Source organism: Cyprinodon tularosa, unplaced genomic scaffold (assembly GCF_016077235.1).
Source record: "Cyprinodon tularosa strain WSP-4 unplaced genomic scaffold, ASM1607723v1 ctg132, whole genome shotgun sequence".
Taxonomy (NCBI): Eukaryota; Metazoa; Chordata; class Actinopteri; order Cyprinodontiformes; family Cyprinodontidae; genus Cyprinodon; species Cyprinodon tularosa.
In genome coordinates, this window is record NW_024038137.1 from 93323 (window position 1) to 218672 (window position 125350).

At 37.8% G+C, this 125350-nt stretch overlaps 6 protein-coding genes and 1 long non-coding RNA gene across 8 annotated transcripts in view; 4 read left to right on the forward strand and 3 right to left on the reverse strand.

Annotated features, from left to right (window-relative positions):
- scara3 (scavenger receptor class A, member 3) overlaps positions 1–5353 on the reverse strand; it is a 23378-nt gene extending 18025 nt beyond the window's left edge. Inside the window, exon 1 of the mRNA XM_038277518.1 lies at positions 4870–5353. Within this exon, the coding sequence (XP_038133446.1) occupies positions 4870–4876 (7 nt within the window). The 5' untranslated portion in view covers positions 4877–5353. The remainder of the gene's footprint in view (positions 1–4869) is intronic.
- Positions 5354–17678: 12325 nt separating this feature from the next.
- clu (clusterin) lies at positions 17679–33652 on the forward strand. Its single transcript, XM_038277519.1, has 10 exons — positions 17679–17831; positions 21756–21918; positions 23689–23837; positions 24044–24214; positions 24305–24475; positions 26853–27060; positions 30226–30366; positions 30688–30908; positions 32270–32448; positions 32737–33652. Exons 2-10 carry the CDS (start codon positions 21798–21800, stop codon positions 32747–32749), a joined length of 1374 nt encoding a protein of 457 aa, XP_038133447.1. The 5' UTR covers positions 17679–17831; positions 21756–21797; the 3' UTR covers positions 32750–33652.
- A 1239-nt stretch (positions 33653–34891) lies between these two features.
- On the reverse strand, positions 34892–64900 carry reps1 (RALBP1 associated Eps domain containing 1). Its single transcript, XM_038277521.1, has 19 exons — positions 64197–64900; positions 60784–60907; positions 52193–52422; positions 51520–51682; positions 51293–51426; positions 49401–49563; positions 49257–49320; positions 48983–49137; positions 47047–47168; positions 46646–46726; positions 46181–46268; positions 44999–45097; positions 43595–43655; positions 41495–41693; positions 41215–41412; positions 40988–41077; positions 38212–38366; positions 38005–38110; positions 34892–37917 (listed from the first exon to the last, which is right to left on the reverse strand). The coding sequence occupies exons 1-19, from the start codon at positions 64347–64349 to the stop codon at positions 37849–37851; spliced, it is 2454 nt and encodes an 817-aa protein (XP_038133449.1). The 5' UTR covers positions 64350–64900; the 3' UTR covers positions 34892–37848.
- A 4706-nt stretch (positions 64901–69606) lies between these two features.
- Positions 69607–82376, forward strand: abracl (ABRA C-terminal like). 2 transcript variants are annotated; one of them, XM_038277522.1, is made up of 3 exons: positions 69607–69736; positions 70290–70355; positions 80312–82376. In XM_038277522.1, exons 2-3 carry the CDS (start codon positions 70295–70297, stop codon positions 80494–80496), a joined length of 246 nt encoding a protein of 81 aa, XP_038133450.1. In that variant the 5' UTR covers positions 69607–69736; positions 70290–70294; the 3' UTR covers positions 80497–82376. The 2 variants fall into 2 exon arrangements, with proteins under 2 accessions (XP_038133450.1, XP_038133451.1); XM_038277523.1 differs by having other exon boundaries at positions 69627–69736; positions 70293–70355.
- Positions 82377–85387: 3011 nt separating this feature from the next.
- Positions 85388–101534, forward strand: heca (hdc homolog, cell cycle regulator). The gene is made up of 5 exons (XM_038277524.1): positions 85388–85844; positions 89694–90708; positions 91367–91533; positions 97443–97597; positions 101051–101534. Exons 1-5 carry the CDS (start codon positions 85697–85699, stop codon positions 101213–101215), a joined length of 1650 nt encoding a protein of 549 aa, XP_038133452.1. The 5' UTR covers positions 85388–85696; the 3' UTR covers positions 101216–101534.
- Positions 101461–109676, reverse strand: mtif3 (mitochondrial translational initiation factor 3). The gene is made up of 4 exons (XM_038277525.1): positions 109572–109676; positions 106600–107056; positions 104509–104660; positions 101461–102448 (listed from the first exon to the last, which is right to left on the reverse strand). The coding sequence occupies exons 2-4, from the start codon at positions 107051–107053 to the stop codon at positions 102221–102223; spliced, it is 834 nt and encodes a 277-aa protein (XP_038133453.1). The 5' UTR covers positions 107054–107056; positions 109572–109676; the 3' UTR covers positions 101461–102220.
- An 11066-nt stretch (positions 109677–120742) lies between these two features.
- LOC119778369 lies at positions 120743–121246 on the forward strand. Its single transcript, XR_005280052.1, has 3 exons — positions 120743–120792; positions 120894–121013; positions 121141–121246. It is a non-coding gene; the product is annotated as an uncharacterized LOC119778369 (long non-coding RNA).
- The last annotated feature ends 4104 nt before the right edge of the window (positions 121247–125350 follow it).

Sequence of the window (125350 nt, forward strand, 5' to 3'; positions counted from 1 at the left end):
AAAATTTTATTTTAAGTTAAATTAAGCCAAAAATATATAAAATTCCAAAATTATGGAATCCTGGCCCCCTGGTATATTTGGTCTAGAACTGCCACTAGCATTGATGACTGAAAGACATCTTCTGCCTCCATTTATCTGTTTACTACAGTGTGATGAATTCATGTTAATGTGTATTTAAAGACAGTTCAATTAGTGGAAAAATTGCAGGGTGAATATTAAAAAAAAGTCTAATAAACCAAAACTTTCGCAACGCCCATGCTGTACCTCTGGGGACCCCCTGTTGAAGACCTCTGATCAAAGGGACATAGAAGATGATATATTGAGGTAAAAATGTTATATGATGCTGCTTTATCCTCAAAGAGAGAATAGGTATTTTATGTCTGTTTAACAGGCTGCACTTAAAATCAATGTAAAAAAAATTATGGTTAAGGTCTTAAAAGTATTGAGAGCAACCAACGTCCAGGCTTGAAGCCACAGTAAAAGGCTACAAGAATGTAAGGGAAGACTCAAGACGTTTGTCATATTCCATTTATCTCTGGCTTTGAATTCAAGCCACAAGATAATAGTCTATTAAGGAATAGGTATTACTTTGTGTCAGTGAAATAAAAATAGGACTGTTCATGTTCTTGCCTGTGGCTTCGGGCCCAGATGTTGTAGATCAAGCGGTTCCAACAGCTATGAAAATATTGAGCCTAGCAGCAGGTTACAAGAGCACAAAAAGGCTGACATGTAACAGGCGGTGTAAGTGTGCCTTTACAAACATCTGCTTTTTCCTTCTTTCTTGCCTGGGAGATATTTGCAGGTAAATGTGGGGTTCTCAAGTCTAGAAAATGAATCAAACTTTAACATTTTATTATGAGAGTGTTGCATCGAGCTTAAATGAAGTCTCCAGCACAACTCATTAATGTTTTAAAAGCAACATTAGAGAACCACTAACCCTTAAAACCACTTCATGTTTGTGGTTGCTACTCTGCGGTTTAATTCCTGGGATACTGTACTTTCCAAACCCCTTTCTCTGCCTCTCCTCCAACTCAACCTGCCACAGATTGTGAAAAATGTTATCCATGTAGGAAGCACGCCCTACCCTCAAACATCAGATATTTTATGAAAAGAGATCAGTTGTCCAAAAAAAAAAATGAATTGAAAAAGCTTTCTGGTGGGAACCTGGAAACAAAGTCCAGTGGATTGTTTTTAACTTTTTTGGAATGACTAATAGATCCAAGATAATGTGTGAAATGATTTAAATGTGCATACTTATATTCAGCTTTAAGAGTTGTCTTTCACTGAGCCATTTTAACTCATTCATATGTTTTGGGTAAAATGTGTTTTGTGGAATCTAACATACTTTCTTCTACGATTGGCTGATATTCAGCTCCACCCATCTTCCTGATGCTCTGACCAGCTTCACCACAAAACAAAAGCATTCCCACAGATATAATAATGCTATTTTATCTTTGGAATGGTGAGCTTAGAGATTTATGTGATGTTCATCCCCACATGGGGTTTTATATGTAAGTCAAAAGGTTCCATTTTTCACTCCAAATGGCACACTCAGACTCTACCATTTCCCTGACCTGTCTGCTCTGTTAATTGCTCTTTGCTCTGAACTTCATCCATTAATGTTTTTTTTTACAAATATCTAAGTCTTCAACAAATATCCGGGTTTATTAGCATGTCTTAATGCATTAATGGTTGGGTCATCTTTTGAAGGCAGCATCTTTTGCTGAGGGTATCAATGTGAAAAGGGCTGACTACAGTGCAAAAGCACCATTTTTCTTTCACTTTCAAATTCTGGATCACTATTTGTTGCTCTATTATACAAATCCCATTAAACAACATTGAAGTTTGTGGTTAAAACATATGAAAATGTGAAAATATTTAGTGATATTTCAAAGGAATGTATCTGAACAAAAAACTTGTCCATGCAAGGACATCCAGAAAATCTGGGCCTTATTTGAAGCTAGATTCAGATCTGAGTGGAGGTCTGGACCACAGCTCATTAAAATTAAGATCCTTCCTCTTCAAACATTTTTTGACATCTCAGCCATTTGGGTGCCCTCTGACTGGAATGTGTGGTCTCTTTACAGAGCTCTCTGGTATGCACTGCTGCACTCTGCAAAACTATAGACGGGGCCATCACAAGAGATTCCTCTTTTACTGTGGTTGGGCAGTGAAACGAGGGAGGGGTGAGGGGATTTCAATAGTGTGCATGTTTCTCGGAACCTAACTGGTCTGGACTGCCAGAATGAGGCAGAAAGACAAGCTTGGTCAGATTTTACAAGCCTGTGAGGCTAAAGGGTGTGTAAAACACAATTACGTACCCTCTATTTTCCTGCAACGATTACTGTGTGACAAGGCTGGGATCCAAGAACTGTAATTATACGATAATAATGTCTGGTCACTATTTGCATTAACATTTCTGTCTTTCTTGGTAATGGAATTAAGAGGTCATATTGATATTTTTGTAGGACTTTTTTTTAAGGTTTTCTTTAGCTTGTTTTGTTGCAGAAAGGAGATATTTTAAGAAAAATGTTATTGGAAACCAAAAATTCTGACTTTCTACCCATGAGAGACTCTTAAGACTGAGTTGGAGTGTTGTCTTTAACAGAAACCTTAGCTAAAATCTATTTCAGTCAATCTGCAAATCTTTCCCCCAGCCACCTGCCTCCTTTCTCCTGCCCCAGGTCCCATCTCTTCCCGTCCTCTATAACCCAGAGAGGAATCAGTGAAGCAGTCAGTTTTGTTCTGCTTAGGAGAGGCTTGAACCACAGGAAACATCCTGCAATGATTGGCAACGAAGAGTGCTATAACTGTACTTTAAAAGAGCTAATTTACTGTGATGGTCTTAGCTTAACACTCATTACTCTTGGACTAATTTTTTTAATTATTATTTTTGTTTTAATAATTATTTCACTCCTTCCTTCAAAAAAAAACAGAACAAACCCAATAGAACTTAGAACATCTGAAGAGCACGCATCTGTAACATATAGAAAAACACATATTCAGGACATTTTGTAAAATGTGCTTTACAACCACCATTGCTATTAAGCATTTGAAATAGATTTTTTTTTTTCTGCATCTTTATCAGTCACTCATATTATTTTCAAACTGCTCACATTTCCTCTTTTCAGTGAATTATTTGGGTATTTATTTATTTATGGCTCTCTTGTATTCCTTTCACAGCACCTGAAGCAGGTTTTAAGGATTGCAGGACGTGTACAGGTCTTGTTGTTGTAAATAAAGCCAAACTTATCCCTTCCCCAATGCTATGTTTGACAGTTGATATACAGTACTGTAGGCCTATATGTGTTGATATGCTTTTTGTTGTTGTTGTTTTCTTCCAGCATAGCAATGAATATTACAGCCAAAAAGCTTCACGTTGGTCTCCTCCATCCAAATAATTATTTTCTTCATGGTTGATTTAGAAGCAACTTTTCAAATTAATGTTGTGCCTTCATGTTGATTTTAGATAATGCTTTCTCTTAGCAAGCCTTTGCAAGCATTAACAACATGTTCAGTCTTTTTCTGACTGTCCTGTCAGAAACTTGTATATTTAACATGATAATCAAACTCCTTCAAGTTTAAAATTGAGCTTTTTGGTTGTTGTTTTTTTCACTAAAATTTTACAGAGCTTTGGTTAAAGCTCCCTCTTATTGCCTCATGTAAAGAGAGAGGAACTGTCTTCAGGGTCTTCATCTTGTGAGCTTTCTATCAGGTTGGGTGGAGGTTTGAAGAGGACCCAAATGTAGAAACGGAAGCTGAGGTGGTTTTTAGTAGATTTAATAATAAAAGGGGGCAACAGAAGCAAAGGCCTACAAACAAAATACTGAAGTCCAGGCAGGGAAAACTCATATGAAGGACAAAGAAATGACAAGCAACCATCAAACAGTGACTGAACAGGAGTCGTATATATGGGAGACAGAAACAAAGAACAGGCTTATCAGCAGATTGGAAGCAGGTGTGGACAGAGGAATCTGAAAGGGGGCTAGGGGAAGGAGACTGACACAAGAGGGCAAACAAGAAACTGAAATACATCCAGAAAACACCAGAAATGGGAATTGAAACAATAACACTAGAAAACGCAGAAAAACATGATTCAAAGTGAAACTGAAAACTCAAAATGAGAATGTAAACAGAGCTAAAGTGCAAAATCATGACATTTTCACACTGAGGCATGTTGGAAAGGTCTTATAAACCTTTCCAGACTGATAGGACACAATAAAAGCAGCTTCGATGTTTTTCCACATTTGGGGTGTTGTTGATTTAAACCTTTATTTACACAACTGCCAAACTGCTAAAACTCCTGCAAAGGTTTACTTTGAAAATGATCATTTATGACAAGTGATAGATTTGGTGCACAGGTTTTCATATTTTGATTATAACTTTTTTTTGGCTGAAACAGATTGACAAATTATGGTTGTATAACTCATTTCAGCCCTTTTACCTTCACTGTGAGAAATTCAGCACCATTCAAAGCCACTGTGGGCTCTTCTCTCATGCCCTGTTGTAATAAAACACACCCAAATTTAACTCTTATGTTTTCACCCGCCCAGTCTTTGGGAGGAGCTCCAAGTCATTTTGTGGGAAACTGGCAGAGGAAAAGCAGATTTTGTGTTTTACAAAATTAGCCTGTTTTGCAGTCACACACAGTTTTAAAGCTGACGGATATAAGACTCGCTTCCAACAACAACAACCACACACTTTCTCAGGATCAACGCTGCCAAGTTTTGGTGCTGACAAGAAGCATGTGGGTTGGCTGCTGCCCTGTGCAGGTGCCAACCTGCATCCCACAGTGACCGATGTGGCTTCTCTTCACACAATTAAAACAATCCTAAATTTTCATAAAAAAGGGAAAAGGAGCACCATTACCTTTCATGATTTCTGTGTCAGGATGCCTCCCAGATAAAGCTGTTCCAGTGATGCTGATGTTCAGTCTGATGAAAATGATGATGCAGTCCCTTTTCACCGTTTTCCCAACAGATCAAAGGTGCTCATTGGCATTGCAACCACAACATAACATGCAAATCAAGCAAAAGTGTCCAAAAGTGCACTTGCACAATTTTTTAAATCAGTGCAAAAACAAAAAAGATGCATCCATCAATATCCAAACTGGATAAAACTATAATAAAAAATATATCTAACGAAAGATTTGATCTCTAGATCAGAAAAATACAGTTAAATGGTTCTTCATTTCTGAAGGGAACAAGTAAAGGCTGCTCAAAATTCTGAACATGTGTGTTCAGTGCCTAAGAACACTAAACCACCTCAGAGTGAAATCATGAGTAACTTCTGAGGGGGAGGGAAGGAGAGAGAAATGTTGGAGGAAGGAGAAAGAGAATGAAGAGGAGTAGTTTAATAGAAACAAGGAGTGAAGAGAGAAAGAGAAATGTGGGAGGGGAACAAAGGAAGTAGAGATGAAGGGAGGGGGCAGAAAGGGGACAGGGAAGAATTGGAGGGGGAGGAAAGCAGGGAGGGTCCAACTGTTTTGTTGAAAGTCAGGTTTGTGGCCGAGGCTAATTGCTAACAAATGTTGTGGGGTGAGCACCTTGAAAACACTCAGCCTTAGCCTCTGTGATGGAAAAAAAAGTGTTTCTGTTAACACACACACACACACGCATAGAGGGACACATGTGTCGAAGCTATTATCCCTCTATGTTTCCTCTTCTCAGGTTGCTCCCAGTAACCTCAGCTCCTTGTGTGTTGGACTAACGGCAGGTGTTATTCCTGCACTGACACATTCTCACATCCGGCCAAGCGGCTGACGGAGCAGCTTCGCTGGTCGTCTGGATACTTTGCACTTCAGCTCATTTGTTAGATTTTTTTTTCCTCTCCTGCACCTACTTTTCCTTTCACATTAATATGTCCATAAAAATGTAAAAAAGATCTCTTTTTACATTTTTTTTAAACAGCACAAGAAAATAATTCATTTTTTTTTTTACAGCACCACTTAAAGTCCTCTTAGGATACATTATGGAAATAAAAAATAGAACATGATGTAAGAGTTTTCAAATCCCTGCAGTGTTTTTGGCTGAATTCTTAACATGTATTACGTTTACCTTAAAGCCATTTCTCTGCCATATGGGTACATCTGAGCTCCCTTCCTCTATTGATGTTGATGGTGAAGAATATTGGATGACAGAAAATGAAGATTAAACTGCCTGCATGGGATTGCTCCAGCTCAGAAGACTAGAGGCATTTTGTTGCAGATAGGGACTTTCATTCAAATGAGAACAACAACAAAAAAAAACACATGTGTATCATATGCTTCTTTGCATAATAACATTAGCTCAATTTTAAAATGATAATATATAAGAAACAAACAGACCATTGAAATGTTTAGTGTGAAGTAAAGTCCATAGCATATACCAATTAATTTTTCAGGCATATTTTATATGCCTGAAAAATTAATTGGGTCACTCTCATGTAATTGTCTGTTTTTGAAACCCATCCCATCCTGTAACATTGTAAAAATTGTATTAATAAATCTGCAATTACCTTTTGGCATCTAATGTTCTTCACCCTCAAAATAAACGGTTATTTTTAAATGCACAAATGCACATTTAAATTCTGCTAGTGTGATTAAAGATTATCTCATTTGAAAGCATTTTACACATTTGTGGATAATTAAAACAAGGTGGTGGTCTGTTTATCTGATGTTCCGATAACTGATCAATATATATGTTTTTTCATACAATTTATGAGCTTTTCATTCAACTAAAGTTAAGGTTTCTAAACGTTTCTTATCTTATACACACAGCAGTTCCAGAATGGACTCATGACCCAAACTATTGGTTTAGTATACAAACATTTCTGCAAAAATCAGCTAAACATTTTGATAATACAAACAGTATCATTAGCCAACATATTCAGTTTTTATATTTTTCAACACTAAAGATTTTATATGCTTCATCATCATCGTTTGTTTTGTTTGGTTGTTGATGCTCACTGATAATGGGCATCAAACTAGATGTTAAATATCCTGAAGGCCTGTGGACCAGTGGACTCTGTCCTGCAGCCTAAATGTACTGCACACAACTCATTAGGGTCAGCATGTAAAATACTTCTACAAGGCTACAATTAAATGTAATTAGAATAATTTATGCTATTACCTTTTTTTTTTTTTTTTTTTGCTTGATTATTGAAAGCAAAAAACAAAAAAACCCAAAAAATAATTATAACTATTTCAAGTAAGGTTTTAGGGAGTTTAATGACCAACATTTCTCCATCTGGGTTTAATTAAAAAGCCTCCAGCTTTTGATTACGATTTGAAGCTGCCAAACCTGCTTTGTTTGTAGACGTTCCAACTAATAGAGCTGCATTCCGGAAGTGACACAAATTTCATTCAACTTGATTCCAGAATCCTTTTAAATGATTGAATCTGTGAGCCACAGTGCACAGACTACCGGTGGAAACAATGGTAGAGCTATGACAAGATTGTGTGTTATAAGCAAAAGAAATAAAGCAAGCTCTTGCTTTGGCTTTTTGCTTTGTAACAGTGATAATAGAATGTAAGATATTTGCAAACCCCGTATATTAGCTGATTTAATAACTTCTCTATTATTTAAGCTAATTACAAGCCAATACACTTCCACAAATGCATAAATGAATTAAACTCATGAACAGACTTTTGACTGGGATTAGAAGAAAGGCTTCAAGCTGGATTATAAAGTCAGTCATCGTGCTGTTTGTAATCCTTCGAGTTTGGTTGGGAAAAAAAATAAATAAAAGAAATGTAGTGAGGCTGTAAATAACAGAAACCATAAGATCATTGAAGACGTTTCATCCTTTGATGCCTGCTAACAACCGTTCCCTCTTCTCTCCTGCAGTAAGAGCCATCTTGATTTAATAAAAGTTCAGCTGGCCGTTATTGGAAGTGAACACAATTCCAGAAATAGATGCTGGAAAATAAAAATCAGCCCTCATCATTGCGGGTTATGTAATTTTTTATTTTTTTTTTATGCTTTTAATTATTCTGTTTTGTTTGGGGCTTGCTATATTCAGTTTGTTTACCTTTTGCCAGGTGCTATCTAGTGTTTTTAGCTTCTTTTATCCTTACTTTCTGTTGACATTATTTCAGTATTAACAATTATTTTTCCTGATTTCTTCCTTATATTTGCCTCATTTTATAATTTCTCCAACACTCAGAGCCTTCTGTTAAATATTGGTTCTATGCACATATGTTTCCTCAATTGCTCTGGTTTATGCACACGTTTTGTTCCCTATTTAAGTGTCACAATCAGAACAGGGGGTCCCAGAATTTGAGGCAGACAGTTTGATTTCTTAAAAAGTTTATTAGGAACAGATCTGCAATGAACAGCTTGGAAGTCCAAGGAAGGAACCTCTGCAGGAAGAGAACACAGGTTAGTGACCATGTCTATCTTGCGAAATATGATAACAAACGTATGAGTCACTAACGTGGTCTTAAAGTTCAGTTCATGCCCAGAGGATGAGGTTGCTTCCAGCCAGTCAGCTGCAAACAAGACGCAGCTGGAATCGCCCAGTGAATCCAAGAAGCTGAAAACCCGGAGGTCAGAGCACAGGCAGGAAGCCAGAACCGAGCAGCCGAAGCAAGGCAGGATAATCCAGAGGGTAAAGGCAAAACCGGTGTTGAGGATGTGCTCAGGAGTCAGGACCAAGAAATCAGAGATCCAAAGAGGTTCCGAAGGGAAATCCAGGACGATGTCAGGAATCAGTTCCAGGTTCGGTACACAGGCAGGAATCCAGCAGGAGTCAAAAAACACGTCAGACAAACAGATCAGAACAGAGACAGGCCGGCTCAGGGATCCAAAGGCAGAACGGGCTAGAATCAGGCAATCAGAAACACTCTGGAATGTTTGAAAACCTCTCCCCAAAGGCTCAAATAATCTGGCTCTGATAGCTGGTTTGAATGCTGGTTAAATAGAGGCTGAAGCAGGTGGATCAGATGAGCATTCCAAGATGTCCTCTCTTGTGAATATTATTTTATTGAGATATAAAAATAGGATGGGTATGAAAAAAACTTTCACAAACTGTTTTATTTGCTTGTTTGTTTTAATTCAATTTCAATTTAATTTTCAATTCAGTTTATTTATATAGCATAACACATGTCATCTCAAGGCATTTTACAGTTCAACCAGATCATACAGTCAAATTGATTCAAGTTCAGGTTTTCTATCTAAGGAAAATGAGTTGATTGCATTGACTCATTGACTCAAATGCAATCCCTTCCACTAAGCATGCTTGTAGCGACAGTGGAGAGGAAAAACTCCCTTTTAACAGAAAGAAACCTCCAGCAGAACCAGGTTCAGTGTGAGTGGCCATCTGCCGAGGCCGACTGGGGTTCAAGGAGACAGAAGCAGAGATACAAAAAGCAACAGTAAACGGCAGCCATGTCTTGCTTATGCTTATGTTTACATCAAACTTAAGCATAACTGATCCATTTATTTTGTTTTTCATTTGATCTCACTAAATAACATTTGAACTGCAGGTAAGAGTAATAAACACTTTTACAAACTTGAATATTCTGACAGAAAGATCACATAAGCCACAAGTCTATGAGCAGCAAAAGCAGGGAGGCAGAACTGACAAGTTTAAAATGGCACGTCTTCTAATTAAATTCTCATTGGCATAGCCAGATTAAATACTTTATAAACATGTAGCACCAGTTAGAAACTTTATGGACTGTGTGAGGGATTGCTGCAAAGTCAAAAACACAATACTGACATCTGTTCAGTGTTATCACCAGCTAATTCCGGAGTAGAAATTTTGAGAGTCAATGACTTGATACAATCTGCTGGGTTTTCTTAGAAATCTTTTAACCATTCTGTGTGATATGATGAATTGACTCTTTGTAGTGCCTTGAGATGAAACGGGCTGTGAATTGGTTATATATCAATAAACTGAATTGATGTCATGGTTTTGGTTCTGTTCAAGTTTTAGCCCTGAGTTTTCATTGGTCTTATTTACATTTTTGTGCTCTAGTTATTTTTGATTGTATTTGAGTTCTAGATATTTCCTGTTTGCCCTCTTGTGTCAGTCTCCTTCTCCTACCTCCCTTCTTGCCTTTGTTCACACCTGCTCCTAATCTGCTAATAAGCCTGGTCTTTGTTTCTCTGTCTGATATATTCACCTCCTGTTCAGTCACTCTTGGCTGGTTTGTCATCATTTCTTTGCCCCCTTCTTCTGAGTATTCCTGGTATTCAGGTTTTGTGGATTTATGTTTTGCATTTTTGCTTCTGTTGACGTTTTTGGTTAATTAAATCTTCAAGTTTCAGTTTCTGTGTCTGCATTTGGGTCCTGTCAAACCTCCACCCCACATGACAATTGAACTGGTAAAGTAGATGGCATAGCATTTTCTAACAATTTGTAAAATTTTGATAAACTGTTTTGCGAAGAAGATTGTTTTTATCATCAAGGTCAGTTACTAAAACTGCATTAATAGAAAACATCGCTTCTCCCTCCAACAATATGGAGGCCATCAAAACGTCTATATACAAAAAGGATTGTTTACATTAGAGATGAACATATCATCTGTTACTAAAATAAGTGTCTGCTGATCGTTGATTTATGGAAGCTTATTGCATTCACCAAAGAAAAAAAAATCTCATAATTACAAGATCAGTATCTCGTAATTATGATGTCTTTTCTCAGAATTATCTTATCTATTATTATCTTATCTATATATTTGGTCATGATTTCTTGAGCCAGTAATGAAGCATATCTCAGAAAACTGGTCTTCATGAGCACATCTTAAAAATATCTGCATCTGTTCCACTGAACACTTCTCTGTACCCAGGTCTGACCTGATACATGTTGGAGCTCTGCTCCTGTTTTTCACTTCATCAATAAAGTACCCAGCTATAACCCTGGGATTACTACTTGTGGAGAAAACATGCAGCCATATGACCATATGCGAAAATCCTTTAACAGCTCCATTAATACAGATTTGATATGGTTTAACTTTTTCATATGAATCGCCACCACCAAGCCAGCTGGAATGCATTTAGATGCATTAATTTATAACCATAAAGCATCCCGTGCTGGTTTAATTGTTCCTGCAGGAACAGTGCGACTTGCATATATATATATTTTTTTACTATGTCAAAAAAAGACAAAAATTTGCTAAATTTTCCTAGCCTAAAATATCCAACTTTACTTCACTGTGTAACTTTACTTAATCCATGTGATTGAACTCACATGGATCTTATTTCCTAAACACATCTTGACCACAGGTCCACTGAAGCAAAGAGGAAATAAACCTCAGCACAAACAACTTACAAGCTTAACATATGAGTCATGCACATTGGATGAAAACAAAAACAAAGTAATCTATTCTGATCGCAGCACAAACATTTCCACGCAGTGTTCATTTAAGAAAAAAATAAATAAGGTTTTTACTAAATCTATGAGTGATGCTGATGAAGAGAACTTTCACAATGATCCAGGGGAGGATGGACATCTGCTCAAAATTTCACAATTTCATCCAGTTAAAGCATTATGCAGGCTTTCCTTAATCAAGATGTGTGGACTCATTTATTTATGGCTAAATGGAAAGTATCCGTCTCCATTCTTCAACAGTCAAAACTATAAAAGATATTTCATCTTTGAAGCTATTCATGAAACATTAAGCCACAAATTTCAATGCTGTTAATGCAATTATTGTTTTAAATAAAATCCTCTAAGGATGGCTAGAATGAAACAGAGCAGATTAACATGTATAATAATTTTGCTGTGTAATATTTGCCTTAATACACCTACAATGAAAACTATTGGAATCTTTATGAATGTTGAATACCTTGGGTGTTTATTGAGTTTATTAAGAATTTTAAAGAATGAATTTTCTGCCACCTAGTGGTATATTTTTGTATAACATCACTAAACATTTTATTTTTTTACCCACAATTCAAGGTAACATCTGAATGTTTGTCTGTCTTGTTTAGTGTGAGGGATTGTATTTGAGTCAATGAGTCAATGCAATCAACTGGTTTTCCTTAGATAGAAAACCTTTAATCAATTTGACTGTATGATCTGGTTGAACTGTAAAGTGCCTTGAGATGACATGTGTTGTGAATTTGCCGCTATATAAATAAACTGAATTGAATTGAGTGTAAGGCTAAGAAGAATGTTATGATGCAAAACATATTTTATAGCCAAAAAATAACAGCAAAAAACTGCTTGTTTGAAGTTCTAAGGTAAGATTTCAAGGCCTTAAAGCTTTCACATATTGTACAAGAGTAATAACAGGTAACTGCTCTTTAGTTGCAATTTATCCATTAGAAGCTTCTTCATAAACAGGCCTTTGTCAACAATGGGGGGTGAGGTTGCTTGAGGACCCAGATGCAGAGACAAGTGAAGCAGAGATGAGTTCTGAGAGGTTTAATTGCAGACCAAATAGCAGCAGAGGCAGAAATCCAGAAATCCAACTTAAAATATAAAACAAACCAAAATCACGGAGACATCAGGGGAAAAAACGAGTCTGAGGAGCCAGGGAGAGACGAGCAGAGTAGACAATACAGCAACAAGAAGGAACCAGAACTGAGTGACTGCAGAGGTGGAGTATCTAAGGAGAACCAAACAAAAGGATGGACTAACGAGCTGAATGGGGAGCAGGTGTGGGTGGAACTGGCAAGAGGGAATCCAAGGGGAAAGAAAACAATCACAAGGGGGCAACAGAGAGTAACTAAAGAATGCTTGAAGATCATGGGAAAAAAAAACAAAAACAAAACAACTGATAACAGAAGTCACAACAAATAAGAACCATAACAGCCTTACAATATTTAGTGTTACATAGTTCTATTTCCTAATGTGAAAAGACTCTGGATAAAGTGAAAGAACAATCTTTTTTTACTTGCTTTACAAATGAAGTGTGGAATAATATTTCCTTGAATGCACTAAACAAATGAGTAACTAAATGAGGAAAAAATAAGGGGCTTAGGAATGTACCTGAACTTTTTCATGTCTTTAATGTAACAAGCACTAAGTTTAAAGAAATTTTATTGGGACATAATACAGATAAAAACATAAAGCAGAACCTAACTGGGAAATAAAAGTAAAAACCACATTTTTCAATATTATACAAATACAAAACTAAAAGTGTGGCCACCCCCCTTATGACACATCTAAATAAAACCTAGTGTGTTCTGACCAGCACTGTTTTTCCACTACCTGGAGACACTGAAAAGAGGTTTATTGGTCTTAATTTTTCTATTTTATTCTTATTTTCTCCTCTTTTTTGCCTTTTAAGAGACAGTTCATAAAAATAAAAAACCCTGCCTTACAAAATAACAGCAATAAAGCTACACTGCCTCGCCTATGGTTGGTAACCAAGACAAATATTCATGCTTGTTAGGTTGCGGTCCAGACTGAACAAGCATTAAAGCTTAAATATACAGTCATTAAATCAGTGCAGAGAGCTGATCTTTAAAACCACAGATCTCAGCTCTCCCCAGACAGAACTGAAGGTGACACTGTGAGAAAGAATGTGTTGATTTATTATCTGTGTAGCAGGTGTTGGTGTGTGATTTACAGGAATGTCCTGCCTTCAGATGACCTAGCCTGCATGTGATGGTCATAACAATGAAAGGATTTTATTTCCTGGTTGGAAAGCTACTAACAACATGGAAAAATTGTTTAAGCTCTTTTAAACTCTAGATGCATTACCGTACATTGGTGTTAAATTATGACATCTGTGCTTCATTTTATCTTCCGCTGACCTATCTAAACGTGCCTTTTTTGTCTCCTATATATTATATTCTCTAAGCTAAGCTTTTGTGGTTAGCAGTTTGTGTTTATTAATGATCTAACAAACTTAATAAGATGCTTGTTGTTTCCATTAGACTCTATGTTTTGTTTTTTTTCACTCTCATCTTCTAACATTTTAAGTATGATGAAATAATGAATGTGATTACCTGCTTTCCTAAAGCAGAGGATCCAATCATCACATCCATCTAAGATCTATTTGGCTCCAGCTGGAAATTAATGTTTGACATAAAAAAACTAAAGAATTTAGATTAAATTTTATAGTATATTCATTCAAATAAAATTTGTATTTGTTTATCTATCCTTTCTGTATGGAGACATTAACAATTAAATAAAATAATTAGATAATTAAGATACAAATTAAATATATACAGGAATTTTTTTCTCTAAATCTACCATGATTTCCTGGTTACGTCACATGAAAACAAGATATTTAAGTTTTAAAATATTTTATCCGACCACTAAAATATATTTTTATTCAGAGATTTAGGTTTCCTATCCATAAGGGTAAAAAAATTAAAGTGTATTTTTAAAAGATACTATTTATTTCTGTGGCAAATAAGTTTCAGCACATTCTGCTTTATTGCATATACCTTTAAATCTTACATAGACACAGACTAGGACCTTTTAATGGAGTTTGCATGTATTGAAAAAATAAATGATGTGTTCTCTCCATGCATTTTTCAAGGACTGTAGCTTCCTTTGAAAGTCTTAAAACTGCCTCGACTGTTCTAAACATTTCACTGTGTATTTTATGTTGCTCTGTGATGGAAAAGCGATCTGTCTATATTTGCTGAAGCAGGGGACCAGCCCAACATCAACTGGTACCAGTGGATAGATAGTTGTTAAAGCTCCTCTGGAGCTGGGTGCTGTTATTTATTTTAATTAACCACATTAACCAAAATATATCCGAGCATTTAAACCACCGTGTTAAATTAAATTCTAATAAGAAGAAGTTACATGGCTATTTTACATATTTCTGCCTGCTTTATGGTCCACCAGGCAGCTCCATCAACAGGATAAGCTGAGTTCATGAGTTACATAACACAAAGATACATGCAACCCACAAAACTTGTGTTGTTGTTTTTTTCATTGATGAACAAGATTATATGTTTAATACAAGACACACAGTCTCACCACTGCTGCTGTGGAGCTGCTTATCTAATGCAGTGGGTGAGAAACAAACCAAGAGAAGGATTTTAAATGATGAGTCAGAGTGAATCAGATGTTTGTCTCTCTGCTCAGCAGCATCAGCTACTGCCAATAAATCTGAAAACTTTTGGAAAAGTCCTCCAGCCTCATGTCTGTTAAGTTGGTGATGATAAAGGCCATGAATACAGGAAAACTTCACTTACATTTCAAAATAAAAGTTTTATTGTTATCAATCAGAAGGAAATTCAGAAATACTGGTCATGAAAACTGTTGATGCAAACTAATAGATAATAACCAGCAGGAGATTAATATATTTTACATTATAGTTAAATCCTCCTTCACAAAATGAATATTATTATGTTTTTGTTTATCGTTATTGATTTTTGCTTTCATTTAAAAGTAAAAAGTAATCTGCAAAGAGCTTCATTTATATACTTATTAAAATTATAATACCTAAATATGTATCCATCCATCTTCTCCCACTTTTTACTTCTCAGGGTCGCAGTGGCTCTCTGGCACTATGGGCGAGAGGCGGGGTACACCCTGGACTGTCACAGGGCGGCACAGAGACACACAAAGACACACAACCATAAACACACATTTACACCTAAGGACAATATAGAGAAGCCAATTAACCTAACAGTCATGTTTTTTGGATTGCAGGAGGAAGCCGGAGTACCCGGAGAGAACAAACACACGCACAGGGAGAACATGCAAACCCTGTGCAGAAAGAACTCGGGACAGGAATTAAACCCAGAACCTTCTTGCTGCAAGGCACCAGGACTACCCACTGTTTCACCTTGCAGCCCTAAATATGGATATAACTTTTAATTAAAACTTGAGACTATTGACTTAATCTAAGTCAGACGGGTTACTATTATAAAAGGATATCTTTAAAATCAGACAGTTTAATTTTGGGCTAGTTCCTTCTATATCTGAACTTAGCCTCCCATCTATATCAGATTGAACTTTTCATATTAGATTTATCACTTTTAAAAAGGCCGTTATGAGCCCAAATCCAACAAGTGTCCATTTATTTTGAACTATCTATTTTGCAATCCACCAGGCCCCCGCACTATAAGGGTATAGTCATTTCAATATAGAATGTAGGGTTAAGCCATATAAGACTTAAAGATTAATAAAGTGATGGATCGTGTTAGAGGAAAAAAATAATTTAACCCTGCAATCGAGTTACATAAATGAGATTTATGGCAATTTATTCACTTGGCACTTTATTTGTCTTTGCAAAGGTTAGAACAAGACAATCATAACAGCCCTCACAGCTCAATGTTCTGCCCTGTTTTGCTCTAGACAAGGTTTCTCTGATTAACTTAAAATCTGCAAAAGAGCCGTGAAGGTCTTCCCACACACTTAATCCACACACTTAATCCAAACAAGTTACTATTCTAAACAGTCCCCAAAAGTCCTAAATAACCCCTCTCTCCTAGACACTGTGTAGCCTTGCAGGTGTGCAACGGCCTCAGTGAATGCTAATATAGTTAAAATTAGAAGGGTTGATTGTGGATGGGAAGAGAAGGCAGGAGGTTTTCAGGGACATTGAAGTTTGTTTTGACCATAATCAGCCACACCAATATCAAACCTCATTCAATCAAAAATATGTTAACTCAACCACAGAACTTTAAAGTTTATATGAAGGATATAAATTTACATCAGCTGTTCTTAAAGACAGCAAAATCTACCAGTGGCAAGCTTTTTCTCAGTAAAAAAGTTAATTGTGTTCAAAACAAGAGTTAAAGACAAATTTATATAACTTATCATATTAATAAACAAGCTACCTATGCATAAAGTATTTTTTTAGAAATATATCAATTTCCTGGTTTGTGTAAATCCAGCAGTCTTTATCATATTACACATTTACAGTGAATTAGAACATAACTTTTTAGATCAAAAGCTCGGTTTAAAAATAACTTTTAAGCAGCTTGATTTAGTTTCCACTTATTTCATGCTGGGGTTTTTTTTAATGGTCTGATGTAATCGAATTTCTAATGTCTTTTTTAAGATTTTTGGCTTCAGTCACCAGAAATTAAGGCTTTAATATATGTGAATTGTACGGAAGAGGATTAGGGCCACTGAAAAAACAAAAAAAGTTAACTGATTTTTATATTTTATTTCGAGAAAAATCTCAGAATTCTGACTTTAATCTCAGAATTTTGAATCTTAATTTAGATGGGCACCATGTGTCCATGTGAAGATGTGGGAGCACTCTGCTTGACTGACAAAGATGTGAGTTGTTTGGGAGGGACAGTGACACATGGTAAAAAACAAAATTAGGCAACTTTTTACGTGCCCGGGGCGTCCCCAGGGATGTTATTTCATTAATGGAAGAGCAGAAGGTGATTAAAACAAGAGAGCTAGTCTCTAAAACAGACATGGCTACGGCTTGATGCTAACATGTTTGTTAACTGTCAGAATTCAGCCAGAATTCTCCGAAAAAGGTCAGAATTCTGAGATTAAAGTCAGAATTCTGTGAAAAAAGTCTAAATTATAAGATTAAAGTCAGAATTCTGATTTTTAAAAAGTCAGAATTCTGAAATTAAAGTCAGAATTCTGAGAAAAAAGTCAGAATTCTGACTTTTTTCCCATATTAAACAGAAATAATATTTAAAAATCGGTTAACTTTTTTTTTTCAGTGGCACTAATGCTCTTCCAAAAAACTGTGTTCCGTAAATAATTCAAGTTTTCCATTTTCAGCTTCATTCTGTTTTTTTTTATACTACTGTACCAAATCACTTCGTTGAGCTTTTATTTTGAAGGCCATTAACGGAATGCTGCCCTCTCTGACACAGTGGATGCTGCAGCAGACTTCTCTCTCTCTGGATCACATGTCTGGACGGATCCCGTTATCCCCTATAAATACAGTCTGCAGCGCTGCAGCTGCAGCTTCACTGGTTCTGCAGTCCCAGATAAACATCCAACTAAAGGTGAGTCAGAAAGTGATTTATTTGTTGCTGTGTCTGCAGGAAAGTGTTGCATAACAGAAAAGCCTGTATTTATGCTTTTGAAACTATATTGGACACTGATTATACCTGATTTATTGCAGTAATCTAGAAAATGAGAGTGCAGCACATTAAGTTTGTTAAACCCAGTGTTGATGTTTTCTAAAAATGACTGTATCCTTAATTTGATGAAGAATACTGACTTTATTTTTAATGTCTGATCATAGTGCATGGGTGTGACCTCCATCCTTGGATAAAAACAAAGGGATTAGACGTCATCCTGTGGTTATACATATCATTTTAACCTTCAGAAGGACATCCAGAGTATAAAAACTTACAATAGACAATAAAATTTTTAGTATTTATTTTAATTAGCATTTTCCGAGATGGTGTGCGATTTATAAAATATGCCAGCCTTCTTACAGCATGCAAACAGTTTTCATATTTTCCCAGATGCTAAGTGACCCTGTTCTTTGTTACTATATTAGAAGTACATCATCAGGGTGCAAAAATCCCCAAAGAATTAAAATAAGGTGGAATTGAGGTCACAGCTTCTGTTGTCCCACTTTTACCAAAATTGAGCTCAGATCTTCCAGGATTACTTTATTATTCTTTATTTCTAAAACAAGATTAGCCACACAAGATCAGAAGGTTAACATGTAGCAGTAATCCAGAGATGCCCTGAATAGAAAATTCCATTAAAATAATTCTGCAAGTGTATTAATAATATTTTTATATAAATAACACTTTATGGAAGATATGGATTAAAACATGAACATCAGGTTTGTATTCCACTTTATATATAAATGTAATTTTATCTTCTCAGATCTGTTAGTTTGTTGACCAAGACTTTTTTTTTTTTTTTTACATTAAAACAGGGAATATTAATTGTGAGATACTTTAAACAGTTTGAGCAAAAATATCAAGCTAACATAGATTTTTTTTTTCCCCATCTGTATATTCGTAGTAGTGTGTTATCAGTAAACATGAAAATAAGTTTGGGTTTATTTTGTTTTCCTTTTGTTGCATCATACCAAAAAAAAGCCTGTGAATAAAGTGAAAAAGTGAAGCTGAACCTTCTGGAAGGCGTTGGATGTAACATCTGGAACGTAGGAGTGTCGTTTTTTTCTGTTGCGTAACCAGAATGGCTGCAGCTGCAAGTCAGCAAATAATGTTTTTTACTTTCAGGACTTAGACTACCTGTCTTACTCATAAGCCTTTTATCATTTGATTTATTTCTCTTACCATATTAACACGTTCCTTCCCGTAACTAAATCATCCTGCTACTTCTCCCCCAGAATAATTTATTAGGGTAGAGAAAAAGCCCCTTCTGCTTTCTTGCAACAGGTATTATAACATAGAAGTAAAGGATGTGTTTTATATTCTGCTGCTGCAGTGTTAAAGTCCTGCAAGCGGACAAACAGGAAGAGGAAACAGGGACATTTGACGGCTGGTGGCTATATTTTTTTTCCTCTGAAGCTGATACAGATCACTTAAAGATTGGTTTAATGCTTTATCTATCATCTTTCATTCAAAATTAAAAATACCACACATTAATATTAGCAGCTGCAATTTATACTTGTAGTTAAAATGTCATAAAAATTGTCAAACCATGATATGCAGCCTAAGTTTCATAAAATATTTGGTTTTATTGCTGTATGTACAATGCATCAAGAATATTTTTCCTAAAAAATAATGGACCAGAAATTTTTACACTCAAGAGACCTTTTTAGGAAAGCCACTCAAATGACTAAAGGTCCAATCATAAGAAAATAATTAAATTATTAATTTTGAATAACAAAATAATGGGAATCTGTAAGTATATCTTATTTTGGTAAATGGGTAACTTTAAACCTTATCCTTTGCGACAACAACAAGCTTTATGTTCTGTACTTTTCTCATTTCCATAGAAACGTGAGACGGTGGTGGGCGAGCAGATGACGGAAAAACAGTTTTTATCTACAAGCTTCTGGCATATTCCTAGCTTAGGATGACAACTCAGATTGATGTAGTTCATTTAAAATTGTTGCTTTCTGCCATGAACTTGTACATAGAGTTTAATAGAGCTGAGATTAGACATATCTAAATATCTATGTAGACAGGCTTCAATACTCATTATCATAGTTATTATTGTCCCTTTAGTTTATACATCAACATTGCTGCTAGTAAATTAATATCCCTCTATCCCATCATGCTGCCATCACTATGCTTAAAAGTAGAATTCTTCATAATTTGAACGCCTCTGATGTCAGGTTAGAGTTTTTCCAGCTGCTAAAGTTTGAATCATGTTTTTCTTGATTTGGTGCAGGCTAACTAGTATTGGATTTTATCAACCGGCATCTACAATCTGATATTTTCATGCTGACAGAAACATTCTGCTTCTGTTAGAATTTTTTGTTACTCATTGGTTAATTTTCTTGCTTACTTTGTTTCCCAGTTTAGTTATATTACTTGATCAAGCCTTTTCTAACATTCTACAGTATAAGATAAGTAGTAAAAGCAGGTAGGATTTGTGCTAATATGTTATTGGGTTAATATCGGTATCAGTCAGTTCTCCAAGTCGCAATATCGGTATCATATCAGAAATTAAAAAGTTGTATCGGGACACCCCTAATTTCTTGAGGACAAAGCTGGACAACTCAAAACAACCAAAGCTTTTAAGCTTATTACCATTAGGTTTCTATAGGTTGAAAATCGACATAAACTTTTTCATTAAGACCAATGAAAAATAAGATATTGTAAATTATCTTATGGAGTCAGCAGTGGATCCACCTTTTGTTGGATCTGGATGTTTCAGTCCTCTATATTTGTCTAAGTAAACATGGAAACGAAAAATCGTAAACGTGGCAGTATGAACTAGGTTCTGCCTCTTTTGCGGTTCTTGCATGCTAATGATTGTCCAGCCAGGTTTCTACAACATGTCAATTTATCACCTGATCACCTCTGTTAGGCTGCATAGTGAAGCTGAGTCAATAAGAATGATGGATTTCAGGTTTTTAAACTTTTTTATTAAAATATCCTAAAATTGAAAATAATGAATACAAAAGATTTGATATTGTATGTTATTAGTGCAAGAAAGAGAACGATGAGTAAATTTTTGTATAAATCTTTTGCCTCCAAGTTCTGCTGCCTGTGGATAAAAAAAAAAAACAGTTTGCTTTATTCTGACTGGTCCCTCTGTGTGCAGATTTGACAGAGGTATGGCAGAATGTCCTGCAGCAACGCTGACCTTTCCTGGTAATGGAAACAAACCCCTGCAGCACTTGTTTCCCAATAGTCTTTTCCTTCTTAAAACTCCCTCTGTAATACATCATATTTCCAATGCAATTAGACTACAATGTTTGCCAGCAAACTGCTCAAGAAAACTTAATCAATAATAGATAATATATTGTAAGTGTAAGAATTAAACAGTTAACCATTTAAAATCTGTTTTTCTAATGAAAAATTATTGAAAGGGTAAGTAGTCTGATGATGTACACTGATGGAGAAACAGAAAGTCACAGCTGCATTGGAGTCAACTGTTTTCCAAGGCAAACAACTGTCAAAGTTAAAGATGAACTGTCTGGAAAAACCTGCAGCATAACAACATAGGTTCAGTTTTGTGTGCAGAGAAAAGAGTGAGACAAAGAAAAAGAAAATAGAAAAAAAATAGTCTCCTTCTGCTGAATCTGTCATTGTTCATAAACGAGCAGCTGACCAAGCACACATCAGAGGGAAAAGGAGATGGGTAAACAGAGAAAGGCCCTGCTGTTCCTCTTATATAAGGCTGGTCAATGTCCCAGACAGGCCTGAACACCGCTCTGTTCTGCTGCGTATGTTCCTGTCAGGACGCCCTCTGCTGGAGACTTTGAGTAACTACAAATGTTCCCGATGTTTGGGGAAACTGCATTAAAATCCTTTTGTTTCCAGGTCTCCTTCATAACATCTTGCTACATCTGAGGGTCAGAGAGGATGTTAATGATGATAATGATGATGAAAAAGAAGAAGGGGGCTAAAGAGTCTCTGGCTTTGTTGGCCTTCATTCTGGCTTCAGCCAACTGTATTCTGCCACCATCCAGTGAAGAACTTAATGGTAAGTCCACGGAAATTTGTTTGATGAAAAAATATTGAGTCCATTCAGGTCGTATTTCTCTATATAAATAGAATCATATTGTTTGATTTGGTGTCTTTGACATGCAGTCCTTTCGACTGCCCACTAGATGGCCTCATAGAAAAGAAATTCACTTTCCCAGACCAGGACAGGCTTTGAATAAAATATAGTGGTCCTTCTCAAAATATTATCATATTGTAATAAAGTTCATTATTTTCCGTAATGTAATGATAAAACTTGAACATTCATAATTTTAGAGGCATTGCACACTAACTGAAATATTTCAGGTCTTTTATTGTCTTAATACGGATGATTTTGGCATAGAGCTCAAGAAAACCCCAAATTCCTATCTCACAAAATTAGCATATCATGAAAAATGTCTCTAAATGAGCAATGCACCTAATCATCTGAATCAACAAATTAACTCTAAACACCTGCAAAAGATTCCTGAGGCCTTTAAAACTCCCAGCCTGGTTCATCACTCAAAACTGCCGACTTGACTGCTATCCAGAAGGCCATTATTGACACCCTCAAGCAAGAGGGTATGACACAGGAAGATATTTCTAAACGAATCGGCTGTTCCCAGAGTGCTGAATCAAGGCACCTCAGTGGGAAGGGAAAAGTGTGGCAGAAAATGTTGCACAACGAGAAGAGGTGACCAAACCCTGAGGAAGATTGTGGAGAAGGGCAGATTCCAGACCTTGGGGGACCTGCAGTGGACTGAGTCTGGAGTAGAAACATCCAGAGCCACCGTGCACAGGTGTGTGCAGGAAATGGGCTAAGGGTGCTGCATTCCGCAGGTCAAGCCTTATTTGAACCAGAAACAGCGGCAGAGGTGCCTGATCTGGACTACAGAGAAGCAGCACTGGACTGTTCCTCAGTTTTGCGTGTCATTTGGAAATCAAGGTGCCAGAGTCTGGAGGAAGGCTGGGAAGAATGAAATACCAAAATGCCAGAAGTCCAGTGTCAAGTACCCACAGTCAGTGATGGTCTGGGGCGCCATGTCAGCTGCTGGTGTTGGTCCACTGTGTTTTATTAAGGGCAGGGTCAATGCAGCTATCAGGAGATTTTGGAGAACTTCATGCTTCAATCAGCTAAAAAAGCTTTATGCAGATGAAGATTTCATTTTTCAGCACGACCTGTCACCTGCTCACAGTGCCAAAACCACTGGTAAATGGTTTACTGACCATGGTATCACTGTGCTCAATTGGCCTGCCAACTCTCCTGACCTGAACCCCATAGAGAATCTGTGGGATATTGTGAAGAGAAAGTTGAGAGACGCAAGAACCAACACTCTGGATAAGCTAAAGGCCGCTATGGAAGCTCCCTGGGCCTCCATAAAACCTCAGCAGTGCCACAGGCTGATTGCCTCCATGCCACGCCGCACTGAAGCAGTCATTTCTGCAAAAGGATTCCCGACCAAGTATTGAGTGCATAACGGTACATAATTATTTAAAGGTTGACTTTTTTTATATTAAGAACACTTTGCTTTTATTGGTCGGATGAAATATGCTACTTTTGTGAGATAGGAATATAGGGTTTGCCAAAATCACCCGTATTAAGACAAGAAAATACCAGAAATATTTCAGTTAGTGTGCAATGAATCTAAAATATATGAACAAGTTTTATCATTGCATTATGGAAAATAATGAACTTTATCACAATATGCTAATAATTTGAGAAGGACCTGTAAATAAGCTAAAAAATTATCAGAGAGTGAGTCACAATTTCCATCTTTACTGTTATGTGCAGAGCTCAGCCTACTGGGTGAGAAGTATCTGGATAAGCAGATTGAAAATGCCATCGATGGCGTGAAGGAGATGAAGACGGTGATGCAGAAATCCTCTGAGGACCACAAGAAGTTTTTAGATGCTCTGGAGAAAACAAAGAAACAGAAAGAGGTAAAAGCACAAGATAAATATATGTAGGGGTTTGTGGGGTTTTTTTTCTTGATCAAACAGACAACTGATAATAAACTTTATTGATTTATAAATTTAACAATATAAAAGTACCTCCTTAAAATATCATTAAGTCTGACATGATGCAGAATTTTTCCAAACATTGCATAGAATATTGAGGTTTGCTGATGAGCCATGATTTAATGCAGGATGCGATGCGCGTAGCTGAGGAAATGGAAGCCAAGCTGGCAAAGGAGGAGGAGGTTTGCAACGACACCATGAAGGCTCTGTGGGAGGAGTGTAAGCCCTGCCTGAAGAAGACCTGCGTTAAATATTACTCTAGGACCTGCAGCAGCGGATCCGGTCTGGTGGGACGTCAGGTCGGACATTTGGCAGATCAGCTTTTACCCTGAGACTGAAACTCATTTGAACACTGAGTTAGACAACTGAACCTTTTCTTTACGTTGTAGCTGGAAGATGTGCTGAACAGAACATCTCCTTTCTCCATCTGGATCAACGGGGAGAGGATTGACACCCTGGAGCAGGAGGGCCAGCGGCAGAACAAAGAGTTCAAGAACCTGGAAGAAAAATACACAGAGATGGAAGGCGGTGTAGATACCATCTTCTCAGATAGTATGAAGGTACTAGTTTATTTCAAAGATTCACACAGATGCTTAAAAATATTTATCTTCAATGGTAAGATTTATGTGGAGAAGTAAAGTCCATATTTCTATCCCATTACAATAAACTGGACTAAGTGTCCATATAATCTGTAATACTCCCTGCATGCATTATAATAAAGCAATTTACATGCATAAATCAAGCGGAACACAATGGCGATAGCCATACTGTTCCACTTGTGAAAGCAAAATCTGTTGGGCTCTTTTTGGCATCAAGACAATTATTCTTATTGCCACATTGTCCGACAGGACACTGTTAAAAAAAAAAAAAAAGGTTGGCCAAAGTTATACAGTTTAGCCAAACTATTAATATTATGATAAAATCAAAAGTTAATTCTGGATTCCAACACAAAGTCCAGCTTGTTCCCAGTTTGAGTTGTTCTGCCATCAGTGTTTGTTCACATTTACAGGAATACTCTAGCCTCGTGAGACCATCCTGATCTCGCAAGCTTTCAAGATTTCACTCGCTGATCAGTCTGGAGACTCTCCGTTGAAGAAAATTTGGAGCAGTTCACCAAATGAACGTCCAATCAGCGTTGGCTTTGAGGCGGGTTGAGGTGTGACGCAACGAGAAGCGCGACAGTTCAGTCTAAAGAACATGGCGGCTTCAGCCGATGAAACTAGTGTTAGCGTGGCTATCGAGCAAGTTTTATCGGAATTACAGAGTATTTATTCCCTGAAAGAAGAGCAAAACACTGCTCTGGAGGCTTTTCTCAGAGGAAAAGATGTTTTTGCTCTTCTCCCGACCGGTTTCAGCAAGAGTAGCCTGGCTGTTAGTACATCATATGCTTCGTTGATCTGATTGGTTTATTTAGCCCGTCTATCACCAACATAGGCCAATCAGCTAACCAGTATTTTTGCCCCTTCCCAAAATTACTTCAACGGAAGGTTTCCATATCCATCTGGCAGAGTCATGTTACTCTTTTTTGGCATCAAGACAATTATTCTTATTGCCACATTGCCAGACAGGACACTGTAAAAAAAAAATAGAGGTTGGCCAAAGAGTTATACAGTTTAGCCAAACTATTTTAAGACAAAAACAACATGATGAAATCAAAAGTTTGGGTCGTTCTGCCATCAGTGTTTGTTCACATTTACAGGAATCATCATGAAGGGGAGAACATGGACTGGGAACATCAGGGTCTCACTGTTTGCAGATGATGTGATGTTTTTGGCATCTTCATGCAGTGGCCTTTAGCTAACACTGAAGGTTAGCAGACAGGTGTAAAGCAGCTGGGTACAATATGACTAACTGCTTTGAATCTAAGGCAGTGTTTTTTTGCGGAAATAAGCTGGATTGTGCCCCACCACGTCATAAGTAAGTCTTTGCTCCAAGGTGAGGCTTTCAGGTACCTTGGTGTGTTCCTCTTAAAGAATTATGGAGCATGGGAAAGATACCATAGAGGTACCATCTGCAGCAATTCAGGCAATGCTCTGGACTGTTTAGATCACAGGTGTCAAACTGGTTTCAGACTGGTTCATTCATCTCATCAAGGGAGTCCAATCTGAACATGATGACTTGATGGGATGAATGGATTCTGGTGTGCTATTGTTTGGTTGGAAAGAAAACCTGCAGCCACACGGCCCTTCTGGAACCAGTTTGACACCCCTGGTTTAGATTGAGAAAGAGCTAAAAGGCAGACTTCTATATTTTAGTGTGTTGATGGAAAAATAACATTTCTCAAAATAAGATCAACAGCAGCTGCCAGGAATCTAAATGAGAAAATGTCCTTCTAGGAACAATCAACTGTAATTACCAGGCTATCATTTTTTGTTTTCTCTTGCTGAGTAGCAGACACAAGTCCAATTTTTCACATAAACTTAAAATTTGAAATGTTTGGAGTACAAATGTGACATCATTAAATCTCCCATCAGAAACATAAAAAGATAATATTTGTTAAAGAATTGGTCACTGAAGGCAGAAGCATAGTCATGCTGGTTGATAACACATCAGATGATTATCTTATTTTGAAGTGCAGGAAGTATTTACAGTCTTTGTAAGATGAAATGCATTGAAGTCCTGTCTCTTGGCTTACAAAGGATATTAGTAATCTAACTAAAATAAATGATCTAGCTAATAATATGAACATTTTATTCCCTTGTTCCAAAAGACTTGACCCCGAAAACCTACAGGTGAGTCTTTGATTAGGAGCAAGTAACTGCAGAAAGGTTTAAAAAAAAAAAAAAAGAAGAAATTTAGATTTTGCTCTTTAAAATATTTCAGACTCTAATACTGCAGTATTAGTACAATAGAAACATTAAAAGTGTAATAATAAGTGAGAGTTTTTCTTTTAATTTGACATTTTCTATTAGTGAAACTTCTCTGTGTCCGTTCCAGGTTGCCGATCACATCAACCTTCCGATGTTCTTCTTTCCTAAATTCCTGGCTCCGGTCACTCGTCGCGCCAGAAGCATCCACATGCTTTTCCATGATCCTTTCCACAGCTTCCGGAGCTTGTTCTCCCCTATGACGGGAATGAGCAGAAACCTGTTTGGCTCCATGGACTCCATGATGGACTTGGACTCTGATGCTGCCACAAATGAAGGTATGTTTTCATACACTGGTACTCAAAGATTGTGACCTGTGTTCACTTTAAAACGTTTTAGGTTTAGATGTAGTATTAGTTGTGGTGTAATATAAACAATGGGTTTAAATTAGGGCTGCAACAACGAATCGATAAAATCGATAAAAATCGACTTTTAAAAGCGTTGGCAACGAATTTCATCATCGATTAGTTGTGTCGCGCGATTATTGCGTCATCCGCCGCGCCGTCATCACTGCCTCTTGACTGAAAGAGGAAGAAAAAAAAATATGGCAGAGCGAGTCAGCGCCGCAGGTGCAGTGTTGCCAACTCAGCGACTTTTCAGACCCCTCCAGCGACTATTTTTCAAAAAAGCGACTAGTGACAAATCTGGCGACTTTTTTCGGTGTCACTGGCGGCTTTTGGAGACTCTTACGTGAAAGCATGTATCGTTCCTACTCTGCCGTGGGGCGCCTCCCACACCCCAACCGGAGTTTTCCCGCAGGAGTCCCTCTCAGCGCTGCAGTCAGAGCCTCAGCGTCCAGACTGCAAATGAAGCGCGCATGCACCGGGATTGAAGGCGCAAATTGATCACAATAATTAAAATAGCCTGCGCTTTGTAAAGCGAAAAAAATGATAACATGCAACTTTTTTCAAAAGAAATTAACATGGCACGGAACCACCATGTTTGTTTGGTTTTAAAGCGGGGAAACGTAACGTTAGTTTCTCAGGTAGCTCATCTGATGCTTTCCTTACCTTGTTAGTAGGTTACAGACAGTGATAAGGTTGGCTACTTATTTTACTTTTAATTTCATTTGAATTAACTTAAGCAGCGTTTACATTTACTTTATAAATAAATTAACTTGCAAATTATGAGGACAAGGCTTTTAAAGTTTAAATCTTCTGGCAAAGATAAAGTAAAGAAGATCCTGCAATTTATGGAAGTAAAGCAGAATAAAATCCAGCAAGATCAGTAATATGTCAATTAATTATATGCCACATTCCCATGTAAATATCTGTCTTTGGAGGATGTGTTTTTTAGCACCCCTAGTTCTCTCATTTTTATTCCAAATACAATTTATAATTTGAATCACAGGGCTATTTTTATCTCTATGGTTCAGTATTTTCTCAAGTAGCAACTTTAACTGCTATACTTTCCTGTCTTAAAAGGCAGAACTCTTCTAGTCTAAAAAAACTCATTTGTTGAAATGGGGGGACCTATTGTTTGAACCCCTTAGGGGCTTTTAAAAACAAAAATGCCTGTCTTTTTTGCGCTTTATGAAACAAAGTACCCTATATTTTGTGGATGTACAGCTACATTTCTCATGTAAGTTTGCGTAGTTTTAACACAAACATTTATTTTTCATATTGCACCAGTACAGTTAATGAGCAACCTGTACTTGTGTGCTTGTTTGTTCTGTCTAAAATGTTTATTTTGGAATAAAGAGGTTAATATAAAAAATATTTTTTGTCCGATTTATCGATTAATCGAAAAAATAATCGTCCGATTCATCGATTTTTAAAATAATCGTTAGTTGCAGCCCTAGTTTAAATGAAGTGTAGCAACAGAAAAAAGGATGTGTTGTAACAACCACAAAAAAAAAGCTGAAGTTGCATGACTTTAAAAAAAATCCTTGTTTCATCTTCTTCCAGTATAATTCTTTGTCTTTGCACAATTGTTGTGAAAAATATTTAACTTTTTATGATGATCCTTCATTAATAAAAATGAATATATTTTATTCTGTTTTATTTTATTCTGATCAGGTAGTCTTTGATCTTCTTAGATGTTCCATGGACATGCCTAATAAATGTAGATACAAGGTAGTTTCTAAAAGAAACTTCAAAAGCCAAAACTAAAGTATATTTTACTTTATTAGGTGGGTGTAAATGTAGAGGAACTTCTTTTATGTCCCCCCAACTTTCTGTTTCAGCTGAGCATAAATATCCTTAGGCATAAACCATTTATCCATTAACCATACAATTGCAAAAATTGTAATTACAAAAAAAAAATGGCTTAATTAAAACCCTGCAATTAAAAAACAAACAAAATGTGTTTTTTTTGTCAAGTTTTTACGATTATGATTTAGCTGGTTTTTCTGTTTTACTGACATCCTTATAATTCGCAAAACTGCAATTTTTTAGCATTATACAAATCACGTGATCTGTAGCTGGTCCTTACTGGCTGATAAAAAGACAAAGCAGACAGGAAATAGTTGGAGGATAATGGCGCCCTCTAGAGCCGTGGCTGAAATATGGATATATCTCATGTGTTTACATCTGCCGCTGCCATGTTGTTTTAAAAAATATTTTGTGAACAAACATGTTCATGTGCAATTATGACTGTATTTAATGGAAGTACTGCAATTGTGAAACTTTGAATTTCGTAATTTAACAGAATATCAACATAGTTTTGCACAGATTTGTAATGGAAAAGCAGCCACAGGTCCGTTCTAGGGTCACTCTTTAAAAATATGGGATTCAAACTAAGAGAATCCGCACTGATCTGCATAAAGCAGGAAATTGCCTTAGATGTGTCAACATCTTAGAGATAATATAAAAAAAAAAAAAAACTAGGAATGTGTCCAATAAGGCTTTGTTGCCACCTGGACAATAGGAGGATGGTTAAAGAGGTGAAATATTGTTTGCAAAGCTCACTGTTAGAGGAATCCAAATAAAGAGAGGCATCCTGGGGTCACTACAGGTAGCCATCACAACCATTAGATACTGTCTATTATTAAGGTTAAATAGATGAAAAATAAATAAAGGACATACTGTATAACTAAGTAAATAGAATTTGTTACCATAGCACTTTTCGCAAGTACTAATATCAAAAAGTGCTTCACGGGGGCTTGGGATTTTTCACAAGTCTCCTGGCATTAACCATGGAGATCTGTAATGCTTTGGATCCGCTGAGTCTAGTTTAAATTGAGTGTTTTAAAGTTGATTAGATTGTATAGAAGTTTTAAATAGAGGTATAAACTCTCTCGTACAGTTAACAGATGTTTTTCTGTATAGGTTCAAAGGATTGTTTTTGTCCACTTGTGCAAATTAGTCAACAGAATGTACATCTGAGTCAAATCTTAGAGTTTAATGGAAGGTTTGTGTGATCTATTCTATGCCCAAGCTCAGTCCAGAAGCCTCCTGTAACTACTGCCGTTTTGAAATCTGCTGTGTGTTTGTTGGCTACAGACGGCAACGTAAACGAGGACGTGATTATTACGAGGCCTTTCGGCAATGGCCGGATGACCTGCAGGGAGATCCGCCGCAACTCAGCTGGCTGCATCAAGTTCCGTGACGAGTGTGAGAAGTGCAAAGAAATCCAGCATCTCGGTGAGGAAACACGGTCAATAATTAATAATCAATCCCAGATACAGAAATCCTGAACAGAGCTTTTCACTTATCTGAACAAAGTGTTTACATTAGAGCATGAAAATTCCGATTTCTCTTAAACTATATGGTTATGTGATCAGAAACAGAAGGATTTAAGACCAACAGCACATTTGTTATAATAAAGTGCTCTAAATCACTTTAATAAGTGTTTGCTACACATCCATGATGTTATGACAGCAATCAGAGGTTAAAGAATCCCCATCCTTGTCTGTTTTTTTTCTGGTCAGCCTGGATGAAGTTTTTATGTCTGTCCATTAACAGATTGCTCTGGGAATAAGCCTCTGGAGGGCCCACTGAAGGAGGAGCTGGAGGCTGCACTGGCGATGGCCGAGAGCTTCACCCAGCAGTATAACTCCCTCCTGAAGAGGCTTGAGGAGCAGATGTTTAACACCTCCTCCATCCTCGACATGCTCAACAGGCAATTCGGCTGGGTGTCGTCTCTGGCAAACAACACCAAGGATGGCATTTTCAGTGTGAAGGGGGTGCGTAGGTCAGAATTTTGTCAGATTAGTATAGCCAGTATGGATAACAGCCAGTTTAACACAGAAGTTAAAATACTGAATAAATTAATAGCATTTTCTCATATCCAGACTGTCTTTATAGATGTAACACCTTGAACTGTCTTTTGAGTTGTCAAAACCTTCCACTAAATAATTTAAAGCTTTTCTAAATGAAGGGAACGTTAAAGAGTTCATATTTAATCCACTGTGCTCATTTTTTTTATCAAGTTTATGCAGCATTTGACTGCTCCCACTGAACTAGGTTCTGCTGAAGGTTTCTTCCATCCAAGAAGACTTTTTCCTTTTGACTGTCGCCACATGCATGCTTAGCATTCAGCTGCAATATATTTACCTAACCCAAAACTGGAAATTTGGATTTATGCAATCCCCAAGTTATAGTTTTCTTTTCATTTTGTATAAAAATCTGAATAAACATGGACGCTTGTGCAGTTCTTTGCATATATATGGCCATAATGGTGACTGTTACAACCGTAGTTATGATATAAAAGATGTTCAAAAACACTTTTTTATTAAACTGCACCAAAGAAGCTTGTCTTATAAATGCTGAAAATTCATACATAGACAATTGACTAAATATTACGTGAATAACATAACAAATACATACCTTAAGTAAGACATTTTTACCACCACTGATGTGAATAGCAACCATTTTGAAGTCAGTGACGATGTAATCACCTAGACTCCCTTCAATAGAAACTTAATTAGTTTGATCAACTGAACTCAACTGGTTTGTATTATAAATAAGATGAAACTGAAATGTTTGCCAGGTGAATAGATTGAATATGCCCTCTGATGGGGCATTTAAACCAACATTAGTGGGAGTATAAGCATATATTCAAACTGCTGTGAAAATGTTCAACTGACTGAATTCATGTAAATCTACAATAACGTAATAAGCACATAAATAATTTCTTTGTTAAATTATCACACACATTTGGAAATAGAGTGGCTTAGGTTCATAATTCAAATACCAAAAGTAATATAAATAAAAAAGCGACAGGACATCAGGACATCGTTTATTATTTTTTTTCAGATTAAAATGCGATATATGTCTTTTATCTCTGGAAAACAAAATTATTTTATTCTGTAAACATTAAATTTAAACCCTTTTCAATTCAATACATTCAAAAATACTTAATTGAATGCAAAGGGAAATAAAATTGTATCAACATAAATAAAATTTTAATGTTATTTGAGCGTTTTGCCATTGTGAAATATTTTCTATGTAGCAGTATGACTGATTTTTGACTGGAGATAGGCAATAGTTTTATCTGCAATAAAAAGAAAAAAAGAAACATGAACTCTCTCTGCTTGTTCTGCAGGTGATTTGCAAAGATGACACTGAGGAGTCCTCAGGTGGGGCTGAAACCAAAGTCTCTGTGCAACTCTTTGACTCTCCCCCCATGAACTTCACCGTGCCGGGCGACATTCCCTGGACCGACCCAAAGTTCTCTGAGGTGGTGGCTCAGAAGGCGCTGGACCGCTACAAAGAAACCAGCATGTAAGTACATAAACTATAGAGATTTAATTGCAAGCAGGGCATGATTTATTTTGGAGTACTTTTGAAGGGTTGTACTGGATTTTATGTAGGGTTAACAGAGTAATTGGGGTATAAACACAAATGCACAAAAACAGTCTTAGTTTTTAAAGAATTTGAAAAACTTTCATCCTGTTTGTTTTACTTCACAACTATGCACACTCTGGGTTTGTCATGTTAAATAAAAAAATAAAAAATACTCCAGCAAATGTTCTGGAAAGTGTTAATTTCTTTCCATTTCTTTTTTTGCAGTGTCGTAAAATAAGCGTAAGCCATACCACCAGGATCGTGGACTTCTGCTGATTAGAAAAATGCTCTGAATACTTCAAAGAAAAAGAACCTGGAAGGAGGCAAACCCTGAAGCTAACACTGCAAATTCCAAGCTTCCTCTTCTACTCCTGCTTTTGCAACAAACACCGAGTTAAGCAGCTAAGGTTTAATCGGTATCATTAGTCCTGCTGTAAGAGGAGATAAGGTCCGACTTATATCTGTAGTACCGCCTATGTCCAGGAAAGCCTGTATGTGAGCTGGGTCTGCTTACAGGTCCCATGCTGCAGTAAGCGTTTTGTGCTACATCTTATGTGATTTTAGGACATAAAAGGACATTTTATTTTTCTTTTTTTTTTGTCAAGTTGTTCAGAGACTTTTTTTTATGATCTGGGGGCTATTTCACAAAAATAACAGAAATCCAGGATAAGAGGAGAAACCTTGGAATTTTAGTCAAAGTATCCTGTTTTATTTGGATCAGGAGGACCAATTATAACCAACTTGCTGCAATAAAGGATCAACATTTCACTATGTTTGACAGCTCAGCTTCTAGGCTGTATTCTGTTGCCAATTAAGACTAAAAAGTAGGCAGCTCTGCAAGAAAAGGTAGAAAAAAACAACTAAAAATGAATCTACCTAATTATGCTGGTCTGGAGCAGGATGAGTGTCTGTTTTAATAGAATCAGGGGAAAATTAGGAATCTTTGTCTTAATCTCTTATCAAATCAATGTTTTGTGAAATGGCTCCCAATCCTCAGTGCTGCTGTGCTCATGTAGTTTCCTGAGAAATTTAAAGTGGTTGTTTTTCATGACTTTAACTGATTTCAGAGACTCAAGTGATTTCTTTTCATTCACTCTTAAAGCAGCAATAAGTACATCTAATAAAACCTGCTAAAACATATTGTTTTTTTTTTACTTATTTACAGTCTCTAGTTCTTTGAAGACTTTCTTGCATATTTAATTGAAAACAAAATCCTAAAAAAGGCTTTAATACATTTAGAAAAATGGAACACATCCATCAGATTCAACTGAAGGAAATTAGCGGTAAACACAGAAGTTAGAAGCAGGTTTATGGCAGATAATTTTGCAGCAGTCGGACCAGAAAACAACTGGAGGAAGAAAGGATGGAAGGTTAAGACAAAAGAAATAGAGGGATGATGTATGGATGGATAAGGAGTACCGGTAGTAAGGAATTATGGGAAAAATGGATGTGATACAGAGGAATGAAAAATGGGATGGGATAAAAATGGATGGATGGAAATAATCTTAGCCTAACAGAAAGTAGGGTAAATAAAGTCCTTATATCAGTGGTCCCTTTAGGGTTCCAACGTAATTTCAGGGGCAGTCTGGTAAAAATTAATTGAATAAATGCCCCAACTGGAGAGTTTTGTGGGGGTTTCTATGTATTGATAGCAATATTAAACTCGCAGAGTAAAATAAATTTAAACTTATAATAAATTATTAGTGTAATGGTGGTAGTTTTGTGATTTATTGGAGATTGTAGTGGATTTCATTGCAAAATGTAATTTATTCCTGTTCACTTTTGTTTGTTCAACTCAACTTGTTAGTGCGGAAGGAGGCTGGGATGTCACACAAACATAAACCAAAGGATGTCCAGGCAAGCAAAGTTTGGGCACCCAAGCCTCAGATGATGTTATAAAATAAGGAATAGAAAAATCATTTCTGCAGTTTTCTTTTTTAGAATCTAGAAAATGCTTCAGGTATACTTTTTCCACCTTATTTGAGATAAAGGACACATTTGATCAAGCTAACCCTGAGAAATCAAAAAGCAGTTGTTTAATTGAGCAGCTCTAAATCATCTTCAAAATGTATGGATTATAAAAACAAATGAGCAGACAGAGCCATGTTTAAAATATTGTGCCTTTTTTTCTTTATTTTTGTGTAAAAATCACACAGCTGCTAGTTAACTCTGCAGAGATACAGTACATCCATGCAGTTAAACATCTAGGATCCCACAGCCAAGAGAGGAAGGAATTAAATAGAATATTCTTCAGCTGTTAGTCAGCAATTAATGCAAAGTCCAAAAGTGTATATCATGTACAACATAGAACGCAGAGCTGGGAGAAAATGGCATTCAAAAGTTCACATGGAGACGGATTGCTTTTGCCTGTCTGAATTGCTTTTTTTGTTTTGGGGGGCATTAGGGACTAAGAGGGAACAGCTGAGCGAGCAGACATGAAAATATTCCTGGAAGGTGTTTAATCCGGTTTCCAAACGATATCGCACACACACATGAAGAGTAAACCATCACCCACAACAGCAGGAGGAAAAAAGGTAGAGATCAGTCAGTTGCTACGGAAACCTGAACACCAATCCAATCAGGAAGAGTAAGGCTTTAGAAGACGGGTGCTTCACTAACAAACAGACAAAACATTCAGAAGCTGAAATATGAAATAAGACGCTGACAAATGATTTGACCGTTTCCAGGTAGTGTTAAAGAAATGAGACTCAACTTGGTTGCTTTTTTTCTTTTAAATATGTGTCAAAGACAAGACAAAACAAGCAGATAAAAGAAGTAAAGCAGACAGGAACCAACAAGTGGATTCAGTCAAAGTGCAGTTGGGTCATTCAGGTCTCCCATTTTGATGACTGGTCTCCTGTTGGGCTTCATCTCCACCCAGAAAGGGTTGTAAAAAAACAAAACACTGAGTTGGAGATTTTTTTTTTCCTCCTCTGGAGCTGAGAAATACAGTGGGAAAGCAAACTGTTTATCAGTACCAGAAGAATAAAGGCCAATATCACAAACATACTGCAGATGGTTTCTGGAAGATCGGACACAAAACCGGATACACTGTTCACACAGCTGCTACGATCAAGAGAACGTACAGTAAATTAAAACCGCTCAGTGAGGGTATATCGCACATACTTGCATAGCACAGCTTTGCCTGATTGGAAAACAGCATTTTTTTTCTCCCCCATGCACTCTTTCCCTGCACCATCAGATCTGTGCACACCTGTTGGCAGTGGAGATAGAGGAAAATTCTCCCCCAACTCGTTTCTTCATAAATGCAGCAGCTTTCTGCCGCCAAAGCCTTCAAATCGAACTTCTGCTTTTGCTATTGATGACTTCAACAAAAAAAAAAGAAAAAAAAAAGGTGAATGAATACAGATTGTAGCCTGCAGAGAAAATAAAGTTGAAATGTGAAGCCCAAATAGAACTGGAAATATGAAAAAAGGAGGGAAAAAAAGGTTGCTTTTTGTCTTTGAATGCAGCACATGTAGAAATGAAGGAGCAACACTTCAGTCTTTTTGGATGAAGTCAAACCATTCAGTCCTTATAACGTGAAGGGACAAACAGCACTTTCAAACATAGATCTATATATGTAGAGTCATACAGGAAGTACCAAGACTGAGTTCTAATGAAAGAATGTCAACAAAGCCTCTCACTACTTTTTAAAAACACTTCTAATGAACTTACCACTGTGGGAAACCTGCTTGTGTTGGGTTCTTTAAAGAACAAAGAGCCGGTTACGCCTACTTTTCAAATTAATGAGGCGATACAATAACAACCTGCAAGTAGTCCAATTTTCAGTCTTTATTGTGGCTGGGAGATTTTTAAAAATAAAAAAAGAACAGTTCTCTTTATTTATGCAAATGACTGCAGGTTTTTTCCCTCCAATTCTGCCTAAAACTACAGCGGAAGTGTTAAACAGAATAGCTCAGAAGTTTTTCAAGTGAAGTTCAGTTAAAACATTAAAAGTGTTTTTAAATCTCACCTTCTGCAGATAAATATATTATTAGTCTTTATTCAGTGCGATAATTCAATTAATTGCAGCTAAAGCCAACCGTTAGCACCAAAGGTATCTACGGTTTTAAAAAACATTTCCACTGTCATGGTCATTTATTCATAAACTATTTTGAGACCTTTACATTTTCGGTTATTTAAAAAGAAACCAATCATTGATTACATGGGGAACGGAGGTTGGATGCAGATCAGCGTAAACCTTTCTGTGTGAAACACCTGTTAAAAAAGTTCAAGTAAACATCAATAAAACTAATAGACGACAATCATAATCAGCTTTTCTTTAACCCATTTACTTCGATTGGAAAAGCCTTTAGGTTGCATTTTCAGTGGGTTTCATTCAGGAAGATCATCGCTGGTGTGGTGCACCAACTCCAAACTTTATCCCATAAATCCAGCTTCTGTGTAAATCGCCACCAAATGTAACCCTGACAGCGTTAAAGGGAACAGAACAGCATCTGCAGAACTGATTTTTCAGAGTAGGATTGTTTACTGAAAGCCTAATACAGACTGGCTGACTGCTTCAGGTATGAGATTAGATTATCTGAATTCATACTAAATCAAGACAACATGAGCGTTACCTACTGATGGTGAGATATCAACTTATAACTTCCTTTAAAACTTCTGAAGTCTCTCTTCCAAGAGCCACTGTCTGCTGCTGTGGTTTGAATCTTTACTGTCCCGCCTAAGTCTTTTGAAAAGTTGTATGTTATGTACTCCTTTGGGATTAAAGGTGTAGCTGAATAAGGTTTTACTGAGTCACAAAAGACTTTGATTTAATCTAATAAACTATTTCTGTATGCGTTTCCCTCACAAAGTAAACAAAGTGTTTCTCTCTCCTTAAATTACCCCGGTTTTCCTCAGAAGCTTGATGTGACAGAGCCAGACGTACAATGAACAGCCATTAGAACAAAAAACAGTCACACAAACACTATGATCACACTCTGCCTCCTTCTTCTGTCACTCAAAGAGTCTGAAGCACTCAGACACCTCGTGTTTCATCTTCACAATGGACCTAAAGTTGGATGCTTCTGTGTCGTTATCAGTTTCACCTCTTTGTTTAAAAAAAAAAAAAAAAAAAAAAAAAAAAAGGATCTTAAAAGTGCCGGATGGTTGAAATCTGCTCCACTCTTCTCTGAGGGTAAGACTGTGTGGTCATGGCCGTCCACTGTGCAACTGAGAGCGAGAGTTTAATTTAACTAAACGGCCGGTGGCATCCACGGCCCCACCAGAGAAACAACGATGGAGGGCAGGAGAAGCGGAGGAAGGGAGAGTCACAGCGACGTCCACGGACTTCCTCTTAGTTACAGCAGAGTTCTGCTCCATGTCGTTTGGTTAAAGGTGGGAGAAAGGTCGGAGCTGTTCTAGCTGGACTTCCAGAGATATCCTCTCCTCCAGCAGGTCCTGCAGAACATTGACAGATGAGCAGAGTGACTAAATGAGGTATGCAATCCTCAGCCGGACGATGAGGATAATCTGTGTGTCTCAAACCTTCAGTTGTTGCTGTAGTTCACTGTTGAGTCGTGCCAATACTGTGTTTGTCTCCTTGTTTCTTCTGATGGAAGCTTGAATTGCCTTTTTGTCTTTTCCAATCGATCTAGAAATACAGAAAAATACAAACAAAAGAAAAGTTTATTATTATTTTTTTTACTTTAAGACTTACAGCAATTAAAAGCTGCTTAACACAAAGGTTGTGACCTGGGGATGGAGGGCTGAGCAGTGAGAGGAGCAGCTATGGCGCCGGCTTTCTGCGGGCCGAGCTGCTCATCTTCTGGTCGAAGCTCGTCTTCAGACTTCAACCTCCGACGAACGGGCTTTGGTGGAGGAGCCAGAGGGCCTGACGAGCACTTGGCCTGAAAGGAGGAAAACACACCCCTCACTGATTGGGATTTACTGTTTAAAAGGTTAGGGCATCGAGTTTATCTTGTTCTTAAATTAGGTCCACAAAACGTACATTTTTACAATTTTGAGAAAACCATAGAGTATTTTCCAAAGATATTTGATATTTAATCAGTTTATTTGGATTTTATGGGACAGATCAACTCATAGTAGCAACAGTATTATCAAAGAGATGAGAGGGGGGAAAATTTATTTTAAAAGTTTATCTTAAAAAAAAAACATCTGAAAAGTGTGGTGCACATTTATTCTTAGTCTGTTTAACCTAAATCCAGTTTCAAAGTGGAACAAGCAAATATGAATCCAGCTGGTCTGTGAAGGACTTAGATGTTTGTTGGAGGGCATTAAAACAAAGAGCATCACAAAGACCAAGAAACACTGTAGATACATCAGGTTCGGGATATTTTATGTAGGGTTCAGGTTAAAAAATATATTTATTCAGAGTGTTTAGCATCTCAACTGCTCTGATGATTGCCTGAAAGTGGCACAAATCTACAAAGATGATGCCATCCAACTAAATTTCCAGTCTGGTAATAGTGGACTTTAACCAAAAGGGCAGGAAAGGGCCCCATGGTCACTCTGGAGGAGCTGCAAAAAATCCCCAGCTTAGGTGAAAGAATCTGTTAACATGGCAAACATTACTAATGAAGCCCAAAAATAGATTCTTTACAAAAGAAAAGCGAGGAAAGACATAGCCAAAAAAGAACATTTTAAGAATGCATACAAAGTCAAAAGTCCAATATGGTGTATAGGCGTCAGTAGGCCTGTCGCGATAATCAATAAATCAATTAATCGCACGATAAATAGAAATTATCCACGTCATTTCATTTATCGGCTATATCGTCTCTGCCTGTGTTTTTCTCCTTCTATTGATGACGCTGGATGAAAAGGCTTAACTCCGGTGCTATCTACTGACCCCTCCCCTTCCTCGTTTTTGAGGAGTGAGGAGGAGTGGACTATCGCATCAGGTAGTCAGCGCGCATCATTTTGTACTTCTGCAGCTTTAGAGCCCCGTGAGGAGTTAGCGAGGTAAAAAAAAAAACCCCACATGGTATGTTGGAGGAAAAAGCTCGAGATGGAACTGGTTTGAAAGCCAAGTGCAACAGCCGCAGTGTGGGAGTATTTCGGATTCAAACCAAATGACCGAGGCGAACCGCTGAACCTATGCGAGCCAGTATGTCGCATTTGTCATAAAACAGTAGCAACTAAGAGCAGCAATACAACCAACCTACACATGCACCTTTAGCACAACCACCCAGCAAAGTTTCTCCAGCTGGAAACAAAAAGTATAAGTGATGGCCCGTCTGTGTCTTCAAGTTTGGGACAGTCCAACACTGAAGCAATTAATCGACAGGCAGCATACATAAACGACGGCGCAAAGTGGCGCGCGCTCACAGACAGCGTAGTTCATTTAATTACTAAAGAGAGGCTTCCATTTAATATTGTTGAAAAGCCGGGATTTCGAAAAATGTTGCAGACATTTGATAGACAGTATGAATTCCCCAGAAAACATACATATCACCAACGTGATATTTTGTATATACGTTTTTATTTTTACTGTGGTTTTATCTTTTTTTTTTAATACCTTTTTTAATTTTTATTTCTCATTTTATTTTGTTAACCAGTTCCAGTGTTAAGTGTTCTGTTGAAAATAAAGTGTGTTTATCTTTGGCAGGAAAATGCATGCATTATTACATCATTTCAATTAAATCAGTGTAAAAAGGTCTTTAAACAATATTATCGTTTATCGCAATAATTTTTGAGACAATTAATCTTTCTGCAAAATTTTTTATCATGACAGGCCTAGGCGTCAGGGCAAAACCAACATCTATGCCTCTGAATGGTAAAACTAGTGGCAGACTAGGTATTAACCAATAGGAGAAGTTAAAGACTATATTTGAAAAAAAAAAGTTCTATTTTACTAGAGGAACAGTTAGAGTCATAACATAAACCAGTTAAAGCCAATATGTGGGGGTAGAGATGATTAAATCAGTGGGGCGGAATACAAATGCTCACTGCCATTTATAAATTTTTACAAAACGCTAAAAATTATGCATCGTTCACCTTTAACCTTAGAATGAAATGCAGCTTTGTGTTGGTCTGTTACATAAAATCCACCATTTCTAATGTGAACATGAAATAATGTGAAAACATGAAAGTAGGGTGTGACCATATGGCCAAACTTATATCACCATACATTTCCTAATTTCAATTCATACAATATAACTAACTACAATATCAATATAAACAAGATTAAAGTGTTAGAAAAAATACATACAACAGAATTCTGTACAAACTTATTAAGATAAATTTGGATTATTTTACATTGTGATAAAACTCCATTAATATAACATTTTAGAAATATTTTATTTGGAAAAAAACCCACATGAATCTAAATAAAACCTATAATGTCCGTCAGTGACTAATGCAATACAGACTAAAGTACACTGTAATACTGGAATAGTCATACATCAGTTATTGAATGAAATTATATTTCAATATATACTGATATTGAATTACTGCCCAGTCTTAAGTGTAAGATTGAAATACTTTTGAATAACAGAAGAATTTGACATACGGAGTTGACTGTAGCTGTTGTTCTCTCATCTGCTGGACCGTCACTTTTTACTGCTCTTAAAGGGCCAGCTCCCTCTGATATCTTCTCCACCTGTAGAAATATTAAGTCAATATTTTCAGCACAATATAAAATACTGCCTGTGATGCTGGTGAAGATTCTCAATCATCCATCTTCACCTACTGACTATTATGTTTAAAAAAGAAGAAAAAAAAGTAAAAAATATTTACCTGTCCTGCCTCGCTGTGTTTGTCGATTTCTGGCAGGCTGGACGGCTGCTCAGAGGCAGCGAAGGCCTGAAACTGGCTGAAGTCTGCAAAGTTTGGCTGCTGAGGAATCTGCTGCGGGGAGGTTGTGGCGGTGAGCACAGCGCCACCCGCAGGAACACCCTCTGATTCTACCCGATGCCCAGTGAGTGGTACCGATGTCTACAAGCAAACAGAGAGGGAATACTGTGGAGTTAAATAATGCAGGCATTTCTTTTTCTTTTGTTTTAAACTCATTCATTACCTGTGTGGGCAGCGGTCGAGGTGGCACTGCAGGGGGGAAAGCTATCGTAGAGGGCTGAGGCTGTCCTGGCGCAGATGGGGCAGCAAAGGTGCGATTCATGTCCAAAGATGAGGAGCGAGAGTGGGACTGTTGGGGGCGGGGAGGGGGAGGAGGTGGGGCTACAACCTTTAGAGCCTCTGGAGACGCACCTGACTGAGACCTGAACATAGAAATTCATGCTTAAGGAATCGCTGGAGAAAATATAAAATCCTGTATTTTACTCTGAGGTAGAAACAAGGAATCCAGCCTGACTTTAGGTTCAAAGGTGATCTGGGTTTCCAAACTATGAAGCAAAACTTTAGAGCCTTAAAATAACATTAGTCATGGTGAATCTGACCTGAGATCACACTGTATTACTGGCCGTTTCTCAATTTATAAGAATGCCAATATGGACTCTTGTTCTCCAAGTATGTTCTTTAAAAGAACACAGGAAAGCATGGACTCGGGTGAACAGGAGCTCGAAGAATAAATATAGATCAATTGGAACAGAAGCATACTCATGATATTTTCACATTCAAAACTGGTCTGGAGCTGCATTTCACCTCCCTTTATTAATAGTCTCTAGATAATAGGGGTGGAACGGTTCACAGAATCCACGGTTCGGTTCGGTTCACGGTTTCGTGGTCACGGTTTTCCGTTCGGTATATGTTGATTGTTAGTCGGACATGTTGGTCGTGTTGCTGTTAGCATAAACAAAACGTGTTGCACAATGCTTGCACACTGTTTTTATCCACAACTTTCTTTCCGCTGTCATCGTAGGTCACTCTAAATGCAAAGTGGTCCCAAACAGCAGACCTATAAAGCGCTGCTGGCGCGTCTTCAAACTCCTGTTCTTTCCCACTCGCCATACCCACACAATTCTCCACAACAACTGATTTTTTTCTGCTACGCTGCTTCGCTTCTTCTTCTTCTTGTTTACTACTGGTGGTTGGCTTTGGTCGCAGTACCGCCACCTTCTGCTCTGGGGTGTAAACGCTTCGCCTATGAGAAAAAGGAGCAGCGCATGAACCGAATGCAACACATGCAAATCGAACCGAGACAGTCGAACTTAACGGTTCGGACGGTTTTCATAAACCGTTCCATCCCTACTAGATAATAAATTACCTTTTTTCCATTTAGTGGGAGGACTAATGATTAAAACTATCAGGAAAAAGACAAATTAAATGAAAGTCTTTCCAAATAAAACAATAAAAACCTACTTCACACAGCTAAGAGATGGCTGCTGCAGACGGGCTAAAATTAGCCATGGCTGCGGTTAACCTCGGAGGTCCGCTGGTTGCCGTGGTCCTCGCAACATCAGAATTATTTTAAATATTACACACTAAATAAGTAAATGAGCCATATAGACACTTAAAGGTATATTCTTGTCGCCTCACGATCTTAAAACAGATTTTTATAGAAGAGCAGCAACAGAAAAGATTACTTTAACATAATACTCTGAGGTCGAGCTCCACAGGAAGATGCTGCTACAGCAGTGCATGCTGGGACAGCTGTCAATCTCGAGAACGGACAAGTCTTCTCTGATGCATGCTCGGTAAAAAGGGAGGGGCGAGGAAAAACTTCCAGGGACTTTGTCGGTTCTCGGCCTTGTCTTCTTGTGAATTGGAACAGTAGTGGGGCTGAGTCTGATGACGTTTCACAAACACACGAGAACGCACAAGTGCGCATACTGAGAAACAGCCACTGTTCTCTAGCAGGCAGCTCTGTAGATTAAGTTCCTTCTTTGCCCTGTCCTCACTAAAAACAGGAAAGTATGCTGTGTTTCCCATTTTGAAAAACAACAAATAGCAATCTGTCATCAATGTGTACCGGGAACCCTTTTATTAAGCCCTTTTATTAAGGTTTCCAGAAAACTGTCATAACATGTAAAATTGCTCCAGATGAATTTATGTTAGAGGAATTAGGGGTAAAAATATTTATGTCAGGGGTGATTGTAGAGAATAAAACTTTTTATTTAGAGTTAAAAGTTAGTTTCTGCTCATTTTGGTGATGCTGTGCTCGAGTTGATGGCATAAAATTAAGTTATGTTTTGAAAATATTATATTAAAAAAAACAGCAAACCTTTGCCTTGTCACTGGCTCCTGGTCTGAATTAGATGAGTCAGAACTGCTATATCCATCACCTATAAAAGGGGGAAAAAATACTATGAAGGTAAACAATAAGGATATATTCACAGCATTTATCCAATTTTAACAATAGGAACATTTTTCTCAAAAATTAGTCCTGATCGATCTTAAAGAACTAGGAAAATCCAGTCAGCTAATGCAGTGAAAATCTGTTTACTTTGACATCAGACAGGCAATAACGAAACCAGAAAGGGGCCTGAATGATTGTTAAAGACTGAATACACAATTAAAAGCTGTATAAACTTCAATGTTGGGACTAAGGGACAAAACGCACACAAAAAAAAAAAATCTAAAGTACAAATGTAATAAAAGGTTTTAAATTTCACATAATGTCGACAGCTTATCTTTTTGTAAACTAGAGGCCAAATTTTATTAAGGTGGTGGCAGCCTAGTGGTTAGGGCATTGAGCTTGGAATCCAGAGGTTCTGAGTTTGAGGCCCCACTCCTTCAGACTCTCTGAGTAAAAGATCCTTAACCCCACACTGCTCTCCAGGCAGCGCACGATGGCAGCCCACTGCTCCCCAAGGGGATGGGTTAAATACCGAGAGTTCATTTCGTTGCTCTGTACTTGTGACAGTGTAATGACAATGAAAGCTGAGGGAAAAAATTAAATGAAACATAATAAGCCTAATTAGTGTGTAAACAATAACTTCTAATAAATTATCCTAATTAGAAGTTCCTATGAGTATCAGCCATTTAAACTTTTTCTCCTAAGATTTAGCCTAGACAATATGACATATGCATTATAAACAAGATTTTTTACTGGCAGTCTGTGGGAGTGGGAATCGAACTCAGAATCTCTGGATTCCAAACTCTATTCCCTATACAATAGGCCGCCACTCCCCCCTATATATCATTAGTTAGTGTATATGACACAAAAGTGCATAGCAATGAAAAAGGAAAGTTTGGGAATCAAACTCTGTATAGATGAAGTCTTTCAGTGCACTTTAAATAAGTAGTTGAAGCTAATCTGTTTGATCCATCGAGTTATCTTTGTAATAAATCAATACATCCAATTTCTCTCCTAAGCCATAATGTTTTAAATTCAGATAAATAGGAATGTGATCACTTCCAGGGGGTTAGCTAGCGTGTAAAGCTCACGGATGGCTGTGAAAAATGACAGAACAGGGCAGACATTATCAGGGACGATCTGCCTCCTCAATAGAGAAATAACATTACCTAGAACTATCCTTCATTTGACAGAAAAGGGAAAAAGTCTCTATTCTGGAATAAATCATTTCAAAACGGTTACACTGGGAAATAAAAGGTGTCTGTTTTTTTTCCCTAACTAGTGTAATTATTTTTCTTTTGGCAACAACAGTCCCTTTTTTTTACCCACCAGTGTTGGCAGCTACAAATTTCATGGTAGGGGGCAGCTTGGTTTCTTCAGACAGTTCTGGAGGTTTTGCCAGTAGAGGACTAGTAGGATGATTGTGATCTGAAAGTCAGAGAAAAACAAGGACAAAGATGAATATTAAGTCAATAAAAATGTAGGAAAAAAGTATTTGTTACCCTCTTACATATTAGTTCTTTTTTTGTCCTTTTATCAGAAACATATGAGTCAGATGAGACTGTTTTTCTTAGGAAAAAATTAAGATAAAGTAGGCCAAGATATCTACAAAAATAACCAATGTTATAGCTGGAATCTAAAGAAATTGAAAACACATGAGGAAAGTCATTAACATCTCTCCAGATGTTCCCTGGAAAACCTCACTTGACCATTAAGGTTTGTCTTTATGATTCCATGATAAGAAAGAGGAGACATTGGACAAACAAAAATATGTTTATGAAGAGCCTAAAGGCCAGAAATAATGCTATGAAAAAACAAAAACAAAGGCCAAGCTCCCTTCTACTAAAAAAACCTGAAGCTATGCCTTTGATTTTAACTTGTGTAAAACCATCATTTCAGAAAAAAATAATTAAATCAAGAGTTAAACATGGCGGCTGCAGTGTGATGCAAGAGAACAATCAGCCCGTTTGTAACTCTTATGAAGCAGAAAAATAATCCAACGAAAACCTCTATATCCTCTAAGAAAGTATCTGGGATAGTACTTTTAAATCCAAATTCAAATCTTACGGAGATGCAAGCCTTGATAGTAGCAGGATTTTATTTATCTAAGCCCTTTAATGTCTCATTTTAAACAAATTAAATTTTTAAAGCAAAAAGACAATAGAGCAAACAGGGGAAAGCTTTCAGAGGGACAACCAATTGTTGGATCTGTAATAAAAAAAAAAAAAGACTGTTCATTTAGTCATTTCCAGAGGGTGTTAACAAACAGAAAGCACCATACAGCTATGTTTAATCATGGGTTCAAACCTTCTGTTGTCATGACATAATTAACAGTTAAAATAGGGGGTTAAAAAAGCTTTAATCTCCAGTCCAAAGATCACTAACATTTGTACGGAAAACAGCATAACGAGTCTTGGGAAGAGATGCGGCTGTGTCATGTGCACTGGCAGCATTTATCTATCAGTAATCTGAATTTAAACAGTCAGACTGGAGACCAGAGAGAAGTCCTACCGCTGCCAGTCCTCTTGAGCTCCATCTCCTGCATGTGAATCTTACTGGGAGTCATCCGGATGGGGACCGGGTGGACGATGGCTGTGTCCTGGAAGACACGCATTTATGTAAGCAGAAAGCTACACAGGCAATCTGATGTATCCAAGGCTTGCTTCTTTGATAATCATTTCTAAAACAATGTGATGCTGTTGTAGATACGCAAAGAATGGGCTTTGTTTTTCACTATCTTTAAAGAAATATAAATATCTATTAGAAGGTTGATGTCGGCACTGTGGGAGGAGGAGCTGATTTCCTATAGAAGCTAAGGCTTCTAAATAAGAAACCAATGCAGCAACCGCTGAAGGAGGAGGCGGCACTTTGTAAGAACATCATGCACAGAAAGAATGATACAGACAGAAAGATCCAGAGAAGGTTAATGTCTGTGCATTACTCTGTGAAACCATGCATGCCAAGTGATTGACTTACAGGGTCAGCTGGTGCAATGTTAGAGTCAAATTGGGTCAGAGTTTGTGAGCTGGAGGAGCGCTCGCTAAACGTCTCCCACTGCTGCAGGAGATAGACAGTAAGAAAAAAAAAAACAAATAAGAAACATGTCAGTCAGCCGGAACAGTGACATCACACTTTCACTGAAAAATCCTCAAGCTCAGCCACGACTGTGGAAACTAAACTACCATCAGAGTCCCAAAGAGGGGAAGAGGAGGTGCTGAATTAGCAATAATTATGTTTAACGATGAGGAGAGTCATACAGGGATGGATGGATACAGAAGAGATGAAACTTTGAACAATTAGGGTGAATCAAATGCAAACCAAGCAAAGAGCAAACAAAGATGTAAGCTAGAGTAAAAATTGGGTTTCCGTGTTGGAACCTCGTTGCTCTGGTTCATCTCTGGCCACGCTTGGTTGAGGGAAGGCATGGAGGGAGATTTGTTGGGGGTGACCTCCACTGGGGAAGCAGAGTACACAACTTCAGCCGCCGGCTCGGGAACTTCTGTGATAGGGAAAAAAACAAAAAACATAACAGATAAAATGTTATATACACACAATTTCTGTTTGACATAACAAGAAAATTAGATAAAAAGATATTTGAATCAAGTTTTTTTTTATTGGTTTTGTCTTCGACGTGATTTACGTTTTTTTCCCCTAAAGAATCTTTAACTTAAATTAGAGTTTAATTTATGGTAGGGATTCACATTTCTGGTTTATTTCGCACTAAAAGAATTCTACCTCAGTACAATCTTAAATGTTGTCAAACTGTTAGATGTTTGTATTAATTAAACACCTATTATACCAAAATCTATAATTCTGTTCAGAAAAACGTTCCAGGTTTAAAAAGGTGAGTTTTTTTCCATGTTATTAAAAACATTTTTTATGCCTTTAATAATATGTTATTTTAAATCCCCCCATAATATTGAAAATAATACTAGTAGGCATGGGCTGCTATCAAATTCTGACGGTATAGTAACTGTAAACAAAACTATTATTAGGATTACAGAGAGAAGATAATATCAATGCTTGAATTGTGGGTGGAGCTTCAGTATAAAAGCTGCAGTATTAAGTTTATAGAATGAATCAAAATTCAGTCATTATCTTCTTAATTTTTCTCTTTATTTCACTGAAATACTGTCTGTATCTTTATTGCATTTTTGTAACTTCTGTAAAGCACTTTATGACCCTTCTCTTTGAAGAGTGCTATATAAATAACATTTTGCTTGCCATTTTTAGGTCAAAGGAATATGCCAACATATACCTTGCAGGGTCTTACTGTATAGTATTATGCAAAAAGGAGCAACCGGAATGATCAATATGAACAAAAGGTCTGCAGCTACAGCTATGAAGAGATTCAGTACTTTTGCCTTTCAATTAAAACTATTCACACAAGAGGAGAAGTTGTATCCAGAACCATCACCAAGCTGTCTGCCTCGGTAACACGACGGTTTTAATGCCTGACAAAAAAGGTTCCTTTCAAGGCAAACTTAATCTTCAACATGCGCCATCATATCAGCTGCATTTAGCTTTTTCATACCAGGGTATACTGAGACCCGCAGCCGGCTCATACCTAGTATTGAGAATTGGATATTTTCCAGGGTATTTATATTGAGTTTGAAATGTTAGTGCAATTACTTGGAGTCAAATCGACTAATAAAGTTTTTAAATTTGAGTATTTCTACATGAATACCCTAAATGCCATTGGTTGCTCAGTGACGACTCTGACTCCACCTCTATCCATGTATCCTGGTGTTAATGCCAAGTCAACTGATGCTAAGTTGGTTTATGTTCTCTAAAGGTGTTCAAGTTTGTCCATTTAACTGTTGCCTGCTTGTCAGATTTACAAGACAGTTTGGCTTCCTATAAATGCTGTTTAAATGCACCTAGCAGCTAGGTGCATGTAACTAGGTCCTAGCTACAAAATTAAGGAGCGACAGTGCGACGAATCAATCCGGAGGGCTGCGACGGCTTAGCTTGGTATTTGGCTACTACTGATTTTCTTTAAACATTTGTAGCAACAAGTATTGCCTGATTACAGCAGTTGTCTCCATAGCAGCCTCTTATAGGTCCCTAAAAGTTTAATAGTCTTCTCTACCAACACCATTTGCTTTTGTCTAAGGATCTTTAAAAATTAAAACAATTCAATGCAAATTAAAGGGCCTCGTTTAGATCTTAAAGCAACAGAACAGAGGAATATGAAGCACCATTTGGGTGGGGTTTTCAATCGCCCCGCTCTACTATGCAAACACTGCTGCCTTACAGCTCTGGTGAGGTTTGACTAAAGAAAAGAGGAGGAGGATTAGAGCCTGAGCAAACCTGCTGAATCATCAAGGTCGATCAGCTTCGGCATGAGGCTCTCCGGCAGCTTCTCTGGAAGATCATAGCCGTTTTTTCTGGCCACCACCAAATGAAAGGCAGCACAAAACTCGTCCAGGGTCAACGCTCCGTCTTTATCAAAGTCCGACAGCTCCCTTAAAAATATAAAATTAAACAGCAAACCAGGTCTCATTTCATGCTTCAACAGAAAAATTATTTGTATGCATTAATGCAGAAAACATCAACATGTAAGACAGATGTAAAGCAGACTCACCAAATATGGGACAACTCTAAAATAGGTAGCTTTGACTTAGTAAAGAATTCTTTCGCAGCTGAACCTGGAACAAACAAAAAGTGACCATTAAAACACTTTTTTATAGATTTTTGAGTCTATGTGAGGTTGTTTTTCTTCCCATACCTGGTATTAAGCCAGTGAGGTCAGGCTGAATGGTTTTGAACTGGTTAATGTAATACTGTCTTTGCTCGTCTGTGATTTTCCAGGGATCGTCGTAGCTGCTGGACTGTCGCTGGATCTCATTGGTCGTCGTGGCCGAGGCGACGGTTCGTATCGTTGTGCTTTCCTACAGACAACAGAACTCCATTTATTTTCATTCTGCTGGAAATACTAAAAAGAAATTAAAACTACCAAAGCAAAAACACAGTAAATGTCACTTTTTTAAAAATAAAAAAAATAATCACTGCCCTAAAGTCGGGAGCTGATTTCTGTGTCTCGAAAATGATGTAACAGACTAAAAATGGAACTGGCTAAAATTAGACCCATGAGCCTTTATTTGAGTCAGCACATGAGTTTCAGTTTAAAGGCATCGGCTGACAAAGCAGGGGTATGAAATGCTGACTGGTTTTTAAAGTCACAAGTGTGGTTTGCAGGAACTGCTGCTGTCTTTTCAACTAATGAAAGAAGATTGGGATCTCAGTTTGAGGACAGATTCTTACAGTACGGAGAAACCTCTGCCATAATTTGACCTACACTGCTGTATTTATTTTTTGAAGAAATGCCAGACAATTAAGTACTACAACCAATTATTGTTTACATTAGTATAGTGTTACATTTACAATATTTCTTTCTGAATGTTCATTTACAACAAAAATTTTCCAGATTTCTTAATTTCCTTCTGCTTATATTTCTTATGAATGCTACGAATTTCAGCAGTAGCCAGGCGTTATTAATGAAACCTGCAGAAACCAATTTGATAAAGGATGAACTGAGGGATGAACAGATGGATGGAAAAAAAAGGGGGAGGCTGAGCGATAAGCAACAAATGGGTATAAGGAAAAAAAAACTGGGATGGATGGATGGATGGATGGATGGATGGATGGATGGATGGATGGGTGGATGGATGGATGGATGGATGGATGGATGGAGTTTATAGAGAACGTACACTAAATATCAAGCCGTCTACCTAGGAGATTAAGAAAATTGCAATAATTGTTTTCATTTCTAAAACCAGGTTTTATAAAAAAAAAAAACGTTGTAGCCAACGTCTGCTGCTTGAGAATAAGACAACTTAGTTTAATTTCCTTAACATCTAAATAAACTTTTACATCATAAAACATATTATGCTGAACCAAACACACGTCACTAAAACATTGCAGGCATAAAGAGCGACTATGTACTTATAATTAGCTAACATGTTTAAGTTAAGGCAGCTCTTCAAAATATTCATATTGCACACAGCCAAACTGCAATAATGAATTAGTAATGTACTGCAGAGCCCTGAGTAAAAGTTTAACCTGAAGGCACCATATGTGTGAAGCTGCTGGGAAATCCCATCTCGTTTGATATTCCTGCAATCCCAGGGACTTTTACCTTCAACTTGACATCATTTCAGGTGAGTAAATAAGTTACTTAAAGAGCGAGCTATGCACCCAATTACGTTTGGAAAATGCTGACACTAAGCTATTGTTTTCTCCAGCTTCCTTTTTCAATTGTCTCATTGTGAAGGTATCTACATAATAAAGACTAATATTTACATTTTTTTCCATCTTATCTTTTCACAAAAAGCTGATTTTTTTGTGATAGGTGGGAGAATGTATCCACGTCCACTGAGAAAGTTTCTAGATGGAGCAGAGCACTGAGCTCTTAGTTCCACACACAAACAATCTTCATGTGTTTAGATTTAGAGATAAATTCGAAACATGTTCATCCGTACACCTCCTGAGGATGACACCCTTTTCTTTTTCCAAACTTATAGAAAGCTAATTTTAAAGATTGTTTAAAAACTATTTAATTCCCTGCTCTACACGAAATTGATGTGTATGAATGACACGGGTCTAGTTCAGCTGCTCTACCTGGACTGATGACGGGTGCATTGCTGGAAGCGTGCTGGAGGGCGGGGTGTCTGCTGTAAAACTGACCCAGCTTTCTTGGCTTGGAAGAGGAGGGGGCGAGTGGGACGACCACATGCCATCACCTGTTCCAGGCCCTGGAGGGGAGGAACCACATGAAGGCATAAAAAAAAAAAAGACACATACACCCCCCAAATTAAACACATGCTGACAGATTGTGTGGCCGTCACCTGTTTGCGGCTCTCTGAACTGCGTCCACACAGCTCCGCTCGCAGCCACCACTTGCTGCCTGTCTGTGTTCCCTCCACTGTGTTGCCGTTTGTGCTTCCTCCAGGAGTGAGGGGAGGTGGGGGGAGACTGGTGGGGTGAGATGACCGGGGACGTGGTTTCAGGCTAGGAATCATATTCCAATAGAAAACATATTTTCAGAAATGCATAGGTTTTATAATAATAATAATCTTTTAGGTCCTATCATAAATTCCACACATTGCTTCTCTACAGGCGCAGCACATGTGAAGAAAATAAGCTACGAAAAGTAGTAAAATCAACATAATCTGCTTCATCTACCATGTGGGATGTTCAAGCCGACCATGAATGAGCATTTCAAAACTAAAGTGCAAAGATAACCAGCATGCAAAAGATCTATTCATGCGATTGGCAAGTTAGCACCCACGGCAGAACAGAAACTAATTTGAGCTACAAATCACCAAGCACGCACAGAGTAGTAGGAACCCACTGATTGCAGAGTTGAGCTGCAGTATAAGGGTCTTTAAAATAAATATGGCTATTATTATCAAAAGGAGAATCATCATGTCTTTATATCTTCTGGATCGTAGATGATGCAATATGAACAAATTGAGAAGTAAAAGATTGTTTTCTTAAAGGAGGAGCATAGTTACCAACCTGAGTTTCTATGCTGGGTGCCAGGGGCTGGATGACCTCATGGGCTGGAAGCGAAGTGGAGGAGGGGGGGGCTTTCTTGTTCTGGTGACCCCTGCCAGGTGGTCGGGGTATTAAAGCCGTTCCAGCGGCCGGGTATAAGCCCTGGCTGTCTGCATCCTGGTACAGAGCTGCATGTCTCGCTTCTGCTTCGTTCTTTCCCACCACGAACCGGGGCAGCGGAAGATCTTTGACTATTAAAGAAGTCACAATAAAAAAATCAGAAATTTTGATTCAAACAAACCTCAATCTAGGTTCCTTAACACACAGCAGAATTAATTCAAACATCCATTTTCACAGGCAGCGGAAATGTTTCCGTGCCCTGTGTGTCTTTGGTTCGAGCTGAGTCACACAGTTACAGCCATCAGCTGACGATAGCGTAGCTTGTAAAAAGCGAGGAAAGCCATAAAACGGGAACAGTGTGTAGATTCTTGCTTCCTCAAAATAAAACACGCAGATCTGTTTTACTGAGCTTCGTTGTATGAAGTTAAGAGGTAACAGCAAAACATGGAGCCTGGTATGTGCTTTAGTTCCTGATGGTGTCCGACGTCATACGGTGTTCCTTCTTTAGAGCATTATTCTTAAAAAAAAAAAAGGAGAACGGCAAAAACTTAACTAATCATAAATGTGTTTATAATGTCTGAATTATGGACCATAAAAACACGTGAGGCCTGAGACCCATTTGACCCTTTGATGTAAAAGAGACAAACATTGAAAAGTTGTTTAAAAAAAAAGACAAAAAAAATCCCCATATTCCACTCACTTAATTCCTGTATTATAAAAAATGTAGCTATAATCTGATGGAAATTGAACATCAAACACTGCATGACAGATAGCAGCATTAAATGTAAACTGATTTTTTGTTATTGAGATGAAAGACTATAAAAAGATTAAAGTGATTTTTGCCTTTTAAAACCACAAAATGCTTTTATGCAAATTCTAGTTTAACATTATTATTACCTCCCGTTAACAATGAGGGATGAGATGCAGCAAACTGTAGAGAAAGTTCACAAGTGAGTGAGAAGTGGCTTAGATTTAGAGTCAGCTCCTTTTTATTTCAGGGCAGACTTTCCAGCCAGACATTAAACCACCTTTATCAAAATGCGATGTTCTATCGATCTGTTCGGACGGCAATAATTAAGACAAGTTTTATTGTCATTTTGTATACGCAGTGTCTACAAAATAAAATTTCGTTTTGTGCAGCTTTCAGACAGTAAATGAGCAGCAGCTTAGCAGTGAAAATAACATTTTCATTTCATAAAGTTCAGCAGTGATTAGATGTAAACATCGTGGGAGAAAAACATGGTGCAAAACGCATCGATATGGAAGTGCAGAGCATTGTAAAGACAAATATTTATGGTGCAAAAATGGACTTGTACGATTTCTATTCAGTTCAATGAACAAGTCTGTGATTAATATATATATATTGCAATATCACCCACCCATCTAACATAATCATCTATATTAGCTTCACAAAAACAGATCTTTAAATCTAACAAGATATTTGCATCAAAAACAGTAGTATTAGATCACCTGTTAACTATTCTCATGCCTTGTGAATTTCAAAATAAAGGTGCATCTTAAAGATGATTTTAATCGATGTTTTAATTTGGCATCAATGTAAATGAATCATTAATTTTATTTATGTATTGATCTGGATAGATTTTTTGCTACCCCCTATCAGAAACAAGTGGGGGTCTCTCTCGGGGTCAAGCCAGAGTCTGCTCCTTCCCTCTGTTCCTCTTAATTAATTTATTTCATATCTGATAGGATACTGATTTTGCAGCTCTGAGAAATAACCCATGATAGGGCTGCAACTAACGGTTACTTTGCAAATTGATTAATCTGTTGGTTATTATTTTCGATAAATCGATTAATAATCGGATAGACAAAGATTCCTAAAAGGAAATTGTTTTTAAATGAAATGAAACTCAGCTGAAACTCAAACTTTTCCACCTGAGGAGTTCTGGAGGAAGCATATTAAGAGAAAACTTTTTTTTTAATCTTAAAGGCAAAATGTCTATATATTTTTTGCTATAATTACTGTTCTAAGTGGGTTACTCTGCCAGCTAAAGGTATGTTTTAGAGTCTCTATACTCCAGTTAACAATTGATCGATTACTAAAATAGTTGACAATTATTTCAATAAACAATTAATCCGATTAATTGTTTCAGCCCTAACCACACATTTATCCCTGATTTAATATGGTGCAATTTAGGGCTGAAACAATTAATCGGATTAATAGCTTTGCAAAATAATCGTTAGTTGCAGTCGTAGTGCTATTTTAGCAAAGACTGAATCAAATATTTTACCCAAATATAGAGTAATAGTCAACAACAATGAATATTAGAACAACTGACCTATTAACCTTATTAACTGACTTATTAACCATGGCTTACATTAACTTTAAACTGAAAAAAATAAATAAATAAATAAGAAGAAGAGGAGAAACTTGTGGATGAAAGGTTTTCCCACTCATGTTCAGCCATTCTGCCAACATAGCTCCCTCTCCAGTAACACAGCATCTGCTGCTCTGTTGGTTGATGCCGTTCTTGTGATCATGGTGAACCTAACTTCCCTTAAGAGGCAAAATAACTATTATAGCCTGGAAACATCTTGTGATCCCCCGAAAAGAGCAGGAATGTCCCATTTGAGAAAGGAACGTCTGAAACTTTCTACACTTGTGAGTCAACCTTAAATAAACAGAAGACAATATATGGATGGATTTGGACAATAATTATGAGTAAACGGGATCGGTTACTAGAGTTAGCCTTTTTACCTTTTAGAAATGGTGTTTATACACTGATTGCAGCAATCAAAAAATGTTTATGTTGATTCATGAAATTCAAACCACAGTTTTTATCCAGTAAGATCACAAGGACTGCATGGACACAATATCTTGCAGGATTTTCAATTGCAAGTGCCATGAATTTTTGCTCTAGACATTAATGAAGCATTTGGCTGAGAAGCTAGACTGCAGCTATCCTTGAGGATAATTTTTAGTGGCTCAAATAATATATCTCATTTAAAGTGGCAGGCAACAGCTTCATGTAAGGTTAAAGAAAGAATTGGTGCAGAAAAAAATGGATTAATATTTTTTTGCTTTCTCTGCATGTCCTGCTGCAGCTTTTCAGGCGTTCTATACAGAGAAGCTGATTGCCTGCATGTTTCCCTGCCTATTTTTCTCTGGTAATAGGGTATCTGGAGATGCTATCCTATATGCTGCATGACTTTATTAAATCAGAATTGCATCAAAGTAGACAAGTTGCATTCATGAAATATAATATACATAATCTGTGTTTGTATAACCTCAGCAGTTTGGATTATTTTTAAAGTACATAAAATAATCACAATATTCAGCAATAGTAAAGCACAACAATGTTTTTATTAAAATGTGCTGAACCAATTTAAAAAAACCTTATATCCATTTTAGGCACTTATGCTCCATTTGGATGAATAACCTGATTATACTTTCATCTCCGATTGTTCCTTCTGGTGATCTGATACTTATAAGAGTAAATGGGAGGAATCTTTCTGAGCTTTTTTGTGCATGTCATACCATGGCTCTTTCAGCTCTCCAAGAGTTAACAAGAAAATATGGACTGAACTCCAGAGAAAATATTTATGATCTCTTTTGTTGGCTTAAATTGGTGAAATTAGATTTCCTGGATTCTGAAGGGAAGGCTTGAAGAACTCCTTTCTGTCACACTGCAAACCAGGTTTAAATGTATCCAATCCCCCTTTATACACAACAGTCTTATGCTCCGTCTTTAGAAACCTCGGAATCCTTGGAAAATGAAACGCAACTATCATTTCAGCAACTTAAGTCCATCAATCCAAACTGCATCCATAGAGTTAATAAACTTTTTATTGCGTAATGTGTCCTTTTATAGCAACAGGAAGTGGTCGGTGTGCTTCAGCAAATGTTCATCAATTTATGAAATCATTGCAGGATGTTGCAATACTACAGGGCCCCAACAAGTAACTTAACACAAGAACGAATGTGAAAACTTCTGTTTCTGAGGCAAGGAGAAAACTATTATTTTGGCGTAAACCAGCAGCGCTTACTGTAAATTTGCAAAAATGTTCAAACTTGCAAAACATGCATTGTTTATTTTATTTCCTCTATGTTGCAATTGCAAAAATGTGTTATTTGTTTTCTGATTCTTGTGAAAGACCAACGCAAAGTGCATAATTATGAGACAGAGATGAGTGTGTTGAGTAAAAGGTCTTGGGGGATAGCACTTTTCTCTGCAATTACAACTCCAGCTGTTTAGATGAGTTTTATAGAGGATTTTTCTCTAATCATTTCTTCAACATTAAAACCTTTGGTTCAGAAAACTGTTGAGAATGTTCCTTATTTTTAATATCCAATAGATTTCTCTCTGAAAATTATAAATTTTCTCTCCAAAACCGGGTATCCAGTTATTTGCAGCACACATCCATCTGGGACCAGTTGACTGGCAATAGCTACACTACTGGTTCAAAATAAACATGCTGGAAAAATAAGGCCTCAACCTACAAACTAGACAACCTTAAATTGACTTCATGTAGGGGTAAAATAAATGTAGATAGTTACATATACATCCAAATCCTTTCAACTGAAGAAACATGATAAAATCATGTCTCGTTTTTGTCCTGTATCACAAATACAGGTGCTGGTCATAAAATTAGAATATCATGAAAAAGTAGATTGATTTCAGTAATTCCATTTAAAAAGTGAAACTTGTATATTATATTCATACATTACATACAAACTCATATATTTCAGATGTTTATTTTGTTTAATTTTGATGATTACAAATGACAACAAATGAAAATCTCAAATTCATCATATCAGAAAATTAGAATATTGTGAAAAGGTTCAAAATTGATGGCCCCTGGTGCCACACTCTAATCAGCTAATTAACTCAAACCACCTGCAAAAGCCTTTAAATGGTCTTTCAGTCTAGTTCTATAGGCTACACAATCATGGGGAAGACTGCTGACTTGACAGTTGTCCAAAAGACGACCATCGACACCTTGCACAAGGAGGGCAAGACACAAAAGGTCATCGCTAAAGAGGCTGGCTGTTCACAGAGCTCAGTGTCCAAGCACATTAATAGAGAGGCGAAGGGAAGGAAAAGATGTGGTCGAAAAAAGTGTACAAGCAAGAGAGATAACCGCACCCTGGAGAGGATTGTGAAACAAAACCCATTCAAAAATGTGGGGGAGATTCACAAAGAGTGGACTGCAGCTGGAGTGAGTGCTTCAAGAACCACCACACACAGACGTATGAAAGACATGGGTTTCTGCTGTCGCATTCCTTGTGTCAAGCCACTCTTGAACCACAGACAGCGTCAGAAGCGTCTTGCCTGGGCTAAAGAGAAACAGGACTGGACTGCTGGTGAGTGGTCCAAAGTCATGTTCTCTGATGAAAGTAAATTTTGCATTTCCTTTAGAAATCAAGGTCCCAGAGTCTGGAGGAAAAGAAGAGAGGCACTTCATCCACGTTGCTTGAAGTCCAGTGTAAAGTTTCCACAGTCAGTGATGGTTTGGGGTGCCATGTCATCTGCTGGTGTTGGTCCATTGTGTTTTCTGAGGTCCAGGGTCAACGCAGCCACATACCAGGAAGTTTTAGAGCACTTCATGCTTCCTGCAGCTGACCAACTTTTTGGAGATGCAGATTTCATTTTCCAACAGGACTTGGCACCTGCACACAGTGCCAAAGCTACCAGTACCTGGTTGAAGGACCATGGTATCCCTGTTCTTAATTGGCCAGCAAACTCTCCTGACCTTAACCCCATAGAAAATCTATGGGGTATTGTGAAGAAGAAGATGCAATACACCAGACCCAACAATTCAGAAGAGCTAAAAGCCACTATTAGAGCAACCTGGGCTATCATAACACCTGAGCAGTGCCACAGACTGATCGACTCCATGCCACGCCGCATTGCTGCAGTAATACAGGCCAAAGGAGGCCCAACTAAATACTGAGTGCTGTACATGCTCATACTTTTCATGTTCATACTTTTCAGTTGGCCAACATTTCTATAAATCCTTTGTTTTTATTGGCTTCAGTAATATTCTAATTTTCTGATATGATGAATTTGAGATTTTCATTTGTTGTCATTTGTAATCATCAAAATTAAACAAAATAAACATCTGAAATATATGAGTTTGTATGTAATGTATGAATATAATATACAAGTTTCACTTTTTAAATGGAATTACTGAAATCAATCTACTTTTTCATGATATTCTAATTTTATGACCAGCACCTGTATGCATTAGTTTGTAGGCCTGGGCGATAAACCGGATCTTTACTCTGTCTGTCATTCACTACAATAACTGGCGACAATTTTCCCATGTCTGTAAAATAAATAAACTTAATTCTGCCATATTTCCTGTGTGCGCTGATGGCTGATATTTACTTCCCCTTTAAGATACTACATTATGTGTCTTATCACGGGACTCCGCAGATCCAATCAGAAGTGTAAACACAGAGAATGGCAGATGAGCCCAGTGAAGAAGCGTCTAACAGCCGTAAATGAAGTTACATCAGTTACGATGCACATTGTTCTCACTGCACACTCGGTTCGTTGGCACCAAAATTACACCATAGATGTTGAGCAAAAGAACACGAAATGCAAAGTTTGTCTGAAAACTGTCGGGACTAACTGAAGTAACACATCTAACCTCTACCACTTACAGCCACTAAAAGGCTCCATTGCACAAAAATGTTTGCAAGAGTGGATGCCCATAGCCTCCACTCTGTTCCTGAGCAAAACCTTTAACCTCACATTGCTCTCCAGGCGCCACACAATGGCAGCCCACTACTCCCCAAGGGGATGGGTTAAATGCACAGGTAAACTTCCTCAATGCAAGATCAATAAAGTTTTATTATCATTATTAAAAGAGTTATCATTTTTCTCCTCCTGTTCAATGAGAAATTGTTTAATGTTTAAAGGAGAATTACGGTTTTTAACACTTTTAGCCCATTTTCTGTAGTGTCCAGGATGAAATCGAATGATCGACACCAAAATTTTGACAATTGGTCCTGTCTCTGCTTTTTGGCCCATTTAGAATCCCCCCCTGGCTGCTTTAGAATGGCTTGCATAGAGCATGTCCGATAATGTCCTTAAAACAACCTTTCCCTGCCACCGGAAACGGAAATGGGGCCTGTTTACGCATAGTTGTAGTCTTTTCGCTTCACTCTTTGTACTCCGACGTCGAGGTGCTAACGTCTCTGTTAAACACTTTAAAAAACTCTGAAAATGGAATACGAAAGGTGGATTCTTGATTCTCGACGTCGGAGTACACAGAGTGAAGCGAAAAGACTACAACTGTGTAAACAGGCCCCATTTCCGTTTCCGGTGGCAGGGGAATATTGACTATTCCAACAGAACTCAATGGGATTTACAAAATGCTAAATAAAACACTACAGGAACGTTTTTTCTTTACGAAACTTTTTTGGAACGTCATTGAACAGCGCTGACGACCCGGTGAGTAGCATATTTAAAAAAAAGAACGTTTAAGGTTGTTTTAAGGACATTATCGAACATGCTCTATGGAAGCCATTCTGAAGCAGCCAGAGGTGGATTCTAAATGAGCCAAAAAGCAGAGACAGGACCAACTGTCAAAATTTTGGTGTCGATCATTCGATTTCATCCTGGACACTACAGTAAATGGGCTAAAAGTGTTAAAAACCGGAATTCTCCTTTAAACCCAAATGGGTACAAAACTTTAATATTTAATTGAAAGTAATATGTTCCGATTTAGATTTAATTTTCTGCACATCCCTTTATTTCTGATAAAGGAGGGGGAGCATTTATTGAGGTAAAATTGCCCAATTTATTGTGATATTGACCTTAGGTCATATTGCACAGCCCTTTTCACACACGCCGCTTTGTTTTAAAAAAAAATATAAAAAATATAACCGCGGTGTCTGAGACAGTGATTCGCCTACATGTTATGAATGCTGGCATACCATAAATAATAAATTATGAACAGTTTAGTTTGTGCCTTCAACTCATTGCCCTTAGGAAGACGTTAATTGGATATAACCTAATGAAATATCTTCAGAACAGCTCCAAATGACACAAAACTCATATGGGTGAGTAGAACATGATGTAATAACGTAAAATCAAGGGCCCAATGTAAAAAAACTGGTGTTCCCCTTTAACACTAAATAAAACAGCAGTGTGTAACTGTGCGTTTAAAATAAAACACAAAGGTTTATTTTAGATTGATGGATAGCAGTTTCATCAATGGCAAGGTTTTAAATGTGACCAAAGAAGAAGAAAAAAAAACAGGAAGTGGAGATGGGTTGATGCAGAGTGGATGGATGGGGGGAGGGACAGGAAGACTAACAGGATTTTTAAATATTTTTCTTCATAAAGTATCACGTTTCAGGAAAAAAAAACAACTGTTAATATTATTCTGCTTATTTGTGATGTTTTAAATCCCAAGAAGGGGAGAACTGTTGTGTATTCCTGCACCACTTGCAAAAATAAAGGAAAGCTTTAGTAAAAAAGCTACACGCTAACAATAAGAATATTCATGCTTTGACTCACCCGAATTAAGGCTTTCCACCCTCAGGGGTAACCCAGACTGGGCGATGGCGATGAGCTTCAATGCGATGTAGAACTGACTCCGTCCGAAGTGACCCAGCCGAGTGGCTCCGCATAACTCTGTGATCTAAACCCACACATATGGCGATAAGGAGGAACAGTTAACATTATTGTGTTCAGCTGAAGCTGGACTTCCTTCAGAGAATCCACACCTTGGGCAGTTCAACTTCTGTTTCTATCAAAAATTGCTTATCATGGCTTGCTTTTTCTTTTTTTGTCTGTGAAGATCCCAAATACAACCCGATTGTTGCACATTTGTTGTTTTTTATAACCTTCAGGGTGTGCAGATAAGAGAACTCGTAAGAAACCTGAAAAATTTCTGAAATGCGCAAGTTTTCCTCCGATACAGTGTGGCCAGAAACGCAAACTGTAGCAGTCTGATATATCAGGGGAGTTCAAGTTCATAACGTGAGAATAACACTTTAAGTTGGAGTCCTTCATGACTGGGAACCACAACAGCTGAGTGATCCATGGAGTGCTGACAAAGGACCTAATCTAAGTGTGTGTGTGTATGTGTGTGTGTGTGTGGGTGTGTGTGTGTGAGTGAGCATATAGAGCAACAGCCCCTTTTTTTCAGCCTGTTACAACATGACACTGTGCCCAGTATGGAGTTACAACGCTGGCCGATTCTTCGACCACACAGCCTCCCCTTGTTGACCTTGAGAAAGATGCTGACTCACTAACAGAAAATACTGGCCTGCCGAGAGACAAAAAGTCACAAGAATGGGCTGCTGCAGCTGAACCAGGCAACTCAGGACTATAAGGTTAACCGAAAAAAACAAGCATTAAAGAGGATTATGGGAGGAAAAAAACTGCTGATGCTCTCCTATCATCTCTATGTGTGCACCTACGAGTCAAATCTTAAGGTGGTTAAAACTCTTAACATGTCTGATTCGTACAACGAGAGAAAAACTGAGGAGTTCCTCAATAAATCCATGCAGCCAGAAATGCAACAGTGTTTGCATAGAAAATGAACACCGGTAGACATGGCAGTGTCTTTAGCGCCTTGCAAGTATTGCCTTAGTGGGTTGCAACACAAAGTTTGTTTGACAATCTGAAAACAGAAACCACAAACACTGTGGATATTAATCGCATTAGCCTTTCCTTGTCCAAGTCAAACACAGTGAGCATCTTAATTTGGAGTCTTGGGACTAATAGGACTGGAATATTAGATTTTGAGCTAGTAGAACAAAGCTAAGGGATAAAAGAAATGGGACTGATGAACTCATCTGTTTTTTTCCAGGACTATCAAACATAACAGCAAAAATCTGCTGCATGTTCTTTGTTACAGCTGCTAGTTTAGAAACCGACAAAAACAATTACAAAACAATCCATAAATATGACTCTAACTTAATGTGTATAATGATTATATAATTTCATTAAACTTAATACAATAGGGTACTTTTCAAGCATTTTATATACTAAAGGTCGTGTTAAATCTTAGTTGTAATGGGTGTCATCAACAGAAAAAGTGTTTAACACTCAGGTTAAACAATCTGTTTAACCTTATTAAGGAACACATAATTCAAAAGGTGGATCACTGGAAAAGCTGCCCTGTACCTAAAATGTATCACATTGTTCAAGAAGAATGACAAAAAAATTTAGAGACTTTATGAAGAAATAAGCCCTTAAAGTATCTCTAAGGATAGGTGCCGGAAACTTTTCCAGGTAGATTGATTGATTAAAGCCTTGAGGGTCAGAATACATCTGAGAGATAATAAAGAAAAGTCTGTGTGACTCTAGCTGAGCGGGCTGTTATAGTTGATGCTGCTCCATTACTGTTACATTAACAAGTGCACACTGTGACATACAGCCTGTGAGCTCAGCATGTCAGCTCAACCCAGAAAATGGGAGGCAGGTTTCCGTGGAGGAAAAAGGGAGGAAAGAGTGGACAGTGATGTGATGCGCAAAGTCTGATGGGAACATCAGGTTGTTTTTTTACAATGGATGAAAGCACAAAAAAACATGCTTTCATTATACAGATTCGGACTATTCTAATGGGGAGGTGGTGACCTAGTGGTTAGGGCATTGCGCTTGGAATCCAGAGGTTCTGAGTTGAATCCCCGCTCCCACAGACTGCCACTCTGGGTCCCTAAGCAAGACCCTTAACTCCACACTGCTTCCCGGGCGCCCCACAATGGCAGCCCACTGCTCCTTAAGGGGACGGGTTAAATGCAGAGAGTTCATTTCGTTGCTCTGTACTCTTGACAGTGTAATGACTATAAAGTTTAAGTCTACTCTTTCCTAAAAACAGTTAGAAATTGCCTTTTTTGAGACTTAAAAAAAAAAAAAAAGTCTTGCAATCTGATATATTGTCCTTTAAAAGCCTTGACTTAGTTAAAAATACTTCTAAATGAAATGCCAGAGAGTGAGAGCAGGTTTTTCCCCCTTTCTGTAGGGAGGAGAGTATCAGTGCTTCTCCTCCCCCACATGTTGCCGAGCACTGCCAGTCAGCTGTCTGGGGGGAAAAAAAGAAGGAAAAAAAACAGCAAAAAAACTTTTCCCTTCCTTGTATAAAAAGTAAAAATTTGTTAAGTTTGGAATTATTTCTAGTTGAAAAATCAATGATATTGAGGAGCATCACTTGTATTAAATCCAAACTGCAGTTTCGAGGGTATAAATGGCATCTCTGTGAGGCTGCTAACTTTGGGTTGGATACATAGTCGATATCAGTGTATTGTTACAAAATAAGTTTTGTTTTTTTATCCACAAAATATGAAGGTTTACTTATCAACCAGCACTATAACTAGTGAAAATTCCATAAACGTTGTTTTTACCTTTCTAAAGATAAAAAAAAAATAAAATATTATCCATATTTTTATGAGCTTCAAATTCAAAAACATCTAAAAAAAAACTTTCTAACAGCCATTTACGTCTTAAAGAACTTAAAATGTAGATACTTTTTGTAATGATACAGATATTTTATGGTCACTAGTCCGACTGGTTAGTACCTTCATTAGTTTATTATTATTATTTCAACATACTGTAAAAAGGAGCCCAAACCTGACAGAATATTTTTACCAAGTTGGTTGTGTTTCCATTGTATCTTTTAAATAATTGACTTATTTTGTTGACTTCATATATCATTATTAAGGCTTGTTGATTTGAGGGGTGATATTTAGTGGTTGTGAGCTTAGAAGCTGGTTTAGAGCCTAATAGTTGGGCTAACTTTAGCCGGAGGAAGGTGTGTCCCTCGCTGCGCAGCTTTGCTAACCTGCCTGGCTAACCTCAGGTCATCACTCTGACAGCAAACCTTGTATAACATCAGTCTAAACGGCTACTAAAGCAACATACAGCCTCTTAGCCAAAGGGGGCAGAGAGTTGAACAAACTGCTACCTGTCTGTGGTTAGCTTACCTGGAGGACAACTTCACTGGGTAGCTGGGCCGCCCGGAAAAGGTCAAGAACTCTCCCATTAGAAGCCACTTTTTTGGTGTTGTCCGTGTCGCAGTAGATGAACAAGTCCGAGTAGTATTTCTGCTCGACATCACTCAGCGTTAGACTTTCCATGGTTGTGACTAGAGAAGCTGGAAAGCGGACTAGCTGGTTGATTAGCCCCCTTAGCCAATGGCTGGGGCAGGATCCAAAAACGGATGAGACTTCAGGATCCTGACTGGGCTAACGGTGAGGTTAGCAGTTAAACTGTGCTCCCCGTTCACCCTCAGCGTCCCTAACGCCGTAAAACAACGCAGACCCCAGCACGGTTCCCCAGCTATTGATAGCTTTCACACTGTTGGTTAACTTGTTGGGCAGCCAAGCCAAAGTGGCCAGCCGCTAACACGGCTACCTTGAATCAAAGTCAGCAGCACGAACAGCGGGCTAAACTAGCAAAGTGCGTCCACCTCCTCGATCCGGACATGAGCCGCGTTGGTCTCGGAGTACAGGACTTCCTCTCCCCTGGATCTTCGGCAGGATGCTGTTTCTGATCCTTGCCCGAGGCAGACTCTTCCACTGGGCCGTTAGAAGTAAAGTTTCAGGGTCTTGGGGCTCCTTCCTCTAGTAATCATAGCCGCCATTCCTGCCGTCACTGTGAAGTCGGCCCTGAGGAAGGGTGTCTGTTCCGGTTTACCTTTCAAAATAAGTGTCGCCTTTTTGGCAACTTTCTATTTAAAAAAAACAAAAAACATCTAAATGCACTTGATTTACGCAGCACTTGCAATAATATGAAGGGACAGATAAGTTTGATGTTGTTTATTTCTCTTTAGAGTAATAAAACACTTTAATGCATTTTCTTGCATATTCTGACAACTTTCCATCTTCAAATTCTTCCTGACATAAAAAAAAAGTTTTTTAAGGGTCTGAAAGAGCAGTGATTAATTTGTATCAGTGGTAAATGGCATGTATTTTATATGAGGTCTGGGGACCCAAAAGCATTTTACACTAAAATCAGTCATTCATGCACTTATGGTGGTAAACTGTACCATAGCCACAGCTGCCCTGGGGCACGCTGACTGAAGTGAGGCTGCCATACCAACAACAATATCAAGCCGTCTAACCACCAACAGTAGGCAAAGTGTCTTCATCACAGCGCCTGAGAGAAAAGGGGTGGGCACTCAAACAGGTAACTGAACTACCGTCACCCCAATAATAACAACCTTCCATTTTGGTTTTGCATTGATAAAGTGTCCAAGATTTAATAAAATCTGCATTTCTAAATACTTTTTTATAAAAGTATTTGTTCAATTGTAGCAATCAGTAGTCTAGTTTTGCAAGCATACATAGCCTACTTAATGTAGTCTATTAACCTAAAGCAATATGCATGGTATGGTTGTTACATGTCAGATACACCGGTCATTGATCTTGACCAAGGCGCCTAATAGTAGAACTGCAGTCAATCCCTGGACTGTCATGGCTATCACTGCCCCTACAGAGTTAGGGACTAATTTCCCACTGGGATCAGCTTCACAGTCATGGTAGGACACTGGTCATTCCTGCTGAAAAGTGTAGATTGACCCTGAGGTTCTGGCACCTATCTGCTTTTGGCCTCCCCTCAGTTTACAATAATTATTGCCTGGCCACCCTTATTAAAATTTTCTGGCTACGCCTCTGAATGAATCATTTTATAAATCCCTTTGTTGTCCAACAATGGGGAAATTTACTCTCCGCATTTGACCCATTCCCTTGGGGAGCAGTGGGCTGCCATTGTGCGGCACCCAGTGAGCAGTGTGGGGTTAAAGGTTTTCCTCAGGAACCCAGAGTGGAGGTTGTGGGGATAATTGCAACTTTCTCAAATGGTAAGCAGGCAGCTCTAACCACTAGACCAGCACCCCCCGCTTTTGCATATGTTAAGCAATGATAAAAAAAAAAAGGTTAATTTTTTGCATTCACTGTTTAATACTGTAACCTTGTAAATTGCTTCATCAGTTTCTTTTATTTGATCGATTTTATGTTAAATGATTATGATGCTCGACCACATTTTTAATTAAAATTAACATTTCTTTCTGGACCTACCTGTAAAAGAACTGTACACTTAAAATGACTGCCAGACCAAAAAGCAAATATGAGTAATCAGTCTTTATGTAAACCTCTTTATCGTTATCAACAGCAACTCATCACTGTATGGCTTAATAAATAGTAAATTCAAAATTACATAAAAAGTCTATGTATAATCATGGTTCATGCACAGCAGGTTACAACAGTAAAAGTAAAGCAGCTCAATTGTATATTTTCGTCAGTGCAAATGACATTAAAATGAACAAAGTAATTAATACAGATATCAAATAAATAAATCTAATTAAGCTATTTACAAGATTACAATATCAAACTCAGAAATTGTGGGGATCTTTTTTTTTTACGGCGCAAAATAACAGTATGAAGCTGAAATAGATAAAGGTTTTAATTAGATTTTCTATAACAATATAATATTTATTAAAATATTATTTATCCCCTGATCTTAAATACATGTTTTTTTTAACTATCTAATAGTGTATATAATATAAGATACTTTTTAATTGTTTTGAAATGCTTTATGACTACTTTAAATTTAATTTAGTCTTTGTAAGGGGAAAAAGAACAACAGCAAAAATGTTTTTTGTAGCATTTTTAATGCATCATCTAAATCACGTGTACACTTGACAAATAAAGTGCTTATGGGATAGAACAAAGCCAAAGTTGTGTGTAAACATTTCTCTCGCTTAAAAAAGAGCTTTTATTCTGAAAACAAAATTAGCTAACTTCCAGTTTAAGACCTGGCATTTTATGAATTACTTTTTAACTTGGTGTTTCCAACATTGGAGTCTTCTCTGGCCTGCAGGGAACCAGATGACTAACTCATGAGTAAAAAATGCAGCTTTTACCCTAACTTTGAATTCACGAAAGAAAATAAATGCAATTATAACTATTTCTCTATCTTTCAGAAAGCAATCAAGTAGGGGCATAAAAAATATTTCCACTCATACAAACAAAATTAATATTTCCCTTCTCCTGTGCATATAAAACTTCACTAAAATTTGATTGAGATTCTGGTTAACAATACAGTAATAGTGTGATTCCTGCTCTCTTCTCCCCCTGATGGGTCTGATTTGTCTATATAGAGCTGATACATTAAACAGATTTGTAAATATAGAAAAATACACCATAGAAACATAATCTTAGATTTAGATAATTAAGTAAATAAAGAAGTTCTTGTTACATTTACTCAGTTATATTTACTTGAGTAGATTTTGGGGAAAAACTACAAAGAAAACTTACTTCTAGAAAGAGTTTTACTGCATCATACATTTCGCTTTTACTTAAGTAACACTGTATTGAAAGTCTCCCTTGACTGCAGATTCTGGCTTCTCCATCCACCTTTAGCTACTTCACTGAATAAAGATCAGGCATGTTTCAACCAAAAATCTTTTGACACAAACCTAAACCTACTTTTTTTCCTGTCTGCTCAGCCTGCTCTACTATTTGGAGTACTTTACATTGTTCTAACATTATTTACTATAAGTATTGTTTCCAAAAGTTTTATGTTGTAAACATAGATATACTTATTTTTTTTCTGCCAGACTTTTTTTTTTTTTGCAATGTTATTAATGTGTTTTATTTCTTTCCTGTAATATCTAAAAGTTTGGAGGTACATTTTTCATTTTTATATCTACATAATTATTTAAAATATTAAATCAGATATTCTGATTAGTTAATTAGACCTTTTTAAGTTGTTTTTTTTATTATTCTAATTGTTTTTAACCAAGTTCAATTTTTACTCAAAGCCAATGAAATGTATTTCATTAGTGTATTTAGTTTTACTTGAGGTACATGTATTCATCTAATATTGTTATTACTTCAGTTTTGGCCAGTCTTCCCACCTATAGCTAAATTAAAGGGTTACTTTACACCTTTAAATCCGCAACAGCATTAATCAGTGTTTTGTTGTATACAATTCCACCATATGAGAAGCTCTTGTGTATATTTTAAGATCCAACTTTAAGTTTTATATAGACCTCTGACTTATATCAACATGTTTTGTCTCACCAGAAGAAATATCAATATTTAGAGTTTGTCTGCCAAGAGTGCTGATTTTATTCTCATTGAGAATCTAGTTAGTTAATGATTAGTGTGCTGAAAAGAGGGCCTTCCGTTTTCAAAGACACCAAACTCATATTCAAAAGAAAATCTATTAGAAAAGATGTAATACATGCAACAAATTGTCATTTTTAAAAATAAAATATTTCAAGTATAGTATAAGATGGCGCTAAAACATAAGCAATTCTTTGACATTGTTTTATAATCCTTTATGAGATGCATTTTTTTTTATTATTATTATGAATGTCTTTATTAGTTGAACATAATTTAAATATAAAGTTTTCAAATTGAATTCCACCAATTCTTCAGCCAAAATGAACACATCCTGTGGGTCACAATGAAGTCAGACGAGTAAGGATGTGTCTGTTGTGACTGAGCCGACACATCCTGCTATTCATTTACAGGAACAATGTGTGACTTTTATTTCTCATTTCAATTGAATTTAAATGTATTCAGAATGTGGCTCCATGAAAAAAATAAAATAAAAAAATCTGTTAGAAATCACTATTTCATTCCAGTACTGTTCATACAACCGGGTTCAGATCTATTTAAATGTAGTCCAACTTGATCCAAATAAGGCTTTTCAAGTCAGTTGATCATAGGCCAGGCATCCCCAACCTGGGTCCTAGAGCTTCAGAGAGTGCATAGAAAAAGAGACACAATAATGTTCTAAGCCTTTATATTCACTTTAAATAGAAATATTCTTTTAACAGTACACAGGGGATCTATAAGTATGAGTTTAAACTGCTTTGATAGCTTGCAAAAGTTTGTGTGTCTGAGTTTTAAATTACCATCCATACCTGGAGGTTTATTAGACCAGATTTAAATGAATGTTTCGGCATGAAAGATCTGAGCCAAATGAGTCGGATCCAAGAAAAGAGATTGAATTCCCATCATTACAGCGGGTTATCATGGTGCCTTCATGTTACCTTTGGCTTCGAAGGGAAAGGAACAATTCTAAAGGCTACATTTGTACGCCTGGCAATTCTTACTATTTATACGAAACGTTCCATAACTGAATTACCCTTATAGCGCCTTAACCAGTTAAATTCAGAGTGCCTTTCATTTGTTGCATTTCCTTTCGACTTCACTTAATCTCTTTCACTTGGAGATGGAAACAGATATAATGTGGTGCAGCTCGTTTCTTATTTTTTATTAAATGACCTTTCAATTAAATTGTTGTATATCATTTAACAACTACAAACGTCAGTCTCTATGCCGTCTATTTTTTTTTCCTTTTTTTTTTGTTGTTGCTCCACCTCACTAGTTTACTTTAGTAAGCGAATTTTCCGAGCATCCACTGAACGCAGCAATATTCTCACCGGGTGCCGACTCTTCAGAAAGTCCTACTACATCACCTCCCTACAGGAAAACGTACTACTAAATAGGTAAAATGTGTTCATAGCTATCGTGTTTTGTATTTTTCATGTAAACTCATTAAACAAATTTCCCGTCGTGCATCAAATCAGTTCAAGCGAGAGAGAAAAAAAACTCCATCCGCACCCGACACATCATTTGATCGAGTTACTAAGCGGATAAATCCCCTTTTTGCACCCGGAAGTCATAGAAAAAAAAGGTCAGATTGGATGGATTAAACCGCACGTTATTATGAATATTTGCTTTGGAAATGAAAGAGCTAAAATAATCATTTGATGCTTCCGTTTAGCTAGCCGTGAATGCTACTCCTGTATTTCCGCATTAGTGACAGTCCGCCCTGATCACTTCAGGTTGCAGCTTGTTAACGTTGATTACAGCTCTGCAGTCTTCAGTGCTTATCTCAGTGTTTCACACAAATCTACTCATATCTCAAAAGTACATCTGTAAAAATCTATATTTGCTTTATAAATGTAAAGGCTGTTTACATTTTCTCCCAGTTTTCTTTAAAAATCCCATTTAATGTTTGTTTTTGCACTAATCTGTTTATGTTTCCCCCGTTTCTAGCAGCAATGAATGTATCACATGAAATAAACCTGCTGGTGGAGGAGATTCAGCGACTTGGCAGCCAAAGTGAGTCAAAGCTGGGATGGCAGGATTTGATGTTTCATCCAGAGGTTTCTTAATAACTGATATTTATTTAGAATTATTTATTTTTTCGTTTTATTTGACATGAATTACACAAAAGATTAATATTTTTTTTTTTTTTTCTTTTTTTTTTATTATTTATTTTTATAGAATTTTCTACAGGTATATAACGAAAACATGACAATGATTAATGTCCTTTAGTGAATCCTTTAGCATTTGTCACAAAAAAAAAACAAACAAAAAGAAAAAAAAAAAAAAAAAAAAAAAAAAAAAAAAAAACGACAACAAAAAAAAGCATTAGACACACAATAAATAATATTATATAAAAATTATTTGTTCATTTACACTTTGGACATACTGAAAGTAAAAAAACACACTTTATGGAGTTTCAACCAAACAATTAGGAGTGTCCACACCTTTATTCATAACAAATGAGATAAAGTAGAACAAAGAAAAGAGGGGAGGATAGGGGTTCTTTATGGCTTCAATTGTTCTAGAATGGGTTTCCAAATTTTGTAGTATTTTTGAGGACAGTTTATTAAATCAAATCTAATTTTTTCTATGTGCAAGATTCCTGTAAATTCCTTGATCCAAGATTCAAAATTAGGTGGTCTGTCAGCCTTCCACTGCTTTAATATGCATCTTTTGGCTATCATCATGCCATAGGAGACCACTGTTGTTACATCACGACCCAATTTGTTAAGAGTGTCCGAGACACCAAAGAGGGCTGTTTCTGGATCGGGTTTTATGTTAACTTTAAGGGCGCGAGAGTACCATTCAAATATTGAGGTCCAGAAACCTTGAATATTTGGACAAAGCCAAAATTGATGTGCTAATGTGCTGTCCCATATTTTACATCTGTCACAGAGAGGTGATGTTTGTGGGAAAATTTTGTTTAACCTTGTTTTTGAGTAATGTAACCTATGAACTACTTTATATTGTATTACTTGCAATCTTGAGTTCACTGAGCAATAGTGTATGTCACCCAGTGCTCTGCTCCATACATCGTCTTTGATTGTAATATTGAGATCCTCCTCCCACTTTTGCTTTATATTTAACGTTGAACATTCAGACTTACTTAAAAAATAGCGGACCAATGAGGAAATTAAACCCTGGGACTCTGGTGGGCCGAGCATGATTTTGAACAAATCATTATCCAAAGGGAGAGAGTCAAAATTTGGCAAATTATCCCTAACATAATTTCTTAATTGTAAAAATCTAAAAAAATGACTCTTAAGTAGACTGTATTTTGCTTCTAATTGTTCAAAAGAACAGAATTTTTTATTTATATATACGTCTTTGATTGACACTATACCTTTACTGGACCATTCTCTAAAAACAGCATCTGTAAACGACGGAGGAAATGCATGATTATGCCATATTGGAGCATGAATGGACAGATTAGGAAGTTGGCAATATTTTCGAATCTGTAACCAAATTTTCTCACATTGCTGTATGATAAAATGTTCTCCTCGTGTAGAGGTCCGGGGTCTTGGTGATGCAAAAAGAAGTGCCTGAAGAGATGATTTTGAAACTGAGCTATGTTCTATTGTTAGCCAAGATGGGACATTTTCTGAAGTAGCTAAATCTGGAGTCATCTGCCAGTATATCAACACTCTGGCATTGGCAGCCCAGTAATAATGTAGGAAACATGGTAGGCCCAAACCACCACACTTCTTTGGCTGTTGAAGATGTGTTTTTGATATTCTATGTGATTTGTAGCCCCAGATAAATGGCAGGATAACCGAATCAATCAGCTTGAAGAATTTTTTTGGGAGATATATTGGAATGTTCTGAAATAAATAAGTAAATCTCGGGAGGGAAACCATTTTAATTGTATTAATCCGACCAATAAGTGACAGAGGCAGTATTCTCCATTTTTCTATATTCTCTTTTAAGGAGTTTAATCTAGCAGTAAAATTATACTTAAAAAGAGAATTTGGATTTTTTGTTATTCTGATACCTAGATATTTAACTTTATCTGAAATGTTGAACTGAATTGAGGATAGAAACGCGGGATCTAAATCTGCTGAGAGAATCATGAGATCACTCTTTTGCCAGTTTATAGTGTAGCCAGAGACGGCACCAAAACCATTTATTACATCCAATAGTGTAGGGATTGAGAGCTCAGGATCCGATAAGAAAATGGCAATATCATCAGCGTATAACGATATTTTATGATCAACTCCTCCAATTGTTATGGGTTTAATATCTGGGTTTTCTCGGATACTGATGGCTAGGGGTTCGATGGCAAGGGCAAATAACAATGGCGAGAGTGGGCACCCCTGCCGTGTGCCTCTTTCCAATAAAAATTGAGTAGATCTATCTTGATTGGTGACAACTGAGGCAGTCGGGTACATATAAACTAAGTGTACCCAGGAAATAAAGGGTTCCCCCAACCCAAATCTTTCAAGAACCTTGAACATAAACCCCCATTCAACTTGATCAAACGCCTTTTCGGCATCTAAATATAGTATAGTTTGTTTTGACGTTGCTGGAAATTTGTGATATGTGATGTTTAGCACTCTTCTTGTATTAAAAAAAGAATGTCTGTTAGGGATAAACCCTGTTTGATCTTTGTGTATAATTGATTCAATACAAGAATTTAGTCTGTTGGCCAGAATTTTTGTAAAAATCTTACAGTCTAGATTCAACATAGATATAGGGCGATATGATGCAGGGTTTGTGTCGTCTCTATCTGGTTTGAGTATAAGGGCAATGTTTGCATCATATAAACTGGGCGGAAGCGTTTTTGTAGCCATTGAGTGAAGCAGCATCCTATGCAAGAGTGGAGATATTTGTCCAACAAACTTGTTATAAAATTCAGCTCCAAACCCATCTGGACCTGGGGCTTTCCCAGAGGCGAACGATTTAACAGAATCAGAGATCTCTTTCATGGTCAGTGGTTGGTTTAAGACCTTTCGAGTAGGACTCTCAAGCATTGGGATGGGGACTCCCTCTAGCCAGGAATCTATGTTCCCCTGTGCTTTTGTTCTGTATAATTCCTTGTAAAACTCTGTGAAACATTTGTTTATAGATTTTGGAGTAGTAATAATTTCACCTGTGTTGGACCTAATTTTGTGTATTGCTCTACTGTTCTGTTGGCCTCTTAGTTGTCGAGATAGGAGAGTATGTGGCTTGTCTCCAAGCTCAAAATAACGCACTCGTAACTGAGAAATTTGGTAACTTACTTGCTTTGTCAAAATAGTATTGTATTCATATTTAAGAGTAAGAATTTCTTGCAGTGTAAAACTATTCATATTTTTTTTATACCGTATTTCTAATTCCGATATCTTGTCATTAATCTCCTTCAGTCTCGAGTTTCTAATTTTTCTTTGCGATGCCTCATATGAAATGATGTGTCCCCTCATGACTACTTTAAATGTTTCCCATAAATTTGAATCTGATGTATCTAAAGTGTCATTAGTGTTTAGGAAATCATCTATTTTCTGTGACAAGTATTTACAAAAATTTATATCATTAAGCAAGTATGGTTGTAATCTCCATGTTGAGCTTTGTTTTGGAATATTAAAATTTAAATTTATACTCGTGGGCGCATGATCTGAGATCAAAATATTATGATATTTACTATCAATAACATTCGGTAAAAGTTTGGAGTCCAACAGAAAAAAGTCAATACGCGAGTAAGAATTATGCATTTTGGAAAAGTAAGAGTAGTCTCTCTCTCTTGGATGTTGTAATCGCCAAATATCTACTAGGTTAACAGATGAAATTAAGTTATTCAAGGTTACTGAAGCATTTGATGGTACAGGTTGTCTTCTGGATGATCTGTCCATATGCCAATCCAAAACCAAATTATAGTCCCCCGCAATGATTAAATTAGTATTTATCAAATCTGGTATATTATCAAAAGCTTTACGAAAAAATCCTGCATCATCTACATTTGGACCATATATATTTACTAGAGTGACATGTTGAGAATACAACTCCCCAATAACAATCAAAAACCTACCATTAGGATCATTTATTGTGTTTATGTGATGAAAGGGGATATTTTTTTTTATTATTATGGCTACTCCTCGTGCTTTGCTAGAAAAAGTTGATTGATATACCTGTCCTGCCCAATTACATTTCAAACGTGTCTGATCACGAGGCCTGATATGAGTTTCCTGTAAAAAGGAAATATCAGACTTAAGAGATTTTAAATGTGTAAAAACTTTAGCTCTCTTAACATGGTTACCCATACCTCTGATATTCCAGCTAACCATTTTGAACCCCTCATCATTCTTGTTATCCCTTGTCATCAAAAACTTTAGGGGTCATTTTCTGCAGAGCGGACAAATTTAGTACTCCATAAAAATACAGATAACAAACAAAAAACTGAAAAAGACACACATAAAAACCTATCCTCCCTTCTACCCTACTTTCCCAAACAAAGTAGAGGAAACAGACCCAGCCTAACATCTATCTAAGGGGGTAACCTCTAACAGTGTATGTGGCAATTATACCATTTAGCTGTTAGAATCACAAAAACTATTCTAAAGTTGCATTCCTCCGACATATTTATATAAATTGTAATATCAAAACACTATTAAACAAAGAAAAAAAGGCACACAAAAAGCTTGGAACCGAAATAGGTATATAACTTTTCTTCAAACTTAAACATCTTTATGAAAAAAAAAAAAAAGTGCTTAATCTACCTCCAACATTACCTGAGATCCCTCTCCAACGTGCTTATGCAGATGTAAAGTGAATAGCACAGTTAAGGTGTAAACCTGAATTAATATTGTTCTACTTTGGAGCTCTCTTCAGTTATTCTCTTCAGTCATGATGCCTCTCACGAAAGCGTTGGCTTCTTCAGGGGAGTTGAACGTGTGTATTACGTTGCCATGGGTAACGCGTAGCCGAGCTGGATAGATGAACCCCGTTCTGTGGCCCGCATCTTTAATCTTTTTCCTCGCGTCCTCGTAGAGTTGACGACGTTTCACAATCTCTGCTGGGAAGTCAGGGAAAATGTGGATACGTTGGCCCTGATACATCAGTGGAGAGTGTTTAGCGGCTAGTTGCATGATGCGTTCCTTGACTCGGTAATTGTGAATCCTTGCTATCATAATACGGGGCCTTTTAGCATCCAATGGCCGGCTTCCTAGCCTATGCGCCCGATCCACTTCAACAGGCTGTGGGAAGTGTTCGTGTCCGAAAAGTAACGACAGCAATCTCGAGACAAATTCAGTTGGTTTCCCAGCTTCGACATTCTCCGGCAGATTCACAAGCTTTATGTTCTGACGTCTGGAGCGGGCCTCTAAGTCGATAACTTTCTCATGCAAGGCCTTATTAGCTTCCTCCAGCCTCGACACTAGTTGCTCCACTTTTGCCAACCTGCAGTCATGTTCGCTGGAAGCACTTTCCAAGGCGCACAGGCGTTCTCCATGTTCTCTCAGGGTAGTTTGGTTCTCTTCCAAAGCAGTTTGTATTGAGTTAAAACGTTCGTCCATTTTGCGACTCATTTCTCCGATAGCGGAGAGGATAGCCGCGGTGTCTGCTGAGGCATTAGCAGTTAGCTCATTTAGCATGTCGCCGTCCTGCTCTTTCTCTTCAGATTTTTTCATTGTCCCTTGCTTTTTTGGACCCATTTCCACATATAGTCGCCGACCAAGCGAATAAATTGTGTTTTCCGCTAGGTGTTTATGGTGTCAAAGTATTTTGTAAAGTAAAGACTCGATTTATCGGAGGAGCGCACTGAAAACACGTCTACCTTCTCATGTGCGTACCCCCATCCAGATCCAGAGGTTTCTTAGTGTTGCAAACAATAATCCTTTGATATTAACACCTATTCATAGTTTATTATACCACTTCCAACCTTGCTGGATAACTAGATTAGAGCATCACAACTCAATGACCTACATAGTCATCTATTTGCCTTAAGCTATTAAACACGTGGTTGTGATAACTCTCATTCATGATTTGTCATGTTGGAACAACTAAAGTGATTGCTTTTTTTTTTTGTTAGGATTTATTATAGGAGATCAACACAAAGGGATGAATGTATACAGTTGTTTACCATCCCCCATTTTTAGAGCAATTGTTCATTGCAAGTACAGTTACAAGCCAAGGTGTCCTTCATACAGCTTCAGTTTTTTAAAGACTGAAATTTTTATTTCGTCTTTCTGTAAACATTTTTGGATATTTTTATGCCGGAAGGTGAATCTCTATTGTGTTGTCAGGTTGCTCTACCTTTAACAGATCTTTCGCCAGGTCTACTCTTTATTAAATCCATCCTTCTATCAGCTAAGGCTGGCGCAACATGCTGCTTCCACCACCATGTTTTGACATGGGACGGTGCGTTCAGGCTTATAGGCAGTCTTGGTTCTCCACCAAACCGTTTTTAATGTAGGCCAAAAAATTTGTGATGTTTTTTTTTCCCGATGATGGGGCCTCCTTTTACCTGAACTTCGGATCTGTGCAGCTCCTCTAGGGTTGCAGCAGGTCTCTTTCCAGCTTTTCTGATTCATTCTATAGGCTCTTAAAGAGGGCAGCTTTGTCTGTCTGCAATTTTTAACTGTGCCTAGGGTTGTCACAATACTAAAACTTTTCAACTCGATACCGATACTAAGGAAAATATTCGATACTCGATACCATTTTCGATACCATAAGGATTAAAAACAAAGACTCCAAAATTCTACAGAAATATTTTCATAAATAAATAAAATACAATAAATTAATACAATAAACAATAAGAACAATATTTTGAGGTTGTTTGCGGTGCACAATATTAAGCAAGCTTGATAAAAAACTTAAAAGTAAGTGTTCCTTCCTTGGCTATGCTTTGCACACATAACAATGACACTAGCTAAACCGGTTAAGAAACAAAAATAATTCTCAGCAGCTGCACCTTATACAAAAAAAAAAAGTCTGAAACTGAAAAGTGCATTGTCCTCTATTCTGCACTATAGATGAATGACTGCTTAGGTGCCACAGGTGGCAGCACTGTATCGATACCTTTAAAAACGAGTATTGTATCCGGATACAACGTTTCAGTATCGATACTTTTTTGAGTTTAGACACTTTTGACAACCCTAACTGTGCCATATATTATTCATTTCTGTGCAATATATTGAGCAGAGTTTCATAAGGTGGTGAAAACGACATGTTCTTTAATAAACTAACCATGCTTTAAACTTCTCCCTAGTGTTCCAGGTTACAATAATCTACTTTGTGTTGATCTATCACATAATATCCCATTTAAGCACGTTGTTATAAACAGGCCAGCTGATAGCCTTGGCCAGGCCTGGGACAAAATCTAGAGAATTATAGAGTGGGAAGGCCTTTCAATTATTATATATATATATATATACACACACTATATAAGTCCTGAATAATGCTGGTGAAGGTTCAGGTCATCAAGGTCTCCAGGTCATAGTCATTCAAAAAAAAAGTTAAGATTGTTTTTAATTATTTTTGGAAGATCTTGAATAATCAATCTTTCAATGAGGTCTTGCCTAAGATGGTATATTGTTTAAGTAACCTTTTCTGGAAGCAAGAGAAATGTATTTAATAGTTAATTAAGTAAATTAAAAGTATTTATTAAGGATAAAAAAAACTATATGTTTACATTTACAAATGGATCTTTCCAATTTTTATTTGATTAAATATGCGACACATTTGGCTTTCCATACCTGCTCCAGTCGCATTTGATCCTGTTTACAGATTTTTACTTGTGTGACATGTTTCAATTGGTCCACAAAATGTCTGGTCAAAATCTCTCTTAAGCAGTTAAGGCTGTAGACAGTAGTATTGTCAATTTTTTGACTACCACCGCAGCATTGTTGCAGCCGTGGACGTGCCATGTAGTCACGACATTCAAATTCAACACATCTCAACCTCTTAACAATAACTATTGGTCCAGGCTTTATTATAACTTCATCTAGCAAAGATGGGGAACAAACCCTTGACAGAAACTGCTGAGTTTTTTGCTCCATCAGAGATCTTACAAGCTATGAACACCTTTAGAGGCTTTTGTAGGCCTCTGAAAGCATTGTGTTTGATCTAAATCTGTTCTGTGGCTTGAGGCGGCTTCTTCAGGTGAGAGCCGCTGTACTGTTCATTAGGGGTGGGTATTGCCAAAGAAGTCACGATTCGATTCGAATCACGATTCACAGGCCACGATGCAATTCTATCACGATGCATCGCGATACTTGAATTATTGCGATGCATTGTAATATTTTCTCCTCCATGTTTTGTTTTTGAATGACTCGGCGCAGTATCCCGCGGCCGGAAATGCTTGTGACACAAGGCAGCGTGCGTCAACACATTTGCAGCGACATCTACTGGACTGGAAGTTGTATTATACTTGTTTTTGGCTGATGTTCGCCAACCATTCATGCAATTTTATTGATTCATTTTTAAAAATTAATAATCGATACTTGGTGTCAAGAATCGATGCAGTAGATCACGAAAATTAGAATCACGATGCATCATCATGACGATTATTTTGCACTAGGGGTGGGTATTGCCAAAGAAGTCACGATTCGATTCGAATCACGATTCACAGGCCACGATGCGATTCTATCACGATGCATCATGATACTTGAATTATTGCGATGCATTGGAATATTTTCTCCTCCATGTTTTGTTTTTGAATGACTCGGCACAGTATCCCGCGGCCGGAAATGCTTGTGACACACGGCAGCGTGCGTCAACACATTTGCAGCGACATCTACTGGACTGAAAGTTGTATTACACTTGTTTTTGGCTGATGTTCGCCAACCATTCATGCAATTTTATTTATTCATTTTTTTTAATTAATAATCGATTCTTGGCATCAAGAATCGATTCAGTAGATCACGAAAATTAGAATCACGATGCATCATCATCACGATTATTTTGCACACCCCTATTTTGCACACCCCTACTGTTCATGTTAAAGTGATGGAGCTGCTGCCTGACCGTGTGCAGAGGGGAAGATTCAGGTTCTGTATTCTCATGTCTCAACCAGCTTTAGGCCCCGTCCACACGAAGTCAAACCCTGGCCTAAACGCACAAATTTTTCACCAAACCAGCCTCTCATCCATACGAAGCCGGTGTTTCTGGGGTCTGTAAACGATCTTTTTTTTTATTCAGCCTTCAAAGTGGGAAGATTTTGAAACGCCGTTTTCGCGTTTCCATCTTTAAGCTCTAACCACATTTTTTTTCTTACACGCATGCGTCATAGCGTCGCCTCTAAACACGCATGCGCGACACAGTATCACAACAACAATGGCGCCGTACTGTGTTGAATGGTTGCTGCTCATGCTACTCACCCTGCTGTCGGGCTTACAACAGAATCTTCTTCTGGAATATCTCCAGGAAGAACAGAGCAATATCGATGACATAGTTCAGCACCTGAATTTGGCTGAACCATGAAAATGGACCCGCAGGGCAACCATGTATAAATATTAGTGCGCATGCCCAACATTTCGTCGCCTATTTTTGCTTTGGCACCACAGCGCCACTTACAGGCCTGGCATACATTTTGCAGCGTTTTCATGCATTCGTGTGGACGATCACATTTATTTTACGTCTCCGTCTTTACGACAAACGTTCTGGAAAATATTAGCGTTTCGTGTTCGTTTTGACTTCGTGTGGACGGGGCCTTATATACAGCAGCTTGACAAACTTAAGAGAAACTGCGTCAGTGGTAAAACCAGTTAGAAGGAATGACTGGTGGGGTTGCTTCCCAGTACTGCAGTGGATAATCAAAAGAAAGAAATAATAGGAAAATATTTCATGAATCTTAAGAATAAAGCTCCAATTTCCTTGCAAACATCTTTTAAAAATAATTTTTGTGATAAAAGATGTTGGGGCCTGATTCAGGGCCCCCCATCTACCCTTGGTCCGAGACAATTGGCGTGGTTGCCAGAAAACACAAATGTTTTAGGTCATCCCTAGTTGTCAACATTCAATCCAGTTTACCTATAAATCCTTTTTTTTTTTTTTTCTAGATGCAGATGGTAAGACCAGCGTGAAGTTCGGGGTCTTATTTAGCGACGACCGTTGTGCCAACATCTTCGAGGCGTTGGTGGGCACGCTGAAGGCGGCCAAGAAGCAGAAGGTGGTCGACTTCCAAGGCGAGCTGCTTCTGCAGGGGGTCCACGACAATGTTGACGTCATCTTGCTGAAAGAATGAAACCAATTTTAATTGGACTGAATCCTCTGACAACACTGCCTTCCAGCAGTGGATTCGCCTGTGTCCAAGTTTCTACAACACTTTAGCTAAAAAAAAAAAAAAAAAAAAAGTATATATTTTTTTTTTTTAGGGCCCAGAAATTCTGACATAAAAGTGAAAATAAACAATCTGCATTTTTAAGTGAGGCAGCAGCTCTAAATGGTTATAGACTCCAGGAGGGGTTTTATGTTAGGTTACAAATTTCCAAACAAGAAAAAGAAAGAAATTAGTGCATTTTTTTGTTGGATATTTTCCCCCTTCCAGCTATTTGAAATTAAGTCCATAAATCCTCTAAGGAGGCATGTTTAAAATGGGAAGCTTGGTTTCTGGAAAATTAACATACTCTTCTGCACTTCTACGCTGTCCTGAGTTTTACGATCTGAATATTATGAAGCTGAAAAAAAAAACGTTAATACAGATTATGCTGGAAGTTGATTATTCGAGAAACTGATATTTCCGTCTTCCTGAGATGGAGGCAAACCTTTCGATACAGGAGTTCAGGGAAAAGTGGTGACCCATTCAGGGCAACGCTTTTTTATAAACCATATATATCATTTTCCTACAAATCCAATCATTAAAGATGCACAAAGTGGAAATGAAATCTATGTTTTTATTTTTTTATGTTGTGTTTTTGATGAAAGTATTCGAACCCAATCAGATGCCTTTGTTGAGAATACCACTGTTTAGGAACAATGTCTAATATCTGTGATTGTCTTTACTGGAGTGTGCGATCTAAAAGCAGCTGTTTCTCCAACAGATGGAAAAAAATGTGCGTCAGTAGTGTAAATTGCAGTTGCTTTTGACAACATGGCTGCTCTGCGTACTGTTTACATGAGCCACTTCTACTACCTCTTGTGGACTTTAAAACAAGACGTTTTTTGAGCTTTTTAGAACAGCTCATTATTTTTTTGACCACAAAGAACGTTAGAAGTGCATTTTGAGATTTCCTAGCTGCTCGTCTGATTTATAACCACAAAAAAAAACAAAGATGCTCTTTTTAAATGTCACTAATGAAGTTCCTTTACAAATAACCAAAAAATGCCTTTGTGGAAACTTCTACTGATCAAATGGTGAATGTATTTCTTGTGCAGCCTTCAGTGGTGGAATTGTTCTAATAATGATTCTCAGGACCAAAAATGTGCTTAATAACTGTCCCATGGCCCTATATACGCTCTTAAAACATTTCCTTTTTAAATGAGGGGGGTTTATTATTGTTAATCCTATATGATTGGTCTACTTATGACTACTTAACTCAATTTTCAAACTATATAATACTTCTTTCTGTTTATGGTGGCACAGGACACACCTGGGTTTGTGTGAAAACTTTGAAATACTATTCGTAGAGATGCATTGATTATGTCTATTTTAGAAAAAAATATTCAGACTTTTAAAACTTGCTGATAAATGGAGTCTTTTTCTGTTTGTCTTAAAAATGTTGCACAAAGATTTTAAATTTAATAAATGGGGTCAATTTAATTGAGCACAACTGAAAGCTAATGAAAGACAAGTTTATTTTTTTGACCATCTGCTCTTGCATCAACTCTGCCTTTTAGTTTACCTGCAGGCGTTTGTTCTGTTTGATCTGTATGTTTTGATGACGATAAACGGATCAGAGCTTTGGGTTAAAGGCCAAGAGAAGCAGAAACGCATCGGTTAGAATGAACCCCAAGAGTTTTAAGCGTTGTGGAAATGAGGAAGCTGTGTGTGTGTCAGTGATCCGAGTCGGTACTCAGGCCATTTGCATTTAGGTGCATTGTTACTGTATGTCATATTACCAACAGTACTGGGCTTTGTTCTGTGGAACCTGCTTTGAAAAATAAAGTCTTTACACTTGAAAATTTTAAATGTTTTTCTATATTTGTGATGGAGTTTATTTTAAAGGCGGGCTCATTTGTTGCAGGTGTTGTTTTCAAGTGTTAAAAAATACTAAAAGTATTTGATAATATGTTCATTCTGGCCTCTTGGTCCATATATATATATATATATATATATATATACACTATATTGCCAAAAGTATTTGCTCACCCATCCATATTATTGGAATCAGGTGTTCCAATCACTTCCATGGCCACAGGTGTATAAATTCAAGCACCTAGGCATGCAGACTGTTTTTACAAACATTTGTGAAAGAATGGGTCGCTCTCAGGAGCTCAGTGAATTCCAGCGTGGAACTGTGATAGGATGCCACCTGTGCAACAAATCCAGTCGTGAAATTTCCTCGCTCCTAAATATTCCACAGTCAACTGTCAGCTGTATTATAAGAAAATGGAAGTGTTTGGGAACGACAGCAACTCAGCCACGAAGTGGTAGGCCACGTAAACTGACGGAGCGGGGTCAGCGGATGCTGACGCGCATAGTGCGAAGAGGTCGCCAACTTTCTGCAGAGTCAATCACTACAGACCTCCAAACTTCATGTGGCCTTCAGATTAGCTCAAGAACAGTGCGCAGAGAGCTTCATGGAATGGGTTTCCATGGTCGAGCAGCTGCATCCAAGCCATACATCACCAAGTGCAATGCAAAGCGTCGGATGCGGTGGTGTAAAGCACGCCGCCACTGGACTCTAGAGCAGTGGAGACGCGTTCTCTGGAGTGACGAATCGCGCTTCTCCATCTGGCAATCTGATGGACGGGTCTGGGTTTGGCGGTTGCCAGGAGAACGATACTTGTCTGACTGCATTGTGCCAAGTGTAAAGTTTGGTGGAGGGGGGATTATGGTGTGGGGTTGTTTTTCAGGAGCTGGGCTTGGCCCCTTAGTTCCAGTGAAAGGAACTCTGAATGCTTCAGCATACCAAGACATTTTGGACAATTCCATGCTCCCAACTTTGTGGGAACAGTTTGGAGCTGGCCCCTTCCTCTTCCAACATGACTGTGCACCAGTGCACAAAGCAAGGTCCATAAAGACATGGATGACAGAGTCTGGTGTGGATGAACTTGACTGGCCTGCACAGAGTCCTGACCTCAACCCGATAGAACACCTTTGGGATGAATTAGAGCGGAGACTGAGAGCCAGGCCTTCTCGTCCAACATCAGTGTGCAACCTCACAAATGCGCTTCTGGAAGAATGGTCAAAAATTCCCATAAACACACTCCTAAACCTTGTGGACAGCCTTCCCAGAAGAGTTGAAGCTGTTCTAGCTGCAAAGGGTGGACCGACGTCATATTGAACCCTATGGATTAGGAACGGGATGTCACTTAAGCTCATATGTGAGTCAAGGCAGGTGAGCAAATACTTTTGGCAATATAGTGTATATACTGGTATGGATAAGAAGGATTGGCTAGTTATAGTAATTTTTACAACATTTAGTTGTACTAAAGTTAATACATTTATCATTTTTCAATTTCTTACCGTGAAAATAGGTTTTATGAAATTAAATTATTAATATATCAAATTATTAATTATTGTTTTTTTAAAAGGACAACCTTTATCTAACAATGCTTTGAAACGCATTTAAAAGTCGGACAATCAATTTTGTCCAAGTTTTGTTTAACCTAATCTGCTTAAAATGATTTCTTTTTACCACTTAATTCTAGTGAAATTCAATCAGATTTACAAAACTGCAGTCAAACCTAGCTGATTGTTTAATTCTTACTGGTAAGAGTCTTATATCTATAGGATCTATCCAAATGCTACAAATCAGCAAGGACACTTTAGCCCTACTGGAAGTGTCCCAGCGGTTACTGTGATAGTGTTGTCTGAATAGCACAGAGATAGGAAGAGGAAGCAGGATGCTTCATATTTAATGTTTGTTTTCTGTAGTTCTTTTCCTGCAGGATTTGGTTCCAATTTGACTAGACTCATCCATCTGTGAATATTTTTGGAGTCATATTAGATAAACGCCGCTGGAAGTATTTAGTGATTAATAGACTACACTGGTCCAGCAGATGAGCTCCTTTAGCAGGAGACTCCTCTTACCCAGATGCACCACAGAGCGCCACAGGAAATCATTCCTCTATAACAGGCATCCCAAACCCTTGTCCTCAAGGCCTGCTGTCCTGCAATTTTTAGAGGTTTCCCTGCTTTAGCACAGCTGATTTATTAGCTTTCAATTAAAATCAGCTGTGCTGAAGCAAGGAAACCTCTAAAACCTGCAGGACAGCGGGCGAGGTTGGGGATGCCTGCTCTATAACGCCTCCCTCAAGTGATTCAGACACTCCCACTCTGTAATTGACATTTATGCACTATTTTTGCACGTCACTATCACTTTACTTTGATTTAGTTATATATATATATATATATATATATATATATATATATATATATATATATATATATATATAGAAAAGTTATATGTGTATATATTTATATCTTTATTATCTTGTGTGGTTGGTTGTGTATAAATATATAAAACTGTAACTGGAACGTGTAACAACAGTAATTTCCCTCTGGGATTATGAAAGTACTTCTGATTCTGATTCTGATCTGAAGCTTGTAGTGGAAACTTTTCATTTTCTTTTCAGCTCTGACCAGCTTCACACAGCATGATGCTGGTGCCTCCATGTTTAAACACAAAGATGGTGTTTTTATGGTAAACTGCTTTTTTTTTTACACAACATATCGCCTTTTGGAAATGCTCCTCGAAATAGCAACGTCCATCTTTCTGCCACACTACCAGATAAGGCCCCACTTGTAATTAGGCTATTATAATTATTGCATTAATATCCCATCTGAGGTGTGTTTTTCTGCACTTCCAGAGGCAACTTTGGCAAATAATCAGAAGCATACACACATAAGTGTTTTAATTTATCAAAGTTAATAAACCAAAGTATATATTTACAGGCATTTTATAAATTAGTGTTATCTATTTTTACCTATAGTACCTGAACGCAGCACGTCACTAGAGGGGGGCGGGGCCAGTTGACGTCAGGGGGTGGAAGAAAACAGCAGAGCAGGAATCAAAACAAGACGCGGACACGCCTTCACCATTAAAGGTTATAGCAGCTTATTTCTTTTACCTGCAGCGAAACGCAAAGTCCGCTTCTTCCCCGAAGGAGACCTCAAACACCAAGAGGAGTGAAATAAAAGAAAGAAAGCGCCGCAAACGCACCGTCGAAATCCGCCGCAGAAATGGAGTCAACAGAAATGTCAGACAGCGTTGACACCAGCCGCTGATTAAAAAAAAGAAGGTCGAAACAGCAACCGTTGACGTTTCAAACTCCGTAAAATGCCCAACCAGAAGAACAGCAAAGGGAAGAAGAGCAAACGCGCGAACAGCAGTGGAGACGAGCAGGAAAATGGAGGCTGCGCGGCGGCGGCAGCGGGAGGCGCGGCGGCTGCAGCTGCCGCTGCGCCCAGGACGGAGCGCTGCAGCGGTAAGAGATGCAGAGAAGTTTGGAGATGTTGTTTCTCTCTCAGGAGACACCCTGGCTTATCTGCAAACGTTTGGCACACATGAACCGGGACGCGGCCCGTGTTTGCACCGATACACTCACACATGCATGCTCCAAATAGGCCAGATTAATTGATTAGAAGCAAACACAGGCGTCCGATTTTAGGCCTTGCATGAACTGTTTGGTTTCCTCTGCGCATTTTAAATCAGCCAGAACCTGTTCCTCAAACTGAGGTGGTGGAAGTGATTTAAAGGCCACTGCTGCTTGTTTAACTGAAGACTGTGGAAACAAGTTTAGAGTCAGATAAAATGCATGTGTTTGGTGTGAAAGCAGACGTTTGGCTTTTATGGAAATGACTTTAAAAGGCGCTCCTGCAGGCCTCAGACGCGCCTCCTGGCACACACCTTGCACCGATCTCAGGTTAAGCTTGTGGCCTCCTGACACCACCGCTTGTGTGCGCAAAAAAACTCTTACTGACAGCAGCCGGAGAAGTCATCTCACTGCATGCAAGCTGTTCATCATGAAAGTAAAACTTCAAATAAGTTTAAATGGGTTGAATGAAATGCAAGTTTACTTCAGCAGTGCAGTCAGATTTTTAGCAGAGCTGCCAAACCTGAGCAACAGCTCAATTTGTCTAGCTTTACATCACAATAAACTCCTGTCTCTTTTTTGGCACGTGATAAATGATTCCCTCACCCCTTTCTTCATGCTACAACCACTCAAGTCTGCACATATTTTCTTTATTGGTGCCTTCATATTATAATGCAATAATATAAAAAAGTAGAAAAAAAAAAACAAGCAATACTTTTTTTTTAACAATATAAGAAAAGTTTAAATGGTTGAATTTGTATGCAAAATAGGAATACAATAATGTATGTCATGTTTCTGATGTTTTCTTAAGTTTATCACTTTAAAACATTAAATGTACCGCAATAGGCTTTGGTTATGTGATGAAATGGTTGAAAAAACAACAAAACGATCAAGGTTATGTAAGAAAAAAAGGTTAAATGTTTCTTTGATTTCTACAGTATTTAAAGTCAGATTTTTGCTGCTATAAATTACTTTTACTTAGCCAGACTTGCGGCAAAATAATTGAATTCTATTTATTATTTAACTCCTCCCCCAGGGAGCAGTGTGGAGTTAAGGGTCTTGTTCAGGGACCCAGAGTGCAGGCTGTGGGGATTGAAACGGCTACCTGCAATCTTCTCAGAGGGCAAGCGCCCTGCTCTAACCATTAGGCCAACACTCCCTCTTGGTTCTTTGGACATAAAAGCTTGCAGACACCTGATCTAGACCTTTTTGTGATTTCCTGAAGTGGCTGCACACTGGAAAAAGTATAACCTTGCTCAAACTAAAAAAAAAAAATGATGTCCAGATATTACATCTAAAATATTTGACTTCACAGAATCTGAATTTAATCGCTTGCTATGACCTGAATATATTATGTTGATGTAAACAATAATACTGCACTTGACGCAACTTAAAATCTTTGCCCTGTTCCAAATGATTCTTTGAACATTTCAGTTGATGAACCAACCTAATATACTTACTTTTAACTAAAATAACAAGAATTAATGTTTGTATAGAAACCAGTTAATTTAAATATAACCAAAATAGATTTTTCACATATCATTTGACTTTACTTCAAAAATAATTTCCTTTTCCCATCTTACAAACTCTATACAACCTTGACAGGTTGCTAGTCCAACACTACCTTTTACGCAAACACCTAAAGTGGGTAATATAGAGAAGCCAATTAACCCAACAATCATGTTTTTGGATTGTGGGAGGAAGCCCGAGTACATGGAGAGAACACATGCATGCTCAAGGAGAACATGCAAACTCCATGCAGAAAGATCCCGGGCTGGAATTGAACGCGCAACCTTCTATTTAGTTCAGGTTAAATCAAACTTGATGTCTCAAAATCCAAAAAGGATGAGTTACACAATAAAATCAATAATTTTATCTAGTTTAGAGTGAAAAGCATTAGTTTGAATGAACTGTTACATGCTACTTAAAAGGTCTTCAAGACTGTTCCTATCTTTAACCGTTTTCTTTGGGCATGAAGCTACAGTTTGTTCATAATTATTAGGTTGAATCTGTGAAAATACCAAGAATTAGTTTCAGAGAGTTAACAGCTTAAATGTTAACCTGATGTAGATAGAGGAAGATGCTTTTCTCACATCCTGCATCAAAGTCTGCCCCGTTATTTCATTTTTGTTATCAGATTTTACCCTTCATGAATGTGTTCCTCGTTCTGTTTCATTTTGCTGTTGTTTTAATATAAAAAAATAAAAAAAAACTGCCAAAAGGTAAATCCCTGAGCCAAAATAAATGTTACATTTATTAAAGACTTGCACAATACTGCATTAATAGAATGAGGCGGAAGACTGAACACCATTTATGATATGCATGATGATGAAAACGTTGATCATTCATTTAAAACTCAACGAGACGACTGTGCAGACATTTCGATTGAGAACTTTTTAAAGATTTTGTCATGATGCTCACAATTAAATAAAATGAAACATTGACTATTTAGCGAGTAACAGACAGCTGGCAGTGCACCGGAAAAGGAAGAAGGAAACCCCCCGCCCCCACCCCCTAATGTTATCATGAGCTGCTCCTCACTAAAAATGTCTGCCAGCTTTTGCTGGCTCTCCATCCAGCCTCAGACGGCTGCCTTCGCTCCAAAAACACTGCTGACACTCTAAAGGCCCAGTAGAACTCCAGATATTGATGCTATTACTGACATTTTTTTAAATAATTTTGTTGATTTTAATTCAGCATATGATGAACAACCTTCAAAGGCTCAGCTGTCGAATCTCAGTCAGTGCGTGGATGAAATGACATCCCATACGCCTTCATCTAACTTGTGTGACTCAGTGTTTGGAACAGTAACACGCATTGTTGAAAGCTCGAACAAAGGATTTAGCTATAAATTGTAAAAGTATTTTACATTTGTAAATTTTAATGGGGACATCTTGGAGTTTTGGTTATTAATCTGAACTGTTTTCCAGATTTAGTCTTTCCTGTCGGCAAACCTCCTTATATCTATGTTTCAGTTATATGTTGATTGAAGTATAAGAATATGGAGGCCCCTTTGGCTTCATTATTATAGGATCACAGGTGATGCACCCCAGCATGATACCACCACCACCATACACGTCAGTTGCTTTGTTCTTAAATTTGAAAGACTCGCATTGACTCCTACAAACTTTTCATTTCTTCTGAGAATAAAACTTTTCTAGTTGACATTTAGTTGTACATTTCAGACATGGTTTAATTTGGGAGTGGTTGAATGTTTGTTTTTATTTTCTTTTTTATTGGTCAGTAATCTATCAGTCCATGTTGATGTTAAACTAACTTTACTGCAGATGGTGATACTGGTGGTTTACTAGTTTCCAGTTCACAGCAGACTAGAAGAGTTTCGGGTTCTGGATTATACTTTTGCATCTTTATCAGTATATTTTTTTATTTTGTAGACAGTGTTTGTTATATAGCTGAAAATTTGACCCATTTTGATGTTACTAAAGGACAATAAGTTTAATGCAGAAGCTTGCTGATGGTGATATTTTTGTTATTTTGAATGGTTTGGTCTTAAATTAAAAAAATATATATTTTTTTAACTACATCTAATGAGGCAAATTCCCCAATACAATGTTCTACTTATGGCCCAAACACCCAATTCCAATTCAATTTTAGTTTATTTGGAGGTTTCTAGATCAAAACTTTTACATTTTTCAGAAAAATCTTGGATCTAGAGTCCTCTGGGCTCATTATTTGGGGTTTTAGATGTTTGACTAGTTGGTTTCTCTTCTCTCTGTTCAGAGGTCCAGTGCGCCTCCCCTCTGGGCTGCAGCCTGGGCCGCTCCATCGACCTGGAGAAAGAGGACCACCAGCGGGTGCTCTGCAACAACGAGCTCTGCCCATACGGCAACTGGATGCATTTGCAGTGCTTCTATGAGTGGGAGAGCTCCATCCTCGTTCAGTTTAACTGCATCGGCCGTGCCCGCTCCTGGAACGAGAAGCAGTGTCGGCAGAACATGTGGACCAAGAAGGGCTACGACTTGGCCTTCAGGTTCTGCTCATGCCGCTGCGGACAGGGCCACCTGAAGAAGGACACCGACTGGTATCAGGTGAAACGTATGCAGGACGAGCGCAAAAAGAAGCCATCTGAAAGGAGCTCTGGGAGGACTGGAGGCGCTGTGGGGTCTGGAGATGGTCCGTTTGAAGAGCCTAAGAAGAGCAAGCCAACTGGAGCCTCTGGAGGGGGGAAATTACCCCACAGGGCCTCCAGTCAGGAGTTACCTCGTAGACAATCCGTGGACCGCCAGAACTCCATAGAAAGAGGAGGGGGCCATGGTGCAGGAGGACTATCTCCCCTGGGGCCTCCTCAGAAATCTCCTTGCGACTCCCCAGGACTGTCTCCTCCCAGCGGTTTTAACTTCTCCCCCCCTGTCCTGGGATCAGGGGGAGCAGGTATGCGGGGTTCCCGCCAGCTGGGCGAATTCTTCAAATCCGCCGTCCACATGGACCCGCAGAGAAAACACCTGCTGGCTGGAGGCGTTCTGAGTCGGGGTGGCGGATGCTCCCCTGGTTCAGCCGGTGGCGCACACCTCGATCCAGGCTCTGTTTTTCCGCTGCAGCTGTCCTTCGCCCTCCCACTCCACCCCCGTCTCACCTCCGGCGGCGGAGGGGACAGTACCCACACTCACCCGGTGCAGTTCCTGAGGAGGCTGGACCTCTCGGAGCTCCTCACCCACGTCCCCCGCCACAAACTCAACACTTACCACGTCCGCATGGAGGACGACGCCCAGGCAGGCCAGGGGGAGGAGCTACGCAGGTAAACCCTGTGATCTAGAGGTTTCAGATTTTTGGTTTAAATATATTCAGAAAGCTGCTCTAAACTTTGTGTTATTTGACTGTCGTGTCTAACTATATCTTTCTCTTTGACCAAGCAAATAAAGGCTAACTATATGCCCTGTTTTTCATTCCATAGATTTCAAATTAACTCTAAATGTTGGTTAACTTATAAAGTACTGATGGATTTTTACATTTGTGTGTCTTTGACTTAATGATGCGCTTTTAGACACATTGGATACAAGTTTTAGCAGAAAAGCTCAGTTTTATTTGCAAAACAAGGTTTTTACCAAAGCAGCAAAAATAACAAAGGAAGAAGTAAACATTTCTGGAAGGAGTCGGACGACCGGTTTAACGCAAAGGAACCTACAATCCTAAACAACAGTGTAGGTTTTTCTGGTAACAGTTTTTCAGCTTCCTTCCTGTTTCCTCTCTAAATATTCCTCTTTTATCAAAACCAGCTTTAGGGCAGGGAAGAAATCTCATTGTGGTTTTTACATCTACATGCCAGCAGCTGCATACCTTTATTTGATCAGTTTATGTGCAACTAATTTAGAGCTGATTACTTCTTCGTCAGCCAAAAAGTTGACCAATAAAAGATGGTCTTATCCTGACTTTTTCTTTTGACGTCAATCCTGCAGGTTTATACTGTCAGCTCTCAGTGCAAGCCAGAGGAACGTGGTTAACTGTGCTCTATGCCATCGCTCACTGCCCGTGTTTGAGCAGTTCCCCCTGGTGGATGGGACGCTGTTCCTCAGTCCGTCACGCCACGAGGAAATTGAGTATGACGTCCCCTGCCACCTTCAAGGTCAGATTTTTAGGTCTTACATTTGTACAATTCATGAATTACAAGAGAAAGATGTAGGCCTTGTTTCTTACATTCCAACAGTTTATAAATCTTTTAATAGTATATGAAAGAAAAATGTAAGATTTTTTTTTATCGCATGAAATCTACTGTTTCCTGCTGGTTTGCAGTTCTAGGAAGTTTCTTGGTCCACAATCCTGGTAGTGTGGACTATTTGGGTCTTCATATTCACTTTGGCTCTGAAATATTGCTCCATCATCAGGTTGGAAAATGCAGAGATCGTCACTGAAACGATGTGATGCCAATTCTAAGATCACTCCACCCACATGGGAATGTAGATGGCAATGCCCGCCGACCACACAAGAGAACTGTAATGGGCAGAGAGTGAAGCTGACATTACCTAATGCATTTAGTCAAGCGTTTCGAAAGAGTCGGACATGTCAGGGGATTTCTCTCAGGGAAACGATGGACAAATCACAAAGACAAAGTCCCTCACAGCCAGAGGAAGAACGTAATTATTAAAGGCTGTATTGGAAGTATAACATTACGCACACTGTTAAAGGCTTTTTGGACATTTGCATGACAAAAGCATAGCATATACGAATACTTTAAGAAAGAGACTTTAAAATAAATTACTAATTTTTATCAGTGGGGATCATGTGATTCAGACATGCTTAACCCAAAGTATTTAGAGAGTGAAAAACTGTTAATGCTAAAAAGGCGACATGGCTACCAGCTAATGAGCAGCTGAACAGTAATCAGCTGGAGAAAGCGGTTTCTTCGTCTGTATAAACCATTTCTTAATTTTGTTGTAGTTACATTGTTTGCTTATGTTTAGCTTGGAAAAGGCTTTCCAAAAAAGTAAAAAAAAACAATCCACTGGACTTTGTTTCTGACTTTCTTTGAAGACGTTTTGCTTCCCATCCAGGAAGCTTTTTCAATTCAAAATGTTTCCTGGATGGGAAGCAAAACGTCTTCAAACAAGATCGGAAACAAAGTCCAGTGGATTGTTTTTTTTAATACTTTTTAAGAATGACTATGACTTGGATGACTAAGAATCTTCACCAGCGCTTCTTTTGCTTATTTAATATCAAACACCTGGTCATAAACTGACCTAGTGCTGGCATGAGCTACAAATATTTATAAACAGCCTGATTAAACACGTGATAAAAACATGCTTCAAATGTTCTCCTTCTTGTTCACATGCTATATTTACTCACCCACTTTCGTTACAGCTGAATTCATCCTTTGTTAGTGAAAGTGTGGACTGTAATGTTGATTTTTTCCCGTCGCTGTCTTGAAATAACTTTACTGGCTTATTTTGGCTGATCAAATTAGCTGTGAGTTTTTTTCGTCAGGCAGAATACCTCATTAGATCCGTCATTTTGTCGCCTGTAAAATTATCCTGCATCTTTATATATGATATATAAAATGAAATTTCATTTTGAATACACTCTCTGCATACAAATTGACAATAACGTTTGTCTGGTCAGTTGCTGACAAGACTCCAGGATTGACTGACAGGTTTCAGCACTTCAACCATGCTGGATTATTGGAGGGAACTCTTCCAGCAACACTTTTTTTTTTTTTATTCATTGATACCTAAAGTTAGTGTCAGTTATAATTAAAGGGGAAAGCATGCTTAGTGTGAGGGATCGTATTTGAGTCAATGAGTCAATGCAATCAACTGGTTTTCCTTAGATAGAAAACTTTGTATCAATTTGACTGTATGATCTGGTTGAACTGTAAAGTGCCTTGAGATGACATGTGTTGTGAATTTGGCGCTATATAAATAAACTGAATTGAATTGAAAGCCGTTTTTTGACATTGAGCCCTTGATTTTACGTCATTACATCATGTTCTACTCACCCATATTAGTTTTGTGTCATTTGGAGCCGTTCTGAAGATATTCTGTTAGGTTATATCCAATAACGTCTTACTATGGGCAACGACTTGAAGGCACAAACTAAACTGTTCATAATTTATTCTTTATGGTACGCCAGCATTCATAACATGTAGGTAAATTATTGTTATGTTTTTATATTTTTTTAAAACAAAGCAGAGTGTGTATACGGACTGGAGTTGTGACAGGCAGCCCCGGCCACAGGCGGCTACGCTCTACCCCTTATATCCATTCGGCGAGCTAATCTCAATATTTCAATTCCATTTCGAGAGCGAGATCATCTATGGTAGTAGCACTAGACATCTTCCAGGCATGTAAGTAAAACTAGCAGCAGTTCACCGGACAGGATGAATGAATGGTAGCTGGCGTGCGTGGATGACGTCATACACACTCCGCTTTGTTTTTAAAATATATAAATATAAAAAATATAGCCATGGATGTCTGGAGGACAGTGATTCGCCTACATGTTATGAATGCTGGCGTACCATAAATGATAAATTATGAACAGTTTAGTTTGTGCCTTCAAGTCTTTGCCCATAGGAAGACTTTACTTGGATATAAACTAACCGAATATCTAATAGCTCCAAATGACACAAAACTAATATGGGTGAGTTAGAACATCATAACGTAAAATCAAGGGTGCAATGTAAAAAAAAACGTTAATGAAAATCAGAATTTGCAGGTCAGGATTTCTAAAGATCAGCTATCAGTGTTTGTCCAGAAAATTCCAGTCAGTGCAAACCTAATATATAAGCAGCAATCAAAATTAAAGAGTGAAGACCAACCCCTTGTTGGTTGTTGATAAAAGCTCTGTGTTTACACCTTGAAGCTTTCTCTCTCTGTTTTTTTTTTTCCATAAAAGAGATCACATGGGACAAACAATCATAATGGATATGTATTAAATAACCACGAGACATGACTACAGATTTTGCTAAAAATTGTAATCTTACTCAGATCAGAGAATTTGCTTAGGGTTACAGAAGGCAGCTGCTCACCAACCGGGCTCAGTTCTCGGGAAGAGGCCACAATTCACCGTTAGTGAATAATCTTATACAACTCCAGACTGCCACATCATTACATGTTTGCAGATGAGGAGACCTCCATGGCTCTAGCCTTATCAAAATATTACCCTTTGTTCTTAGCTGAAGGACCTCGCTCTCATTCCATTCCCAAATCTTTGCCTCGTACATAAAGAAAATGCTAACTGTATATCCGGACAGAGTAACTGTCCTTATAAGTTAAACTACTGGGGAAAACATCAGTTCTGACACGCAACAGGCAGTTAAAGGCATACTATGCAACATTTTTCAGTTAATTAATGTGTTCCATAACGTTTTGGATGATTAAATGAGTCATTTCAGGTCGAACAAAGGTTTTCTCGGCCGCCCTGGTGGTCTGTAGGGGAAATACCGTATTTGCAATTGCAGGAGCCCTCGGCCCGCACCCACAGGCTCAGAAGTCTCGTGCATCGCGAGAGTAGGTCTTGCTTTACGGCGAGAACTGCTACACGCCCCCAGTGAAAGGCATGCTCGTTGCCAGCGCAGTGGAGATATTTGTGCAGTTATCATGGCGGAACCAGCGAGAAAACAGCGAAAGCACATGCATAACAAATAATGTATGAAAACATGCTAAATTTTCAAACTCGAAAATTGGAACAAAATAGTCACTTACCGCAGTAGACATGGTGATTCGTTGCGTTCGCCTGTCTGCTAAGCTCAAAACAACTGCGCCTGGGTTGACGGAGAAACCAGGAGAACAGCTGTGCATATTTACGACAGTGCACTTTTACTTTCACCCTCTGGGGGGAGTCTCGCTGGAAAGTCAACACCGGTTGCATAGTATACCTTTAATATTGGGGTGTAAGAAACTCACACATCATCAATGATAATTATCCTAACACAGTTATATTACGCCTGTTGTTAACTGATTTTGTAGAAACTACTGCTTCGACTGTTATTTTGTAGAAGCTGAAAAGTTTGGGATCCTCTACTTTAATCAACTTTTTATTCATATAGTTTCCTTAAGTGAAATGTCCTTCTTTATAAGGCAAAGAAGCAGAACCTTACATGAGCTTGTTTGGGGTGTTTCACTGTCCAACATAGGACCAATGTTGGTATTCATATTAACAGAAGAAATGGTTTGATGTCCATCAGGTATTTCTTGAGAGTCTTCAGTTCTTGATGTTTCTCTTCGATAAAAGTGGTTTCTTTGCTGCTCCTCCAGTCCCAAAATCACTCCTCGCATCGTGGCAACGCTGTTAGGGAGAGACGGCCCCGAGGGGTAATTAAGACACCCTTAAAGCTTCTTCGCCACAGTCTGCCTGACCCTGAAGGTTTTGATGATCTGTCCTTTAAGATCTCAAACCCCTAACTGTGTCTCTGTCTCGATGCAAACCAGTGTGTTCACAGTTGTCTTTGCAAATCAAGAGACAGACATCATGCAGCTATTTCATCATTTGACAGAAAACCAGCGTGGATCAGTCCCTGTAAAGGAACCGTTAAATAGTTCAAACCGACACAGATTTGTCTAAATAAGGAAACACTCATCCATCAGTGTTGTGTGCGATTTCCTGCCCACTTCTGCACGGTCCCAACGTGAATGTGAATCAGTGCAGCTGCAGCACGGAGTCTCTTTGATGCGCTGCTGACCCACAAGCTTTGATATTTTTGTCTTTGATATGCAGAAGTATGGAAGGCTCATTTATTCAGTTTTTTTATGCTTCTGCCTGTAAAACCAAAGAAGTGTGAAATGTCTCATACAGATTTAATGGTTCAAGTTAAGACCATCAGTGTCACTATACATAAATAAAATCAAGCTTTATGATTTGTTTTTTGTTTTTTTTCTTCCACAAAGGTGAACAGAACAACAGATGAGATCACAGCTAAGCTTTAAAACACTCTTATGACTCCCAGAAATATTATCAGGCTGAAGCATCATCGCTCTGACTGAATTACTTACTTGATCATGTTTGTTTTAAATATTTACTCATCTCTTTTTTTCGCTGCCTTTAAACCTTTAGAGCTGGGATGTTTCTGTCTGAGTCCTCTAAAGAAATTAAATCATATCCTTATGAAAACACATATAGAGGGAATCCATTCTGTCAAATCAGAAAAGATAATTTAAACATCGTTAATGATCTACATACTGAATACCTCCTACTTTAACTTTGAAAGGGGACCGCTTATGCTCTGAGAAGGTTGCAAGTACTTTGTTCAATGGCGGTTCTAGACAAAAATGTACCAGGGGGCCAGGAGGGGGCCCGCGTGTGTCCATGGGGGCCCAGAAAAGCATGAAATAAAAAATGGGGTCTACAGGGCTTATACAGGAATGAGGAATGAGTAACTCTTATTTAATATTCTTAATAGCATCAACAATTACCCATTACTTTCATATATATATATATATATATATATATATATATATATATATATATATATATATATATTCTCTAGCCTCTTCTCTGCCTTAAGCTTCTTTTCCGATGATGATTTTTAATGTTTTTAATGACCCGCGGAAACCCTGCAAGAGATTCAAATATATTAACCTGCAGGAAGAAAAATTTATATTCAATTAGGTTTAATAAAAATTTGATGTTATAAGGTCATTCATAATTACAGTTTTCTATCAAATCTGAATTAGAACTCAAGAAAAGCTAATAAATTCAGCTGTAAAAATTAGTATATATTTTTTTTTTTTACATTAGGGGCCATAATAGGGGCCAGGACATGATCTGCAGGGGCACTGGCCCCCGTTGACCCCTGTCTAGAACCGCCCGTGATTTTGTTCGACCCCACAGCCTGCACTCTGGGTTCCTGAGCAAAACCCTTACCCCCACACTGCTTCCTAGGCGCCACTCAATGGCAGCCCACTGCTCCCCAAGGGGATGGGTTAAATATAGAGTAAATTTCCCTATTGTGGGACAATAAAGGGATTTACAAAAACTGGAAATAGCCCTTTGTTTTGTCTATTTAAAAAAAAACCTTCCTGTGTTTGTGAATGTCTTCAACAGGTCGATTGATGCACCTGTATGCCATATGTGTGGATTGTCTGGAGGGCGTCCACAAGATCGTCTGCATCAAGTGCAAGTCGCGGTGGGACGGGAGCTGGCACCAGCTGGGAACCATGTACACCTACGATATACTGGCTGCTTCGCCCTGCTGCCAGGTGGGTAAACTGACCGCAGTGACATACAGGAGAATATTACTTAATATAGAAAATAAATATGAGATTAGACTTAGTATTATAACTGTTATAGACCTAATTAAAAATATTAATCCTGTCGATTAGTAATTTAATGGTTGCATAGACGAGGAAAAACTTATTAGAGCAGCATTTAATGCTAAGCTTTTAGATGAGTCTGGTCTCATGGGTTGATCCAGAAACATGGGTCAGTAAATATGGTTTTTATAAGAACTGGTGGATTCATAGTTATACATTTGAATAGCAAACTCTGGTAAAACATGAGGGGGGAGGGTTTGTTTATACACTATATTGCCAAAAGTATTTGCTCACCCATCCAAATTATTGGAATCAGGTGTTCCAATCACTTCCATGGCCACAGGTGTATAAATTCAAGCACCTAGGCATGCAGACTGTTTTTACAAACATTTGTGAAAGAATGGGTCGCTCTCAGGAGCTCAGTGAATTCCAGCGTGGAACTGTGATAGGATGCCACCTGTGCAACAAATCCAGTCGTGAAATTTCCTCGCTCCTAAATATTCCACAGTCAACTGTCAGCTGTATTATAAGAAAATGGAAGTGTTTGGGAACGACAGCAACTCAGCCACGAAGTGGTAGGCCACGTAAACTGACGGAGCGGGGTCAGCGGATGCTGACGCGCATAGTGCGAAGAGGTCGCCAACTTTCTGCAGAGTCAATCACTACAGACCTCCAAACTTCATGTGGCCTTCAGATTAGCTCAAGAACAGTGCGCAGAGAGCTTCATGGAATGGGTTTCCATGGTCGAGCAGCTGCATCCAAGCCATACATCACCAAGTGCAATGCAAAGCGTCGGATGCGGTGGTGTAAAGCACGCCGCCACTGGACTCTAGAGCAGTGGAGACGCGTTCTCTGGAGTGACGAATCGCGCTTCTCCATCTGGCAATCTGATGGACGGGTCTGGGTTTGGCGGTTGCCAGGAGAACGGTACTTGTCTGACTGCATTGTGCCAAGTGTAAAGTTTGGTGGAGGGGGGATTATGGTGTGGGGTTGTTTTTCAGGAGCTGGGCTTGGCCCCTTAGTTCCAGTGAAAGGAACTCTGAATGCTTCAGCATACCAAGACATTTTGGACAATTCCATGCTCCCAACTTTGTGGGAACAGTTTGGAGCTGGCCCCTTCCTCTTCCAACATGACTGTGCACCAGTGCACAAAGCAAGGTCCATAAAGACATGGATGACAGAGTCTGGTGTGGATGAACTTGACTGGCCTGCACAGAGTCCTGACCTCAACCCGATAGAACACCTTTGGGATGAATTAGAGCGGAGACTGAGAGCCAGGCCTTCTCGTCCAACATCAGTGTGCGACCTCACAAATGCGCTTCTGGAAGAATGGTCCAAAATTCCCATAAACACACTCCTAAACCTTGTGGACAGCCTTCCCAGAAGAGTTGAAGCTGTTCTAGCTGCAAAGGGTGGACCGACGTCATATTGAACCCTATGGATTAGGAACGGGATGTCACTTAAGCTCATATGTGAGTCAAGGCAGGTGAGCAAATACTTTTGGCAATATAGTGTATATCACAGACTGTCATCTCAACCTCAAATCCAGGTTTACAATAAAGTTTGTCTATGACCATCTGGATGAACCAGGAGAAGGTCATGAGGTCAGATGAGACCAAAACACAACTTCTTGGGATGAACTCCAGTATTTTGTTTGGAGAAAAAAAAAAGGAAGAATAAAATCCCATCTGTGAAGCATGTGGGTGTTTCTGCAAAGATACAAGAAACAGCACTAGTTCAGGTCGTTTTTAGTTAATTATTTTTAATGTTGCTCTTTCATAAAGATTGTTTTTATTTATTATTATTCCAAAAGAGATTAATTTAGATAGATGTGGGGCCGAAACTAATGATAATTTTGTGACCATCATTTTTTTTTTATCAATAGTAGGCTAGTCAAAAGTTCCTTAAAGAAGATTTTTTACTAAGTGAAACTAAAACTTTACCTCTTAAGTTCTGGATAGAGCATATTGACTGAAGGAAAACTTTTATTTTTTTTTAATCCTATTTATACAGTTTTGGTATCATTTCTGTTGCTCTGTCAGCTAAAGACATCTTTTAGAGTCTCAACACTTGAGTTAACGATTAATCGATTACTAAATTAGGTAAAAATTATTTCAGTAATCGATTAATTCGATTGTTTCAGCCCTAGATAACAAATAACTTAAAAAAAAAAAAGGCTTTATTATTGATCCAGCTCTAATATTGTTAGTAATGATTTGTTATGGCATTAAAGGGGAACGTTTTTTTTTACATTGGCCCCTTGAATTGACGTTATTACATCATGTTCTACTCACCCATATTAGTTTTGTGTCATTTGGAGCTATTCTGAAGATATTCCATTAGGTTATATTCAAGTAACGTCTTCCTATGGGCAAATCAATTGAAGGCACAATCTAAATTGTTATAATTTATTCTTTATGGTACGCCAGCATTCATAACATGTAGGAGAATCACTGTCCCCCAGACATCCACGGTTATGTTTTTTACATTTAGATTTTTTTTAAAACAAAGCGGAGTGTGTATGACATCATTTGCGCGCCGGACTGGAGTTGTGACAGGCAGCCCGGGCCACAGGCGGCTACGCTCTACCCCTTCTATTCATTCGGCGAGCTAATCTGAATCGTTCAATTCCATTTCGAGAGCGAGATCATCAGTGGTAGTAGCACTAGACATCTTCCAGGCATGTGAGTAAAACTAGCAGCAGTTCAGCGGACAGGATGAATGAACGGTAGCCGGCGTGCGCGGATGACGGCATACATGCGCCGCTTTGTTTTAAAAAATATAAAAATTATTACCGCGGATGTCTGGAGGACAGTGATTCGCCTACATGTTATGAATGCTGGGGTACCATCAATAATAAATTATAAACAGTTTGGATTGTGCCTTCAAGTCGTTGCTCATAGGAAGACGTTACTTGGATATAACCTAACGGAATATCTTTAGAACAGCTGCAAATGACACAAAACTAATATGGGTGAGTAGAACATAATCTAATAACGTAAAATCAAGGGGCCAATGTAAAAAAAAAATGGCGTTCCCCTTTAATAGCTTTGGGGAGTGGCGGCCTAGTGGTTAGGTCATAGAGCTTGGAATCCTGAGGTTCTGAATTCGAGCCCCACTCCCACAGACCGCCACACTGGGTCTCCAAGCAAGATCCTTAACCCCACACTCATGCCCGGACCCCCCACTATGGCAGCCCACTGCTCCCTAAGGGGAAGGGTTAAATCAGAGGTAAATTTCTCCAATGAGAGATCAATAAAGTTCAATTATTTATTATAACAGTTGTGATGGTCATGATAAAAAACGTGTCATTAGTTTCTTATTGTAACTAGCAGTTAATAATTATAAAAGGTGGTATTATTTTGCTGAACAGTGTGTGAACTTCCTGTTTGTTCTCAGGCTCGGCTCAACTGTAAGCACTGCGGGAAGCCGGTGGTGGACGTCCGAGTCGGGATGCAGTATTTCTCAGAGTACAGCAACGTCCAGCAGTGCCCTCACTGCGGCAACCTGGACTATCACTTCGTTAAACCCTTTTCCTCCTACAAAGTCCTCGAGGCTTATTGACAAATGTTTCAACACGCGCTAGTTCGGCTGCTTTTTTTTGTCATTTGTTTTCTAACACAATCTAGGAAAGATCTCTAATTTTTTTGGGGGGCCTTAAGGTGGTTTTATGTTTTAAAATTCTCTCCTCCTTTGAATGCGTAGGGAAAATGTGACAGAAGGACGAGTTAAAGAACTGTTAGGAGAGGCGATAAAATGTGGAGCTGACGTTTTCAGTCAAGTGAACACATTTATCTGAGACACGTGAATGTATCTGTATGCCAAAATTTGCTTTTATTTTTTACCAAAACTGATCTTAAAATAAAGAGAGATTCACACTGATGATGCCGTTTGCATTTTCTTCACATCCCAAACATTCATTATTTTTATTTCCACAGTTTGGCAAACCTAATACAAAACAGACTAAAAACTAAACTGGATCCATGTGTATGATTTCTCCCTGACCCAACCAGCCAAATGTTCCCACCCAGGGCTGCTTCTAACAATAAAGGTGACCCTTGTCTGTCCTGAAGTGTTAAAAGCTTCAACTTGAAGCTCCATGAATCTGATTTTGCAGAATCCTTGCACACTAAAGCTCTCTCAACCCTTTCATAACATGTAATTATTCTGCAGGAGGGTCAAAGATGCTGCTTGCATGTCTCTGGTCTTTGTCAAATCTTAAAGAAGTTAGTTTAGGTCCTGTGAAACAAATGTTTTTAGGTTGTTTTGAGTCCATTTTTTAGATTTTTAGCTACCTTTGTGGTTCATTTTGTATGTTAATCTTATTGTGAGGTGATTTCCATGGTTACTGTCCCTTTTACTTGCATGAGTCTGTAGCAGCTGAATGGGATCTTTTTATGTTTGTCTTCTCAGTAGCTTCTTTTCGTTTCGTCCTAAGTTTAAATGCAGTAGGTTTGACATCCCAGCTAAAACAGTTGCTAAAGATGACCCTAAACTCTCGGAGTCCGACAGAAGCACCGGGCTGTAACATCCAGGCACCGAATTGTTCGTGTGAAAGCGCTTCTCGCATTACTGCTGTACCAACTCCTCTGGTGTGTCGCTAACAGGAGGCGCTTTGCTCTGAGTGCCTGCAGGCTGCGTCTCCTCAGTTTTGTTCTTTGCTTTCAGCGCCAGCTCCTTTGCGGAAGGCGGTCGGAGGACGCACATGGCCACCTGACCCTCTCTTGTAACTTTAGGCTTAGAGACGTAGCCCACCATCAAGTTAATTTGCTCCACCATTTGTTCCAGAGTGGTGTCCTGCAGAGAGAGAAACCAGTCTTCAGTAACCCATCTGGTCCAGTTGTTATAAAGAAGTATTTTACCCTGAATTTCTTCTGTTTTGGTTGCTGTCTCATTTAATTGCCTCAGGTCAGAAAATAAACGATAATTTCAGGAAAATGTAAAAGAAAATGCAAAAATACAGCTTAAAATGGTCAAATATACTAATGGAAAAACCATGAGTGACAAAGTGATTCGATTTGTGAGGAATAACGGCTATAGGGACAATCTGAGTCTGTATAAAAGCACTTTCCCTGGATGAAGGACTCCACCATGATTGGCCAACCAATCAAATTCCTCCAGGAGCTCATCAGAAGCTCATCCAGGAGATCAAAGTAAAGCTGACGTCACAAAAGTCCACAAAAACAAACGAGTGTTGATGTGGCCTAGTTAAAGCCTCAATGGTGACCCTTTAAAACGGGTCATTTAATGTGGGAGAAAAAGCCTCTGTTGTTATGTGGAAGACTGAAGGCTAGATGGCAGCAGTTCACCAGGAATGGAAAACAGTACTTTAGTTGTTCCACACAGGATCAGAATGGTCCAGCGGGCATTTACATATTTAATAAATTCAATTAACAGCATTTTTTATTGAGCCAGCTTCTTTATCTGAAACATTTAAGGGGGAAATATAAAATCTACTGGGATTAAAGGAATAGTACACCCAAAACATGATTAGCCTTCATTTTCTACTCACCCCCATGCTGAACAACACTCTGGAGTACTTTTTTGATATCTCAAATGCATCTGGAGATCTGGGAGGCTTCTTGCTGTCTGCTGACATTCAAATAATGGAGGTCTATGGCGCCCGAGGCAGAAAGGTCCATAAAAGTCCACAAAAAATGTGTCAATATTCCTCCATACTGCTCGTCCAATGTATTCCAAGTGTCCTGAGTGGGTAGCGTCCAGAATTTACTCGAAACGAAGTCATTTAGAATGTTTTTAGAGCATAAACAGTAGTGTATAGGATTTCCTAAAAGCGCGCGCCTGCGAGTTCACGAGTCTATGGAAACCGCGGCAGACCAAACCAGATGAAAGTGCGCATTCAGCGTCTGCTCTGCCGATAATGCAAGCGTAGAAGAAGAAATGTGCTGTTTACCTGTGCAAAGAAAGAAACAACGAAAGAAAAATGTCTGAGGACTTCGGTGTTGAGGAAGAGCATGAGTTCTTTGCCAAGCTGAATGCGCACTTTCATCTGGTTTGGTCTGCCGCGGTTTCCGTAGAGTCGCGAACTCGCAGGCGCGCGCTTTTAGTCTAAATGACTTCGTTTCGAGTAAATTATGGACGCTACCCACTCAGGACACTTGGAATACATTGGACGAGCAGTATGGAGGAATATTGACATGTTTTTTGTGGACCTTTCTGCCTCGGGCGCCATAGACCTCCATTATTTGAATGTCAGCAGACAGCAAGAAGCCTCCCAGATCTCCAGATGCATTTGAGATATCAAAAACGTACTCCAGAGTGTTGTTCAGCATGGGGGTGTGTAGAAAATGAAGGCTAATCATGTTTTGGGTGTACTATTCCTTTAACAATTAAAGAAAACATTTTTTTTTACAAAAAATAGCGTATATAAATAAAATACTAATATTATGCTGATAAAACCAGAAAGTTTCCCACATATCTGCCCATAAATGAAACCCAAACTGGTGAAATTGATCTATAGTAAGTTTAGGGTTCCTTCAGCATAAGGCAAGTTAAATTCAAGACTTTTTAATGCCACTTGAAATAAAAATTTAAGACCGAATTCACAAGAAACACAAGAAAAACCCGCTTGCGACAACTTTACCCAAAGGTTTATTTTAACATAAACCACTGCACTAATGTTTCAAATATTACACTTGCTCAGATTTTCCAGACAAAAAGTTAATGGCGCATCTCCCAAATGTCCCGACTGCAACAACGCTTTTATTGGTTTCGCTATCGTGACGGAACGACATTTTAATACCAATTAAGGCCTTAGTTTTATTTTGAAGAATTCAATGCCTTTTAAGACTTTGTAAGGACCCGCGGGAACCCTGAAGTTTATTAAAGATTCTCACCAGGTTACTGGCCTGTTGTCCATGTCCTGCCCTCAGAGTCAGCCTGACGTGGTGTTTCTTCTCCAGCCAGCTCTCCACCTGCTTCAGTTTAGTGGACAGGTCATGGGAGGCAATGCCAGCTGAAATGCTGAGTTCCTTTACCTGCACAGGAGCTGTGGAGAGAGTGCAGAACAGGTAGTGAAGACTTCCACTGAATCAAACCGTTTCAAGATCCTGAATACCTCCTTCTGTTTTAGTTTTCAGCTTATCTTCTTACACCCTAAGGGGATATAAATAAATTTCTGCCTGACAAAAACACACAAAAGTAAATAACTTATAGCCTCAAAGCTATTAGATTTAAGAAGAAACTTTTGGTACGTCTGTAAAGGTAAGATGTCATAGAATGGTTTTCTGGTGTCAGCACCATTGTAGCTTTGACCCTGCCTGAAATATTAGGGACAAAATACAAAATATTTTGCAATTTTTGAACCTCGCCAAAATTTTCTTTGAAATAAACATTGCAAAACACTACCAAAATATTATTTATAGCACAAAAAAGTAGTACAGACTTTCAAATCTAAATGTTGTGTAAAAATATACAAAATGTGGACTCAATCAGATGAATCATATTTATTTTAGAATGGTATTAGTGAGAAATTTCTTAGGCGGAGAGGCCATTTTGGCACATTTATCCATAAATGTCACCAAACTGTGCCAAATATGTTTTTTACATCAAAACTGGGGGTTTGGTAAAACTACAAGGTCATGTAGCAGCTGGACCCGCCGGTGGGTCCGTAGGGTTCAAGGGGTTAATATGCCTTTAAATATTCTCACCTCAGTCAAAAATCTCACCTGTACTGCAAACATTATAAACAGTCAGGAAGCAAAAACTGATGGAATCAGGATGAGGTGGACTCATGCTTCATTTGATTTATATATTAACTTTCTAACAAATAAATGCTGCAAAATATGCATGAACCTTTTTGCGTTAAAGTGCCTACCATTTACTAAATACCTTGTTGGAGCAGCTTTGGATTCAATGCAAACCTTTGGTTCTCCTTGTAAGGGCTCCAAGCTTTACCTTTCTACATCTGTTGTCTATAGGTGACCCTACAGATTAATTCTGCATTCCAGCCCCAAACTGTCATTTCTTTCACTGAAGTGGTTCTTTGGTTTATTTGGATGCATGTTTGGACTTAACGAGATGATAAAAAGAACATCTTTCTTTATTTTTTATCTGCCAAGGAGAGACCTTAAAGTTTGGGGCTCAAACTGCAGCATTTGGATCAACATTGAAAAAGATCCTCAAACCATAAGAAACATAACAGACCATGATGCTGCCACCGCCATGCTACAATGTGAGCCTGGTGATCTTTTGATGTGTTCTGAGTTGTTTTGTGTCAAACAAACTGAATGCTTAAGTTTGATTCTCAATACAATTCAGAAATACTTTAATAATCCCAAAGGGAATTAAAAAACAATATGATTCATTATTCCTTTTTTATTCTTCCATAATGGTTTTATTTTAGCTGGGCCCGAATGTCTCCTTTGAAAGAAAAACCTGCCTTGCAGCTTCATCATTCTATGCAGAGAAAACTGGAGATTCTCAACCCTTTTAAACTAAAACCAGTCATTTCCTTCATTTCCTGATTTCCTCAGTTTTGGAAAAAGCCCCTGGTTTTGCTAAAGTTTCTGTTGTTATAATTTTTTTTCAAAGATGCTAAACTTACTTTATCAGTAATGCTGTCAAAATGTGTTTGTGCTCATCTCCTGACTAAAGCCTCTGCATAAAAGGAAGTAACCTGATCCTCTGCAGGCTATATTAACATGGAAATATCAGGGGAAATCCTACAAGGACAACTGAGTTTTATTTCCACTTAATCTGAATTATGCAGGCTGCAAAATAAAGACGTCTAAAAAAAGTGTATTTCAACAAAGTTGGTGTTTCATTGATTAAACCTAATAGATTTTTTTGGATTTTGTTAAAACCTTTTATCATGGTGACATTTTCGCCGAAAACTTGGTGTTTTAACAGCCTAGCTGTCGTCTTCTGGATGCTTCAGCCTTTTCTGGAAAGACTCGATAATTTAGAATAACTTTTAAAATTGATACCTGCTTTGGTCTTGTTTTTCTCTCGAAGTCTAAGCTGCTCCTCATGGATCTGTTTCCCGCTCATCAGCCGGTAAACCGGAGGCTCTTTGTTTCCTCTCAGCAGCACCAGCTTCAGATCTTTCTCATCCATGATTCTGATCACATCGGCCCGATGCATCACCCCCAGATTCTCACCTGTCTCACTGATCACCTGTACCTCTCTGTGGGGAATCTTCCGGCCGACGCTGCTTATAGAGGTGTGGGCGCGTGGATCCTGCTTCTTTTTGTTTGCTGCAGGAGCCTGTTCTTCAGGAACGTCTGTGGAGAACGCAGATCGTCTCCAGGAGGAAGCGATGATGCTGTGTGTTTCACAGAGTCCGGCTGATTTTAGAGTCGGTGTCCAGTAGCCTGGCCTGCCGCTGCACACAGATCGCATTGTGTGGCTCAGAAGCCACCTCATACAACCAGCAGACATTTCCTGCACAGAAACAGAAGATGTGAGCATTTAAATTTACAGAAAGAGAAATTTAGAAACGTAATGTAACAGCAGAGAGTTAAAATTTTATACAATTTTCTTTTTTCCAGTGTCACAAAAAAGCTGCATGAGGACAACGGGTCTCAGCAGATAAATTTTTTTCTAAACCACCAGTAGCCATTTTAACTTAATTACAACATGACAAAGTCAATAAAGAAAAGCAAAACAATCTGCAAGATTGGTTAATGGTTCAAATATAACAAAAAGGAAGAACTATGATGAACAGGAGTGTTTCACTCAAAAACATCAAGTGCAAACAAAAAACCTAAACTATGAGAAAACAAATCAATATCTGACCCTTTTACTCCATATTCTGTAATAATAATGGTTTAATTGTTGTTATAAACACTTGCTAAATTTAAAAGAACCCAGGAGTTTGAGATTCAGCTGTGGTAAAGAAAAGGATGCTGCTGCTGGGGCTGTGAACTTAAGGCAGATTTCTACATAAATCACGTCTTAAAGCTACAGTGTGTAATTTTCAGCGACATCTAACGTCCAGACTGCAGACCGCAGCAACATGAACATCTCCCCCCCACCGCTTCTCCCCCCCAACAGTACGGCGAGCGTTACGGGACAAAATGTCTTCCACGATGTCGCATCACCTACCTTCTCATGTGATGAGGTTTGTTTACATAAATAATTTTACAGATAGTATTCTCAGGCATAATACTGCCATCTATTGTTCAGTACCGTCTCAGTTCATCTCTCTAAACTTGCCGTAGTTACTTTCGAGCGTAATGGCCGATCTCGCAATCGCTAGTTTGTTGGCTCTGCGCTGCCGTAGCGCAAAGATGTCTGCCTCCATGGCTGTGAGACCCGCTCCTATGTAATTATAAATAACGAATTCTAAGGCAACGCAAATATTAAGGTTAAGAGGCTGAGCTCGTAGATGATGATAAATAACATAGTTATGTATAATATATTACATTTCTGACTGTATATCCCTGTAATTATTACACACTGTAGCTTTAAACTGAGACAAAACCACATAAAAAAAGTGATTCCTCTTTCTTGAAGCCAGATTTTCCTGTGACTTTTTTTATATATGTCTTAATCTGTAGATTTTTACTTCTTGGACAAGATGATAAACATTTTAGTAGTGTGTTGCCTTTGGTCTTATTTTCAGTCTTCCTTTTGCAATTAAGATTGCAAAACTTGTTGAGAGCTTTCTTTCCTAAAAGAATAGAATAAAAAATGTCTTTATTGTCCCCCAATGGGAAAATCTGGTGTTAGCAGCAAAAAGATTATAGAAAATAACCTTTGAAGAGTGTATAAAAATAACATAATAGTGAAGAGTAAAAAAAAAAAAAAAAAAAAGACCTCAAACAATGATGATCTTTTGGAGTAAAAGATAAATCAAAATTAAGTGGAAAAAGAAAGGACCAAGGGAAATATTAAAAAAATGCTGGAGAACTGGTGATAAAAAACTATTGCCATAGAAGCAAACAATAAAAATGTATAATTACCACACTTGTACACTATACTTAAAGGATGATTGAGATCATTTAAGTCCAAACATGCCTGATAGTTGTAGTTTGGATAGGCTGTTAATTAGAATAAACAGCCTGTTTGTGATTTTATGCATAAAACCCCAGTTGATTTTTTAATGTTTAAAATTTGGGTATGCCATTTTCAGTAACTGTGTTGTTTTTTCTTTTCTTGTAAATTTGCCCTTTCTGTTCAGTCTCCTAATATTTTTTGTCTTTTATCATGATATGATTCTGTTTGGTTGCAATTTCCTTTCACTTTTCTATTGGTACACATAAAGAGGAGGGATTTATATGTTATTCCATACAACCTGACTTACAGAAAAACATTATGCAAGGTATAGAAGGCAAAACTTGACAATTCAACACCTGGTCAAGCAAATTCAAAGGCAAAATAGACCAAATAAAAAAGCTTGTTATATATTAAATTAATCCCTGAGAGATATTTTCTCATAATAAATAAAATTCTAAAACATATTTAATTTGAATCACTTTTTTTATCGTTATTTTTATTATTTCTTTTTTTTTTTTTAGAACAAAGGTATATCTGAAGGTTTACTTTGAAAGGATCTTTTAAAGTAAATCGCTTCATTAATAAAACTTGGATTCTTTTTAAGCTTATGTAGAAACTTTCCAAGAACCATAAATTTTACTATTTCCAGTGTTTGAGAACCATTAGTTATAATTCTGCAAACCCAACAGAAACATATAACTTGTTATTGAAAATTTTAATTTAACTTGAAACGCATTTACTGAATCTAAACTGTTTGATTTCAATCTGCAATCAGAAGAAAAGTGACACATTTAGTCAACAATTTGTCCTCGAACACATGACATGCTGCAAAATCCAAACCAACCAGGAAACATGATTACACAAGAATGAGGGGAAGAAGGTAAAAACTGTTTAGATTCAGTCTAATCATGATTAAGTATAATTCATTCGTTTGGTTTATACAGCTACACATTTTTACCTCACTGTGGATTGTTTTTCAGTCCTCTGCGAGCAGCTGCAGGGTGACTGATTCTACTTCCGCCCTTCTTCTTCTTCTTGTGAGGTATTATGGCGGTTGGCAAACCAGTGAGAAGTGCAATATCGCCACCAACTGATATGGAGTAAAGCAAGGAAACAGGAAACGACTCACCCCAAAACCAAAAATTAAAAAAAAAAACGGTTTAACTTAACCCAACATAATAAATACTTAATAACATTTGCCCTCATAATTTTCATTTATCTTTAATTAGTTGTCACTCTGCCAGTTTCTGATGGTCTTATTGGTTTTCCCATCATGTTTTCAACCATTTCCTAGTTTAAATCTTTAACTTCTAGATATTTTTCTGCAGCTTTCACTATTAATTTGATTAATTAATAAAAAAAATTCTCGTCTGTGCAGTACAATTGATCACATTAACCATGAAAAGAACAAAACCTTTCTTTTTAACAATCACTGAATCCTCTTTAATTTTGGGACATTTCTCCAGAGGTTTTGAATTTGCCATGTGCTAAACTGTAGGTTTGGGTTTTTCTAACTGAGATGGGCTCCTTTCTGCAGCTTCAGCGTAAGTTATTCCGCTCAAATTTCAATTTTTTTATTTCCTCAGAACTTTTGCTTACTTCACAGCTATTTCCGCCCTTCGCTACTTCACCGGAATATGAGTTAGAAGACTCTCTGCTGCCCCCGTCTGGACAGTTCAGCACCGGGTAACCGAATCCCCCCCCCCCCCCCCCCCCTTTTTTTTCTTCTTCTTCGTCTTCTTCTGCTTCTTCTTCTTCTTGAAATTTTTATGGCGGTTGGCAAAAACGTTAGGTGAGCATTACCGCCAACAACTGGTGTGTGGACCATTCTCTATTTAAGCAGATATTTTAACCTTAAAATTGTCTATCTGGTTGAAAAAAGGTTAGAAAAATATATATATTTTTAAAATACGTGAGTGCATGTACTTCCCATTTCAGACGCTTCCCTGTTTTAGAGCATCTGAATTTAATGAATGGGTCTGTGCAGTATTTTTCAGATAGAGACACGGAAGAGTGGAAAGGCAAAAATGATTCAGTATTAAATGGACTGCATTTTATTTTTCAGATTTCTAAGCAACTGTCCATGACTAATTTTATTCATATATTCGAGTGGGAAAAACAGTAAGATACATTTAGAGCACTTTTCCATTAGATTTATTCAGATTTAACACAAAAAACCTTTATAGAGGCTAAAAATCAACATTGATGCTTTAAAATTAAAACAAATTTAGGAAGAAAAGTTTTTTTTATTATTAGATTAAATTAGATTAGATTCAACTTTATTGTCATTACACAGGTACGAAAAGCAGTTTAGGTCTAACCAGAAGTGCAATAGCAGCAAGTGCAGGATAAATAATGGTTCTATAAATACAGGACATTGGTTTCTACTGAATAAGTATAGAAATAAATACCATTATAAACAGAATCTTACTAATAGATAAATATAATATACATAACTAGTGTTATGAACTAAATTTACAGCTGGATATGTACTGAATATAATATACAGGTGGATATTACTATAAAAAGGGTTTTTACAGTTATGTACAATAGCATATATACAGATGGGTTTTAGTATAAAATTAATAAATAAAGTTTGGTAGTGGAAGGTAATTGCATATTACAGTTAAAGTACGTTATTGCAAATATATACGTAAACCATTCGCACTGTGAATAAACAGTCGGCAGTGCAAATATAAACAGTTGGCAGTGCAAATCAATATTCAGTCAAGGTGAGAAGTGCAAGATGCATGTAAACAGTTGCTACAATAGTAACAGTCAGGAATGCAGGTGAACATTACAGTCTTGTAAAAAAAAGAATAGCAAAATGGTGGTAGGTGTGAGGAAGGAGAGTAGAGTCTATCCGTGAGGGTTAGAGTTCAGTAAACAGACAGCTCTGGGGAAAAAGCTGTTCTTTAGTCTGTGGTTCTGGTCCGGAGGCCCCTGAAACCCCTGCCGGAGGGCAGGAGAGAAAACAGTCTGTGGACTGGGTGGGATGAGTCCTTCAGAATGCTGTGGGCTCGATGTAGGCAGCGTTATGGTGTGGAAGTATCATATTATATATAATTGGAATATTTCATTTAGCTAAGAAGACATCAATAGATGATGTCTCTGTCAGCACCTCAGGATTCACAGTGATTTAAGTTCAAGCTTTTCGCTCTGTTTATGTTTCCATCATAATTTGTAAAAGAAGCAAAACAAAATATGTTGTCTTGTGTGAAATATTGTGTTTTGGGGTTTTCCTTTGTTTCTACGTGTTAGGATTCCAGTCTGTGTGGTCTGTGTTTCTGTGTGTTTGTCTTCCTTTCTCCACCTGGTTCTGATTTTCCTCCTCACACACCTGCAGAGGGTTACCTCGTTAACGGAGTGTTCTTAAGCTGCTGACTGCCACTACCTCGATGTCAGAGTGTTTGCCAGTTTTGGTTTTTGGGTCTGAGTCAAACTGAGTTTTTGTAAACCTGAGTCTTAACATTGTTTTTTGTCTTTGCCTCTCGGCAGTAAGTCATCTTGCAAACTGGATTTTTCGGACCTTCTCTCCCTGGAAGGATCAACTGAGCTTCAAACTGAGCTGAGGATTCAAACCGGAGGTTTGGATCCACTTTTCCCTGAGGAAACGTTTGAGCTTCACACTGAGCAAGGGATTCATCTGCACAACAGTCTGTTCACGTACCGCAGGAAATCTGAGTGGCAGTCAGTCTTTCTCCGTTCAAAGTTCTCAATAAACCTGTTAAACTTTTTCCCCTGTCTCTCTGGATTGGTTTATCTGCATGTGGGTGCGAGCTCTTGATAAAATCATGACACTATGGCTGCGTCTCAATTCGCAGGCTGCGTACTTCCGAGGACGCAGCCTACCTAGCCTCCGGAGGACCCAGACTTGGTAGGCTGCTCCGGAGGATGCTCAGCCGTTGGTAAATGGGACGGTCTAGCCTTTGGAGCACTTCCTGGTTGCGACACGACGTCATCACGTTTACCCCAAACACAGCGCGAAACAAAATCCGACAGCTCGAGAAATACGGAAAGAAACAACAAAAAAATAGATATGGAAATTTTTATTTTTTTTATTTACTTGTTATTGGAGGAGGAGAGTCGGCTTTGACGGCTTCGGCGGCAGCAAAACCTGCGACGGATTTTTCTCAGGCTGGCAGAGCGCAGTGGAGAGGTGAGATCTACCTGCTATTATTCTAACCCCACAGGGGCCTGCTAATGATCAGAATATACCAGTTATTAAATAAACGCTTGTCAGCAGATTGATGAATATGTTTAAATATCAAGTTTTATATTTATTTGTAAGTTTGTGATTTATTTGTTTAGTAATTTGAATTGAATAGTTAAATGTGTACAAACCCTGTAAATAACTGATTTAAATCACTACTTTCACCATCACTAATGTTGTGTTGAGAAGCCAAACTGTTGAGAAATAAATCATTTTTGTCTAAATTGTTATCCCCTTACTGCCTGATTTTATTTGCAATTTTATATATATATATATATATATAAACATAATACAGGAAAAAAAATCTAAATATAAAAACGAAAAAAATAAGTTAGTGGATCCAGATGAAGTAAAATTTAATTTCTAATAAAGCATGTAATAAAGACAAGGAAAAAAAGATAGATGACTGAATAAAAATAAATATTTTTGTCTTTTTTTTTCTACAGGTCATAACAGCCCCAGAGGATGAAGAGCAGGACGACATGCCAGAGGATGAGGAGGGGGAGAACGTGTAGGAGGCAGTTAGTGGTGCTCACTGGAGGGACCAGCTGTCTGCTGAGGTGTCTGCCCTGGAAAAGCGTCTACCTGACCACCGTTACATTTAGATGGCAAGTAGAATCCCATTTTAGCTGTTCTCATTTCAGGGTTATAAACAGTTTTAGTAAAGTCATTATTTTCTGCGTCTTCTTGAACATTTTTAGTAACATGGCAGCCATCGATTGGGTAAGCAGTGGAGAGAGGCATCCCCCCCACCCCCCAGATGATGTCCCACTCGCAGTCAGAAGACTCCAAGGACATCTGTGTGGTATCCCATCCAGTCCAGCAGCACCACCAGGGACTCCTGCTCAGTCACAATTATATATATATGTTCTCTAATAATATTTACTGTATATCTTCTGTAAATAGTTGTAGTAGTTAATTTTAAAATCTAATGTCAATAGTTAAAAATGTTTAATAGTTTATTGTAAATACTTGCTTCTCTAAAAATAAACTGATGTCACTGAGAAGTTGTTCTAAGTTTACTTAAATTACAAAGTGATGAAACAGATAATGTAAAAAGGTTAAAAGACTTTAAGAACACACCGACAGCAATAACTTTTATAAACAATTTAATAATTCAATTTAACCATAACAGCAACACAGAACTTCAACTTGTTAAAAAAAACACCCAAAAAAATTATAACATCTGTCCACCATCCTCTCCAATAAATGAAATAATCTGTCCATCCTTTCCCGCCTCCCTCTGCCATCTGATATCCTCCCTGATTAAATCCACCATTACTTCTTCTCTTCCTCCTTTCCCTCCTCCCTCATCCTCATTCTCTTCCTCATCGTCACCCTGATGCTGCTCAGCCTCTGCAGCACCTGGCCCTGCTGTGTCCTCAGGGATGGAGGCAATTAGGACAGGTGGGGTAATAGAGGGCCTCTGTCCTAATACCTCCTCCATGAGGACAAACCAGGGCCAGGTGGCAGCAGTAGGATTCCCACTGACCCGCTGCCCTGTCCAATGATCTTTGCATTCCTAAAGTAGAGGAAAACTATTTTTATCAACAGATGCTATTTTCTATAGTGTTTCTTTAAAGCTAGAAAAAAGGAATGTTTCATGATTTGGACAGATTGATGAAATTCTACAGAAAAAGACTTTGGAATGGTAACCTGGAGATTACTTTTTCAAGCTTACTCAAAGTGTAAATTAACATGAATATAATAAATGAAAGATGTAATTTCCCTACACACACATACATATATAGGTGTGTGTGTGTGTTTCATTACATTATCCAAACCTGAACATACTTTGTATTTTTTTTTTTTAAGTTGTCCCACACAAGGATCACTTCTATCACAAATATGAGATTTACAAAAAGTGGCATCTGAGCATCATTTGATGTGATCAAAAGATTATATTTGTACGTTGGTGTTTGAACAGGACTTCTTTTAACTTGTGTGACTTTTACATAGAAATGCAACATGTAGATGGAATTCTGCCTCAACTCTTCCCTCCATCCGCCTGCAGCAGTATTTTTGGCCCCGATGATAAGGTGGTCATTTTATCCACTCCTCTGTCTGCTCCCTGGAACAAAATGACATGTAAAACACATTTCTGTTAAGTCAACAGGCAAAATAACTGTTCTGTATAATTATGCCTGTATTGTTCTTCAAGCGAATTATACTTTAAACCTTATTATACTGTACTGTAAATAAACTATACGTTATTGAGTATTAAAACAAAACGTTTGCAGTATTAACAGCCCAGTACAGCTGGACTAATGTTATTTCTTCAGCTGCATTAAGCTTTAACAGCTCTAATCCTTTGTAATAAACTGTTTGAGAATAAAATGATCTGATTAGTGAGGGATACGGCTACCAGTACAGTAAGATGTAGGTTAAAATAAAAAATAATGACATTTGTATGAAGGCTTTTAATTGTTGATGAACATCACGTATCAACAGGTTAGCTTTAGCTTTAGCTGCTCCTACACATTCCGGTGGCTCCGTTACCGTCATGTATTTTAATAGATGTTCATTAAAAAAAACAAAAAAAACTACTTACATATAAAGGTGTTCTCCGCACTACTGTCGGCGCTGCTGCTGCTTTCGGTTGTCCGTAACTTGAAGAAAATCCGACTTTCTTCTTCTTCTTCTTCAACTACTAAAAAAAAAAGAAGCGCGCAAAGCACCTCGGGAAATCTAGTGGGAGGCGAGGCCACTAAGGACGGTAGCGATGCGTCCTCAGAATTCGGGGAAAAGGAGGACGCATTTTAAGGCTGCATTTTAAGCGTCCTCAGAATTTTTGCCAAATGGGACGGCCTCCGCGCAGCGTTGTGACGTCACCGGCCTCAAAATGCGTCCTACCAAGTACGCAGCCTGCGAATTGAGACGCAGCCTATGACTTATGCAAAGAGCTGTTTTTCAACCTCATGTAAATGTGAGGGCATTCATGTATTCAAAGTACATTTCTAATAAAAGAGTTCTGATTAACAGCTGCTGGATATACGCTGTCATGATCCTGTTTTCTTTCATGCATTGTGGTTCCAGGGGATGTTTATTCATACAGGTAATCTCATTGTGACATCTGTTCTCATTCCCAAGAACATTTTAGGATCATTCTCTTAAAGCATATTTGAAAAGGAATGTCTGACTTTTATTTGTTCATTTTTCATTCAATTTCATTACTTTTGTTAGATTCTGGTGATTTCCGGGGATTTCTGTGAACAAGCATTGTATTTTTGTTTCTTTCATTAAATGAGGGTATACCAACAATTTTGTCCACAAATTGTGAAAAGATATAAACCAGCTACGACTCTGAAACTGAAAGAAAGTACAGCTTATGCAAGCCAGAGGAAAATCTTACGTTACCAAAACGAAAGTCAGAGAGATAACATTGAGGGAGAGCTAAAAAAGGAAAATGCAAACAACCCGGCATAAATAAACATCAAAGAGGCATGGTACAAATGTAAACGTGAATTCAAATAACCGTGTACAGGTGACAGGCTGTAATTGTGCTTCACATTGGAATTGGACATATATGTTAGAAAACATTATTATTCTCTTCCCTGTTCCTCATTTCAACCTATTTATAATTTAGGTTAGTCAGTTTAGAGACAGAAGACTTACGAGATGTTATTTAACTATCAAATTTGAGATTTCGGTTTAGTTTCTCTGGAAATATAAAACAACAAAAAAATAAATAAATAAATACCGTGAAACTTTCAGGTTAATTTCTGATTGAAAAAATGCTTTCCGTTGAGCAAAAGTCTGGGAGAAAAAACAGAAGAATTACTGTCTGCACATTTCCCTTCTTAAAAGCACCTATTTAATGAAGTGAGGAAATTGCATCTTTAAAATGCCGCATGACACCAGAAACTCTATATTCAAGCCATCATACAGGGAAAAGATGATTTCAGTGAAATTGTCTCAAGCTTTACGTATCAACCTTTGAAGAAAATTAAAATTGATGGTGACGTTGGCAGAATGTTATCATCCACAGTGCAACAATATTGGTTGAAATCATCCCAAAAAGCACCATAAAAAGCTATAATACAAATAAAAGGCATTTAGGCACAAAAAGCTTGGTTTTCTGTGGATTTATTTTGTGAGCTGAGGAAACAAATTCTGTCAAAAAGACTGCCATGCATTTGTTTGCAGATAGAGACGGGTGCAAACCACAATATGCAAACTGCTTAGTTTAGAAACAGGAGCATAATACATGGTTGTTGTGCTGCAGGAAGAGCAGTTCATCTCTACACCAAGTAAATAGTTGTATTAATCAGAAATCAGATGATATTGATTTCTAAACACTCCAGTGGTAAAACAGATTGCTGTGATATTGGACTGGCGCTGCAGACCCCTGCAGGGAAAGAAACCGTGTTATGTTAGTATTTAGAAAAATATATATATATCATTTCATGTCTGGTTGGAGAAACAATATATTTTTTTTCTTAACATCGAAGACTCTTTGACCACAACACAACATTATGAAGATAATATCAAATAAGCCGCAACATTTAAAAATAACACGGTGTAAAAAACATAAGTTACAACATTTTAGAAAAGTTTGGCTCTAAAGTTTAATAAGCACATGTTAATTGAGTCTGTGTTGTGCAATATTGACAAAAAGCATAATGTCTTGCAAAAGACCGAACACATTTTCAACTTGTTGGACTCTGGGCTGTCGGTTTAGATGGAGAATCATATCTTTGTAGACTTGCAGCTGTTATAATCTTTCAGCTTTCATAGCATAAATTGAAAAGTTCTCTGTGAGATGTTTAGAATTTTCTGTAATCCCTTACTTGTCAAGGGGTTATGTTGGTTTTCATGATGGTTATTTGCAAATAAATAGATGGATAGCACAATTTGCTGTTCTAGAAAAAGGGAAATTATCCCAATTTTCCTTCAAATTAACAATAATAGGCTCCTTTGTGTTGGTCTGCAACAAACGCTACCATAGAAAAGTGATTTCCATCCTGTTTAAGCTTAAAGTTTTTGTATATCTAGCAGTGTTTATCTAGCAGTATCCAAAACTCTTCTGATTAAAAGCAAAACTCCTTAATATACTTCTAAAATTATATAAAACATATCCTAAACTGAATATCCATCCAAGCAACTCCAGTGATCATAAAGTCAAGCCAAACTTTAGAAATAGTGACCTTCTGCATCTCTCTGTTATGGTTCTCTCCTTGTGTACTTCTGTTTAAGTTTTTAAAGTTTTCAGTTCAACTTTGATTTGTTATTCTGTGTTTTCTTGTTCATTGGTGTCTTTTCCATTTTGTGTTATATTTATGCAGTTTTGTATTTCTTTAGTCACTCTCTGTTGCCCCCTTGTGCCTTTTCCCTCTCCCCTAGGCTCCCTTCTAGTTAATTCTATCAACACCTGCTTCATATCAGCTCATTAGCCAATTCTTTGTTCTGTTCCCCATATATACACCACCTTATCAGTTCCTCGATGCTGGTTTCTTGTTATTTGGTTGTTACTTGACGTCCCTGCAGGGGTTTCTCCCTGGCATCTTCTAATTTTTTGGTTTTCAAAATTTTGTAGTTTAGGATTTTTGCCCCTTGTTTGCCTCTGGATCTTGCATTAAATCAGCAAAGCTCATCTCTGCCTCCTAATCTCAATATTGGGTCCTCAACCAACCTCCACCAAACATTGACACTGCCACATTAGCATAAGAGTTTTGTCCTCTCAAACATAGATTTGCTGCTGTGCTTAGAATCATTGGACTATTAAATACATAGTTGATCATCCCTCCAGCCTCATGTTTAACAAATTATAGGAAGGGTTTTGGATGATTTGCTCTGTTTGGTAAATAGGGAGAGGGACAATTGAGACAAACATCCCCATTTTGGTGATACTTTTACAAAGAAGACCATTGTCCTCTGGTCTAATCTGGTAAAATGCCGTTGGTTTAGATCAGTGTTTGTCAAACTTTTTTGATTGGTGCACCACTTGAGGCATTTTTTCTTTCCATGAGTACTGGTCAAGGGTATTGATGATTTCCCAAAAGTGGAGTGTACAATAATTCTAGGCATTTTATTCTTTCCATCTCAAAAAAAGAAAAAGAACATAAATATGTTGCCCGGAAGTTAGTTAGAAATCAAAATAAAATCATATTATAAATCTGCTTTTATATAAGTGGAGCTCTTCTGAGTAACTCCCCTGTAATCATATATAAACTTGATGAATTGGAATCAAATACTAAACAAAAATTATAGTCAGACTGAATCCATTTATTTTACTTTGATTTTAACATTAATGACACCTGAGCTGCTTGGTTTGGATGTGATTCAAAGCTGAAAGTGAAATCAGTGAAAAACTAACTTTTTGGCTGATAAAAGTATTTTATTTTTTTTTCCAATTTGGTCCTCACAAAGTAGAACAGAACCCTGCCCTATTTTATTTCCCTACCTAAGAAATATTTTTATGTACCCCTTGCAATGCACTCGCGGACCACTATGGGTACACATGCCCTGGGTTGGGGATCACTGGTTTACATAAATCAAATCCTATGAATGAGTTAGAAGAATCCCTTTCATTTAATGTGCCTAGGAAAATTGGCGGCCTAGTGGTTCAACATATTCTCATTATCAGTTCGTATGAAATCGTAAGAAAAGTTATGCACAGTATTACGTACGTTTTTGACGTTTTTCCTCGAAAAAACAGATCAGTGCGCATGCGCAGCCAGACAGACGAAAAAAGCAGATCTGTGGACGGACGTAAAACTGGGAAAAACTGTGCAATAATTACTTCTTGAAGTCTCTCACCAGGTTGCTTGTTGTTTTGTATCATAGGGTCAGGGTTAGGGTTAATTGTATGTTAAATTCTATGTTATTGAATGGTGCGTAAGATGCGCATGCGCAAGGATATCTTGTCTCGAGGCAAGACGTAAAAATACAATGAAATATGACGAAAAAAACGTCAAAAACGTACGATATACTGTGCATAACTTTTCACTGATTGGTTAGGGCGTTGTGCTCAGAGTCCAGAGGTTGTGAGTTTGAGCCCCACTCACACAGACCGCCACTCTGGCTCCCTGAGCAAAGACCCTTAACCCCACACTGCTCCCCGCTTGCCGCACAATGGCAGCCCACTGCTTCTCCAAGGAGATGGGTTAAATGCAGAGAGTGAATTTCTTTGCTCTGTACTTGTGACAGGGTAATGACAATGTTGTGCCATATGCCATGATCATGGCTTGTGGACATTGAGAACCAGTGTCCATGTTTCATCTTGACATGATGACCAGAGAAGAGAAAACAAATTTGGCTCATAAACAGCTGTTAGACGTCTGCAACCCACCTGGATTGGCATTGAATATAAATCACAACAATAAAAGCTGGCAATTTTCAAATACAAATTCAGACATGTTCAGTTTTTTGTTGCCAACGTCTTTCCTAAAGCAAGCTTAAACACCCTGTTTCCCTTAGAATTTAATTCATTTTTAAGATCACTTTCAAACTGTTTTATATGTTCTCTAATACAAATACAGGGATGCGTAGAGACGTTTTTTTTCCAGGTATTCCTGTATTTACTTCTTTATGGTTGCAAAATATCACAGGCATGTATCTGTAAAATTGTTTTGAAATGTTTTATTTGCCACTAAAGTTGGCCTAACAAAACAAAAAAATAATAAGCAAAAACTAAATCAAACAAAGAAAGAAAGTTTTTAAGTTGCTTACCTTTGATATTGCAAATTAGTTTTTTACGTTTTCAAAATTAAATGTAATAAAAATGTCCCATTAAAGAAAAATGCTTAAATTCAAAATAATAAATAATCTACAACAGCAAAACGTTATTTCTGGTAATAAATAATTTGCAAACATAAGAGAGCAGCACAGTCATCCCTGCTGACATTACCAGAATTTGCAAACCAAAATATTTGACCATGGTTTCTATGCAAAGCGTGTTAACATTTCATTTAGCAAAGAGCCTCAGGTGGATGCTAGAGCTCCCGACTGCTTGAAGCGAAGTAAAGTAAATGCTGAACTTATGCTAATAAGAAATGGTTCATTTTCCAAGCTATTTCTTTTAAACTTTATCTTAAATGTCTGTCTGTGTTTTTTAATCAACTCCAGCTGAGAACGGATCATCCAATCAGACTGAGACTCAATGCCATGAAAGCAACATGTCTCCCAAAAACTGGATGATTCAGGTTTTCCTTCTGGGCTTCCTCTGTCCTGTGGATTTGTCCTTCTGTAAGTATAATCATTGCAAACATCTAAAGCCAAACTTATCAAACCTATTTTCATTAAAGAATATATTTAGTGATTTATCAATTTAATATCTTACATTTTTTTCCTTTGTTCCTTGAAAATCTTCCAGCAAAATGGCATCAAAAAAAGATTGGAAAATGTTGGGAAAACCAAACATATGTTGTCGCTGATAACTTCTATGGCATCATCACTGCAAAAGATCATTTCAAAGCAAAACTGGAAGGTGAGCTCAACCATCGTATTCATCATGCATAAACTAGGCTATCTCTGACCACTGTTAGCTGTCAAATGGGGTTTTGCACTAAAACTCTAACATGTACATCTTAAACCAACACAGATTTACAGTGTTATGCTGTCAGTTTCTTTTCAGGTGTACAACGAAAACTAATGTTTGTTTTAGTTGAGCTGCTACTCATTCCTGGGTCAAATAGGGGCTGATCCAACACTGAGTTATGGTTGTGAAGAACAGCAGTAGCAATTAAATCTAGTAGTTGAGAAGCTGCTTTATTATTGATGTCCAAAAAAGTCTTAAAAGGCATAAAATTACAATAAAAGGATAATTCCCCACAATGAATGGGTCTCTAGCTGAATATTCAACAAAAGGAATGAGAGAAAAAACAATAAATATATATAAACCTAGAGCATTTAAGACTCTTGAATCTTGTCACAAAGATAATCAACATTGTGAAATATTAACAATGCTATATTGTGTAATTATTCAGTGTTTGCTGGTATCTATTATTAGCCTGTTGATTAGCAGCTAATGTCCTCCCAACTGAATAAACCTCTTCTCTATTGTGGGATTCTGTAGATCAGATTAATCCTTGTCTGATTATATCTTTATAGCTGAAGTTGAGGTTTAAGTAGTTGAAGTAGTTGAAGTTTAAATAGTGGTCTGTATAGAATGCTGAGGCTTTTTCTAGACTCTTCTGTTACCCCTCCAAAATAGGTCACAAATTTTAACCAAAGGTTTGGTGCAAACTGCTCAACTTGTGTTTAAAGTATAATATTCATTATAGAAAATATAAAGGCATTTTATTTCAAAACCCTTTTTGTTTCTGAGTCATTTTATATAATTTTCTCATATTCAAAGCATGGGGCAGTGTTTCATATCTGGTAGTGCAAATCTTTCTGCTAAGTCCATCAACTATGCAATTGGTGGGATATGCTGATGGACTAAAGAATATATATATATATATATATATATATATATATATATATATATATATATATATATATATATATATATATATATGTATACATATATGTATACACATATATATGTATACACATATATATACATATATAGGGGCTCTTGGTGATCGCACTACAACAACTGGTTTGGAAAAATACACTTTAACTTTTTTTTAGATTTTTTTTGTTATTATTAACCATTAATATCTAATTAATATCCTATTTTAATCAATAGCTGTATAATCACATAACTATTGATCAAAATATGATGATATTAATGGTTAATAACAATAAAAAATTATAAAAAATAAGTAAATGTGTATTTTTTCCAAAACAGTCGTTGTAGTATGATCACCAGAAGTCTCTTGGTTTTTGTGGCGATTTTGGAGTGTCTGCACTGTACAGCCTTAGAGCTCTTGATCAAAATAAGATGATATTAATGGTTAATAACAATAAAAAAAAAAAAATACAAATAAGTAAAGGTGTCTTTTTCAAAAACAGCTGTTGTAGTATGATCATCAGGAGTCCCTTGGTCTGTGTGATGATTTTGGATTGTCTGCACTGTATAATCACAGAGCTATTGCTTGAAATAGGATGATATTAATGGTTAATAATAATAAAAAAAAAAAAAAAAAAAAAAAGTAAAGGTGTATTTTTCCAAACCAGCTGTTGTAGTGCGATCACCAAGAGCCCCTTGGTGTGTGTGGTGATTTTGGAGTCTCTGCACTTTATGGCAGTGGAGTTATTGATTTTTATTTGCAACGTTTTGCTGTTTTTTTTAACCATTTGCAGACGGTCCCTAACCACTCGCCTGGCCGCTGCCTGTGCATAGAGATCGATGTAATACATCCAGATTAGAGAACGGCTCGGTTTTCTCGAAAATAACGCTTTTTGATTCTTGTAGTACGTAGTCTGTGCTATCAGGACATGAAAGAGGTGTCATTTGTGTTTCAACAACGTTTCGTGTGAGAGTTATTGATCCCGGAAGTCCGAATCTGTGAATATCTTTCTAACTTAACTTCACCAAACAACGGCAGTTCGGCACGGTTCTGCTGCACTGTAGTCGAACAAAATCCCGGACGATTTTTTAGGAATAAAAAGTAGGACATGTCCGGGAAAAAAGAGGACGTCTGGTCGTTATTTATGTCATTTTATTTCTAAAAGTTGATGGAAACTAATATATAAAAGAAAATGTTTATTGAGGTACTGTGGATTGATCGCTTTTCTAAAACTCTAAAATAATCTATTTATTTTGCTCAGTAACAGCTGTTCAAATGATGGGACTTTCTCATTTAGGTCCATTTCTAAGCAGATATTAGCTGTTCAATGTCCTGAAATAGTAATTAATGTCTCTGAATCTTTTATATGGCAGCACTTAGAGACATCTACCAGAGAGATCCTGATGTGACTTGTGAGGACGATGTGGCTGAACTTGAATGCGGTAACATCACTGGTTTCAATTATTGGTTGTGCAGCATTACACCATCAACAGATTGAGATTTCAGTGATAATGATTATCTCTGTCTTTCTAACATGTTTATTCCCTGTCAGGCGAAGGTGAGGTTATATATGTGAGAAGACTCGCATATGGACGCCGTGACAACACAACCTGCTCCGAGAAGTATCAGAATGAACCAAAGAAATTAGAGAATGTCAACTGCTTCACAGAACAAAGTAAACTGGATAATGTGACTAAGAGGTACAGATGCTCAGTGTTTTCTAAAGGCCAGCTATATTTTCAATCATTTATTTCACCAAATAGGAACTATAGAAATGAGTGAATGAGGGACTGTAAGAAAGGCCTAAACACATTTTTGATCAAAATTATCTGAATCCACAGTTGCAATGGAGAGCGGATATGTAGAATTAAGGCAAATAACGGTCGTTTTGGAGATCCCTGCCCGAATACCTACAAATACCTGGAGGTGAATTACACATGTCTAGGTAAGCAGAAGTAGAATAACTTTAGATCACCCAAAGTGAATTTTAAACACTTTGCTCACTGATTGAACTTCTTGTTAATTAGTTATGTTACTATCTCAGAGTTTAAGTTGTTTCTTAGGAGATTTTTTTTTTTACAATTCAATAGCAGTTATTGGATAATTAGCAAATGGTTGCACTTGGCTTTTCTTACTTTAGGAGTTTCATAATAAAAGGGGATTAAAGGAACCCAAAATTAACAAAAAAACATGTTACAGGCATCGTAGAGTAAATTTCATCTTACCTTGTGTTGCAAAACTACATAAAAAAAATGTCAGAGTTGAGTCTCAATGTAGAAACCATGCCAAGACCTTTTATTTATCTCATTATGAACACTTCAGCACTTTTTAAAATGCGTTATGTTCTCGCATGTTGTCATAGTTGTTTACGAAATAATAAAAAAACCTTTATTTACATATGTATAAATTTTTCTGCTTCAGAAACTCATTATTTCTTGTTCTACAGAAAACAATATGGTCCTGAGATGATACACGTGGACCAAAGTTCATAATCCTCGGTCAAAGCATGGTTTACAGATGATTGTTTTAGAGCTTCTAGGTGGTGCTGTGGAGTATTTAGGCACACCTATAAAATGTTAGTCTGGATTCCTGTGTGTCTTGATCTGGCATCAATCATGGTGTGACCCCGCCACTCAATCTGACAAACAACTTTAGTACTGGAGACTAGATGCAGTAACTTGTTTTTCTATCAAAATGACATAATGTCTTCTTGATTTGGTCAAGTGGGTTAAATATAGACCTTCCCAGCTAAACCATACTACTTCCTGGTCCCAGGGGGCGGGTCTATGGTGATGTCAATAGATGAGCATCTGTTTTAGTTTGTTTCTAGTGTGAGAAAACACACATAAGCTACAGTACAGCCCAGACCCTGTTTGTGGAACTTATAGCAACTGATGTTTTGTGGTGAGATGTCAGATTTTATTGCTTGGCCAACCCACATGATTTAATACAAGAAAGGACCCTTGATAACTTTTGATCAACAACACCTGAAGTCTATCATGAGTTAACGAGAAGCGCTTGCTTGACGCTTCATTCGGCTGATGTTACTTTGGCTCACGTTATACATCTATCAAATATATAGATTGTTATCAGATTCAGATTGTGTCTCTGGGTCGACAACTCAGC

Bases quoted from the DNA above. Each gene is read 5' to 3' on its own strand.
- heca (XM_038277524.1), top strand. From the start codon at position 85,697: ATGCCCAACCAGAAGAACAGCAAAGGGAAGAAGAGCAAACGCGCGAAC. The intron at 90,709-91,366 runs GTAAACCCTGTG...TCAATCCTGCAG, and splicing joins CAGGGGGAGGAGCTACGCAG to GTTTATACTGTCAGCTCTCA. The intron at 91,534-97,442 runs GTCAGATTTTTA...TGTCTTCAACAG, and splicing joins CGTCCCCTGCCACCTTCAAG to GTCGATTGATGCACCTGTAT.
- reps1 (XM_038277521.1), bottom strand. From the start codon at position 64,349: ATGGAAAGTCTAACGCTGAGTGATGTCGAGCAGAAATACTACTCGGAC. The intron at 60,908-64,196 runs GTAAGCTAACCA...GTGTGGGTTTAG, and splicing joins CCAGTGAAGTTGTCCTCCAG to ATCACAGAGTTATGCGGAGC. The intron at 45,098-46,180 runs GTAGGACTTCTC...TCTGACTTTCAG, and splicing joins GCTCAAGAGGACTGGCAGCG to ATCACAATCATCCTACTAGT.
- abracl (XM_038277522.1), top strand. From the start codon at position 70,295: ATGAATGTATCACATGAAATAAACCTGCTGGTGGAGGAGATTCAGCGA. The intron at 70,356-80,311 runs GTGAGTCAAAGC...TTTTTTTTCTAG, and splicing joins TCAGCGACTTGGCAGCCAAA to ATGCAGATGGTAAGACCAGC.
- mtif3 (XM_038277525.1), bottom strand. From the start codon at position 107,053: ATGTCTGCTGGTTGTATGAGGTGGCTTCTGAGCCACACAATGCGATCT. The intron at 104,661-106,599 runs GTATCAATTTTA...CTCTCTCCACAG, and splicing joins GAAAAACAAGACCAAAGCAG to CTCCTGTGCAGGTAAAGGAA. The intron at 102,449-104,508 runs GTGAGAATCTTT...CTCTCTCTGCAG, and splicing joins GACAACAGGCCAGTAACCTG to GACACCACTCTGGAACAAAT.
- clu (XM_038277519.1), top strand. From the start codon at position 21,798: ATGTTAATGATGATAATGATGATGAAAAAGAAGAAGGGGGCTAAAGAG. The intron at 24,476-26,852 runs GTACTAGTTTAT...TGTCCGTTCCAG, and splicing joins TCTTCTCAGATAGTATGAAG to GTTGCCGATCACATCAACCT. The intron at 30,367-30,687 runs GTGAGGAAACAC...GTCCATTAACAG, and splicing joins CAAAGAAATCCAGCATCTCG to ATTGCTCTGGGAATAAGCCT.